Source organism: Leucopleurus acutus, assembly GCF_964270905.1.
Source record: "Leucopleurus acutus genome assembly, chromosome: 4".
Lineage (NCBI taxonomy): Eukaryota > Metazoa > Chordata > Mammalia > Artiodactyla > Delphinidae > Leucopleurus > Leucopleurus acutus.
In genome coordinates this window covers 10502782-10646960 of record NC_139146.1, presented here as the reverse complement: position 1 = coordinate 10646960, position 144179 = coordinate 10502782, and positions in this window count along the sequence as shown.

The window sequence follows — 144179 nt, the reverse complement described above, 5'->3', positions numbered from 1 at the left end:
TAAGAGAAATGATGCATTTGGTATCTGACCCTTTTTTTTTGTTCACTTCTGGAACAATCATTTGTGGTTAGAAAGGATAGGATAATGTAGAAAAATAATGTCCTACTTGGCTAACTCCTTCAACAGACAGTATAGTTACTTTCTCTCAAAAGAGGCTGTGACTAAGGAAGCAATATCTGACTTTACTACTACAGATAGTCACTTGGAAGAAATATGGAATGAGTTTATTTAAATGAGTCTTGAGGTGAGCTATAATGGAGAGGTACTTGTTTTCTTGGGTAGGGAGAATATCCATTGTTTGATGATTTGTAAGTTGGTATATTTAAAAAAGCATGTGTGTGGTACTGAATTGGTTAAGCTAACTGAATTCATAAGAATAAAATATGGTGCTGTAAAAAAAAGTGAAAGTGTCTTGGACGTAAAGCTTCTGTGTCTCAGGAATTTGAGTTAAATTGGGACTTTGGACGCCAATGATTAAAAAATAATATATAGATAATGCATTAATGCAGGGTGGGTTTTGATTTATTTTGTTTTTGATTGTTTTTTGCAATGGTTTCAGGAAAAGAAAAAGGAGAAGGGAGAAAAAATAAAAGACAATTTCCAATAAATGAATGGGTCAAGGTAAATATATCTTATCACATTTCTCCTTTTATAGCACAATTTCACATTTTAGCACCTGGATCATCTAATTATTTTAGAAGGATTCCATTTGTACAGATAAAATAACCTCAATCACGCTATTATATTTCATTATAGTGCTTAAGTAGTTGTATTATTATTTTTGTTTCATGATCTCAACTAACTGAAGTAGTTTTGGCCATGAGTAAATCACACTTGAAATAAACACGGCTGGACCACTCCAAGCATCAGCTCTAAAAATATAATAGTTACTTCTAAGAAGATTACATCCCAGAATAACTACCCTCACCTGTCAACAACCTCCTGCCCTCATCCATCAGTTTATTTATGCAATAGACATTTGTCACAACCCGAAACGCTCTACATTCACAGAGCAGAATCTCAAAGAATTTCATGTCAATCTGTTGTAATCACCAAAAGGAACGCTTGACAACTACATGTTTGTTCAAATGAACTCTTACCCTTATGCCTTTGCTAATATCTTGCAGATCAAAAGAAGCTTTGATTTATCAGAGATCTGTGACTAATTCACCATGTATGGAAGGGCAAGAGAACATCCAAGTTTGCTTTAATACAACACTTCTTCAGATAAGTATGCCCGGAGTTCATTCTCATCCCTCATTCTTGAAAAGATCCAAATAGTAAAATGTGACTATTTTAATAATATATTTTTTAATTCCATACTCTCAAAGCTTCACATATTATGATACAACAGATGTTTTGATATTTAGAGAGGAAAAAAATAAAAGCGAAAACTGGAGACAAGGCAAGACAGTGGAGGGAAAATTAAAAACAAAACTAGAAATATTTCAGATCTGTTTCCTGGGCTCCTTTAAAAGATTTGATTTTAGAACATATCATTTTGAAGGGAGAAGCAAATAAAGAGATGATAACTTTGCTCACTCTTGAAATATGTAATTGTAACCTCTAAAAGAATTTAGCAATGTGTGCATGATTCAGTCTTTTATATCTTACCACTCAAGGTCCAATGAAAAATATATAAACAGGAAAACATTTTTTAGTACAAAACTATTAATAATACCGGCCCATCTGTAATCATAACCATGGAGTCAATTTTCAAATTATAAACAACACCAAAGTACTCAGCCACCTCAAATTAAACAAATCTTGAACTAAGTGTTCAATATGGTATTCTATTTGAATTAAGGTCCCATTGGCTGCCCCCTATCTCACACAGGACAGAAAGCCAGATTGTATAACACCCCAGTCATATGTAATACATTCATTTATAATAGCAGCCCATGAAACTCTTAAAAGTCCTCTGTATCCTATACCCATCTGGGAAAAATGTTTTAGTGCATATTGGAGTGAGTTTAACTTTTGAGTTTATCTTGAATAAAGAACAAGAAATGAGCAGATAAAGTAGAAAAATGTCTAAAGTTGAATGATTGCTAGAATTTGAGAATTTGACTATTAGGTAAAATTAAGAATAGCAAAGTCACACTTTTGACCTTTTGGCCTTTTGGCCATGATGGAACATGAATCTATTTACTGGTCTAAAAACAAAGATAGTGGTGGGGTTAAGTCCTGGAGAGCATCAGCAGTACCTTGCAAGGCAATTATTTCAGGAGAGTCCTTTACAAGTTCCTCAGGCAAAGGAAGACTAAACTCCTCAGGCACGGGTGAGAGGGCAAAGAATACTCATCAGAATATAGGGGACTGATGTCTCCAATGTCATCAGGATTGCCCCATGTATCACTAGTCCAATTCTCAGGATCCTATTTCTTCCCAATCACACCCTCAGAAATTTGTGTTGTAATTCAGCTACTCAAAGAATGAGACTCTGAGTTTGATTTTCAGAAATATTGGCCCAAAGTTGCAAGAGATAAAGGGTTTTTCCAGGGCAGATAAAGAAAGCTTCAGGTAATGTATGTGGAGTTTGAGATTGAAATTTGGAGCCCTGCACATTTTTTTTCTTTCCCCACTTTCTCAGTGCAGTAAGAAGCAGCCACTCTAATTAAGCTCCTTACTTTGACTAAAACATTCTGCAAATACATGGTGACCCAAAATCTTTCTGTCTATGGGTATCTGATTAGGATTATCCAATGGCAATATTTTGTGCATTTCTATTGCCACAACATACCATGGATTATAAATTACCCTTTTACTACTGGAAATAGGCTGTGTGTTATGGAAACGCATGTCCAGATTAGCTAAAATAATCTTCCTTACTTCAAGTTGACTTTCTTACAATCAACTGATTATGGACTTTAATCACATCTGGAAAATACTCTCACAGCAACACCTTGATTAGAGTTTGATTAAATAACTGGAGACTGTAGCCTAGCTATGTTTACACATTTAACAGGCTATCACAATATCTATGAAGAAAGAGATTGATGGCACATTTATAGAAACTTCAGAAAAATCAGAATGTTTAAATAAGTGTGTTAGTGTGTGTTCTGCATAATTGCTTTTTTTGATCAGTTGAGAACCTCAACTGTTTGTATTCAAATTCAATGCTTATTTTCTACATTTTGAATTTTTAACCAAGGAGCACAATAGAAAATAATACCAAGTTTTGTTTATATTGTATTTTCATGTGATACAAAATGTCAGTAAAATATAGTGAGGTTTATGGGGGTAAGCATCTTAACTTCAATATGATTTGGGGTAAATCTCTTTACCTCTTTGCTTCATTATTTGTATTTTACTTCCTTATCTAGATCCATGGACTACATTGTCTCACTACCTCATTGTTTCCTTTGTTTACTCAATCAATAGGCTCATGGTTACATGTCATTATCATACTCATTCTTGGGTTTGCACTGTTTTTGGTTGCTTCTCTTTTTTGATATAACTTTCTTTCTCTAATTAGTCTACCTATCCTCTACCCACATTAATTTCAGAGTGTTCTTCTGTGTTCTCGAACACTTCTAAAATATAGTAATCTCTCTCATCAGAGTAAATCTTGATTTACAGGTTAATACTCTCTTGCATTCTAGGTACCTCCTATAAACCATTTTCATCCATTGAAAAAGTTTTGTTTTCCTCTTCCAGATCTAATAATAGAATATTTCAAAATATTATTCAATCTCGTAGATATAGCGCAATGCCCAAGACTAAAGCCATAAGAGGTTCTAGTGAAGGCAAATTAAGTAAAACCATATTACTTTCATATGACTAGTGTGTCTATCTTCTAACTGCTGAAAATTAGTAACTGAAATTCTCCCCCCAGAGGTTTTGCCCATTTTTGTTAAAGCCTGTAGCTACCACTTCTATGAGGCTGAAAATTCATGTATCTGCTAAATTTGGCTTGTAGAGCAGTTTTCGAATGGACTAGTTTATCTACTTACTGTGTTGAAGAATTATAAACTATTAACATTGCATGATCGTAAAATGTGGCAATTTATAAAATAAAATTTCTTTCTTTTTATTAAAATTTGCTTAATATTTTTGTCACTAAATTTTTCTTTTATGAATAGAAGTAATAGGAGTTTCATATTAGAAATTATTCTCAAGTTAAGTCAATGATTTAAAAATTCCTGGAGTAATTATTCCTATTGTATATAACAGATGTTCCTTTTATAATAATGTTGTATAGATGAGAATGAATATTCCAACAGAATTTTAGTTATATATTATCAACAGTGAGTGATAAATATTTTACTTCTCCACAAATCAATTTATTTTACAATAAAAAAGATCTAAGGAAAATACTTAAAATACAGAAATTCATCCTAATTATCATGATCTTGCTGACTTCTTTTTCTGCCAATATTTTTTACCCTTCTCTGCTTTGATAAAACTCTTTGGGTAATAAGCAAAATTAATTTGAAAATATTAAACAGCTGTTTTGAAAATTTTCAAGTTTTCTCAGCTGTCAGTTACACTTTAATGTGCTTTTGGATTATATTGTCTTGTTCTTAATATATGTAATCCATGTCTGTATTAAAAGGATACTTGAACAAAGTTAGTATCAATAGTATTACCATCAAGTTACAGGAAAATAAATCCCTAATCAGCTTACAATTAATGTTTTTTACTTTCATCTGAGAAATTGGCATGAATCCAGAGAGTGTTAAGGATCATAATACCAGTGTCTTAATTAACATATCGATTCTGTCAAAGTTAGCGCTTGAATTTGGATTTATAGTCATTAAAGAAAAATAGACTGAATAACACAAGCATTTGATATAGCTTTTACTGATGTTATAAATTTTAAAAAAAGAAACAATGTTACAAAATGCAGCCCTCTTGAAACAAATATCTGAATTCCAATGGCTAAGGAATAGAATCTATTTAACAAGTCCCCAAATCTTTTTAAGTGAAGTGCCCAAATGAATGCCAACTCATTAGCATTCACTATCATAGAAAATTGAAATATCTCTTTTTTCCCAGTATTTATTCCATAATTTTCTATGCAGTTCTATGCTTAACATTATCAACTACATTTTCAGATAGCATCTTGCTATATTCTCTCTCTCTAAATATAAATACCTATGTATATAATATATAAACACATACGTATGTGTATATAATATATTTACAATTTAAATATATATGTGTATGTGTACACACATTTTCTTTCCATTCAACCTTTCTCCTCAGGCTTTAGCACCACCAGTCTGCTGCACTGATAGAGTCATGAGTAAATGCACAATTTAATAATTATTATTATTTTCAGACTTCTAATAGAGCTCATTTAATTAATTTGATGTTGATCACAAGGGGCACAGGGAGCTTCTGGTGTGTTCACTGATGTTTATTTTTTAACGTGGGTAATGGTTCCAGGAGTGTGTTCAATCCATGCTAATGAATTGCGCTGTAACTTGATCTTTGGATGTATTTGATAGGTTCCAGTTTAGTAAATAAATGCATTCTCACATATAAATTGTATATTTTAACATTTTTTTCAGGAACTACCCCTTACGTGCTCCCCTCCCCAAGAAAAATAGGAAGTTTTCTTTTACAAAAGGTACAGCCAGCTCCTCCCAGATCTCCAGTCATCATTTTCTTCTTATAGCCTTCCAGGAGGTAGTTAATCCTCTTCCGTTTTATAACCACTGTCATGTTTGAAAATAGCTTACATGGGCCTTTGAGACCCCTCTTAAAATGGAAATTTGTGGTGTCTTTCAGTAACCATTGCACATGAAATATTTAATTTCCTCACAGCTTGGTAGCTCTGCTCTGAATATATTTTATCCTTTTTCCATACATTTTTGTTAAATGATGTTGTCAAATTTTGAAGCCAGATGTGAAGCCAAATTCAAATTTTGAAACCTATGCAGTTAAGCATATATTTAAGGTGACCAGAAAGAAAAATAAATGACTTAATCAATTCTATATTACAGGCTATCAATGATACAATGTATTAGGACTTTTTGTTCATATTTTTAAATACTCTCTATATTTACTTAGTAACAATGAAAAAATTAGTTTGCTTTTGTGTGTGTGAAGCATTCTGTTTCTCAGCTGCATCTACAAAATGCTACATATGTAAAGTACAGTTTAAATCATGATAAATGACATTGTTTTGCATGTTAATATTAGGTGTTGTGCTCAGCTACTGGATGAATACACGGGATGAGCAGTGCCTTAAATAAATTATGGGCATATTTTCTCTGTCACGGATTGATAAATCCAGAGTTTGGTAATGGAGATCTGATGGCGACAGCTCCACAGTGGTATCCAAGTTTGCGGCTGCTTTTAGCTCCTGCAACTTTTTTTTAACATCTTTTGGAGGCCCCATCCTCAAGTTTGCCCCATGGTAAAAAGATAACTGCAGAAGCTACTGTGATCATACCCCTGTCCTAAGTAGGATTAAGAAATTAGCAAATATATATGGACTGAATTCAGCTGAGTCAGCACCCCTTTTACTGTGTTCTCTGTGAAGTATCTTCCAAATCTAATTGTTCAGATGTTCATACCATTGCTGGCCCTCTCTTTGAGATGAAATAGAAAATACTCTCATTCTTACTCCAACAAAATAGTTTATTTATAAAGGAAGAAAGGGAAAGTAGAGATTGGTTAGGCAGTTAGTAATCTCTTATGCTGGATTCAGAGTTTGGCATCCAAAATCTTTGCTTATTCCTCCCACCCACAAGTCTGGGAACCCATTTTCTGTTTTAAGTATCAGTCATTTGTAAAAATGTTCAACAAGAATAGGCTAAGAAAAACTCCTTATTACATAACACTAAAAGCGTATAATCTTGTTTGCTCCAATTCACTAATCAGCACACTTTACATATAGCCTTCAATCAATTAATGTTTACTCAATTTACACAGCATCCCACTAACATTTGTTGTTGTTTTTTTCCCAAGGCCAGGGTCTAGGGTGGGCATAGTTTATGGTTTAGTGATTCCGGAAGGCTGTAAACACGCAATAAAATATTGGATGTGACATTGGAAAAGAACACTTTGCATTGGAATTGCCAGTGAAATGGATGCACAGAGAGAAGCATATGCAGACAACCATGATCTTGGGCTAAAAATGCTTTTTAAAATGTCATTTTTTGTGTGATGCTAAATATATTTTCTGTGAAATATTCTGTGCTGAACACCTGCTCTTCTCCAAACAGCATTTTCAAACTAAGTGCTTTGTCGGGTTGGTGTTAATGAGGGATTTACCATCATACAACACATTAAAGGACATCATTAATTCATTAGCTGTTTTAAAAGACCATCCTAATTTGACCTGATTTTGCATAACATTATTTCCTTAAAATCATCTTAATGTAAAATTAATTCCCCAAACTCTCTTTAGCTAGCTCTGCTTGACTGTTTCACCAATGTGTTCCCTTATAAGTAAGGACAGCTCCTATTAGGGTAACTTGTAGTCTCTGACTCTGCAGACTTTGATAAACTAGTGCATTCGATATACCCCACAGCTAATGAAATTCCACACCTCCGTTTGGATGACATCAAAAGTGCCCCATATTGTTTATTTTCCTGAGCATAATTACTAAGAGAAAGAATCCTCATTTATGATTATAAAGATATAATCAATGAATGAAATAATCCATATCTTCATTGATATTTAATAGATAACTTACTTAAAACCACACTGTTGGAGCCTATTTTTTTGATGCAACGGATGTTGAGTTTACACAAAACAGAAATAAAACCAAAATTCTATACTTAGAATACCCGTCTAATTTTAAGGGTAAGGATTTCCAGTAACAGCTGGCATTCCACACAGTCTTATGACATAGAAAAAGAGAAAAATGATTGCCTTGACACTGTAAATTAACAGATTGCATGTATGGATTAATACCTTTGAATCTATTTTTTATAAAAGTAGAAAATTCCCAAACATGGCCATATGATAATTATTAGGCATATCATTCTAATCCTTAAATTGAAAAGCTAATATAAATTCACGTGTCACTAAACATGGATTTATATACTTGGATTTAGTTGCCTTAATTAACAATAAATCTGACCTTTCTAGGGAAACGTTTATCATTTGGCAATATGCCAATTTTGCAGCTGATCCTGATAAGAACATGTTTGGTGTCATTCTGTGAATTTCTTTTATCACAATACAGAAGAACTACAGAAAGAATGTCTTTTAACCATAGAATTACATTGAGTTTATAAATCAACTCCTCCCACATTTTTGTAGCAGTTTTGAGATGTGCAAAACTCTGAAGCCAGTGTCCCTTCTTTCTGTTATATTATCACATTTCATTTTCCCATTAGAAAAGATTTTGCTTTAAATAAGAGAAAGTATAGAATTTTATTTCCATTGTGTTATCACCATCTAAAGGGTTTAGCCTGTAATATTTCAACGGTCTATTGTATTTCCTTAAATTATCAACACCATATTATAAAAACATACATCTCAAGAGGAAAATTAGGCAATTATCTAAAAAGGTTTACACCCCTCAAATGAAAGTCATCTTTCCTTAAATTGCAAGAGTATTTATCATTACTAAGAAGATTTTGTTTTGTGTAAACATATATATTACTGAACTTAAACCTCAACATATAAGGGTTGGGTCCATCTAACATGTACACATAAGCTATGGCTGTTTTTTATACTCACTTGCAATAACTTTAATATGTAGCATTTTATACCTCCTTATCATTCTTAATTCCATTTATGAAGACTTAAAGCTATTCAAATATATTATCTCTTTGTTATCATCCCAATAATTTCAGATTATCTCAAAAAGTGATTGTACTATAAATAATATCACTTTATATAATATAAATTATGTTTCTGAATTGTTAGATTCATTTTGCATTATGAACATTCATGCTGGTTTCACAAAGAATAATAGTATCTACTCAGTTAGAGACTTTGATCCAAGTTGACAAGACAAATGTTAGGTGGATTTAAAGGTAAAGGAAGGAACTAAGTCGTAGAGTTGACACCCAGTTGGGGAAGCCAAACCAAATGGATGCAATAGATCTGGACTTGATTCCCCTTTAGGGTTAACTAATATATTGAGAAAGCATTATTCAGAGGATATAATCAAAGTACCCCTTAAATTTCTCTCTCCTCTTCCCTTTACATTTAACAGTAGAATGCTTTCCTCTACCCAAGATGAAAAATGGGGCAAATATATGACTTTTCTGATTACACTTATTTAATAAACTGTACCATACTTTCTTCTTCCTGTCCCAAACATAGACTTAGTGGCCTGACTCATTTTACTGAGAGGAAGTTTCATCGTCTTTATCACTCACTTTTAACATTTGCCAAATACACCTCCTAAACCACCTTTTGTTAGAGTACAGAGACTGGGAAGAAAAAAAAAAGAAAGGGAAATAAATAAAATCTAATTTTAATTACTAAACAAAGCAGAAGAACAAGCCCACCTCTCCTGCCCTCTCGATTTGGGAGTTTAGTTAGACACAAGTCCACTAACTGCCCAATGCAGACAGACTTAACATATATGGAGAAAAAGACCATGGAGGCCTCCATCCCTAGACTTAGGGTCAAGTCATGGCTCTTCAGAAAAGGGCAAGAGCTCTCACCTGAGAACTCTTTTTATAGACTCTCTTTCATTTACTTTCTCAACTTTTCATAATTTTTATTCTTATCAAGGGTACCTAGGTTTAAGCCCCAAACATTGTGAAACCAATTAAAGTACCTATTCTGAAATTTATGTTTTGTTTTGCAACTTCTCTTTATACTATCTTAATGCATAGGACATCACTCAAATTGGCATTTATACAATTTTCATTATCTGATTCTATTTTTCCTTTCCACTAATTACTAGCCAATTTCAGAATCCTAGATTCATCATTAGGTCCTGAATACATATTCCTCATCTTCTTTATTCATTCATCTGTTGATGGGTACTTTGGTTGCTTTCATATTTTGGCTACTGTAAATAATGCTGTTATGAACATTGGGGTGCATGTATCTTTTCAATTTAGTGTTTTTATTTTCTTCAGATATATACCCAGCAGTGGAATTTCTGGATCATATGGTAGTTTTATTTTTAATTTTTTAAGGAACCTCCATACTGTTTTCCATAGTGGCTGCACCAATTTACAATCCCACCAACAGTGTACTAGGGTTCCTTTTTCTCCACATCACCTACAATTATTATTTGTGGACTTTTTAATGATAAACATTCTGACAAGTGTGAGGTGATATCTCATTATTGTTTTGATGTGCATTTCCCTGATGAATAGTGATGTTCAGCATCTTTTCATGTACCTGTTGGCCATCTGTATGTTTTCTTTGGATAAAGATCTATTCAGGTCTTCTCCCCATTTTTTAATTGGGTTCTTTGTCTTTTTGTTATTGAGTGGTATGAGCTGCTTATATATTTTGGATAATTAACCCCTTATCAGTCATATCATTTGCAAATCTTTTCTCTAATTCAGTAGGTTATCTTTTCTTTTTGTCAATGGTTTCCTGTGCTGTGCAAAAGTCTTTAAGTTTAATTAGGTCCCATTTGTTTATTTTTTGCTTTTATGTCTTTTGCCTTAGGAGACAGAACAAACAAATATTGCTACAATTCATGTCAAAGAGTACTCTGCCTATTTGGAAGATAGTTTGGTGGTTTCTTGCAAAACTAAACATAATTTTACATGATTCAGCAATTGTTCTCCTTGATATTTACCCAAAGGAGTTGAAACTTTTGTCCACACCAAAACTTGCACATGAATGTTTATAGCAGCTTTATACGTAATTGCCAAAACTTGGAAGCAACCAAGACGTCCCTCAATAGGTGAATGGGTAAATAAACTGTGGTATATTCAGACAATGCACACTAAAAATAAATTGGCTACGAAGCCATGAAAAGACATGGAGCGAAACTTAAATGCATATTACTAAGCAAAAGAAGCTAATCTGAAAAGGCTGTATATGGTATGATTCCAAGTATATGACATACATGAAAAGACAAAACTATGGAGACAGCAAGAATATCAATGGTTTCTGCCAGGGGGTGGGCTCAAAGGAGAGGAATGAATAGGAGGGACACAGAGAACTCTTAGGGCAATGAGAATACTGTGTATTATACTATAATGTTGAATCTATAGCATACATATTTGTCCAAATCCACAGAATGTACAGCACCACGAATTACTCATAATGTATACTATGGACTTTGGATGATTATTATGTGTCGAGGTAGATTTATCAATTATCAAACATTTGACTGATAGGGGTTCTGATAATGGAGGAGTTTCTGTATTTGTGGAGGATGGTGTGTATGGGTTATATCTGTACCTTCCACTTAATTTTGCTCTGAACCCAAAACTGCTCCAAAAAATGTATATAACGTCTTTTAAAAAGGTATAATAGCTTTTATTTTTTGACAGTTATTATCTGTAAACTGTACCTAAATAAACTGTGGTACATTCAGACAATGTATACTAAAAATAAATTGGCTATCAAGAAAAGGGACATCTATAATTGTGAGTACCTTGATTGAATAGATTTGGAGTGGAAATATCAATAATTAAGCAATAGGAATTTTTGTCATTTGGTCTTCTCTGTAAAGCAATTTCTTTACCTTTCTTAGTTCAATACCACAAAAGTTATATTTGTAAAACAAACAGTACAAATATCCATTTTTTCTTTTGTCATGTGTATTTTCCTTAAATAAATAATGCAAAATAAAAACCAAGTAGTAAAATATAAGTATTTTCCAGTGATGCCTATATATTATTATATTTTATAGAATATTAACAGTGTCCTTGCTACTTTCGATGATGTTAAGGAATAACAACCACCATGTGATGCTTTATATCAGCATAGATATAAAGAGATACCATATAGAGATGCTTATATGGTATAAACATTTTGTCAAAGAAAATAAGATTATGTGGAAATTCAAAGGGCACCACATAGTGGTTCTGCCTTTCTCATCCAAATAAGATATTCATAGAGATCTATAACTAGAAACAGGAATTCATCTCAGCTTCTAATACACAGTTAGGTAATATCAATCCAAGTTAACTTCATTTATTTTATTTGTTTATAGACATTCCTGTAAATCATGTGGAATCGGGTAAAAGATTAAATGGCTTCAATCTATTCAATGTGGAATCACTCAGACCCCAGGACACAATTTACCAAAAGAGGAGGTACTTACATAATCTTTCCAAGGTATTTGAATAAATTTTGCCTTAATAAATTAGAAAATTATAAGGCAGGCTCAATTTCTATCAAATGGAAAAACGAATTGCCAGTAATTGGGGTTTTTTTTATCATATTTATTTTTCTGGCAATGAAGTTTAACTCAGCCTATCCAGACTGATTATGGGATGTGGAAAAAAAGAAACTGAAAATTGAAGCTTGGTGAGTAAAAGAGTCACATGGCACACATTCTGAAGAATCATCACAGAAGGGAGTTTCAGTCAATGCCAGGCACACAGGCATTGACAATGAAGTAGAGAACATCTCAGGAAAACGTGGCCTGACAACAACAGAAATATTAAGCTGAGTAACTTAGTAATTGTCCTGGCTCATTTCAATCACATTTCTTTTGTTTTAAATTTCCCCCTTTCCACCACGTCAATGTATTTACCACCAACTTGAGTGAAAAGTGACAAACAGAAAAACTTCAAATTTTTCTGAATGTTTCATGCGCCAGATTCTAATGTATAATGTCATTTTCATTTACGACCTCTCTCACCTCAAACAAATGGTTCGCTCACTGCCTTTTATTCTTTCAAGACATGGCAATGTTTTTAATGGAAAGTCAACTAGCATCTTTTACAGCTTAGATTAAAATAGAGACAGGAGGACCGTACAGCTCCGTTTGCATGTTTTTCTAATCCAAAGAGAAAAAATATTTTCAAAAAAAGCATTGAAGTTTGTATTGCTACAATTAGGCAAATTATCAAGGATTAGGGATGATAGCTCTCCAGCTTGATATTGCTTGAGTCAGGAGAAAGCCCCTGGAGAGGGCTTTTCTAGCCCCACTCAATCACAGATGGATGGCGTGTTGACATTGAAATTTGAGCTGGTCGTAGGAGGTGATGAAGATGTTGGGGCCTGACACATGCTCTTCTCCATGCAGGCGTTGAAAGTATTTTTTCAGAACACTCCACCAGCTGTTAGTTGCCTCAAAAATTTATTCAAATTTGGAAAAAAAATACGTTGTGTATGAAATGGAAAAGAAATTAGTCTTTACCTCCTTAGTAAGCACTCAACACATGATCACCGTTATTATTTTAACCTGCAACTACTAATAAAAATATTAAATAATAAAATATCTCAAAGTAAAAATACAATCTACTAATATTAGTTAATTTTAAGAGTAAAGAATTTGAATAGCATACTTATATTTTTCAATGCATAGAATTCAGAGCATAATTAATATGTCATGAGACCCTTGATCTTATAAATATTAGTTGAACCTGTGTTTTCAATTTAAAAAACTAACCTGCATTTTCTAACTTTGTAAAGACACAAAACAGAATAAACAGCAGTATCAGGAGAAGTTCTTACAATCACCTTTAGGTGAATGACAGTTCATCCCTTTAGAATTTGGAGCAAAACTTTTCATCTTCTCCAGATAAGTATTTTCCTTTTGAGTAAAACTTATGGGTTGCTCTAGGTTCCTAGTAGACACTGAATTATTGTCCTCGAACACAAAATGTTATCAGCACCTAATCTTGTCTCAGTATTTCATTAAGGGGGGATGAAGGGGGAGTGTGCCTCAACTGGAAAAGACATGAACAAGACCCAAAGATGGATAAAGTGACATATCCTTTTTTAGGGGGAAGGTTAACATGTTTTTGGATGTATGAGTAAAGCATTATATTACTAATTTCTTATTTCAAAGTTAATTATATTTAAAAGAGATGTCTGAGAGTGCCAGATACAGTTAAAATATTGTGAATGAGAAATATGATTTTAAAAAGATCCGTATAAATGCTAAGTCAACAAGGAATAGACTGTGCTCTACCTCTTTAGTGAAAGCGTGAACTACACTTCACAGAATACCCTGCCCTGTCTTTTCCTAAGCAGTGTTGGTCAAAATAGAAGCATATGCAAGATTTGGAGGTCATTTGTCAGACAAATAATGTGACAGATAGGAAGAACAGTGCCTAGTTTATTCAGGCTTCTTCTCTTCTCCTGCACGTGTTCAGATCTTCCAGGAAACTGAAACTGCAGCAACCAACACGGGTCTCAGGCTCACAACCTTGGAACCAAAATGGCAGGAGTTAAACAGAGGAAACCATTCCCCATGCGCCTCTCCACAAGTTTCATGCAAATAATCTTACCACCTCCTCCTCAACTTCCTCCTTCTCCTTCTAACTTTTTCTTTCTATTTTTATAATGTAGGATGATGTTTAACTAAACTGGAGAATCTCCCCAGAATTACTCAGGTGCCATTTCTTTTAAGGGTGAATTTCAAGCATTCTAGAAAGAGACAACCCTAAGATATGCAGAAAGAAATGATAAATACTTTGATATCACGGGAGCTTTGAGTCTGATATCTGTACAAAGGCCCTAGCACCACTAAATTTTGTAGATTTAAAGTGAAAAAGCCTAGGCTGCTCTCTATGTTCAAATAATTCTGAACCATTTAAGTGGGCAACAGGTAGATTTTATAAATTAAGAAATAAGAAAGAGACATAGAAATTCCTGGGGAATATGAAGGCTCTTCTGAACTACTGAATATGTATAGTGATTAAAACTATCAAGGCTTGAGGGGAGAGGAGCTTAGATTAGAGGGCAGATTTTAATTTCTTACTTCCCCACTTCAGTACCTTTCACTTACCAAGTGTGCTGCAATAACCTATGTCTGTTATTTTGGATGTGATGATACTTATCACCAAGGTGTTAGAGTGTGTTGATTTGACGTAAACAGATGAAAGATGATTAGCCATCCTCTGGCATTCGCATACTCACATGCTCTCTCTCGAAAACCAAGGGGCTTTGCAACTAAGATGACTATCTCCTTCCGATGCAATTTTTCTTAGAAATTTAAAGGAAAAACCCTGGGAATTCCCTAGCAGTCCTGTGGGTAGGAATCTGCGCTTTCACTGTCAAGGATGCGGGTTCAATCCCTGTTCAAGGAACTAAGATCTTGCAAGCTGTGTGGCCAAAAACAAACCAACAAAATAAATCAGAGTTGAATTTTGATTTGGGGACAACAAAATGGAGAGTATGGGACTGTTTGACTTCAAAATTATCTGTTCCTTTCTCAAAATTTATCTAGATATATAAGACTAAGGAAAGGTTTGTATTATTCAGATTCCATGAAATAGTTCAAGCCATCTGAATGAAACGAACCTTTCCAGCAAACAGAACAACACATAATAACTAAAGTGAATGAGACATTCATATAGTTAAAAATGAGCATGACACATATAAAGCATCCAGCTCCTGAAAAAAAAACCTAGGTGTGACTTTCCAGGCCCAAGCATAGAAATTACAAAGACTTTAACTGGCAGGCCTCATAGGGAAACTCTGCTCTCCCCATACCAGACTTGGAGCACAATCAGTGCTTTGCAGTCTCTGAAGGGAGTTGCAGTCAAGGACTTGGGCCTCTCTGCCTGGTCCTGCTCTTAAACACCTTTGCATTCCCAGGCACTCTTCAGCCAGGGCCTTCCTAGGTGCCTCTGTGAGAGCCTCCTTTTGTGCATGTGTTTGAGAAGGGAGGGAAAAAGGGGAAAACTTGAGGATACTTTCTCAGTACTTTTTCATTCTATCCCTCTCCCTCACCAAGATTTGAATATCTATCTGGTATTTAACTACGAAACCCATAATAAGAAAAACAAATACAAAAAACATTGTCAAGACATCAAGTATTCAATAGAACAAGAATCACAAAATAGCAAGATGTTGAATCTATCAGACAGGGATTTCAATGTAGCTATGATTAATATGATACAATATGTAGTAGAAAAGGGGAATGTGTATAGATGGGCATGTCCAGTAGAGATATGGAAAATATATAAAAAGGCAAACAGAATGCTTAAAATAAAAATACATGATATCAGAGAGGAAGAATTTGTTCACAGTGTTCAACACAGAGCACAGCCAAAAAAGAATCACTGATCTTGAATATAGTTCAATATAAATGTTCTATGCTGAAATAAAGAATTAAGAAAAAAGAAATTTAAAAGAAAATAGTATCAAATAGCTATTTTAAAAATCAGATAACCTAATGTATGTATTTGAAGTCACAGAAAAAGAAGAGAATGACTCTGAACATATATTTGGAGAGATATTGGATGAAATTTTCAAAAAATAATGAGAAAAAACAAATAACTGATCCCAAAAGGCAGAAAACTCCAAACACTCTCATTCGATGCAGAATAAAAATGATGAACTTTATCCATTCATGATAAACAAAACAAAACATAAACTCTCAGCAAACTAGGAGTAGAAGAAACATCCCTGAAGTGATAAAAACATCTACAAAAACCTACCCACAATACTATATTTAACAGTGGTCTACTCTCACCAGTTATACTCAACACAATTTGGATGTCTTAGCCATTGCAACAAGGCAACGAAAAGAAATAAAGGACATATAGTTTTGAAAGGGAGAATTAAATGTCTTTATTTGAAGATGTTGTGATTGTGTATCTAGAGATTCTACCGAAAAAAAGAGAAAAATCTTAGAGAATCTACAAAATAAGCTGCTAAAACCAATGAATGACTTAGGCAAGTCTGAAACATGCAAATTAAAATACTAAAATTAATTTTATTTATATATATTATGACCACAAAATTGAAAAATAACACAAAGTCATTAAACCTACAAAATACTTAAGGATAAATCTTGCAAAAAATGTGCAAGATTTGTTTGCTGAAAACTATAAAATATTGCTGAAATAAATCCAATAAACCTATACAAATGGAGAGATACATTGTGTGTATGGATCAGAAGTCAATACCTTTACAATGTCAGCTCTTTCTGGATTAATTTTTTGCAATTCATATCAAAATCATATTGCTTCACTTTTTTTTTAACATCTTCATTGGAGTATAATTGCTTTACAATGGTGTGTTAGTTTCTACTGTAAAACAAAGGGAATCAGCTATATGAATACATATATCCCCATACTCCCTCCCTCTTGCATCCCTGCCACCTTCCCTATCCCACCCCTCTAGGTGGTCACAAAGAACCAAGCTGATCTCCCTGTGCTATGCAGCTGTTTCCCACTAGCTATTTTACATTTCGTAGTGTATATATGTCAACGCTATTCTCTCACTTCGTCCCAGCTTACCCTTCCACTTTCCTGCGTCCTCAAATCCATTCTCTACATCTGAGTCCTTATTCCTGTCCAAAGTTCATCAGAACCTTTTTTCTTTTTTAGATTCTATATATATGTGTTAACATATGGTATTTGTTTTTCTCTGTATAACAGACTCTAGGTCCATCCACCTCACTACAAATAACTCAATTTCATTTCTTTTTATGGCTGAGTAATATTCCATTGTAAATATGTGCCACATCTTCTTTATCCATTCATCTGTCAATGGACACTTAGGTTGCTTCCATGTTCTGGCTACTGTAAATAGAGCTGCAGTGAACATTGTGGTACATGAGTCTTTCTGAATTATGGTTTTCTCAGGGTATATGCTCAGTAGTGGGATTGCTGGGTCATATGGTAGTTCTATTTTTAGTTTTTTAAAGAACCTCCATACTGTTCTCCATAGTGGCTGTATCAATTGACATTCCCACTAACAGTGCAAAAGGGTTCCCTTTTCTTCACACCCTCTCCAGCATTTATTGTTTGTAGATTTTTTGATGATGGCCATTCTGACCAGTGTGAGGTGATACCTCTTTGTAGTTTTGATTTGCATTTCTCTAATAATTAGTGATGTTGAGCATCCTTTCATGTGTTTATTGGCAATCTGTATATCTTCATTGGAGAAATGTCTATTTAGGTCTTCTGCCCATTTTTGGATTGGGTTGTTTGTTTTTTTGGTATTGAGCTGCATGAGCTGCTTGCAAATTTTGGAGATGAATTCTTTATCAGTTGCTTCATTTGCAAATATTTTCTCCCATTCTGAGGGTTGTCTTTTCATCTTGTTTATGGTTTCCTTTGCTGTGCAAAAGTTTTAAGTTTCATTAGGTCCCATTTGTTTGTTTTTATTTCCATTTCTCTAGAAGGTGGGTCAAAAAGGATCTTGCTGTGATTTATGTCATACAGTGTTCTGCCTATGTTTTCCTCTAAGAGTTTGATAGTGTCTGGCCTTACATTTAGGTCTTTAATGCATTTTGAGTTTATTTTGGTGTATGGTGTTAGGAAGTGTTCTAATTTCATTCTATTACATGTAGCTGTCCAGTTTTCCCAGCACCACTTATTGAAGAGGCTGTTTTTTTCTCCATTGTATATTCTTGCCTCCTTTATCAAAGATAAGGTGACCATATTTGCATGGGTTTATCTCTGGGTTTTCTATCCTGTTCCTTTGATCTATATTTCTGTTTTTGTGCCAGTACCATACTGTCTTGATTACTGTAGCTTTATAGTATAGTCTGAAGTCAGGGAGCCTGATTTTGTCAATGAAGTTTATAGATACCTCTTTTCTACTCATCTTGTTTTGATCTAATCCAATGTGTCCTCTAAATTTCTGCTTAAGTAATCTTTTGTAAGCATCAAATCCACTACAGTAACTCCATATAAAACACTTCAGCAGTTTCTCATTGTTCTTATGGCAGGGACAAAATTTTGAAAATGTCTTAGACATGTACCCAAATCATGCAATATCACTGCATTCTCTTCCTTGACTTCTTGAATGTGGAATTTTCTTTTATGCCATAGAGATATTTGTCTATTTAGTCCTTAAAATAAATTTACTTTATATTGATGTGTATAGATAACAAAAGTTAAAATTATATAAAATTTATGTATAAAGTTTACATTTGTAAGTTATATACATACATATATTTACATTTAAAGTGTTTTTTGCTAAATAATTTTCTCTTTTAAGATATTGGAGGATTTGATAGGTTGCTTTATATGATTATAACAGCAGAACATAGAGAAAGAGAGAGGTCTACGTACATATTGCATACTGTATGCTTTTATAGACTGAATGTTTGTGTCCCCGGAAAACTCATATGTTGAAACCCTAATCCCAATGTGATGGTATGTGGAAGTGGAGCCTTTAGGAGGGAATTAGGTCATAAGGTTGGAGCTCTCATGAATAGGATGGTGACCTTATAAGAAGAAATCAAAGACTTAGCTGGTTCTCTTACTTCACACAACAAGAAGCTGACCATCTGTGAATCTGGAAAGGAGTCCTCACCAAGAACTCAACCATATAATTACCCCTATCTTGGACTTCCAGCCTCCAGAACTGTAAGAAATAAATATTTATTGTTTAAGTCATGCAGCTTATGGTACTTTGTTATAGCAGCCTGATCTAAGACATGTGCAAATATAGCTTGATTTTGATCATACACATACAAGTATGGAACTTAAATTTAAATATAAATTGAATATAAATAGAAACTTAAATGGTTTTCATTACACAGAGAGTGTGTATATACATATGTATGTGTGTCTGTGTGTGTATATAGATACATGTATATGGTGTTTATTCATTAATTTCTAGTAACTCTTCCTTTCTAAGATCAAATCTTACTAGCTTCTTCATCATATAACTTTTTTCTATAGCAATCAATTACTAGTTACTCTACTGAGTTGTAATTTTACATTTATAATGTGATCATTTAAAGGCTTGTCTCACTGCACTGTATATATTCCATAATGTCGATCAATATTTGTTTGTGTTTCCCAATGCAGCCCCAATGTCTGACAACTTATAAATAGTCAATAAATATTTAGACAGATAAATGATTGAGTACAGAATGAATGATGTATCTTTCAGTGGATTAAAGAGTACATATTTGTCAAATGACAGACAGTAATTGATCTCTGCATTTGGAGTATAGGGAAAAATTATCATCATAGATTTATTATCAATGTACTCTAATCAATCAAGCTCTTATAAAACACCATTTTTCTATTATTAACTGTATAATATTATATTAAAAATGTATCTTCTAATTAATTTCACAATAGACCATTATTGCTTTAGTGCTTATTTTATATTTTTCTTTTTAGATATTTCCTATGTATTGTTACCATAGAAAAGTTATATTATGTTAGTATACAAATACCACCACACAAATAAGAGAATATTGTCAAGAATGTTCTTGTTAAATTCATTTCAAAATCTTGTAATGACATTTGAGTGCAAAGAACTGCATACAAATCTGATAAAATTAACTTTATTTCACATTTGCAATGTTATTTGCAACTCCTTTTACTAAAGAAAAAAGTTATTTGTATAATTAATCATTAGAATCTTCCCAAAGGATTTATTTTTTTATAGAGAGAAAACTTTTGTGGTTTGTAAGTAATGAAATTGTTTCATCAAGACTCTGTGGTGATCAATTACCTTAGTTGAGGAAGTTTCCTTTATTCCTTATCTAAACAATTCATTGATTTCTTTCATTCACTTTTGTAATATCTCAAGAATAGCTTTTCATTATTTATTGGTGACATGTTTCCTCTGTAGCATACTATTGTTTTCATATTATTAAAAAATATATTTATACACACATGCACAAAAATATCAGCATTTAATATTCTATTTTCAGGCTCTAAAGAGTAATTATATAAAGCAATTTACAGCCTAAAGAAACATTTGCTGAGTAGCTCTTTCACAGAGATATCAGAATGTTGATAGTTACCCTTTATGTTTATTAAGGCAGAACATAGAGAGAGGTATATATTTAATATGTTTAATAAATATTTTGTATTGTGCCCAGATTGCACTGTTTTGTCATTTTTTAACATAGTTTTCAGAAGTCAATTTGAGGGAAAATGAATATTCTTTAATATCAAGAAAATCCAGCTATTATACATATCCAGCTTTTTCCAAGAAAGGGAAATAAAATTCAGGTTTTTACATGAAAAAGAAATAATTATAACATAAGAAAATGTTACCAGAAAGAAATATGCAGTTCTTACTTGATACATACATGTCTACACAAGCATTGCACATAATTAGTATATAAATAGTAGGTAGCTAAGTGCATCATAAACTCTGAAAAGATATTCTAGATAACAGCAAAATTAAGAAAACATTTACATCATTGTAATAATATTATATATTTACTTAGAAAGCTTTCATAATACTACAGAAGGAAAGAAAACAATCTTATACTCTACCTAAATTATCTAAAATTTCAAATTAGTTAAAAATTAAGAAAACGGATAGGGTAACTATTTTTTCATAGATCATTTATCTGGCAACATTAACCATGTGACATGTGCCACAAACTTTGAAGGTAAACATACTATTTGCTGTCTTGTTTACTGCCACATCAGTGCAAAACAGTACCATGACTCATAGATGCCCAGGAGGTATTTGTTAAATGAAAAATAAATTGAAACATAAATATGTGGTGGTCATTCTTTACTCTGATGGTCAGCAACCTCAGTGGGAAATTGGGTTGTGAATAGATACTAGTTATCACAGTGAGCATCCCTGAGAATCTATCAACACAAAGTAATTCTTATATTCTGTGGTTTTAGGTTCCTAGATTTAATAAGCGGTAGCTACCGTAATGCAAAAAGTACATTACTAAGTGCATTACCAAGTACTGGATAGCATTTCCTGGCAATAGTCTCAAGTAAACGTAATAAGAGAAAATCATTTCTCTGAGTGTGATCTGGGATTGGATCCATTTTTCAGGTTGATTCTGAGCAGGAATCCTTCATAAAAATGGGCAGATCAACCAGGTTCAGGCCATCTTGCCCAATAAGTGAAGCCATCTTGTAAGATTGCCACCTTCAGGTAAAGATGGGTTTGTGAGTTATTTTCCAGTTATAAACTTTGTCATCAAAGTCTTTGGGTTCCCTCTATAATCAATCTCCTGGGACATTATTAAACATAGTAGAAGAGCAATTATCTCACTCTTACACCTAATGTCACATTGTAAATGCCTTTAAGGATTCTAATTCTATGTCTCCCATATACTCCCTACTAATCATGATAGGTAAGTATCTCTACTATCAATATTTCTAATAATCTAATATCCATCTTAAATTAATCTCAGGGGGGTATAAAGATATTTTTATGCCTATGACAATGGTAACATCAAAATTCCACCATTTGCTAAACAGCAATAAAGCATAGAGTGTCCAAAATATAATACTAGCCATGAGTTCACTGCTAGCTCGTAGAAAAAGTCCCATCTAGCTGTGTTCAGTCCCACTTCAGTTAGGAGTGGGTATTTCTCTTTGTTCTCCTTAAAGCATAAAACTCATCCAGACTCCCTGCTCCTGGCAAGAAAGTTGTTAAAATGTATCAAGAGAGCTGTTGAATGGCAGTGTTTTCAGAGATGATAGTTTAGAAGGAGGTGAGGGTGTTCACACATTCAAAGGCAATTCATCCTCTGAAGCTCTTCCATTCTGCTATTTGGTCCTTATCACCTTGAGGACTCCATCAGTGCCTGTCTCCGTTCAAGTCTCTACTCCCAATCCTTTCTTCTTTTTCCTTTACTTCTCTTCCTTCTCCCAGCACAACTGTTATCTATCTAATAAAAAATATGATATTATTTTCTTTCTAAAAATTATAATCATTTCTGTTCCATAGCATCTTCTTTTCTTCTATATATGTCATAGATTCAAAATCAATATGCGGAGGAAGAGAGAGTATTCCAAAAAAAATGTCTGAGTCTCTGATGACATCACTAAGCCACTGAACCAACCCTGGGGCCACTAACTCCAAGTTTCTATTATGTAATCATTAAAAGTTATTTTTACCTACAAAGGAAAGTGAAATTAACTGAACTATATACTAAATGTCTCTTTTTCTGACTTACAAGATGGAAGGTCAATTGCACATGACACCTTTAAATACCACCCATAAAAAAATCTCTACCTGAGATTTCCCTGTCATTTTTACTAGTAGTTGCAACTTTTAGTCTATGGATGATAAAAGAAAGGATATAAAAAATACCTATTTCAGGCCTAATCATTGAGTTTTTGCATGGGGATTTGGAATTGTGTTGCAATTAAGGTTTGAGTAATTCCCAGTCCTTGACAGAATGGATGAATAAGAGTGGGTGGACCCTAGAAGTGGGTAATGTTTCCCTTTGGGTAAAAGCAATGTTTGGAAAATAAGTGACCATTCAAAAGCTGCCATGCCTTGAAAGAGAAATTCATTGTGTTTGTGTGTGAGGTGAGGAATTAGGCGTTGCAGGGGGTCTCAATTCTTATTCAGAAAGCAGTATTCAAGTGAATACCAAGTTTGTAGGAGATCTAGGGCATTCATTCATATGTAACATAAATGTCACCATAAGCTATGGAAGTGGATAGCACCGAACTGAATGCTGGAGTTTCAGGGATAAATTCAAATATACTCTTTGTTGGTGATGGACTACCATTGGAATGAAGGAGATTCATGAATGTTTCAGGTGAAAAGTCCAGTACAAAATAAGGTAATCAGTCAGAACAAGAGAAGAAAAACTTAGGATGAGATCAACTTTTCTGTGCTGGGCCATACTGGAGCAGATGAGAAAGGCAGTATATGATATTGTGACTAATGGGTTATAGTGGTATTGAGACCCATTCTTGGACATTTTCATTATAGATAGAAGAGACCTCATAATCCATAAACCCAGGAAGAATGTCTGAACCAGTGACTTCTGATAGAGACTTACCTACAAACTGCAGTGGCTAGAAAACAATCTGAGCAGCCTCTTTCCGAGTTGGCTTAGGAACATTTTGTATATAACTGTGCATTAGTCTACGACTGGATACTTCTATATATGTGACCGGGAGGAGAAATGCAGCATACATCAACCACTTTTTTAACTCAAATTCACATGTACTCTTATACTACTTTTTTCTCAAAGTATTCCTTCATAAGAATATATATTCTTTCATAATATGATCACTATTTCTGTTAGGTGATTTGGTGATCTTTTATTAAAGCATGCATTTAAAACAGTTCAAAATAAACAATTAAACATTTCAAACATAGAAAACTAGGAGTAGTTATGAAAGAAAAATTGGACTTAAAAGGAAAACATATAAATTATAATCTAAATGAATCCAAAAATAGACCAGAATGCATTTATACTGTATACCTAATGTTGAGAAAAAAATACACGTATGATTTTTCTTCAATTCAAATAGACTTCCATGTGGAATTTCAAAATTCTTTTTGTATTCCTGTACTGAATGGTAAATGCTTTGTGTGAGAGAACTCTTTTATTCAGAAAGTATTGTATTATTTGATATATCTAAAATTTCCTTTATGCTTTTAGGCAGATACCAGACATACTAAAACACTTGAGTTTTAAAATAACTGGTATTATAAGGAATAGGTACAAATAGTATCTATAATGCTTCATCATTATTTTTACTGTGAATAGAATCAGCTTTATAAACTCAGAGCCAGTTTCTTTGGGACAATTATCATGAATACGCATGAATTGTATTCATTTTCCATTTATGCTGCAAATAGTCAATACTAGAACTGCAGTATAACAACTTAATCTTAATGCTCTTCATTCTCTATGCCTAGATTTTCCTAGGCCAAAATGATTTATATGCTTTAAGTCAAAATTAAATGTGCAATAATGCAAAACTCTTTCTGATGTTTTCTTTTATTGTAAGTACAAAACTAAATATTGGAATCCTCTAACTAACAAACAGGTCATGTTCCAAACAGCCATTTTGAAGTCAGGTGGGAGGAAATAAGAATGCATTTTCCTACAAAAATAGCAGTTAAGCATCATAGCTGATTTGAGGGGAATAAAGTGAAATTTCTAGCACGCCAGGATTTATGACCAGATATGTATACTGTCTCAGTAAAAAAATGTATACTGGTTTTCTCTGTCTGCCCCCTTTTTTTCCTACTACTCAGCAATGTGCTTCTGCTTCTTCTAATCATCAAGGTGGTTGAACACATTTGGGAGGCTGATGGGAATTCTGTCTCCTTCAGATGGATTCAGGACATAGATTCTTTCAACTGATTATGTTGAATCGGACACTGGGTCCAGCCATTAATATTGACAGGTACAATTACTTCTCATAGAGATCAAATTCTACTTAATTGAGATAGACAATAAATAAAAATATAATACATTAGCAGATCATGATAGAAATATATCAGGGTGACAGAGCACAGAGCTATTAGGCGAGTTTTTCTAATTGTGTGGTGAGGAAAGACCTTCTCAGGGGATGACGTTTAAGCTTGATCCAGGAGGCCAAAGACTTGACTAAATAGAGATGAAATAAGTGTATCTTAAAGGTTAGGGGCTTAAACCTAGTGACACATGGTAAAGTGGTGACATCAGGATGAAGCACATTCTGTATAAATTTGCAAGCCATGATGTAGGGTTTGGATTTTATCTTAAGTGCCCTAGGAAGCAAGTGAAGGTTTGAAGGTAAGTAATGTTATATTAACATTTGAAAAGATCACACTGAAGTTAGCCCCAATAAAGAAGCCCTATTCTCTTTTTTATTTTTTCCTTTGTGTTTTCTCTCATTTATCCTTCTCTCCTCCTTTCCTGTGTTTCTCTTTTCTTTATATTTCTAAACACAGCAGATTTTAGAATTAAATTTGATAATGTGACTTATGAACAAGAATTATAATTGCATTTCTCAAACTTAAAATATTCCCTAATGCATGTAATCATCCATTTATTTAACAATATATATTGAATGTGTTCTTTATGTGAAGGCTAACCTAGATACTATATAGGTATAGAGCAGCCCTCAGAAGAGGGAAATAGACAATAGACAAGGAGTATTTAAAAATAACTAAATAACTAAAATACATAGTGAATAAGGAAGTGAAAAATGTGAGGAAGAAAAATAAGGCAGAGAAGATAGATTTGGAATGTTGGGGGATGGGGGGAAGTGTTCAATTTCTTACAGGATTGTCAAAAAGGCCTTACTGAGAAGATGATGTTTAAATAAGGACTGAAGCATGAGGAAGTGTACCTTGTATAAACTTGGGACAAGAGACATTCAGGCAGGCAAAAGTCCACATACCCTGAGCTATAAGCATGATTTCTGGGTTTAAGAGAGCAAGAAGGTAATATATATACAAGATACAAATCCTGCAAAGCCTTGAAGAGCCTTGCAAGCATTTTGCTTTTACATTGAGAAAATGGAAAACTTTTTGAAAGTTTTGATCAGAATAATGATAGGATCTGTCCTAATTATTAAAAGATTACCCTGACTTTTGAATATAAATTTAAGAGAAGGGCAAAAGCAACAGTAAAGAGATCAGATTCAATTTTTTTAATGCTTACTAAAAAAATAAAGTAAAACAAGATTATAAACATAAAAAAAGAGAGAGATCAATTAAGAGATATTAAATAATAAAGGCAAGAGTTAAAGGTTGCTTGGACAAAGCAATAGTTTAAAAGAAAGAAGTAGCAGATTCTAGACGTATTTTAGAGGAAGTTCTTATAGAATTTGTACAGGAATTGGATGTTGGATGTGACGAAAAGGAAATCAAGGATGATTCCAATTTTCAGCCTAAGCAATAGAAGGAAAGTCGGCTTTAATGAAGAGATGAAAGAGAGGCAGACAGAGGCAGTTTCATTTCAGAGTAAGGTGTGGATGTAGATGAAGGACTTTGGTTTTGAACATGTTAAGTTTGAATGTCTATTAGATTTCTTAAGTGGAGATGAAATTCAGGCAGTAAGTTAGATGAATGACCAAAAGAGAAGTTGTTATATAGATGATATTTGAAGTCATGACAGAAGTCGAGGTCAATAAGAAAGGAAATGTACAGTAAAAAAAAATTAGGAATAGATCCTTCAGACACTAAGATTTCAAGGTCTAGAGAAAAGCAATAAGTTTTGTAAGGGACACAGAAAATGAACGATCCAAAGAAAGTACAAATGCTGTATTTTAGAACAAAAGCCAGAAGGACATGATTAACTGTGTCATTTACTATAATAGGTCAAGGCTAATTTAGATTAATAATCGAAAGCTGGATATTGTGACACAGAAAAGGACATTTTAAGGGATGATTAGAATTAAAAGAATGTTTGGATATGATCCAACAGCAAATCAGAAGAGAATAACTGGAGACATTGACCATAGACATCTCTTTGGAGATATTTTGCTCTACCTAAAAGAAAGGAAAAGAATCTGTGAAAGGTTAACGGAGTTTAAGAGCTAGCCTTTTTGATTTTAGGTTTTAGTGGAAAATAGAAATATTTTTGTGATCATAGAAATAATCTGTGAGATAAAGAATCATAGAGAATGGAGTAACAGAGGAGAAAAGCTAAAATAAGGTCCATGACCTAGCAAGTGAGGATGAAAGCTCTTCTATACAGGAGCACAGAAAATTCTTCCATAGTAACAGGAGAGAACCCAGAACCAGGTGGGTGTGGGAGCTGTGATGCTGGGAGGTTGTGGGAATTCTCTTTTGATGGATTGAATGCATTTTTTTCTCAGTTCAATATGAAACAAGGCCATTCACCTGAAAGTGAGGATGGGCAAGAGAACTGCAGAAAGAATAGAAGTATAGAATTAATATCTAGGAGAGTGGGAGGGTAATTGGGTTAGGGAAATAGAGAATGACTCCTGATGGCTACTTAAAGTTAGTGACCATTAATTTTAAAAAGTGCTTTTCTCAGTCATTTTCACCTTTATAAATGAAGTTTGGATACTTTTGTATTGCATGTTTTTTATTTCTCCACTAACCAAGAAGATATTGTACTTTCTTTGCTGCATCTGGACTTTCTCTTATACAATGTATATTTAATATTTTGTTTAACAACACTCATTTCTTAACCTTTAAACGTGTTCTACATCCCATTGGTTGCTCACTGAAAAAAACACTGTTACACCGTTTTTAGTCATAGAGAGGGACTATAATTTGGCTCACCACATTTAAATAAAAATAAAGCCCACCTGAAAAATGCCCTTATTCATAGGCCCAACTGAAAGATCAATAGAAAAAATTAATATTTTAGGATGAATGACTTCTTTATTGCAAAACAATGACTAAATGAACATGTATTTAAAATTCATAGAGAAATGATGAACATGTATTTAGTGAATTTTAATAACATATTTTCAAAATATTATACAATGAATATTACATTGCCTAGCATATAGTCAGAAATCAATGTTGCTAATATTATTAGCAGTACTGGTGTTATTACTATTATTATTGATAATATATTCATCCCCAAATCTATTTACTTACGATTCCTACAATTATACCAAATTGGTCTGGGCGTTATCCTCGTCAACTCCTTCATTTCCTCACTAAAAGTTTATCACATTAATTACCTCCTTCTTACTCTATTTCCAGCATGTTGATTTTGGACCTGCAACTACAATATAGCCCCTTAGTTATTATTACCATCCTAGTTTCAACTTCTTCAACTATGCTAGCTCTGATTGACCAGAGTTATATTGGTAAACCGTAAATCTAAACCAAATTTACTTACTGAACGTTCTGAGATGGCTGCCTATAACATCCAAAATGTCCTATAGTGTCCTGTGTGTCTTTTTGGTATCAGCTCTCAAAATAATCTCATTTGTATCCCATACCCAGCAATGCCAAACTATACAAAATGATCAAAATATGCTATAGTTTACTCTAAGTCCAACTAATTCTAAATCATCCCTGCAGGTTCAGATCAAGAATTACCTCTTTAAGGCAATCTTCCTTAATCACAGGCAGTTAATACTCTTTTAAAATCACAACATAACTCTTGTTTACCTTTATTTAGCACTTAGCTGATTCTGAGCTCTTGGAGAGAAGAAATCATATGGTGTTTACTTCTGATTCTCTGTACTAAAATCAACACCAGCACTATTGGAGAGGTACAATAAATAATTGTGAAATGAGTAAATTAATGAATGAACTAGTTAATGGACAATGTAATCTTCTTCTGGATATTAAAATCAGCAAATACTGAAGCAATGACAAGAAAGACTACTCTCAAAAAATAATACAAATAGAGTTGTTTTTAAAAAGGCTAAAGAAAATTTAAAATCAAATCTATAAATAGCTTAATTATATTCAATTTTTAGAAAACACTTTAATTTTATTAATTGGAAAACTTTCTGTTATAGAAGTTAGAAACAGTAGAGCAACACATTTTTATAGACATGTTAATTAGGATACTACAGACAACTAGCAAGTTGAAAAACTATCTGATGTAGCTAATGACTTTAGTAGCATTTAATTCAACATGTGAATAAGGTAAATAGTCCCCAAAGTATAAATATGATGGATTATAAAATAGCCTGATTAGGCTTAGCAAATACTGTAATCTTGACCTACCACTGAACTTCCAAAGTTAGTCAACAGATCCTTAATTATCAGTTTAAATGTTTCTAAAATTATGCAGAGTTAATTGCTATTTTAATAAGTATTTTCAGACTAACAGGTCATTGCACACATTTGGGCTGATTAGGTTAGGAAATAACACCTTTGAGAATAACAACATAGTGATTTTATAAATGTTACATTTTGTAAATGTTACTCAGAACCATGATGAGAAATAGATTCTTAAAATATTTTTCTTCAAAGTTAGATTAATTTTAAAGAAAAGATAGGTAATATTATACTACTACCCTTTAATGGTTTGTTGTTGTTATTTCAGAATCAGCCTTCTAATAATATTGTTTATAACAATTTAATGCAGCCTGGTCTCCTGCTTCTTTGCCCAGGGCACCATGTTTAGAAAACCCTCCAACAGAGTTTCAAGACGAAAATATCTTTTTTTTTCCTTTTCCATGATGTAACCAAAATGATTGTAGTTTTTTCAGCTGTGATTAAAAACATAAGTGATGTTTTCTGCAATAAACAACGGACTTTAAAGACTTTAGATCATTCCAGAAATACTGTACAGGATCTTAGATGAAAGCTCTGTCTGTTGTCTCTTCATTTCTATGAGTTGAATTCCACTCAACTCCTCAAGAAGAAATAGACTTCACCAAGTATGATTGATTTTATTTTTCTTCTCTCCTTTCTTTCTCTCCAAGAGGGAAAGTATGATTTATCTGACTTAAAATACTTTTTACATTTCTATTGTTTGTAATTTATTGAAATCCATTGAAGTATCTCTTTTAAGTGCATTTATTTGAGAAAATAAAGATGTATAATTAATGTTAATTAGCTGTTGCTAATTTCTTTATATTTTTATATTATAATACTTAATGCATCTTACAAAAATTGTATGTATAGGTCCTGTATTAGTTTCCTAGTGTTGCTGTAATAAAGTACCACAAACCGGGTGGTTAAAAAAACAACAGAAATTTATTTTCCCACAATTCTGGAGATTAGAAGTGCAAAAAGTTGTCCATAGAGCTGTTTCCTCTGAAAACTGTAGGGGACAGCCTTCCTTTTTTCTACCTAACTTGATGGTAATCGTCAAGCCTTGGCTTTCCTTGGTTTGCAGGTATAGCACTTTAATCTTTGCCTCTATCAACACATGGCACTCTCCCTGGTGTTTCTGGGTCTTCACATGCCATTTTTCTGTTATAAGGCACAATCATACTGGATTAAGGCTCATGTTATCTCAGGATGCCCTCCTCCTTACTAATTATATCTGAATGATCCTATTTCCAAATAAGGTCACATTTGGAGATCCTAGAGTTTAGGACTTGAACATATATCTATTCAGGGAACACAATTGAAACCATAATAGGCACCATGCTGTTCCTTTGTGGTTATTGTAATTTTAGCATTGAAGTCAGCTATTTGATGAATAAAATAGCTGACCACAATGCAAAAATTACATTCATAAAGAACTTCTTGTGGTAGGGGTAAACAGGATTTACAAAATTAGGGATTTTTTTGTTTTAGTTTTAGCTTTAGCTTTTGACTTTAATCTTGAGCACACATTAGACAAAACTACATGTTTTATGTGCCTTGGAAGGACTTGTCTCCCCTTCACTTTCAACAGTATTCAAAATGATGTGATGGCTAAAAGCAAGCCCATTCAGTGGTTAGTGCTTTATGCTGACACTTCTTCCTGCTTCGCCCCACTTCTCATCTAATAGTTTACCTTAGGTAGGAGGTTGGGTGGTAGATAATAAAATAGCAGCTAACCTCCCTGCCACTTCACCCTGTTGAATATTATCTCTGCAAGAGTATTCTTATTTTCATCCATGGTTTTATTCCTTCTGGATATCTTCACTCTAATTAAAAGATCATTTGGAAAGGCTTTTCAGTATTATAAAAAGGTAGATTTAGAAAAATCTCTGTTGGATTTTGAAGAACCAGATACCAATTTTCATCAGCTACTTTTACTTCATTCTACATTTTACAATATTTGGCAATTATGACTCAGAGTTTGCCAGGATTGGTGATGTCAGTGAAAATGGAGCTTATTTTCTCTCTTTATTTTTTGGGAGATTTACTTTTGAGTGAGTAGATTAAATATGTACATCTTTACTTGGGTCTTTGTATCAAGGAGTTCTTTATAAATTTGATTAATTAATAATGTTTTTCTGAAATGGATCTGCTATGAAAATAATATTGAAAAACAACACCATTCATGATTTATGTAGCCATTGTAAAATAGAGTACATAGTGATATATTATTGGGTGTTGTTAATGACAAATAAACATTACTTAGAAGTCACATTTGATTAATTCAAACGTTATTAATGGTAATATGGAATTAATAGTAAAGAAATGTGAGACCTATGATATTTCTCAAAATTAAAAATAGACTAGGTGCATATTACTGAAGCATGACTCTATTATAATTGATCATAAAAACAACCTGTATAATGAGCATATTTGCCTAAGAGAACAATGTACTTAAGTATTTAAACTGCTTCTTCAATTTTATGGTAATCACTCTTACTATAAATATAACGACATATGTATTCACAGAAGACATACACTAGTTCATTTTCACATTGTGTAAAACCGTAAGGCATTTTAATCAGGTTAAATGTCCATCAGGAAATTTTAATACATCAATATAATTGTAAAAACTATGTAATGATAAAGTTTGTATTTTATTAGAATATTTAATAACATGGAAATTTAAAAATTATATAGTAAATGTAAAAATCAATTGAAATAAAAAATGTCAATGGTGATTATTTCTGGGGGGTAGGGATTATGGGTAACTCATTTTTAATTTATGCTTTTTTATGTATTTCTAGTTGTCAACGGAATATGTATTACTTATAAAATTAGGAAGAAAACAATAATCATCATTAAGATTTTTTAAAAAAACAATTAAAAATATTATTTATGATAGTCCCTAAATTTAAAATTGATAAACCTTAATAAATCTGTTATATAAGCACATTGCTTATAAGAAAATACAAAAAAGTTTTAAATAAATGATTATTTGATTTTTTTAATTTATATTTTTATAATTAATTTTTATTGGAGTATAGTTGCTTTATAGTGTTGTGTTAGTTTCTACTGTACAGCAAAGTGAATCAGCTATATGCATACATATATCCCCTCTTTTTTGGATTTCCTTCCCATTTAGGTCACCACAGAGTATTGAGTAGAGTTCCCTGTGCTCTACGGTAGGTTCTCATTAGTTATCTATTTTATACATAGTATCAGTAGTGTATATATGTCAATCTCAGTCTCTCAGTTCTTCCCCCTACCCTGTCCCCCTTGGTATCCATACGTTTGTTCTCTATTTCTGCTTTGCAAATAAGATCCTCTATACAATTATTCTAGATTCCACATAAATGTGTTAATATACAATATTTGTTTTTCTCTTTCTGACTTACTTCACTCTGTATGACAGTCTCTAGGTCCATCCATGTCCCTACAATGATCTTTTTAACTAGGCTTTATTTTTTGGATGAGTTGTAGGTTCAGAGAAAACTTGAGTGGAAGGCACTAATACCTTTCAGAGGGCAGACTCAGTTACATCTTATTGTTCTAAACCATTCAGCCTAATGGAAAAGAAATACAAGTCATCTAAAGCACTGAAAATTTTTCACTGAAAAATTCAGTGAAAACATAATCTGTCATTCTCTTTTCTAATGTCATTTTAAAGAGTTATTGAAGCCAATGTGGGAAACACATGGTTTCTCTTGTGGTGTCATTTTTCCCCCCTCAGTGAAACCCATAACCACCAAATGTCAATTTTGGTCTTATACCAAGAAAAAACAAAGCCCAGTTTTGTAACTCTTTGAAGAATAATTTTCCCATCGTAAATAAATCTCATTTGGAAATGATTTTTAAAATTTGATTTATGCAAAACAAACCCCAGTGCCCAAAATAACCTGCATTTGTGGTTGTTATGCCACAGCTAGAAGTGAAATTACTGAGCAGTGAACTGTTTCAGAATGGCAACGTGAACTGCAGCCCAGATTAAGGAATCTGATGAAGCATAACCTACCATGAAAGAAATAAAAATATTTAATAGGATTCATGGGCATTATTGACAGGTTTCTACTGCTTTTTCAATATGATTCTATTCAGCAGGACATCTCATTTGTAAAGAACCCTTTTATTTAAACATAGTAAAATGTCCTATTAAATTAGGGGAAACCCCAAATGTTTTCCCATTAACACAGTTTTGTGTAGGGAATTGTTGCTATGAAATCTTTTGAAACACTTTTCGGCTTGTTACATTAAACTTGAAATAAAGAAAAAGATAGACATGTTTTTAAACTAAGTAGGGTTTATTTACATTTGAAGTTCAGTAAGCATTTACACCAACCTAGTTTTAGGATGACACATTTCTTCAATTAAGAAAAAAAATAGTACTTCTTCTGTTAGATCTATATCACTCTAGCAAAGCTACTATTTCGATAAATAAATACTGTCTTAAGAACCCAATTCTTAAAATAAAAATGCTTCATTTATTTAAAATAAAATTTACTCTATAATCTTGTAATGGCAGCATCATCAAGCCACACATATTTTCCAAAGTGATTTAATAAGTCTCTTTATAAATGAGGAAAGGACACATAAGGAAAAATGGAAGCCTTGATTTCAAGTATGAATTTGAAAGAAAGTACTCTTTTCTTTTAAGAATTACTGCATGTCACTTCTTTTTGTCTGCAGTTTTCTATCTCCACCACACATCAAAATCATCCAAAGAGATAGTAGACACCAACAGAAGAGTTCTTAGATTCCATATCCAGAGATTCTGTTTCTGGTTATTTGGGGTGGAGCTTGGATATTGGTACATTTAAAGAGTGTCCCAGGGGATTTTAATGCAATTGAGTGTTGATGCAACTGCTCTAAACGAAGGGAGAAAACCAAGTGAATACATGAATATAAACAGAGATCCTGTGTATAATTATAATTCTATAATTATATGCTTTAAATTCAGAATTTTTCTTTTCAGGTAAAGTTAAGATTTTATTAATGGTCTAGCAATAAACTATCTTGATATTAACAATTTTCACATAATATAAAAATTGCCAAATGAAATCATAATTTTAACATCAATTATAAGTTTAGGGGATATTTTTAACTCTTTACTAATATGTTAAGTTCAACATTTAAAAGGCATTTTCAGTTAATACAAGAGATAACATTTCTACTACAAAGTGACAAAAGAATCACTCATGCAAGCTGACTTGAAAATTACCTTGGTTGCTCTTTTAAGAAAATGTTCTAAACACCTACATCTCTCAGTCACAGTTCTGATACATTTCACAGCTGCTATATGAAGAAGCAGTTCACAAAACCCAAAGTCTATATTAACAAATGAATACACAATGATTTATTGCATCTGGTATATCTCATACAAAATCTTACTGTAAAATTCTAAAAATAATGAATTGGTTTATAAAATATTTATGCAATATCCAATTTCAAACCCTAGCAAATTAAACAATTTAAGACGCTAGGTAATTAATATTTGTGCCTAGAGCTTTGCACTGCCGATTATCCTTTGCACTATATACAGCCAAGAGTCACTGCTGCTTACATTCTGCCAGATATTGGCATTGTGAATCATGTTCTTCTGCTATGTCATCCTCTTCCACACCTGTTTCTTCCACTTTGTCAGCATTGTTATCTTATGTGATGCCTTCTTTTCATGAAATAGAATATAACTCATGAAACTAAATTTTCATTTAAAAATTATTCCAATAGCAATTATCAACTATTTTAACACTTGAAAGAAACATATATTAGCATTCCATCTTCAAGAGTTATAGGAACACAAAAGCAGTTTGAAAGAGTGTTCTTTCTGCTCTTTTTACTGCTTAATGATTTTCATAATCTGTTTCTTTGCTGTCAGTTTACCTGCCTGTCCTGCCATGATGTCTATTATTTCTAGCCCATGGGACAAGTAGGTATTAGAATTATCTGAATTGGCCTCTTTTCTATGTTTTCATTAGCATCTCATTTGGGAAATAACTCAATAAGTTCAAAAAGAAATTCTATTGTAAAACACATACGCTTGACAACATCTGAGAAGCTGGACATCTTTCAAGAGTTTGGGAATAGGTTAATCAAATTTGAAGAGGAATATTCAGATATCCCAAGTCATATATTTGTGCATATTAACATTCTAAAAATAGTCAACAAAAAATAAGGAACACATTGTGGGCAGTCTTTTCCTTCATGTGTTTTACTTTCCTCAAACTTGCATTTCTCAGAAATTACCTTCCAACCATTTTTGGGGTTTTTTTTACATTCATATTTTCTAGACCCATTCATTTAATTGATCATATAATATCTTTTTTTGCAAAAAGAGCTGGAAAGAGCCCAGTGTTCCCTATTAAGATTTTGAATTTTTTTAGAGTGTTTGACTTCTGTTCGTACAATTTCTACTTGAAGTTTATTAGGGCAATAATTTATCACTTAACAACTTTCAGCAAGTGTCCAATGTAGCCTGAAGATGCTCCAGTGTGTTGGCACATCTTTCTAAAGGGGTTACAAAAAACTGAAAGAATTGTCTCCGTTTTAACAGTTGCTTCTTTCTCTATTTCTCAACTTCCTCCAAAACAAATCAGCCTCCTCATTTTCTGCAGCATTTTCCCTCTGTGTTGCTGGCATAGTACACAGGCTCCTGGTCTAGAGATTTGTTTGCATTTTGCAGCATCATGATTCTCTTCCTCTTCATTGCCTTTGAAGCTAAACTAAAATGGTATCCTGTAACTATGGGTCTGTGAGTAGTTTAGAGCAAGATGTATCAGCCTGTCAGCATTGTTTTGTAATTGTTTTGTAAGTGGATTTATGTTTGCACCTGAATTTGGATGAGCCTGGGGGTTGGGCAGAGAATTTTAAGATTAAGGAGGTCCCTATAGCTAGAATGTATCTGTGCATCAGCTCCTTGTGAGAGCTCTACCTCAAGGGGACTCTGAGCTTCCTCATGGAGAGAAATTTGTCCTAATGCTGGCAGTGTCTACAAACTTGGAGACAGTGGCAGGGGTGGAAACACAAAGAAGATTATTCCTAAATTCTCAGATTCCCTTTCAACACATATCTTTGTTCCATTGTTGAAGTCTACACTTTGATTGTAATAATTCTATTCCAGGTGTAAAATCTGGTGGTGTCCCAGAGTCTATTAGCATCTGATTACCTAAGTTGATCCAAGTTTAATTAACAATAAATGCACTTTCTCATAGAAGACTATTTGTACACTAAGACCAATAATTTTCTTCTGAAAATATTGCTATAACACCATAATTTCTCTTTATTAGCACTTTGCACAGATGCAATTTGAAAATTTTAATTAATTTTTACTGTTGATTTTTCCTACTACATAGATTCCATGAGGACAAGAACCATCTCTGAGGAACCTGACAAAGAGCTCAAGAAATATTTGCTTACTGGCTCAAGAATCAGGAGGTTGAAACAGAATCATAAAGGTATAAGGAAAACTGAATAAATTAAGTCACTGTGGAGTAACCAGTAAGGAAAGGCAAGGTTATGATGAGATATAGTTAAACTGCAGAATACAGTTCTGTATTCTGGAATACATGGAAGAAATGTTATGATAATGGAATAATGGAAGAAATGTTTTCAATAGTACAAAAAAAGCAGAATTTTACCCATTGAAGACAACTCTAACAACAAGAGAAAATGAATGGGGAATAATTTAGGAGAAGATATAGATATGCCAGGACTCATATTTAACAAATTTATTTCCATTCTGAAAAAAGAAGTGAGATTTTCTTATTGAGTGAGGAAAAAGGTGTGAAAGTTAGAAGTGGTAAGTTGCTAGAGAAAACCTGAAATAAAAGCCGCAAAGAACAGGAACAGAGCTGAGCAAATGGCATCATTTACTAATGTTGCCTAGGCCTTTGCATGAGGAATTGTTATAGGAAGTGTAGTGCTTATGATACAGAGCAAGACCCTGTGGGGCTCTTGGGCAAAAATCATTTCGGTGTCCCCTGTTTCCTGATTACAGGAAATAGGCTTCATTCAGCCTCCATGACCTTCCCTGAGTTCCAGTGGGCAGGTTCAAACAGATGCTAATTAAGGAAGAGAGGGGATGTGGAGATAAGGGAAGAAGAGTCCATAGTGATACCTTGGGGAAGGGTCCTGTTTCCCCCTCCAGGGATATACATAACAATATCTTTGAGCTGTTTTGCAGATACTAAAACCCCCATCAGGTGGAAGAAGTTAACAGTTAACAGTTATGCTGCCCACAAGCAGGACCCCAGACCATTTGGAACCAGAAGGTTGAAGATGCTGACTCCCACTTACCTCACCACCAACCAATCAGAAGAATGTCTGTGAGCTGATCACGCCCTCTTGGAACCATTACCATAAAACTCTTAACAACTCCATCCAGATCAGGACACACAGTTGTGAGAGCATTAGCCCACTGTGGCCCCCTTTGCCTGGAAAAGCAATAAAGCTCTTCATTTCTACTTCACCCAAAACGCTGTCTCCATCATTTAATTCGGTGTTGGGGTACACATGCAGGATTTGGCTTCACTTAGACTAATAAGGTCGTGAGGGATTGTGTTTAAAAAATTAGAAAAGATTTGTTGCAAACTGTAGTTTTCATCATATTAATACAATGAAGCACAATGTGAATTTCTGATAAGTAAATATTATGTCTAACATTTACTGTGTTTACTTAAGGCCATATTTCCTAATGTTTATGTGCATGTAAACATTTTTAGTTAAACTAAAATAAAAAGAAAAGAAAATCCATAAATCCATATAAAAACAATAAAGCTTTACTTAAAAAAGAAAATAAGAGAATGATGAATACAGGATTCAGGAAAATGTTAACTTCATTAAAAGGAAGCCAGGTAGATGGGATGACAGCAACGATATGTTTATATAAATAATTATTGGTCTCAGATTTGTTGGTGTGGTGGGTTCATGGGTGCTTTTTACATTTAGATAAATATGAGTTTTTTTTAAAAAAAACTAACTAAAAAACTAATACATAAAAGAAGGCCAGGCATGGATCAATGACTGTAGTGTGTCATGAAACAGAGATTAAGAATTATTCAAATATGTGCACATACAGTGAAAGTAATAATAAAATTAAAGTAAGAAAATGATTTTGTTTCCAGAAAGAATTTTGTGTATGTGCACTATGATCAAATCATCTTAAGTGATTTTAAAGATTTTGTAAAATGTGTATCTATTTCTTCCAACGATTCCAACTTACTCATTGATGTATTTATTTGTCCTACATCTTTCTACCTAAGGAGTCTCTTTATATGTGTCTTCATTATTTTTTTTTTTTAATAATTCACTGAGGGTTAGTATTGGCAGTTGGTCTACATTATGTCCTACAAATCTGGTAATTAACTGAGGGCAAATATTTTGACTGTGGTGGATTGTTGATGTAGTAGCAATGAAGCTAAACATTATCTTGCCAATGGACCACAATGAAAGCTTCCTGTTTCCTGGTTTCTTACACTCTCCTTTCTTCAGACTTTTGTAAACATATGAATCCTTTAGCTCCTTCTCAGACATTTGAAGCAAAAGAAAGTCAAGAACTCTCCCATAGGTCTGATGTCAACTTTACAAACGGGAGTTTACAGATTTCTGCTTATCAAACTCTTCCTGGGATTGGCATATTCCATGACCCTGACACTTTCATGTGCTGGTCTCCAAGCTCTTGCATATCCCACAGGGAAGAAAAGCACTCACAACTCTCCCCACTAAAGCTCACCAAGAGTTTTATTTCAACCCAACTGCCCTCTAAGCACAAAGCCACAAAGGTAGATAGAAGATTTGGTGAATGATGGGTGTATCACTCATGGAAATGTTGATATCTCCTGCCTCAGGGAACATAGCTGATGACAGCTCCAAATATTGCCCTCTGAATCCAAGACTAACTTCCTGCAGGCCACACTTCCCCTTTCGACCCCACCTTCCAGTCTGCTCCTACAAAATGAATTGGCATGACTGGGGGAATGGTGCAGGCTCGCTCCTTCAGATACAGGTTCTCTCTAATGAGCAAATTATGTGTATACACAGAGACTCTTCCTATGCATTCACAAGTTTCAGACCTGCCTGGTGGTCTGAGGGTTTTCCTGCCTCCTTCTGCACCGTCCTCTTTCCTCTTCACAAGGCATTTCTCTCAATAAGTCTTGTGCATATATAAGCCTGTCTTGGCAACTGCTTCTCAGACGTCTCCAACTGACACAATGCAGATGCAAGATTTATATATAATACTATTTTCTCAGCATCTTTGCCACTGCTATAATATTACAATGTATCAAAATGAAAATATATTATGACAAATTAGGGTTTATTCCAAGAATGTAAGAAAGTAAAAGAGTTATCATATGTTCACATCAATAGATGCTGAGATACAGTTGATAAAATTTTGAAGCCATTTTTAATAAAGGCACAGTTACATAAATATACAATCTATTTCCTGAAAGACAACAGCAAATATTATTCTAAACAGCAAATCACTGAAAGGAATCCAATTAGAAATATAAACTTGCATTGAATGTCTATTGTGACTATTAACGTTCATGGGTGCCTCAGAAGTGACTGACAGAAGGTGTTTACAGGGATAGTTAAGTGATATAATGTAGCCTAGGGACTTGTGGTATGACACAGTAGTTGTGTAGATTATTACCTTTCTCCTCTTCTTCTAGAAATCATGTAACATACTTTTTAAAAATAAAAATGAATTACATTCTCTATGGTTACAGGAACTTGGGAGTCAGGTGTGATATACAGATTCTAGAGTGTAAAGGTTACTAAAATCAATTGAATCTGTGCATATGCCTTGCAAAAATAAGTGTGAAGTTTAATTGGCCCAGGGGTGGCAGATCCCAGGATACACTGCAAAAATATACTTCCCACAGATAAAGGAATCATCCTGAGGGGTGAACAGTGTATCTCTTATTTTTACTAACCAGGTAAGTAACTTTAATACATTAGAACCAGGTTGACTATGTTCCCAGAAGGATGGAGAGAAGAGGCAGGAGAGTGGAAAGGGTCAAGAGACTCAGCAGAAAAGGGTTTTTAGCATCAGAAAAGTGCATGTCCTAAACTTAATGTGCTTACCAGGAGTTGAAGAATTTTATTTTGCAGTGGCTTTTGATAAAACTGAGAAGTTTAGGGTTGGCAGCAAAAGTCCTCTAGGTTCAACTTTGTACAAAGGAACACGGGAGATGGATTTTCAAAGAGCACACTGGATTTTCAAAGAGCACACCAAAAGGGATGATTTGTAAGAAGCTATCTGTCTCTAGGTCTGAAGAATAATTAAGAGCTTTGACCTCTTCATGCCAAATGGGAAATCTCTGCAAACAAATAGTCAATAAAAACTAATATGTTCACTAACAACATAGGAAATGATAGTCTATTGTTATAATATTGTTATTAGAATAATCTGGAGAAGGGAAACAAAACTTTCATATTGCCAAATAATTATATAAATAGAAAAGCCTTTTCAGAGCAAGTGGGAAGCAAATATTCTGCCATGAATTAATGAACACACACACACTGAAGTTTGCGATCAGTCTTATGAAGAGCAATCACAAAGCAGAGTGTAAAGAGTTAGAGAAGATATAATGAGAAAATATGAAGGCATGAAACATGAATTTGTAGGACCTAGGTAAAAGCTGAAGGAAAAAAATAAAACGATCAGACAAATGAAGACGGAATTAGAAGTGATACCAGGGAGAATCCATCAAAGAAAATATAGAAGGACTTGGAAAACAGAAATGAGAAAACTGACTCAAACACAGTCAAAATTAACTTGAAAAAAATTTTAAATGGGAATCCATTTTTAAGAGGCTTGGGGGAAAGCATGTTCTATATTGTGCTTGGTAGGAATACAAATTGATACAACACCTATGGAGAGCAATATCATATACACTTGACCCTTGAACAATTTGGGTTTGAACCATGTGGGTCCACTTATATGTGTATTACTTTCAATAGAAAGACTACAGCACCACTCTGTCTGTGGTTGGTTGAATCCATGGATTGGAACCCCAGGGATAGAGGAACCCATGCCCTATGTTGGGGGGTTGACCCTAAGTTATATGCAGATTTTCAGATGTGTGGAAGTTAGGTGCCCCCCTATCCCCACTAAGTTCAAGGGTCCCTATATATGTAATATCTAAGTTACAAAAGACTATAACCTTTAACCAAAGATTTTTGCTTCAGAGAATTTTTCATACAGGTATACTTTCAGGTATGCTATTCATTGCAACCTTGTTTGTAATACCAGAGTAGTGAAATCTAAACAATTAAATGAATTAATTAAATTTTTATATATCCAAACATTGGAAAATGTTATAGCTCTAAAAAGGAATGATTAATGTCTCTATGCCCTGAAATAGAAATGCTTTTTACATATTTTGGAAGGGAAAGGAAAAGTAAGGTGATGCACTGTATATGTAATTATTATCTTTGTTAAAATATACGGAAGGAGTCAGAATCTCTACACTTGTTTACTTGTATATACATAAAGCAACTGTGGACAGATTGATATAATTCAGGAGGGCATGGGAACAGGCAACTGGGTAGAAAGGTGATAAGAATAAATATTGATTATTTAGCATTTTTAACATTTAATTTTGACTTACATTATTGCCTTGTGTGTCTTAAGCTAACAAAATACAAAGCTAATAAATAAAACACGTGGTGGTTTAAGCAGTGGCATGACATAATCTGTATTATGAATACAAATGGACTCTATGGAGGCAATGAATCTGAAATAAAGTTGATGAATTTGGGATAAATCTTGAGGGCAAAGCTATAGGAATTTTGGATTTATCCCTTTAACAAATGTTTACTGAGTACTTGATACATGTCAAGACTATTTTAAAGGCACTGATCATTAGATGTTAGCAGTGTTGTGAAAAGGAAAAAATCAAGGGTGACGTGAAGGGCGTTAGTGTAAACTATTGAAAACGATGGAAGTGTCATACTGATGAGAAAATTTGGTACAGGGAGAAACTTGAGGAGAGAGTTCCAATGTGAATATTTACTTTAAAGATGTCTTCTTGGCATTTATGTGGAGATGTTAAAGTAGATATTTTAATAAATGATTTTTTTCATATTTTTTAATCTAACTTAGATGCTTGTCTTCAAAAATATGGTGAGACATACTATGTTTCTCTATGGGAAAACTCAATATTTTAAAAATGATAGCTCTACCCCCAATTGAATTATAAATATAATTCAGCCCTAATTAAAATCCTAGAGGGTTTTTTAATGGAACTTTAAATTTGTATTCTAAATTTAATCTAGGAAGAAAAATATGTAAAAATGGCCAATTCTAGAAAGAAAAATGGAATTTTTATCACAACAGATATCAAATGTTACAAAACCACTTTTTACAGCACTCTGGGTCTGGTACAGAAATGATCAAAAAGTGATTTTATTGGAAATGTTATATCACAGTCCTTGGTCAAATAGTATGAACTTTGAGGAAATTGGGTAGGCTGTGAGCAGTGTAAGCAATTAATCTTTTCTGTGAAACATTTTTATTCCTCTTTGTTAAAACTGCCTTTGCTGGGAAAATCCTCAAGTTATCCCTCTTTTTGGCAGCATACAATCTCATTTTGGCTGATGCTCTGTGCTACATTAAGGGCATAACTCTAATACTGTGTCAGGTTTCTCTTTGCTGTAGCTCCTGGCATTGGACATGAATTGTGTAATCTCCCAGTGCTGCTGTTTCCAAATACCAGGGATCAACACACACAAAATTGATTCCAAATGATGTGTGACGTATCTGCTTCATGGTTCACCTTTTGCCTCCAGATTCTATCTTCTTGCTTAAGGGATATTAGTAATCATTCCAGCTTGTCTTATTCATTCTGTCTATTCCTTTCAGCAGTACATTTTCCACAAATTCCTAAAGAATTGTGGTATGTATATGAAATTCTTAAGCAAACTAAACAGATTGAAGCAGTACACTATTTTTAGTATTACATTAACTAGTTTTAATTTTTTTTGAGAAGGCGATGACATCTCTGTTTACACTATCATGTCAATGGTATTTTCCCCTTACATCTTTATCAATAAAAAACTAAAATAAAAAAATGAGGTAAAACAATAAGCCCACACAAATATTTTTTTCTCTGACTTTTATTATGATACTTCAATTTCTTTGAAATAAGGTATATAACTTAAATAGATAAATCGATAAATTGTCTTTGATGTACTGTTTTTGTAAATAAAGGACTTTTAAGGCACTTAAAAAGTAAAACATTTATTTAATTATGAATCATAATGTGTACACTAGTGACACTTTTCTCTCCAATCTACTGTCAGCTTTCTATGCCCAAGGATGTTTCTCACAACTATGCTTCCTCGCTCAGGCTTGGTTGAGGAACTCTGCAGAATAAGTGAAGGCTTTGTTTGTCTCCATAGTATAGAATATACATAAATTTAAGGTACATATTAATGAATTATTATAAATTAGATACCCACTTCACAATTTGCAGTCTAGAAATAGCATTGATATGACGCCAGGATCCCCAAGTTCTCTTGTTCCCTTTCCATATCATGATTGCCTCACATTTTCCTGGTTTTTATTATAGTCGCTTTCTGCATATATTTATAGATATATCATCTCCCCATCTATAATTATGACTTTTTTGACCAATTAAACAAATTTATATTAATGGAAGTGCACATTACATTTCTTGTAATATGGATCTGCTGAAGATAAATCCTCTCAATTCTTGCTTATCTGGAAAATATATTTAATTCCTCTTTATTTTTGAGGGATTTTCTTCCATGTTGCACAATTCTAGACATATTTTTCTTTTATCCTTTTGAAGGTGTGATTCCATTGCCACTAGCTTCCATTGTTTCAGATCAGATATCAGCAATTTTTTTATTGTTGTTCTCTGAATTAAATATGTCCTCCTCTCATCTGTTTTTAAGATTCTCTTTTTGTCTTTGGCTTTCAAAACGTTTTCTTTGATATGTCTAGGTCTGATTTTCTTTATTTTTATCTTACTAGAGGTGTGTTGAACTCCTTGGAACTGTGAATAAATGTCCATCAATTTAGAATGGTCTCTGTCATTATTTCATCAAATATTTCTTCTGTGTCACTTTCCCGTCCTTCTTGAAATGCAGTAAGTACGTTAAGATATTCGATATTATCCCACAATTCTTGGTCAATTTTAATTTTGAAATTATTTTTTTCATTGTCTTTCTTTTTGGATGATACTTATTATACTGTTTTCAAGATCACTTACTCTTTCTCCAGCTATATCCCGATCACCAAATGATTTCTTCATTTCCAAAATGTATTTTATAATATATATGCAATTTCTGTGTGATTCTTCCTTGGAGTTTCTAGATTTCTGCTAAAAGTATCTATCTACTAATGAATTAGTTTTCTCTGTTCCACTAAATTATTTAATCATTTTGTTAGCTTATATTACTTATTTTAAGATCCTTATCTGTTAATTTGAACCTATGGTCATCAAAATATATTCTTTAAAAAATTTTTTTAATTCATTTTTATTGGAGTAGAGTTGCTTTACAATGTTGTGTTAGTTTCTGCTGTACAGCAAAGTGCATCAGCTATACATATACATTTATTCCCTTTCTTTTGGATTTCCTTCCCATTTAGGACACCACAGAGCATTGAGTAGAGTTCACTGTGCTATACAGTATGTTCTCATTAGTTATCTATTTTATACATAGTATCAATAGTGTATATATGTCAATCCCAGTCTCCCAATTCATCCCACCACCACCACTTACCCCTTGGTAACCATGCATTTTTTCTCTATGTCTGTGTCTCTATTTCTGCTTTACAAATAAGATCCTCTATACCATTTTTCTAGATTCCACATATATGTGTTAATATACAATATTTGTTTTCCTCTTCCTGACTTACTTCACTCTGTATGACAGTCTCTAGGTCCATCCACCTCTTTGCAAATAACCATATTTTGTTCCTTTTTGTGGCTGAGTAATATTCCATTGTATATATGTACCACATCTTCTTTATCCATTCCTCTGTTGATGGACATTTAGGTTGCTTTCATGTCCTGGCAATCGTAAATAGTGCTGCAATGAATATTGGGGTGCATGTGTCTTTTTGAATTATGGTTTTCTCATGGTATGTGCCCAGTAGTGGGACTGCTGGGTCATATGGTAGTTATATTTTTAGTTATTTAAGGAACATCCATGATGTTCTCTAAGTGGCTGTACCAATTTACATTCCCACCAATAGTGTGAGAGGGATCCCTTTTCTCCACACCCTCTCCAGCATTTATTGTTTGTAGATATTTTGATGATGACCATTCTGACCTGTGTGAGGTATTATCTTATTATAGTTTTGATTTGCATTTCTCTAATAATTAGTGATGTTGAGCATCTTTTCATGTGTTTGTTGGCCATCTGTATGTCGTTTTTGGAGAAATGTCTATTTAGATCTTCCACCCATTTTTTGATTGGATTATTCATTTATTTTGATATTGAGCTGCATAAGCTCTTTGTATATTTTGGAGATTAATTCTTTGTTGGTTACTTCATTTGCAAATATTTTCTCCCATTCTGAGGGTTGTCTTTTCATTTTGTTTATGGTTTCCTTTGCTGTGCAAAAGATTTTAAGTTTAATTAGGTCCCATTTGTTTCTTTTCTTTTTTCTTTTCATTACTCTGAGAGGTCAGTCAAAAAGAACTTGCTGCAATTTATGTCAAAGAGTGTTCTGCCTATGTTTTCCTCTAAGAGTTTTATACTGTCTGGCCTTACATTTAGGTATTTAATCCATTTTGAGTTTATTTTTGTGTATGGTGTTAGGGAGTGTTCTAATTTCCTTCTTTTATATGTAGCTGTGCAGTTTTCCCAGAACCACTTATTAAAGAGACTGTCTTTTCTCCATTGTATATCCTTGTCTCCTTTGGCATAGACTAGGTGACCATAGGTGCATGGGTTTATCTCTGGGCTTTTTATCCTGTTCCATTGATCTATATTTCTGTTTTTGCACCGGTACCATACTATCTTGATTACTGTCGTTTTGTAGTATAGTCTGAAGTTAGGGAGCCTGATTCCTCCAGCTCTGTTTTTCTTTCTAAGATTGCTTTGGTTATTCAGGGTCTTTTGTGTTTCCATACAAATTGTAAAATTTTTGTTATAATTCTGTGAAAAATGTCATTGGTAATTTAATAGGGATTACATTGAATCTGTAGATTGCTTTGGGTAGTGTAGTCATTTTCACAATATTGATTCTTCCAATTCAAGAACATGGTATATCTCTCCATCTGTTTGTGGCATCATTGATGTTTTTCATCAGTATCTTACAGTTTTTTGCATATAGGTCTTTTCCCTCCTTAGATAGGTTAATTCCTAGGTATCTGATTCTTTTTCTTGCAATAGTAAATGGGATTGTTTCCTTAATATCTTTTCCTGATCTTTCGTTGCTAGTGTATAGGAATTCAAGAGATTTTTGTGTATTAATTTTGTATCCTGTAAGTTTACTATATACATTGATTAACTGTAGTAGTTTTCTAGTGGCATCTTTAGGATTTTCTATGTATAGTATCATGTCATCTGCAAACAGGGACAGTTTTACCTCTTATTTTATAATTTGAATTCATTTTATTTCTTTTTCATCTCTGATTGCCGTGGATAGGGCTTCAAAAACTATGTTGAATAATAGTAGCTAGAGTGTACACCCTTTTCTTGTTCCTGATCTTAGAGGAAATGCTTTCAGTTTTTCACCACTGAGAATTATGTTTGCCATGCATTTGTCATATATGGCCTTTATCATGTGGAGGTAAGTTCCCTCTATGCCCACTTTCCAGAGAGTTTTTATCATAAATGGGTGTTGAATTTTGCCAAAAGCTTTTTCGGCATCTATTAAGATGCTCCAATGGTTTTTATTCTTCAGTTTGTAAAGATGGTCTATCACATTGATTGATTTACATATATTGAAGAATCTTTGCATCCCTGGGGTAAATCCTATTTGCTTATGGTGTATGATCCTTTTAATGTGTTGGATTCAATTTGCTAGTATTTTGTTGAGCATTTTTGTGTCTATGTTCATCATTGATATTGGCTTGTGATATTCTTTTTTGTGATCTCTTTGTCTGGTTTTGATATAAATGTGATGGTGGCCTCATAGAATGAGTTTGTGAGTGGTCCTCCCTCTGAAATTTTTTGGAAGAGTCTGAGAAGGATAGGTGTTAGCTCTTCTCTAAATGTTTGATAGAATTTGCCTGTGAGGCCACTTGATGCTGGACTTTTGTTTGTTGGAAGATTTTTAATCACAGTTTCAATTTCATTACTTGTGATTGGCCTGTTCATATTTTCTACTTCTTCCTTCTAGTTCACTTCTACTTCTTCCTTCTATTTCTTTTTTCTAGTTCACCCTTGGAAGGTTGTACTTTTCTAAGAATTTGTCCATTTCTATCACGTTGTCCATTTTATTGGCATATCGTTGTTTGTAGTGGTCTCTTATGATCCTTTATGTTTCTGCTGTGTCCGTTGTAACTCCTTGTCCATTTTTAATTTTATTGAATTGAGTCCTCTCATTTTTTTTCTTGATGAGACTGGCTAAAGGTTTATCAGTTTTGTTCTTTTTTCTTCTCATAGAACCAGCTTTTAGTTTCATTGATTTTTGCTATTGTTTTCTTTTTTTCTATTTAATTTATTTCTGCTCTGATCTTTATGATTTCTTTCCTTCTACTAAATTTGGATTTTTTTGTTGTTCTTCTTCTTTCTCTAGTTGCTTTTAGTGTAATATTACATTATCTATTTGAGGTTTTTCTTGTTTCTTGAGGTAGGATTGTGTTGCTATAAACTTCCCTCTTAGAATTGCTTTTGCTGCATCCCATAGGTTTTGGGTCATCATGTTTTCATTGTCATTCATTTCTAGATATTTTTTGATTTCCTCTTTGATTTCTTAGGGCTCCACTGGTTATTTAGTAACATATTGTTTAGCCTCCATGTGTTTGTGTTTTTTACAGTTTTCTTCCTGTAATTTATTTCTAGTCTCATAGCATTGTGGTTGGAAAAGATGCTTGATATGATTTCAATTTTCTTAATTTTACTGAGGCTTGATACGTGACCCAAGATCTGGTGTCTCCTGGAGTATGTTTCATGTGCATTTGAGAAGAAGGTGTATTCTGCTTTTGGATGGAAAATCCTGTAAATATCAATTAAGTCTATCTGGTCTAATGTGTCATTGAAGGCTTCTGTTTCCTTATTAATTTTCTGTTGGATTGATCTATCTATTGATGTAAGTGGAGTGTTAGAGTCTCCCACTACTATTGTGTTACTGTCAATTTCCCCTTTTATGGCTGTTAACCTTTGCCTTAGGTATTGAGGTGCTCCTATGTTGTGTGCATAAATATTTACAATTGTCATATTTTCTTCTTGGATTGATCCCTTGATCATTATGTAGTGTCCTTCCTTGTCTCTTATAATAGTCTTTATTTTAAAATATATTTTGACTGATGTGAGTATTCCTACTCCAGTTTTCTTTTGATTTCCATTTGCATGGAATACCTCTTTCCATCCCCTCACATTCAGTCTGTATGTTTCCCCAGGTCTGAAGTGGGTCTCCTGTAGACAGCATATATATGGGTCTTGTTTTTGTATCCATTCAGCCAGTCTGTTCTTTTTGGTTGGAGCAATTAGTCCATTTACATTTAAGGTGATTATCAACATGTACACTCCTATTACCATTTTCTTAATTGTTTGGTGTTTCTTTTTGTAGGTCTTTTTCTTTTGTTGTATTTCCTGCTTAAAGAAGTTCTTTTAGCATTTGTTGTAAAGCTGATTTGGTGGTGCTGAATTCTCCTAACCTTTGCTTGTCTCTAAAGCTTTCGATTTCTGCATTGAACCTGAATGAGATCCTTGCTGGGTAGAGTAATCTTGGTTGTAGTTCTTTCCCTTTCATTACCTTAAATATATTGTGCCACTTCCTTCTGGCCTGCAGAGTTTCTGCTGAAAAATCAGCTAATACCCTTATGGGGATTCCCTTGTATGTTATTTGTTGATTTTCCCTTGCTTCTTTTAATATTTTTTCTTTGTATTTAATTTTTGATAGTTTGATTAATACGTGTCTTAGTGTGTTTTTCCTTGGGTTTATCCTGTATGAGACTCTCTGTGCTTCCTTGACTTGGGTGACTATTTCGTTTCCCATGTTTGGGAAATTTTCAACTATAATCTCTTCAAATATTTTCTGACACTTTCTCTTTCTCTTCTTCTTCTGAGACCCCTATAATTCGAATGTTGGGGCATTTAATGTTGTCCCAGAGGTCTCTGAGACTGTCCTCATTTCTTTTAATTTCTTTTTCTTTATTCTGTTCTGCAGAAGTTATTTCCACCATTCTATCTTCCAGCTCATTTATGCATTTTTCTGCCTCAGTTATTCTGCTATTGATTCCTTCTTGTGCATTTTTCATTTCAGTTATTCTGCTATTCATCACTGTTTGTTTGTTCTTTAGTTCTTCTAGGTCCTTGTTAGTCATTTTTTGTATCTTCTTGATTCATGCTTCCATTCTATTTCTGAGATCTTGGATCATCTTTACTGTCATTACTCTAATTTTTTTTTCAGGTAGATTGCCTATTTTCTTCATTTTTGGTCTTATGGGTTTTTACCTTGCTCCTTCATCTGCAACATATTTCCCTGTCTTCTCATTTTGTCTAGCTTACTGTGCTTATTGTCTCTTTTCTGCAGGCTCCAGGATCATAGTTCCCCTTGCTTCTGCTGTCTGCCCCCTGGTGGGTGAGATTGGTCCTAGGGCTTGTGTAGACTTCCTGGTGGGAGGGACTTGTCCCTTCCCTCTGGTGGGTGGAGCTGAGTCTTTTCCCTCTGATGGGCAAGACCGTGTCAGGTGATGTGTTTTGGGGTGCCTGTGAGCTTAGTATGACTTTAGGCAGCCTGTCTGCTGTTGGGTGGCCCTGTGTTTGTGTCTTGCTGGTTGTTGGGGTTAGGTGTCCAGCACTGGAGCCTGCAAGCACTTAGGTAAAGCCCAGTCTTGGTGTCGAGATAGATACCTCTAGGAGAGCAACCACAATTAATATTCCTTGGGTCTGGGAATTCTCTGGTGGTCCAGCATCTTGGACTCAGGGCTCCCATCTGGAGTCCCAGGGCTGAACCCTGGCTAGGGAACTAAGAACCTGAAAGCTGTGCAGCATGGCCAGAGAAAAAAGAAAGAAAAGAAAAGAAAAAGAAAATTTTAAAAAAGTAAAAGAAAAGAAAAAAACCCAAAACCCAAGAGAAATAGCAAAAACAAAAACAGAGAGCAACAACAGCACAACACACACACACACACACACGCACACACACAAAAGAAAGAACACAAACAGATATACCAAATCCAAGACAAATGATAAGAATAAAGCCAAGCTAACAGAAACAAAGAAGCATACAGAGAAGAAAAGAAAACCAAACCAAACAAAAAACCAAGCACAAACAAATAGTGAAATGATCTCAAAAATCAGAGCAATCAATAAGGACTAAGCTAACAAAAACAAAATATGAAAAATAAAAACAGAAAGTAAACTAAAAAAAAGCAAAGAAAACATAAAACAAACACATTAAAATGATAAAAAGTAGGTAAATATAAAATTTATATATATATATATATAAACAAAGGACAATACAAAACAACAAAAATAAAGTAAAAATAGAAAAATTAAAAAGATATATTAAAAAATAGAAAAATAAAAAATAATAAAAACACCACTGCCAACTGAACAAACCGAAACAAACAAAAAAAGAATAATAGTAATAATATTTTACTGAGGCTTCCTCTGTCCGTGTTCTGGCTCCCACAGTGAGACACAGCCAACTCCCATCCCCCCAGCAAGCTCTGCAATATATCTAGTTAGGTCTCTGGGTCTGCTGTTGGCACTGTGAGGCCAGCTCAAACTCTGACCTGGCCCAACTCCCATGTGTACTTGTCCCCAAAGTACACTGCAGCAAAAGCTAGACTGGTCTCAGTTGTGGGAACACTCGTCTCTTCAGATATTCCACAGATTTATTCCACAGGATTTATTAAGCAGACTGCAGGGATCTAATCCACAGCTTGTTCAGCTGCAAGGAGAGATTTCTGCACTCAGCTTTGGGTTTGCCCCCACCTCTGTGTGTGCACCACCCTCAGGCATCTCTTCCCCACCCAGGCAAGAGGGAGGTAGGGGTTGGCTGGGGTTCATTGAGGGAGCAAAAACAGTGACTGATTGGGGCACACTTACTCAGGCCTGGGAGGGGTATGGCAGTCACAACCAGGGTGTGTGTGAATTGCCTGCAGTGGTACAGACTGGCAGGCAGTTGCAACATACTGGGGCATGCTCACTCTGGTGGGAGTCCCTCCCAGTGCCTGTACAGGCAGGGAACAGCATGTAGAAGGAATAGCAGCCCCGCCCCTTGTGTGCCACTCAACAATGGAGCCTCATTCCCCAGGTAGCCCACGCTTCCTCTAGGGGCATTCCCAGTCACAGAGCCACTCACTCCTGACCCCTCTGTTGTATCTGCGCAGCCAACAGCGTTCCTCTCTCCAGATCTTCTCTCTTAACCCTACACGTTAGCACTCAGCCCCTCTCAGCATTGGTGATTCCCATCTCAGGCAGGGCTGCCCAGGCTGATTCCCAAGGAGTGTTTGGGATGGGCGGCCCTCAGGACCCCGGAGCCTATGCAGGAGGCCTTGGCTTGAGGGGCAGGTGAACCTGCTCAGATGAATGTCCCTCCCAGTGCTCCTGGAGACCAAAGAGTTGATAGGTGGAGAAAGGGGTTGCCATGGGAACCTACCACTTGTGTACCACTCAAAAATGACAACTTGCTTCTATGGTGTCCTGGGCTTTGTCTGAAAATTTTCCTGGTTGTGGAGCTCCTTACTCCTGTCCCTTCAGGCTGTTTTTACAGGTGGTCCCCCCCGGGCTCACACTCCAACCCCCACTTTCCAGCACCCAGACCCCTCCGCAACAGGAGAAACAAGACTCAGGTTGTGGTGCACGGGGCTGCAGCACAGACCATGTGCGCAGTTCTTACTCTGTCCTGCCTTCCAAGAACATCTGCTGTGGTCTCCTTTTATTCCTCAGAAGATCCCTTTCTGTCCCAGCTGACTTCCCCTCCATGAGGGGGCTTTTCTGAGTGCAGGGCCTCTCCTCACCTTCCCCTTCCTGCCAAGGTTGCTGGGCCCTTTCTGATTCCCAAAATATCTTCTTCTTCTTCTTCTTCTTTTTAAAATATTTATTTATTTTTGGCTGTATTGGGTCTCAGCTGTGGCATGCGGGATCTTTCACTGAGGTGTGAGGGCTATTCGTGTGGCGCGTGGGCTCAGTAGTTGCGGTGCATGGGCTCTCTGGTTGTGGCGCGTAGGCTCCCTAGTTGTGGCGCATGGGTTCCAGAGTGCATGGGCTCTGTCGTTGCGGCATGTGGGCTTAGTTGCCCCACGCTGTGTGGGATATTAGTTCCAAGACCAGGGATTGAAACTGCATCCCCTGCACTGGAAGGAGGACTCAACCACTGGACCACCAGGGAAGTCAAAACTATATTCTTCTATTAACTGTTTTTATTTTAACTATGGTTCATACATTTCTACTTATTTCCGATCATATTTTTTATTATATGGCAGAGCTTTTGTACAAAAGAACATAGAAATTGAAATTAACAATATTTAACCCAAACACATGTGTGGCCCTATATTTGTTATGTCATTAGGGTGAAAGAGTACTGAGTCAGTCTACTCTAGAGTTGAGTTGGTTTTGAGCTCTGTTTCAGTTTTAGTTAGATTCAGTTTCCCACTGATTTTAAATGTTTTTAAGTCAAGATCAACAAAGTCTCTTCATCAAAGTGAGCACAGTGCTGCCCAGTAACTAGATGCTAGTGAGTTATTTCTCTTAAGGTTTACCCTCAGTTTTCTATGCCTAGAGATATCTCTCACTGCTAGGGTTGTTTCTCACTCTCACAGCTGATTCCTCACTTACCCTTTGTTGAGGAGCTATTCCACACTCAGTGAATGGCTGTATTCCCTCTATGGTTTCTCTCCTTAGCACTCCAGCCCTGTCCCAAACTTTCAGCACACTGCTGTTATACTCTTGGAGAAGACCACGTTAGAAAGAAGTGGCAGATGGGTGCAGACTCACTCTATAACTAGGGACCCTAGGTTATTAAATTTATCATATCACCCACACATAGCCATCAAAATTTGTTGAAAGTTTCTCCCTAACCTCAGCTAGGGAAGGTTCTTTATATATATACATATATATATATATGTATATATATATATTCTAGATATAAAAGCACTAAAGGCTCTCTTTAAGAAAAGGGTTGTCACACCCCCCACCCCCCAAAATAAAAGAGTTTTCTCTATGGAATTTTGTGAATCTAGAGTCTCTTCAAGTCCCTCAGGTCTCACAGAAGTCTTTCGTGACACCCCAACCTAAAGTGGACCCTTCCCTCCTGTTCCTCCCTGTCACATGAACTCATATTATAAATAGTATAGCATTTATCACCACTGCATATTTTCCAATTTTCTTTTGAGTTACAAAAGCTCCAGGACAGTATAAAAACTTTTTTCAAAACAATCACATTGGGCTTCCCTGGTGGCGCAGTGGTTGAGAGTCTGCCTGCCGAAGCAGGGGACACGGGTTCGTGCCCCAGTCCAGGAAGATCCCACGTGCCGTGGAGTGGCTGGGCCCGTGAGCCATGGCCGCTGAGCCTACGCGTCCGGAGCCTGTGCTCCGCAACGGGAGAGGCCACAACAGTGAGAGGCCCGCGTACCGAAAAAAAAAAACAAAACAATCACATCATCAAGAATGGTATCTGCATGTATATACATACACTATATATGTAATAAAAATATATAAAATATATGCAATGAAGATTTTAGAATAAATGCATAAGAAAATAGCATATAGATGAGAACTGGTTAACTTATCTGCATGTATATACATACACAATATATGTAATAAAAATATATAAAATATATGCAATGAAGACTTTAGAATAAATGCATAAGAAAATAGCATATAGATGAGAACTGGTTAACTTAAGAATGAGAAATAACAGAAATTTAGAATCAACTTTCGCAAAAAAATTAAATTGTTTGCAAAACTATCAGTTTTAAATTAAATATTGGTTCAAAATGCCAGATGAGAGGAATTAAGATTTAAATCAAGGAAATACAGGATATTTTAGAAAGGAGATTTACATATTATGGTAGGCAGAATAATGGCTCTCCAGAGATGTCCGCGTTCCAATACCCAGAATGTGTGAATATGTTACCTTATATGGCAAAAAAGACTTTGCAAATGTGATTAAATTAAGAACTTTAAAATAAGGAGATCATGCTTGATCTTCTCTGCATTTCTAGTATAATCATGAGGGTCATTGAAAGATGAAAAAGAGGCAGAAGAGACAGAGAAGGGAACATGATAGAAACAAAGGTCACAGTGATTTGATAACTGAGGGAACGTGGGGCTCCAAGCCGAGGAATGCAGGTCACATCTAGAAAATGGAAAAGGCAAGCAAGTTGATTCCTTCCCTGGAGTCTCCACAAGGAATGCAGCCCTACTCTCACCTTGATTTTATCTCAGTGAGACTCATTTCGAACTCATGAACTCTAGAAATGTGAGATAATAACTTTTTATTATAAACCACCAACTTTGTGAAGTTTGTCACAGTTGCAATAAGAAACTAATGCACATGTTAATGTCCATTTGAGTTATTATTCTTATATTTTAATCAATATATGTTGCAATCATAGGTAGTCATGCATTGCATTACTTGTCCCCATCTTTGAGGGGAAAAGAAAAACAAAAAACAAACGAGAGCATAAATTTGCAACATGCAGGTTTAAAAAATAATCCATAGATTAGAATGATAAAATGTGGGGATTATACTTTCTTCCATAAATAATGTGCAGTTTTTGATTGATTCTTTTTTTATAAATAAATCCACGGGTAAGCAACAATCTATTGCATAAGTATTTTCCCTGTGTTGTTGTTATTATTATTAGTGGTAGTAGTAACATGTGTTTTAAAAAAAAGTGTTTTGCAGGAAAGGATTAACTGAGCACACCTGAGTAGCTCAAAACCTGTACATTGCCTGCACAGACTGTCTTCAGAACTGCCTATTGTCTGGCTCCTGGGAGATGAGGTCTAAGCCCTTCAATCTCGTGCCTGACGTGATCATTGTTGTATGCCTGTTGTTAAATTGTGATTTAGAGTGGACACTTATTTTTGCTCTGTAGTGTCGACATGTGAGAAGCCAACCTCAGTCACGCAGTGCTGCATGCCTACATGACTGACCCCAATAAATACCCTGGAGCTTAGGTGAGCTTTTCTGTTTGGCAATACTCCATACATATCATATATAGTTGTTGCGAGAAGTAAATGCTTCCATGTGACTCTACTGGGATAAGACACCTGGATGCTTCCTTCTTGTTTTTCTTGGAATTTTCATCATGCATCTTTCACTTTGCAGACTTTAAGCTGTATTTTTGCACTGTAGTTAGCCATAACCATGAATACAATCATGGGTTTTTTTACAAGCTTCTTGAAAATCGTGGTAACTGTGAATGGTTTTGAGATCTCTCAACCCAATGTAAAATTTTTTCTTGCCTTATTTACTAAACTATATAATTCTAATGTATATGAGATTAGGATTACAAAGCCTGTTTTAAAAATCAGTTATTACTAACTTGATAATGATTTCAATAAATTGGAAATATAACAAATCATAGCTAACATCTGAGTGAGTTCTGTTTTCTAAGCACCATGACAAGAGCTTTACATGATAAAGGGCTCTTTATTCTATGAGGTTAAAATCCATAATGTGATTGTTCTATTATATAAATTGAGACAATCTGATCATTCCCGAAAAATCAGTGTTATTAGGCAAAACTGCCTCTGGAGTCTTTGCTTCCAGTAATTATTCTTGTATTTGGTATAATGTACCTCAGAATATTGATTATAATGATGTCAGTGAATTTGAACTGTGAAGTATACTTTTCAATGATAGTCAGTATTTACTTCTGTCGTACGATACCTAACTATTAAACTTTAATTTTGTTCATGTACTTTATAAGTAATATGTTTGTATTATGGATCATTCAGTGGCCATGACTTCAGCAAAGATGTGGAGAGAGTGATTAGCAGTAAAAGGTATGGTACTATAAGTGAATGCAAAAAATAACAGGTAGTGGCTCATTTTTAAAGTAAATTTATTCGTGGAATTCATATCTTATTATAAACTAGATATACATCCACACAGTTAAATGATGACAATCTGATTTATGTATATTTTAAATTAAACCTTTTATTTATTTATGCAGTACTAAAAATGTTGCCTACTCTGTCTTGTTTGGTATTTATTCATTAGAATAACAATTTTGTTTATACCTTCATAGAAGAAAGTGTTAGAAAAAGATTTTAAGCCCCAAGCAATTACTTCCTTGCCCCTGGAATACTATGACTCAGATAAGCTTTACAAAGAACATACGTACTAGTTCAGCTTTTCTTTGGTAACTCTTACCTTGCTTTTGTTTCAAAAGCTGATTCAGACCATTTCTAGAGGGAATTCTGGAAGAGAGAGCTTATTGAGGCAAAATACCTCTAAGAAAATCATGCTTCATACAAGAGGGGTATGTTTTTTGTTTGTGTGTGTATATTTGTGTGAGAGAAAGCATACCCTCAAAATCTCTAAAGCCAAAGGAACATTAAAAAATAATGTTTTCTATTTCATCATGTTACATTGATCTTCTCCTGTGTTACATAAAACTGATAGTTGAAATTTCCTGGTATCTTTAATAAGCTAAACTGAAACTGGTTGCAATTTAGCTTCTCGTGATGCTAAATAGAACTATTTTTAACACGTAGAGATGGGGCTTCCCTGGTGGTGCAGTGGTTGAGAGTCCGTCTGCCGATGCAGGGGATGCAGGTTCGTGCCCCGGTCCAGGAGAGTCCCTCATGCCGCGGAGCGGCTGGGCCCGTGAGCCATGGGGAGAGGCCACAATAGTGAGAAGCCCGCGTACCGCAAAAAAAAAAAAAAAAGTAGAGATGAGAATAAGGTTATTTTTTTTCCCTGTGCTTGAAACTCTACTGCCACTACTTAATTTTCAATTTCCTACTCCTAGCAAGTTGCCAAAAAGCAAAATTACCTTGAACGAAAAAGCTGTGAAGCCATGTTAATATTCTATTAAAAAATTATTACCAAAAAACTACCTTTTCAGGTGCCCATATGCAAGCTATCCCAAATCTGTGAATGAATATTTTAAATTATCATTATATTTTTATACAATACTAAACAAAAAATATGTCTCATCATTCTTTTTTTAATGCAAAAAGAGTTCTCAAAGATATAGCCCAACAACAACAAAAAGATATATAGCCCATCTAGTGGTAATTAAGTAAATCCTTACCAGTACAATTTAATGTTTTCTATAGTGTATAAATATAAACAATCAGACATTGAAAAAAATTTAAATCGAGAGAATGTTTGCTGCATAAATGTAAGAATTAATTAGATTTTTTAAAATATTATTTATTTTAATTGATTTAATGAAAATCCAAATAATACACCATGTTCCAAAATGACATTGAACCATTCTTCTCAAATGAGCTGGTATGAATTAAAATTTGGGGAAAGTAAATCTAATACTGTGATCATCTGACCATTATTACAGCATAAATTTAAATAAGTAAATTAGATAGATATAAATTAAAAATTATAAGGAAACAAGACAGCCAATTTTAAAGCATTTTCCACTATTGAAAAAGGACAGTGATATTGATAATTTTTATAATAGCCTTTCAACTTAATAACTGTATGTTAAAGTCTATGTAGAAGGTAATGGTGGTCCTGAAGATGTCCATGAATCTCTATGGACAAAGGGTCTTTACATGCAAATTGATTAAGGTAGACTAGAACAGTGCCCTCAAATGTTAATGTGTAAACATATAACCTAGCTGTCTTGTTAAAATGTGTTTTCTGATTTAGTGGGTCTGGGATGGAGTTTGCGAGTCTGCATTTCTAACAGACCTCGAGGTAACGTCAATGGTCTTGGTCTAAAGACCTCAGTTTGAACAGCAAGAGTTAGATGGCCCTGCTGTTTATTGACTTTTTGATTCTTCAGATCTAGTTCCAGATCTGCAGGAAAGAATGAAATAATAGAGCTATTATATGACAGTACATTATTTTAATAGCAGAAGAAAAAATAAATTGCTTTCCTGTCTAAGAAGAGATTTGAATTAATTTTGAATGTGGGTATGGGAAAGCTGTGCATGGAAAAAATTATTTTGTTGTTAGTGTTGAAAGATGGGTGAAAGTTCAGGATGCAGAGACTAAAAAGAAGAGTTTTGTGTAAAGAGGAAACAGCAATCAGAGTGAGTAAGGATCTATGGGGAAATTTGGGGAGATTGTCATATGGTCATCTGAGCTTAGAATGTCTGGTGGAATGTAGGGAAAACATGGGTACAAAGTTCTCCATGTCGTGTTTTAAGCCAGTCTTGCAGGCCAATCTAAGAAATTAAAAACAGCAATTTGGTGCATTTTGTATAGTAACTGCTTATTTATGTATTTTTAAAATCAAAGGACAGAAAGTTCAACATAGTAGCATTTATTTGCTCTGTATAATATTTCCCAGAAAAGAGCTTGTGCTCTTTTAAATCGCTTCTCAATCCTATCAGACCCAAAGTCTCTTCGTTACAACAAATATATTTAGAGTTCCTTTTACTACACTGAACTGAGATGCATAGAAATGATCACCTAAGATCATTCAAGCGTTTTAAATCAGAATGATGCACTAATTTTAACTAAAAAGGGAAATAAAAGGGAGATAAGTTATATTTCAGTAAATGAATGCCTACAGTGAACTACATAAATGATATAATAAAGTAGTCAGGTGCTTGCACCCATATGTGGATTAACCCTAAATGTAAAAGCTACAAATGCAGACCAATAAAGATTTATTTTCCTGGTAATTCAAACACCATAAATAGTGTGATCTGGGATCATCTGCTAAATGACGAACAATTTTGGTAACACCGCCAATAAAATTAAGTATAATCTTCCTTAAATTTATATAGGATTGAATTCCTGGATAATTCTGTTTATATTAAAATTATGCACACAATAGTTTATGCATGATACTGTGTTTACATATAAATCAGAATAATATCCTAGGTGAAGATAATTAATAGCTGATTTTCATATACATGAATGACTTATAGGATATACAGACCTTGTGCAGGGTGGGGAGCAAATCTTCATTGGTGACTCACTGCATTGGAGGATATCAAGAATCTCTGGAGACTGTGGTGCCAACTCAGTGACTGTGAATATCAAAAAGACTCTATGAATTTCAATCTGCCTGAATGGTGTCTCAACTGATGAAATCACAAATGATCTTCTCAAGCTTATTATCTCGCAAACTGTTCAAATAAATTGTGAATCATTTTGTTAATACAAGTTCACAATTGAGCAATATTTATTGTGTCAGAAACACAAACCTGAGAATGAGGAGCCTTTATTTCATTTAAAAGTGACTTTAAAAATTCAACATAAAAGCTTAATCAAAGTTTTCTATCCTGGTGAGATTTTTTAAAAATGTAACTATACTGTTGGATAGCATTTTTGGGGGGATTTCTAATAGTATATATGCAATCATTTATTATGTATTATAAAACATTTGTTGTTAAATGCAGAAATTTAATCTGTCTTAACTAGAATTTTGTTTAATGGCCTTTTAGATCCTTTTGTCATGTTATATAATTAAGTCAAAATCTCACTATAAACTTAATGACATTAACATTCATTAATGGTGCTTATTAGTAACTTGTGCATTATTAATGGATTAACATAGTAGATTAACACTGTAGGAGCTCTTTCTTAAGCTGAAAAATCAGTTTCTCCTGTGGATTTAAAAAGAAAATATTGAAATACATTCATAAGATGTATTAGTAAGTATCTGCAATTTCTTCTAAATATAGAAAATGTTAGATGACATAAAAAGTCTTTTATAACACCAGAAGCTTTATCAACAACTTCTGATGGGAATGTACTATTGGCAATATATTGTCACTTTTTAAGAAACAAAATTAAAGGCGGCTGTGAGGTTTTATATAATTACACAATGTAAAATAATAAAATCCAAAATTTCTTCAAGTTGACTCATCTTCCAAATATATCAATTAAAAATATCTAACTCCATTCATCCCTCAGTGCTCACTTAGGTCGTTTCCATGTCTTGGCTATTGTAAATAATGCTGCTATGATATGCAGGTGTTGGCATTTCTTTATGGCATAGTGTTTTGTTTCCTTCAGATATATTCCCAGAAGTGGAATTGCTGGATCATATGGTAGTTCTATTTTTATAATTCTTTGAGAAACCTCCATATTATTTTCCATAGTGACATTTTCTTCACATCCTCACCAGTATTTGTTCTTTCGTTTTTTGATGATAGCCATTTTAACAGGTGTGAGGTGAAATCTCATTGTGAAATATATATATATATGAATATATGAATATTATTCAGTAATAAAAAAGAAGGAAATTTGCAACAATCTGGGTAGACCTTGAGGGCATTATGATAAATGAAATAAGTCAGAAAAAGACAACTACCGTATAATGTCACTTATATGTGGAAGCTAAAAAAAAAGGCAAAAACCAACCAGCCAGATCAGCAAAAAAAACACACAAAAAACAAAACCCAAAACACCCCCAAACTCATAAAAAAAGAGATCAGATTTGTGATTACCAGAGGTGAGGGATGGGGGGCATCTGACAGAAGTGGACAAAAGGTACAAACTTACAGTTATAAGATAAATAAGGACTGGGGTTGTAATGTACGTGATGACTATAGGAAACACTGCTGTATGGCACACTTGAAAGTTGTTACGAGAATAAATCCTGAGAGTTCTCAGCACAAGGAAAAAAAAATTTCTTCTCTCTCTCTCTCTTTTTATTTTTAAGTATCTTTATGACATGATGGATGTTAACTAAACTTACTGTGGTAATCATTCATTTCACAGTATATGCAAATCGAGTCATTATGTTGTACACCTTAAATTTACACAGTGCTGTGTGTCAATCACATCTCAATAAAAATAGGAAAAAACCCTGAAGATTTTGTACTAAAGAAACAGGGATATTTCTTGACATTTGAGAGAATGGAACCATGTGAATAGCAAACAAGGTAAAAAAATACACACTTATGACATTTTGTACTTGACGTTGTGGTAGCGAGACTCCAAGATGGTGCCCAATGATTTTTGCCTCTTGATACTCATAGACTTGCATAGTTTTCTCCTGTTCTGTATCAAGATGGGTCTGTGTGACCAACAGATTCTGTTAGAAATGATGCTATGTCATTTCCAAGATCAGGTCGTAAAAGGCATTTCTGTTTCCTCCTTGCTCTCTCTCTCTCTCTCTCGGATCACTTGCCATGGGGGAAGTCAACTGCCACGTCATAAAAACATTCAGGTAACCTTGTGGAGAGGACAGTATGGCAAGGAATGAGGTCTTCTTGCCAACACCCTTGGTGATAAAGATGCCTTTTATTTTTATCAAACGACAATATGTGTGACATAATCTGAATACAAATTACTCTATGGAGTTCCTTAGTCATCTTCTCTCTTTTGAAATTGATCTATAGTTTTTAATAGAATTATTTTTAGGTCAGTTTAAAGTTCACAGAAAAACTGAGTGTAAATTACAGAGCGTTCTCATAGGCCCTCTGCCCACACACATGCAAAACCTCCCCCCATGATCAATATCCCCCACGTCTGTTACAACTGATGAACCTACATTAACACATCATAACCACCCAAAGTCATAGTTTACATTATGGTTCACTCTTGGTGTTGTACATTCTGTGAGTTTGGACTGATGTATAACTACATGTATCCATCATCATAATATTATTGTACAGAGAAGTTCCACTGCTCTAAAAATCCTCTGTGCTCTACCTAATCATCCCTCTCTCCTTCTTAACCCATGACAACCACTGATCTTTTTATCATCCCCATAGTTTTACCTTTGCCAGAATGTCATGGAGTTGAAATCCAACAGTATATATGATTAGTTTCTTTCACTTAGTAGTATGCATTTGTTTCTTGATGTCTTTTCACATCTTGATGGTTCATTTCTTTTTAGTACTGAATAATATTCCACTGTCTGGGTGTACCACACTTATTTATCCATTCACTTATTGAAAAATATCTTGATTTCTCCCAGGTTTTAGCAATTATGACTAAGTCAACTTCTTTATGCTAACTAAATAATAAAAATGATCAATTTATGTAACTTCAAACAAAGAATTGTGTTTTCATAATATGTAATTAATTTCAGAATGTTTGCTATTATATAATGCAAATTTTATAGGTGTCAGAACTTAAAAGTTGTCATTTTCAAGTGTCAAGATTTCTATGCTGTTAGAAATTAGCGTTAAAAGTTTTTAGCCACATGAAAGTAAAAAAATCCCGTTCATTTTCAGACTATAAAAAAAGATACTTGGGGCTTCCCTGGTGGCGCAGTGGTTGAGAGTCCACCTGCCGATTCAGGGGGCATGGGTTCGTGCCCCGGTCCGGGAAGATCCCACATGCCGTGGAGCGGCTGGGCCCATGAGCCATGGCCGCTGAGCCTGCGCGTCCGGAGCCTGTGCTCTGCAATGGGAGGGGCCATAGCAGTGAGAGGCCCGCTACCGCAAAAACAAAAACAAAAGATACTCGAAATGATTCTATCAAGTGATATAATATCGATAATGTATAAAATCTAAATAACCCTGGATATCTGTGCTAGTTTATTGGAAATTTTTTTTCAAAAATCTTTATATTCTTTTCCTAGAGCCTGGATCATGTCCTGAAATAATCCTTAATTCTCTGCCTACTTTCTTTTTTATCTTGGTAATTCACCCTAGTACAGGCAGACTGATTTTCTTTATCACTTTTGTCACTGGAACCCAAATATGTGTTTTGAAAGATCTTTCACATAAAATGAACAGAGAAAAAGAATGGTAACTGAATGGTGTTGTGGGGAGGATGGCAGATAAGGGCTAATGCTTCAAAGTTAAGAGAGAAAATGATAAAACATAGATATGGGTTTCATGCCAATTGAGATTATGGTAGAAATCTGAGGATATTTCATATAATAATTTGAACTTTCTCCATGCTAATGTTTTACTTGGTTGCCTTATGACTTCAGCTCTCTGATGGATTCAAGAAAATATATAATTTTGAATTTTATCTGGCTTTTTTTTCACTGTTAGATTGAGAGCAAAAGTCTTCGTAGACTTCTATGTCCTAAGTAGGAAGAGGTCCTCTTTGTTACTTTGGATATTTTAATGGTTAAATTAGAACTTTCCCTTTACCAGGCCAGGGAACTGAGCACTGAGGGGATTCCAGATATCTATTTAAATGTAGCCAAACCAGCAGTCTGCAGAATAGTAGGCGATTTCTCCATATTTTTCAGAATACTTGCTAGGGTTTGTGTCACTGGGGTAGGCTCTTTGTGGTCTAGCGCCTCCACCAGTTCGGTATATTTTTCAGCCTTCAGGTCCTTTGGAGTTCAGAGGGCAGAAGTTAGTGAACTCCTAGAATGCCTTCTCTCGGCACTCCTGCCTCAATCTCTGCTTTTTTTTTTTTTTTTAATGAAAGTCTGGAGTTTCTCTGATCTATTTTTCTCAACTCTCCTGTTCTGCCCAGTTGCATTCTGAGACTAGCTACCTTGCACCTGATGGATAGAGTGTCCATAACACGTGGGGACACTCAACTCCCCTTTTCTGCTGCAGCTTTTGGCGTGCTTCTGCTGAACATTTAGTGAGTAACTATGTAAGAGGTAGCCGGTGGGTGCAGACTCACTTTGTGCCTGGACTCTGGGATTTTAATCTCTCTTGCCAGCCCAGGAGCAGATAACTAAAGTCTCTTGAGTTCTGCTGCTTTCACAGACCTTCATCATAGTGGCCTTGGGTTATCTACTCACAGTTCCACAATTATTAATGAAGCTCTCAACTGAAAAGTTTTCACTTTCTGGAATTTATTTTATTTAGGTTTCTTTGAGTCTTCAAATTTTCCTCATTTTAAAGAAAACTTAGATTGTAATGTTTGTTAGTGTGAACCTGCAGTCTTGCAAATTTCCGTATCCAAACTGGAAGCAGAACATGTTCTCAGTTATTTTAAATTTAATTTTTGTTGTTGTTACGTCTGCATCTGTAAAATCTTTTTGAAATTCACTAGACAAAGTCAACTATAAGTGAACTACACATATTCATAATATTTTTCAATGTGAATGCCTAAATTGAAATGCTGTTTTGAACACTGACTTCTTAGGGGATTGGTTTTTGCAAACATATTAGCAAAGCAACGATGAGGAAAAATCATGCTCCTATCAAAATACCAGTAAGCTGTCTTCACTATCAAACAGTTTCATCACATTGGTCTTTTCCAACCACACACACAAAAAAAGACATCTGGGAAGAGAGAAATTATCTCTTCAGATTGAGCCCCAAGGAGGCATTTGCTTTCATATTTGGGGATCAAACAAAAGAGGAAGTGGTTACATTCCACAGCTTTCTCTCTGCAGGCTATTTTTAGGCCACTTAATCTTTTATCATCCCATTTTAATCTCTTATGCTCCACACCTACACTATGTTATTAACCCCTAACCTAGTCTCTCTTGTTCTAGTGTGTCCTTTATTGGATATCCTTCAACAACCATATTGAACAACCAAAAAAAACTACTTTCATCATATTAATTTTCTTTTAAAAAATCAGTGTCCATTATACATGACATAAAGATGCCAAAGCAAGAGTGGAAACACAGAAGTATTTTAACTAATTAAACTGGCATTTTATATTAGAAAATATTATAACACTAAGATCATATTAGTTTATAATATTTATTGCTCATTTCATGTCAGGTACAATTCTAAGTTCATTATGATAGATTGACTCAATTAATTCCCACTAAAACTGTGTGATGTGAGTAATATTATTATCATCAGCTCTGCTTCACAGATAAGGAAATAGCACAGAGAGATTAAAGACGTTGCCCAAGGTCCAAAACACATACGGTTCCAAGTTGGTTATTTGACTTCTCTAGAACCTAAAAATGTACCCAATACACTATTACCTCAGTTGATAAAATTATATATAAATATTAATAGAATGTAAACTGTGTGTCTAATATAATCATTTAAAAGAGGTGGTAAAAAATGCTGTTCCTCCATTTTGCTTCATTATAAAATCATAAATTTTAGAAAGTTTAGATTAATTTTGGTTTGGTAGTTTAATTGGAGAACTTGAATTTTACTTGCTGTGAAGTATCTTTAGAAGTCAAGGAGAAAGATCAATTCAATATATGATCTATATGTTAATGGGTTGTTATTCCACCTGGAAAGTAGTTTGGGAGCAGGGGGGTAGAGGTAACTTTAGTAGCCAAAATTTAATTCAATAAGCACTCATTCAATTCCTGGCCTAGGAAGTTTTTTCTTTGTTTGTTTGTTTGTTTTTTGCGGTACGCGGGCCTCTCACTGTTGTGGCCTCTCCCGTTGCGGAGCACAGGCTCCGGACGCTCAGGCTCAGCGGCCATGGCTCACGGGCCCAGCCGCTCCATGGCACGTGGGATCTTCCCGGACCAGGGCACGAACCCCTGTCCCCTGCATCGGCAGGCGGACTCTCAACCACTGCGCCACCAGGAAAGCCCAGGGAGTTTTGATAATAACAATAATAATGAACATGTAAGCCACACTTCTTAAGTTTTACGTGTTATCCTATTTGCTGATTGCTACCATGTCTTCAACATCGGAGAGGCTCTCTTAGAACATAATTATGGAAAGGCATTTTTCTATTCAAACTTCCACTTATAAAGGGATAAATCTATGAATAATGAGTATTCTAAAAATCAGTACTAGCTAGTGAATACCTAGATTTATGCTACAGTAGAAAAACCAAATACATGCATTGACCTTTCCAAAGATTTGGATCTGTGGAGACCACATGCACGGGTAACTTACTGAACACAAGGAACTCTTCCTTTGAGGAGGACAAGGTAAATTTGGAGAACAATCCCATCTTGAGTTGCAAGATCCTTCCTCCAATCATTACTGATAGATTCTCACAATACTTAGCACAATACCCTGTTTCTAATAGCCATTCAATCAAAATATATTGAATTGATAAATAAAATTAGTTCTAGGGTACATGATAAAATTTAATTGCTAATATCATAATGAAAACTACAGTATTTTAACTATACTTTTTTAGAGTAAAAATGTATAGCTTTATAGTTTGAAGTTATAAGATTGGTGTGTTATCCCCAGTCCTATAACTAACTCTCAAATTACACTTGTGTAAGTAATTAATCTCTGGGTGACCAAGTTCTCTCATCTGTAAAGCAGATACAATAATTATTATTCCTACCCTGTGGGCATAGTGTGAGGATTAATGAGATAATTTCTAAAAGCTAGTTGCTTGAAAGGTATTTATATTTATAACATCTTTCTGTCCCAGGCTATCTGTTTTATTTTCATCATATAAAATCAAAGTCTAAATGTTTTACAAAATAATTTTAAGTTTTACGGTTTAAGTCTTTTAATTTTAAGTTGACCAATTACCACTAACAGAGACCTGATGGCTCAGTGAGAGTTGAAATGTAGCAATAATAATTGAAATCTTAACTAATATTTCTGTAGTGGTTTTTTTTATTGGCTATATATTTGTGATGTACAATATATCCCTGTAGTTGTTGTTTTTTTTCTTTTTTGGCTGCACTGTGCAGCATGCAGGATCTTAGTTCCCTGACCAAGGGTCTAACCTGTGCCCCATGCAGTGGATGTGTGGATCCCTAACCATTGGCCATCCAGGGAATTCCCTCTGTAATGTTTTATATGTATTTTATTTTATTGGAGTATAATTGCTTTACAATGTTGTGTTAGTTTCTGCTATACAGTGATGCGAATCAGCTATATGTATACATATACCCCCTCCCTTTTTGACCTCCCTCCCCCACCATCCCACCCATCTAGGTCATCACAGAGCACCTAGCTGAGCTTCCTGTGCTATACAGCAGGTTCCCACTAGCTATCTATTTTACACATGGTAGCATATTTGTGTTAAACCTAATCTCCCAATTCATCCCACCCTCCCTTTCCCCCCCCACCCTGTGTCCACATGTCCATTCTCTACATCTGCGTTTCTATTCCTGCCCTGCAAATAGGTTCATCTGTATCATTTTTCTAGATTCCACATATATCCGTTAATATACGACATTTGTTTTTCTCTTTGTGACTTACTTCACTCTGTATGATAGACTCTAGGTGCATTCACATCTCTACAAATGACCCAATTGCATTTATTTTTATGGCTAATATTCCATAGTATATATGTACCACATCTTCTTTAACCATTCAACTGTCAATGGACACTTAGGTTGTTTCCATGTCCTGGTTATTGTAAATAGTGCTGCAATGAACATTGGGATACATGTGTCTTTTTGAATTATGGCATTCTCAGGGTATATGTCCAGTAGTGGGATTAATTACTCGGTTGTTTGGTAGTTCTATTTTTAGTTTTTTAAGGAACCTCCATACTGTTCTCCACAGTGGCTATATCAATTGACATTCCCACCAACAGTGCAAGAGGGCTGCCTTTTCTCCGCACCCTCTCCAGCATTTATTGTTTGTAGATTTTTTGATGATGGCCATTCTGACTGGTGTGAGGTGATACCTCTTTGTAGTTTTGATTTGCATTTCTCTAATGATTAGTGATGTTGAGTACCCTTTCATGCGTTTGTTGGCAATCTGTATGTCTTCTTTGGAGAAATGTCTATTTAGGTCTTCCACCCCTTTTTTGATTGGGTTTTGTTGTTTTTTGATACTGAGCTGCATGAGCTGTTTGTATATTTTGGAGATAAATCCTTTGTCCACTGCTTCATTTGCAAATATTTTCTCCCATTCTGAGGGTTGTCTTTTCATCTTGTTTATGGTTTCCTTTGCTGTGCAAAAGCTTTTAAGTTTCATTATGTCCCGTTTCCTTATTTCTGTTTTTATTTTTATTATTCTAGGAGGTGTGTCATAAAAGATCTTGCTGTGATTTATGTCAAAGGGTGTTTTTCCTAGGTTTTCCTCTGAGAGTTTTATAGTGTCTGGCCTTACATTTAGGTCTTCAATCCATTTTGAGTTTATTTTTGTGTATGGTGTTAGATGGTGTTCTAATTTCATTCTTTTACATGTAGTTTTCCCAGCACCATTTATTGAAGAGACTGTCTTTTCTCCACTGTATATTCTTGCCTTCTTTGTCATAGACTAGGTGACCATAGGTGCATGGGTTTATCTCTGGGCTTCCTATCCTGTACCATGGATCTATATTTCTGTTTTTGTGCCAGTACCATACTGTCTTGATTATGGTAGCTTTGTAGTATAGTCTGAAGTCAGGGAACCTGATTCTTCCAGCTCTGTTTTTCTTTCTCAGGATTGCTTTGCCTATTCAGGGTCTTTTGTGTTTCCATACAAATTGTAAATTTTTTTTGTTTTAATTCTGTGAAAAATTCCATTGATAATTTGATAGGGATTGTATTGAACCTGTAGATTGCTTTGGGTAGTATAGTCATTTTCACAATATTGATTCTTCCAATCCAGGAGCATGGTATATCTCTCCATCTGTTTGTGTCCCTAGGTATTTTATTCTTTTTGTTGGGATGGTAAATGGGACTGTTTCCTTGCTTTCTCTTTCTGATCTTTTGTTGTTAGTGTATAGGAATGCAGGAGAGAATACATGTATTTTAAATTGAACATTCTTTTGGGTAAGTGATCTTGTTTTCTAAAAGTTCAAACTTTCAAAATTTTCTTTTTACTTTTTTAATCCAATAGTTAGATACCAAAAGCTGCTGTGATCTATCTAGAGAAGGGTTCTTCCACTTCAGCACTACTGGCATACTGAATCTAGACTAATTTGTTTTGGGATGACTTTCCTGTGCATTATAGGATGTTTAGCAGCATCCTTGGCCTTTACTCACTAGATGCCAATAACAACCCCCCATGGCTGATGTTCAAAAATGTCTCCAGTTTTGACGTTACCAATTGTCCCCTGCAGGACAAAATTACATTCAGTCGAGAACCACTGCCCTAGAAGAATTAAATAGGGTGAATGGCCTATCTAAGCTCTGCAGTAAAATCAATTTAAACAATATTAACACTCAGGAAATGCACAGATAGACACACACACACACACACACACACACACACACACACACACACCCCTAAGGGGACCATATAGCTTAGTTTGCCTGGCATAGTTCTGATTTACACTTGATATCCTAGCATCTGGTCTCATTACCATTTGTACTATATTTTCAATTTTGTAATGGAGTATCATTATTAATCCATGTGAAAAATAAACAGGTGAGGATTTCATTGACTTACAATTTGTACTTCCAGTTTCTTCCATTTTTTGCCTTATTGTGTATAGGATCTGTTCTGGGTGGTGAACAGAGTTTTCACTTTAAGACGTTGTTAATATGAAAGATGTACCCATTTCTTGTTTACTCTGCCCTTTCCTGAGACAATGAAACTGAAGCTTCCTTCTGGAGCCAGTATGCTGAGCGGTGTGGAGAGGAGGAGCTTGAGCTCCCCCCAGATATGACACAGAGGTAGCATCATGCTTTCTGCCCCTGCCAGTCACTGGATGCACCAGCTAGTCATGCTTTGGCTCATGCATGGAGCCTCAAGGTGGGTAGTCAGTGGGGATCAGTGGGAAAGGTAAGAACTTCTAGGTTGACTGTACAGGAAATTTATGTAGAAAGTAGAGACTAAGGAATACCATTTCAGAACATATATCTTGCTGTGGTTGTTTTTAAATTTATTATATAGTGGAAATTTACAAATATTTATTTATTTTAAAGTTTGATTTTTAAAAATTTACAATAAATTATTTTAATGCAAATAAATGTATAAAAATAAAGTTGATATTTAAGGGGAATTTAAGTATTTCATTGATGTGCATGCACTGTACCAAAATGTTTGTTGACTTTTATGATACCACTGATCCTCACTGACTGTGAGCCCATCTTGGTCTGGTGTTTTCATTTTTTGGTTAATGATTTATTAGCTGTTTGGGAAAAAAAAAGATTTATTTTTCACATGAAATACTACTTTCAATGTTTGAATAATAGGTTTTCATAATCTAAAAATATATATTTTTATGTTTTTAATACAATGTAGTCTGTCATCAGTAAATTAATATCCAGAGAAAAAATTTATTAAGGCTTACAATTTCTAGTTGTACTTTCTTCATTTGAAGGAAGTATATCTTTAAATTGGTTTTCTCCCACATCAAAGAATGCAAAATCCACAGATCTTGTCTTCAGCAGATAGTGTTTAAATGAGAATTATTCAATAGGCATAAGTGAATTGAAAAAAAAATAAATAAACAATGCTAATACCTAGAAATGCCCACATAAAATATAACTGCTACTCTTAAAATATTATAAATTATTTCAACAGTACACATGTATTCTAAAGAATGTATTATTTCACCAAGAGAAATTGTTTTGTATACGTCTTAGGCTAGATAGTGATGCTGAAGCTGAATCCGGCCTCTGTACCCCGACACCGAATTAAATCTCAGAGACAGTTTTGGGTGAAGTAGAGAAGAATAGCTTTATTGCTTTTCCAGGCAAAGGGGGCCACAGAGGGCTAATGCCCTCAAAACTGTGTCCCAACTTGGGGGGCTTTGTGAGGAGTCTTATAGTCCAGGGTTGGGTTGATGAGGGGAATCAGGGTGAGTGCATGGCCTGCATTCCTTCGATCCACAGATCATCTGGCGTCAGGTGCTGATGGGCGATCCGTGACCTTCTCTGGAATGAAGAGTGCTTCATCTACTAGTTAGCATCTTCCATTTCTTGGGGGTTTTAGCTCTGCAGGAGACCTCAAAGATATTGTTATGACTATCCCTTGAGGGGGAACCAGGACCCTGCCCGCAAGGCTGTACTCTTGTTTCTTGACTGCTCTTCCCTGGTCTCCACATCCTCTCTCTTCCCTGATTAACAACTGTTTGAACCTGCTCTTTGGGACTCAGAGAAGGGGACACAGAAAGGCTTTTGTGCCCAGGAGCCCCACAGAGTCCTGCTCAGTTTCAATGCTATCAGCTAGAGATGCTTGGGGAAGGGAACTCCCCTGGACTCATACTATTCGTGGGAAACCCCCAAAGATCTTCCCTCGCACCCCTCCCACCAGAGCCCAAGTTGTGGTCTGACTGGTTCTTCTTGTGATTGCAAGATGCACCATAGCAACTGCTGCTGGGGAACTTTGAAAAATAGAGGTTTATTGCTAACAGGTCATGGACTTGCATGCCCAAGGGTCACACAGGGAGGTCTTGGGTAAAGAGAAAGAGAAAGCCTGGACCAGGGCTCTGCCTTTGTTAGGGTCAAGGTTGGGGTACTTGAAGTTTCAGGGGTTCACTATTTACTGGTTAATTTAATACATAAGAGAAAGAATTAACGTGCAGGAAGGGAAAAACAAATGATCAGTTATCTAGGTCACGCGTGGGTTTCTAAAAGGGGAACTTCATGGGTGGGGCAGCCTGTCTCTTTATATAGTTGAGTAGCTGGCAATGTGTTTATTCAAGATGGGTGTCTCTGAATGGGTGCCTGGGCAAACAAAAGCTTAAGGTTAGGCACTTGCCTTACAATCAAAAAAGCTAGTTGTCAGGCAATTTACACTACAGACATTTAAAATATTTTATCTAAATTACAATTTTGGGGCTTCCCTGGTGGCGCAGTGGTTGAGAGTCCGCCTGCCGATGCAGGGGACATGGGTTCGTGCCCCCCGGGAAGATCCCACATGCCGCGGAGCGGCTGGGCCCGTGGGCCATGGCCGCTGAGCCTGCACGTCCGGAGCCTGTGCTCCGCAACGGGAGAGGCCACAACAGTGAGAGGCCCGCATACCGTAAAAAAAAATAAAAATAAATTACATTTTTTTAAAAACAATTGAAGTTGTTACTGAAAATTTTCTCATTTTGTATGGTATTTTATTCTTTCCATTAAGGTGACACTTTTTTTAATCTTTTTTATTCTCCAATTTCTAACCACCACTTTTATTTTTAGGTTTTCCCATTGTCTTAGTTCAGGCTGCTATAACAAAGTACCATAGACTGGATAGCTTATAAACAACAGAAATTTATTTCTTACAGGTCTGGAGACTGGAAGGCCAAGATCAGGATGCCAGTATGGTTGGGTTCTGGTGAGAGCCTTGTTCTGGGTAGCAGACTGCTGTCTTTTTGTTGTGTCTTCGCATGGCAGAAAGAGAGTAAAAGATCTCTCTCGGGTCCCTTTTATAAGGGAACTAATCCTTCTCATGAGGACTCCACCCTGTCACAACCTGGGCTAGAATTTCAACATAATGAATTGGAGGGGGGGAGGCATAAACATTCCATCCATAACACTCATGTTCTCCTATATTTTCAAATCTAACACATTTAGCCTTTACAAAATATTTTCACTCAACTATTTGAGAGAAAAATTCATGAATAAAACAATGTAGGATATGCAATAATTTTCATGTTTAAGTAGCTTGTTCTGCAGATGTGGTATGCAAAGGTGACATTTTAGCTAGTCATATTTTTCAAAGTGGTTGTGTGTTACTATAATAGTCATTTTACATGTAACAACTGCTGTGAAGTAATCCTTTTCTGCATTTTAATTTGGAAATTTTAGGCTGTAGTATTATGTATTCATTTTCCTCCAAATTTGGGATAATGCCAAGGTAACCTGATATAAAGGTTGGCAATATTAAGATTCTATTTTACTTGGTTATGATAAAACTGAGAAAAGTGCCAGAGAATAATTATTGATACACTAGGCAAAAATCCCCTTGATTTGTATACCGAGCAAGGATAAGTGTAAAGAAAATTCCAATCAGGGGCTAGAGGATGTGTAAATACCTCTTGTTGAGTGATGCATGTCAGGTAAAAGAAATTGGAGCAAATTAGAGCAAAGAGGAAAATGAGTGTGACATGATGTTAAAGAGGGAAGAAGGGGAGTGGTGGTAAAGAGTTGTGTTTTTTTCCCCTAAGGCTATTGTGAAGAAATTGCAGCAGTTTAAACTTGGAGATTGGTATATTTATGTAATAAAAACATTCACGTGTGACATAAACAGACTTCATTCTTATAAACATCACTCTGATTTGTGTGGAGAATGAATCTGAGTAAGGCAAGAATGAATCTCTGTGCATCAATTAGGCTTTTATGGGGTCACAGCTATGACAGCTATGATAGCTATGATACCATCACAGCAAGACGGTAATTTGGTTTAGGATTGTGATGACTGAAACAGAGAATAGAAGAACTGAAAAAACATTTAGAGGATTCAGATGGCAGGATGTCATGGTGAAGACTTGAATATGTGAAAGAAGAGACACGATGGTCCAGAGAACGAATGCTAGGATTCTGACTTAAATGACTCAATTCAATCAGAATGGAGTAGAGGGCAGCCAGGTTTGGGGAAGTCCATCAGAGATTTTAAGGTCTTGTGAAATATGTAGGAAGATTTTTCACATAAGAAGTTGGATATAGGGATTTAGAGCTTGGAGGAGAAGTTTGGATCGAAGATAATTCATGTATGTAGGTGGTCATCAGAGTCATGGACACAAGAAACATCATCTACAAGGAGAAGACAGAATGACAAGAGGAAGACTGCTATTAAACCTTTAGGGATACAAACACTTATCTGACAGATGAGATAAGCCTACTAAGGAAATTGAGGAGGATGGATCAGCAAGAAGGTAGGAGGAAAATCAGCTGAATGCAAAGTCATAAAAACAAGAAAAGAGAATGGTTCAAGAAATAAAGGAGTGGCTACGAGTGTTGAATAATGTTGAGAGATATAACAAGAATCAAACAGAAAATCTTACAGGATTTTTCAGTTTGAACATAATCGCAAACTGTAGAGAGCTGTTTTATGAGAATTATTGAGGTTAAATCCAGATTGCCATGGGCAGATTCACAAGAAGAGGAAGAGATTGGAGAGGATGGAGGGTAATAGCATCATTAAGAAATTTTTTTTTCATGAACTACCCTAAACATTAGTCTATTAAAATTATCTTATAAAGTTCAGTTTAATCTTTATCATATTAGGAAATTTTGCAGTTGCCTCAGGTCAGTGAAATTATTTTCATTTGATGTCATTATAACTTGATGTTAAAATGTGCTGTATTTGAAACCAGATATACCACTGTATATTTATTAGAAAATTTATAGAGTTCTATGAACTATATCCACTATAACGTATAGATAATTTTGTAACTATATTATATATAATGTCAATAACTTGATATCAGACTATATATGAGATATTTATCTTATATACAGTATATGTTATATTGGGTGAGATCATACATGTGTACATATAATGTAACAAAATATTGATTAAATATGAAATTAACAAATGTCATTTCAAATAAAAGAAACTACTTGTATCAGAGATCTAGAAGAATAAATATATTACTTATGCATTTAAACTCTTTAAAATGAATTAGCCATTGAATTTAATGTTTATGAGATTATGATACATTGTAAGCAGAAATGAAAGCTGCATTTACACATGAGTTGATTATTATTCAACTTCACTCTGATATTAGCAAATGCCCAAGGAAGACTATCTGTATCAAACCATTAACCAGTATAACATTGTGGCCCGGGCATTTATATATATACTTACGTTTCCCTTTCCTAAGTGCACAGTGTTGTTATTACCAGAGTTGTCCTTAAAAAAATAATTACACAGGTGTATCTTTTTTTTCGGTACGTGGGCCTCTCACTGTTGTGGCCCCTCCTGTTGCAGAGCACAGGCTCCGGACGCACAGGCTCAGCAGCCATGGCTCACGGGTCCAGCTGCTCCACGGTATGTGGGATCCTCCCAGGCTGGGGCATGAACCCGTGTCCCCTGCATCGGCAGGCAGACTCTCAACCACTGCGCCACCAGGGAAGCCCACAGGTGTATTTTTTTAAAAGGCCAAAATCATAGACTGAGAATAGAACTTTCACAGAAAGAGAGGAAAATTTAGGACATTTATAAAAATTTTAAATGCTAGAAGGTAAATAGATTTCTTCTAATAAAATTAGTACGAATGATCTACTTTTATACTTACCAGGAAAATAATGTTTCTTAGAGAAAAACAAAGAACAATTAAGAAAATAAGGCTTTATTCAATTGTCAGCTAAATCTTAGGATTGAGTGGCAGTATTGGAAAGGACAAGGGCACAGAGGACCACAGGATCAGAACACAAGGAGCCAGTTTAGTTCCTCAGCTCTGCAGGTGTCCAATAAACGCCAGTGCCTCAGGCCTATGACTCTTTAGCTTCTGGCAGAATAAAAACTGGGATTAAGGCAGTGGACAGCTGCTTATAGCTAGTGGCGATAGATTTGCTTCAACACCTCAGAGTTTCCTGCCTCTATTCAAATCCAGTAAAATGGATTTCAAAAAATATATATATATCATATATAAAGTAAGCATAGATGGGTCATTTCACCCTCCTCTGACAGCCGCAGAACCTAAATTTCCATCAGCAGAGGAATGGATATAGAAGATGTGGTACATATATATATATATACAATGGAATATTACTCAGCCATAAAAAGAACGAATTTGGATCATTTGTAGAGACATGGATGGACCTAGAGACTGTCATACAGAGTGAAGTAAGTCAGAAAGAGAAAAGCAAATACCACATATTAACGCACATATATGGAATTTAGAAAAATGGTATAGATGATCTTATTGCAGGGCAGGAATAGAGACACACGTAGAGAACGAACGTATGGATACCAAGGGGGAAAGGGGTGGGGTGGGAGGAATTGGGAGGTTGGGATTGACACATATACACTATTGATACTATGTATAAAAGAGATAACTAATGAGAACCTACTGTATAGCACAGGGGACTCTACTCAATGCTCTGTGGTGACCTAAATGGGAAGGAAATCCAGAAAAGAGGGGATATATGTATGCATATAGCTGATTCACTTCACTGTACAGCAGAAACTAACACAATATTGTAAAGCAACTCTACTCCAATAAAAATGTTTTAAAAAAGCATAGAAAAATTCTATCATATGACTGCATTCAGGTGCGCTCACTTTCTTCTTAACCCTTCCTTGTGTTTTCTTTTCTTCCTTAGCAGTATCACCTGCCTTTTGATCATCTGATTTGTCAGGAATTTGTACCACTTTACTCTTATTGTAATGACTGATGTCTAACCATTTAATTGGGGATAGTAGGAGTAGCAATGCCAACAGGGTCCAATTTCCAAAGTCAAAACTTGTAAATACTGAGTCATTAAGGCCCTGAAAGTAAAAAATTAAAAAAAGAAAGGAAGAAAAGAAAAGAAACAAATACAAAATAACACAAAAAAGAACTCCTTCCTCCCTTTATGTTCTGGTTCTGTCTAGAAGTACTACACTGTGAAAATGTTGACTATATCAACAAGTGTGACTTTAAGTCACTCTGAAGTCTCCAAAAGTGGTTAGTTGCATCTGGCAAATATTTACTCACACCTTCATATCCATGGCACGTTGAAACAGAAAGTTGAAACTTCCCAAGAAAGTGGATGATATATATTGCATACTCAGATACCTTTAGTGGCAGCCACAAATTTTTAGATCAGTTCAAGATGATATAGTTAAGATCTTCTTTAGCTTAGACAGCTGTATTACTTAGAACAAGAATGAAGAGCAAACCCATTATAGACTCCTGTAGCTGTGAAATCCTCGAGGGACTCTCAATATCTGTACCTGGAGAATTGGGTATAGGAAATTACAGAAAGCAGAAGTGTGTGTGCCTGGATGCTGTGGCCGTGACTACTAGTTGCCTAGGAAGTATCCATTCTCCCCTTCTTTAAAAATGGAGCTCCAGTTTTATTCCAGGCAACCAAGTGCCAAAATTAAGGGCTTTGTTTTGCAGCCTCCATTGCAGCCAGGATGAGTCTTATTGTAACATTATTAAGCATGCTCTGACTCAGCTGAAAGGGCACTATTTTCATGATCTCTTTTTACTTCTTTTCTGCCAAGTCTGTGGACAATTATCTTATGAAGCAACCTTGAGTTTGAGTCTCATGCCATTCTCAGTAGTGTACAATTAAAAGACTTGGGTTCTCATGTGCATAGAGCTACCACACTGACCTTGTATTCCTCTCTCTGATTTGTGTGTGTGAAAGAAGAGCAAACTTCTTCTTGGTTTAAAGATTCTTTTTATTATTTCTCAGTTTTATACAGCCAAGTCAAGGCTAATTGATTCAATTTCCATTTGGACATATGCAGATGGAAGCAAAGTCATTCCAGCAAGAAAAAAGGCACAGTCCAGGGATAGCATACAGAGTTCAAAGTGTAGGAAAAAAGGATGGACAGGTGTTTCTCACTGGCAGCTACCGACCTGTATTATTAAAGCCAGTATAACAACTTTTAAAAAAAACATTTTATGCATTCAGGTGGAACATATACTCTCTAGTCACCTTTGCAACGTCTAACATTTATTTTGCTCACCTAAGCTCTGAACGCATTTTAGCGTCAGACATTTAAGAGCATAATAAGTACTCAATTAAATCTGAATGAAGTCTGCATAAGGGAAAAAGTTATCAAAATAGTTATAACAGAATAACAGTGGAAAATTGAATCTTTAATGGTAGATCCTCTCCATGCCGTCACACGAAGACGTACAGACACCAAATTCTGACAGAGAGACAAAGCTAAGCAGGTCCACTTGTGAGACGAGGAGTAGGTCTTCCTCATGTTTGGAGTGAGATGATGACGTTATTGAATGACACTTAAGAGATAAAATGAAAGAATTGTAGCCTGTGGTCAGAGACTGAATTCTCAAGTTTAAGTTTTTAAAAGTGATGAGAATGAGTAATGCATATGCATATGAAGGTTTGAGAAACAGCTGTTTACAGATTGGGTGTAGCGAGCTCAGGTGTGGCTAGTTTCTAATACTGAATGGCTGTTGAGAGCCACTGCCACTCTTGCCAAAGTGATTTCTAATTAGATGGTTGCAGACTTACTGGGTAGACTGCCATTTGAGAACAAAGAAATAGCGTGTTAAGGGTATTAAATACACAGTGGGATAAGTCTATTAATGTTTTTCCCCCTAAGAGCTGAAGGGACAGGGGAGAAGCAGAGGCTAATAAAGAGATGATGGTAAAGGAACACTATGTTGTCAATGGAAAGTCCATTTCAGGTTCTGGAGGAAACTGGAAAAATACAATTCTCACTGTCTGTGGATAAATTCACTTTATTTTATTTATTTATTTATTTTTATTTTGCAGTACGTGGGCCTCTCACTGCTGTGGCCCCTCCCGCTGCGGAGCACAGGCTCCAGACGCGCAGGCTCAGCAGCCATGGCTCACGGGCCCAGCCGCTCCGCGGCATGAGGGATCTTCCCGGATTGGGCACGAACCCGTGTCCCCTGCACCGGCAGGCAGACTCCCAACCACTGCACCACCAGGGAAGCCCTAAATTCACTTTATTAATTCTAAATATCAAAATATCTTTTTCTGGTGAAATTATTCCCCATAGTAAAAGTAATAAAATGAAAATTCACATTGGGACATTTCCCAAAGACACACTTCAAATTGATTGTTCAAACTAGCTCAAAAATACAAAATTGGTCAAGGATTCTATTTAATTCTTAACATCAGAACCTGTACTTCGCTCAAATATAGTTTACCGAAGCCTCTTTCTATGGGTTTCAGAGAATTCATTCATGCATCCTCCCATTAGGTTAAGCTTATCATAGTAGATGAATTTCAAATGGAATCAAAGCTTGCTCTTTAAGTGTATTGAAACTAAGACATGATTTTCTAATTTTCAAGGATAGCTAGTGCATTTTATTTATGAGGATTTTAAGAGGCATTTATTAATTATAATACTTAATTCATAAAATATAGAATGTATTTTACAATTTTAATTATATTACACTGATAATTAAATTTTACCTTCATTTTCCGTCACATATTCAATCTGTATTTTTCTACACATCTAGGCTCTTACTTTCTAACACTATTTGTTTCTTTGTTAATTAAATAGATGATTTCAGGTACATTTTAATGCTTTTACTAATTAATAAAATTCTGGCATGTCAGTATCAAACAATTCTAATTTAAAATACACATGCATTGTTAAAATATAGTGCTCAAATATGAAATTAAACTTTAATGAAAGCTTTCCATTTTAGTTGCTTATATTCTAGGAAACTTAAACTAACTATGTTGTGGTGATAATTAATGGTGAAGGAAATTAAAGATGCGTATTAACGTAAAGTGTATTATAATATTAAGTTAGTAAAATGATGTTCCTACAAAATATAGTTTATACAAAAACTAATAAATATTTGCATATGAATTTCCCTCAATTAACTTAATGCTCAAATTCACTTACTATCATGATTAACTCTAATATTAGTGTTAATAATTACTTCTAAGTGCAAATAAATGGTAGGTTTTAACAAATATTGGTGAAAATATTACTTTAAATATGATCAAGATTTTGGAGAGCTACATAAAGAGAAATGAGCTATTTTTCTTGGATACACATTGCAACTTCTTCAGATACAATCTATGCATTCTGTGAATGTTGCTTCTGTCCTTTTAAATTGACAAAATGAAGAAGTTGGAAAGAGAAATTGTGGGCAGAAAATAGTAGACTTCTATAAATTTAGATTAGATAAACTATGTGGCCTCATGAGAATTGTTTTAGGTCTGCTGTATTCTAATTATTAGAATCAAATCTTCTTGTGATGTGCTACAGTGCAAGGACACAATTTTTCAGCAGTTATCAGCACTTTTTTTTTCTGGAAGCGAAGTCTCTAACATATTATTCCCACACTGGCTGTTTAGGCCTCCTTCTCAGGTCTGCAACGGGCTCTTCTAACCTAGGAAGAGATCCAGGTTCGTAGGTTCTCTTCAACTACCATTAATTCATATTAAAAATTTCAACCCCTGTTATCTGTTTCCTCTCATTAAAACCAACAAAACTGAAGAAGAGCAATTTCCCTACGAGGAAGAGAAACAGAGCAAAAGAAAAAGTAGGGCTTCTCTGGTGGCGCAGTGGTTGAGAGTCCACCTGCCGATGCAGGGGACACGGGTTCGTGCCCCAGTCTGGGAAGATCCCACATGCAAGTGGAGCGGCTGGGCCCGTGAGCCATGGCCGCTGAGCCTGCGCGTCCGGAGCCTGTGCTCTGTAACGGGAGAGGCCACAACAGTGAGAGGCCCACGTACAACAACAACAACAACAAAAGTAAATAGGAAACAAGAAGAAAAATTATTTGTCATATATCAGGTATGAAATCACATATAACTCTAAAATTGAAGACAGTAAAGTATTTGTGCTAATTAAGCAAATTGCAACAGGGGGGGAAAAAGAGGCTAAAATAGCCTCAAGAATATGTGAAAATCCCATTTATAAGAGAGAAGGTAGTGATCAACTTTGGGGAGATAATGAACACCACTGGGGAAAAGGATGATGTATATGTAATAAATATTACTGATGCTGTTTGTAGACTTCCTGATTTCTACACATTGTGCATAGACATGATATCGAGTGTGAATGGAGCTGGAATTGAGCTGGAAGCACTCTGCTATAGTAGAGAATCTCCACTAGTTTCTCCTCATAAGCCTCCCACCAAAAGCTTTTTCTTTCTGTGGGTGACTATGAGAGTGACCCGGTATCAAACAGACTGCTTGCATGGCTAGGCAACCTGAGCTTAGTGATCCCGTTTTACCAATAGCTAGGTGACATCAATTGCTGGAAAACAAGTGTGTCTGTGGAGAGTTGCAACGCCCTCTATTGGCAGAGGAGCCTTCAGTCTGATACTGGGTTGAGTGCAGACTCTCCTGCTGGGCTGAAGGTAGGGTCCTCCATTTTCAACCAGCTCTTTACCAGGTAATCCAAGATATGTTACCCTAGAGCTGTTTTCTGGATAATGTTTATGATCATATTCAGAAAGAAAGAGGGGGAAAGGGCAGAAACTGGAAGAAGAAATTGAATATAATTTTGTTTTGTTTTGTTTTTGTTTTTGTTTTTGCGGTATGCGGGGCTCTCACTGTTGTGGCCTCTCCCGTTGCGGAGCACAGGCTCCGGACGCACAGGCTCAGCGGCCATGGCTCACGGGCCCAGCCACTCAGCGGCATGTGGGATCTTCCCAGATGGGGGCACGAACCCGTGTCCCCTGCATCGGCAGGCGAACTCTCAACCACTGCACCACCAGGGAAGCCCGAAAATGAATATAATTAACCTAAGTATAATATTAATATCTGGAATACATAAAAATTTAATAAAGACAAATAATCTTGTAGAAATAGATAAAAAAGATTTGGCAAAAATGAAGCTATATTAGCAATCTTGGTGCAAAATTAAAACCATTAGGTCAACAACAATTAAAAGTCTGAAAACATGTTAGACAGGAAACAAACTGTGATAAACTGCTAACATGTACATAAACCTTTACAACTACCTTCAGAAATAATTTGTTGTTATCTCACAAAATTGATGATATACCTATCTTATGACTTGCAAATTTGCAATATGTGCATCCAGGGACGCATATAAGGATGTTCACAGTAACCTTGTTTGTATTAACCAAGAAACTAGAAACAATGCAAGTGTCCATCAAAAGTAAAATGGATAAATATTCACACAGTTTTCTACATTAACATAAAGGAATGAACTGTGGCAACATATACCAGAAACTCAAGAACTCGATACTGAGAAAAAAAGAAGGCATAGGGGCTTCCCTGGTGGTGCAGTGGTTGAGAGTCTGCCTGCCGATGCAGGGGACACGGGTTCGTGCCCCAGTCCGGGAAGATCCCACATGCCGTGGAGCGGCTGGGCCCGTGAGCCGTGGCCGCTGAGCCTGCGCGTCTGGAGCCTGTGCTCTGCAACAGGAGAGGCCACAGCAGTGAGAGGCCCGCGTACCGCAAAAAAAACAAACAAACAAAAAAGAAGGCATAAAAGATTCTTTACACTAAAATAAATGAACGATATGAAAAACTAAGCAATATGTTGTTTAGGGATAGAAATTTGTGGAAAAATTTAAGGAAATTTATAGGAATAAAAGCATAAAATCATGGAAATTGTTGTCTCTGGAGTACAGGAAGATAGGGTAATATGGTCAGACACCTCAATTTTTTAAAGAATGTAATTTATTAAAATGTAACTGAGGGACTTCCCTGGTGGCCCAGTGAATAAGACTGCACGCTCCCAATGCAGAGGGCCTGGGTTCAATCCCTGGTCAGGGAACTAGATCCTGCATGCATACTGCAACTAGAAGATCCCGCATGCCACAACCAAGATCCTGCGTGCTGCAGCTAAGACCTGGTGCAACCAAAATAAATAAATAAATTTTTTAAAATGCAACTGATTTGTATTGTGTTCATGAATAATGAAATATGTTGATGTTTTCAATAGAATTTTGTTTCATTCAATATGATTTAGAATAGACTTTCAGAAATTTTTGTGCCTGCCTTGTGGATATATAAGAAAATAAACTCCATTGTGTTATTGGGCTAAAATATTATATCACTGTTTTACACGTGATAATAAAAATTTAGCAAAATTCTACTGCATTGGAATTTGGAAGAAAAAAAGCTGCTAAACGACATGTTTACTTTTTTATTTGAAAGAGTCGGCCACCACACTGCACATTAGAAAAAGGAAGAAAGGAAAGTTAATTTATTATTTTCACCTACACTTTACAGGAATTGTCAAATAGCATGAATCATTTATAAGCCTCTTTTACATACATTTTTTTGAGTTATTTTAGGCAGACTATAAATGAAAAAGTATTATGATGCCTGTGAAAAACCGCCACCTGGTGGAAGTCACCAGGAACTACAAGAACAAATGATTTTTTTTTTTTTCCTTCTGGATGTTTCTTTATCTCCCCAAAAGGCGAAAGTGGGAGATGGAAGGAGAGGGCGCTTTTTTGTTTGTTTATGTCACAAACACTTAAACATTATTTTGGACAACTTATACTATCTCCTAAGTGAGTAATGTGAATAATATAGTACAATTTCTTAAACAAAAAAGTACAGTCAATAGTCAAGTGCTATGAAAATAGTGTAGTGCAGTGCATTTTATGAGAAAAATAGTTTTTGATAACAGAGGCCAAAAATAAATCTGCTAAGTTTCTATTATCATTATTATCATTAACAGACTGTGATAGTCTTAAGTATAAAACAAATGTGACTACCAAACAATCACAATTGGAGTACATTTCCGCTACCACTTAGTTATCAAACACAGAAAAAGAGAGAAGCATTTCCTCATATACCATTGTACCTATAATAGTATCCCACATCTCATGATATTTATCTTAGTCTTCATCTTTTAAGTTTTATTTGCACTGATAAAAGAACATCCAGACTACTGATTTAGCTGTGGTATTTCTCAACTTTTCATAACACTGAATATCATTTACACACTTTTGGTCATTTATATTCTGTTCCTCTTATTTAGTTCAAAATGGGGAAAAAAAGTCATATAATGCATTTCTTAAACTAAAAATATATTTGTTCACTGCCTAGTGCTGTATAGATAAAAAAAAGCACCATCTATTACATCCAATATTATTACTTATATGGAGGAAATAGCTGAAGTAACAATGGTTTAATGCTTACCACAATAATTCAAACCCTTTTGTAAGATTAACTATATAAATTCATATGTAAAATAAAGAGAAGTGTTCTCTATATTTTTCAACCCCAAATAAAATTTCACAGCTTGTGAAATACCTTAACTTTGATGTCTGGTGTGGGTGTCTTGGCCCTAGAAAAGTTCACTAATCCGAAGTAATGTTATATTTACTTAAAGATCCATAGTATTCCTGAATCGAGAGAGTTGACACGTAGAACCTAGAGGACAGAAAAAGAGAAGATAACATTCTATGGCAAATGGACATAAGAGAAGAAGATATAGATCTATATTCTGGAATACCTGGGAAGTCTAACCTCTTTTTCAATGAAATCTCTTTATTTGGATTGCTGAGCACTTGGGTGAAGAGAATTCTCCTAAGAACTTGGGATTCATCTATAAAGGAGAAAAGGTTTAAAGACATTAACAATCAACTTCGGGAAGGAATAAAAATAATAATACATGATAATGAAACATAACAGGTTAAGATGAAAAGATAAGATAAATGACAGTGATGTTGTCCCATTAATACTTTGGTTAGGAGAGACTGGGATTTATTTTAATGTAAAAGTCAAAATAAGAGATAAGGGGTTTAAGCTTCCAAATCATCAGTTGATGGACTTATCAAACAGTAAGGTTAAGATAGCTGCAACAAAAAAGTTATAAATAGACAAGAAATCAGAAGTGAAACTGGAATGTCTTCTTTGGATGTGAGTAGATATCTCTATGCCCTGCAACTGCAGAGAAAAAGGTAACTGTAGTTAAAAAAAAAAAAAAAGACACACACACAAAAAACACAGAAAAGTTAGAGCACTGGCTATTAGAAGTAATATCTTTAAGCAGAGAATGAATCTTTGAACAAAAACCTCAGTACAGAAGACTAGAAAACGTTACTGTAAGTTTCCCAGGCAGTATTTATGTCACACTGATGCCATTAACCTATTCAAAGCTGTACAGAAAAAGAGGAAAATTATGGGCTATCCGAGTCTAGACAATCAGAATTGTATGCTGTTGCAGCTGTGTGCTATACTCTTGCTGGTTGTCCGCCAATGCACACTCACTAGATCCATTCTTGATGAGACATATTAACTTGTTGCTACAGATTTAGGAATTTCTCATTGACACACACTCATTGAGCTTACTACCTATAGTAAATTTGGTTAAATTAATCTCTTTTTATGAGTTTCTGATTTGAAAACAAAACCCAATATTTTTTACTCTTTATGACATCATTCTCACCATAGTTCTTAACATATTTTCATTTTACACTTTAATAATTTAACTGAATACAAACCTGTACTAACTTCTAAATCCAATTTTCTTCAAAATTCAAGTGAGCTTTCAGTCTTTGAGATGGATTTGTGTGTATTTGTGTGTGCAAACATGTTTGCTTTCTGAATGTAGAAATAAGAAAGTACTTTTCCATGTAACTACTAACACCGTCACTTCTAACATGGAAATTGATGACCCTCGTGATTCATTGATCTCAGAGCTCTGCAATTTCCTAAATACAGGAGAACTTCATCCAAATCGTATTCTTTTTTGTCCAATTGTTATTTTTATTTTATTATTATTATTTTATTTTTTGGCCATGCCATGTAGCATGAGGGATATTAGTTCTCTGACCAGGAATTGAACCCATGCGCCCTGCAGTGGAAGCCCAGAGTCATAAGCACTGGACCGCCAGGGAAGTCCCCAAATCATATTCTTTTATCTTTGTTGATAGCTATATCACAGATATCATCATCTCCTAGAACTGCTAGAATAAAGATTTTAATTTTAGAGTGTATGATCTTCCCAACTCTCCCACATCTTTATACTTAGTGATTTGTCTCTGCCTCCTTATTGTAAAATTCAGATCCTTACCAATGTACCGTTTTCAAAGACAATTAACTTTACATCATTAATTCTTGACATACCAAAAGTGGATTCCTATTAGTCATTTGAACAATGCCCATGAAAATAGTCCAGGATTTTCATATCTTTTATTTACTACTGTATCTACTAAGTCAATCTTGAGAATGGCCCCATGAAGGCAGTTGTTTAAGTTGTCACAACTTTTCATGCTTCAGACATGGACTGTGCATTGGAGACAACATAGTAAGGCATTAAACTCCACGATGCTCTTTTGCTCAAAATGTCTCAAATGAAGATAATGTGCACAAAAAGCTATCCTCATCAAGCTTACATTTCTTCCTAAGTGAACAAACATATAAGCTCTGTTCCATCACTATTCCTTTCATATCCCCTTTTCCCCAGACCAATCAGTCTTGCCCCAAGTATTGTAAGTCATCATTAGTCAGCAGTTTCATTATTACATGTCCCATTATTTGCAGGATTGCTTTATTATTATTATTTTATAATCCATGTTAATTATATTAATACTATGAGCAATAATCAGAGCAGAGTATATTTGTATAATGCCTCTATTGAAGGAACACTTCAATTACTTGTAGATCAAGTTAGGCCTGGGGTCTTTGGAACTTTTCTCTAATTCAGTGAAGAAATAAACCCCTTCTGGCTCTCTCGGCTTAGTAAATTTCTTTATTTGAAAACTTTATCCTCTGAAAGAATCATCACAACCAACTCTGTGCTTAATTATAAACATGAATCAAACTCTGAAAGCTTTTGTACAATCTGCACTTTCTTAATCTAGGTAATACATCAAATTTTTAAAATGTGCATTATAAATTATACCTTCACTTATAATGTGGTCGTTCAGCTTGCGTTTTTTTGTATAATTCTGATTTCCCTATTCATGTTTTCTTCCAGTTTTACTGAAGTAAAATTGACATACAGCACTGTATAAATTTATGATTTGATCTACATACATCATGAAGTGATTATCACAGTAAGTTTAGTGAACATCCATCATCTAATATAGATACAAAATTGTTTTAAAAAAACCATTTTTCCTTGTGATGAGAATTCTTAGGATTTACTCTCTTAATTTTCATATATAACATAACAGTATTATTCAATATTTATCATGTTGTGCATTACGTCCCTAGTATTGATACTTATGTGTCTTATAACTGGAAGTTTTTATCTTTTGACTACCTTCATTGAACTCCCCCTCTCCCCACCCCCTGACTGATCTCTTTTTCTATGAGTTTTCTTGTTTGTTTATTTTTGAAGTATAAGTAACCTTCAACACTATGTTAGTTCCTGTTACATAACATAATGATTTGATATTTCTATACATTTTAAAATGATCACCAGGATAAGTCCAGCTATAATATGTCACCATACAAATATGTTACATAGTTATTGACAATATTCCCCATACAGTACGTTGCATAACGATGATTCATTTATTTTGCAACTGGAAGCTTGTACCTCAATCTCCCTCACCTACTTCTTTCCTCCCCTGACTCCTTTCCCCTTGAAAACCACTTGTTTGTTTTTTTTTAATTTTTAGCTTGGTGACTTATGGCTCACTCATGGGTAATTATGAGTTCTTTATTGGTCAAAAGTTATACTTAAACTTCCTTAACCAGTTAGATCTTTACCATTTACCACTGGATATGTATATGCCTTGGAGTCTACTATTATAGTTCCAGGAGCTGTGTTTGCCCCATTTTCAGACAAGGCCTAGTAGTTTGTATATCTCCTCTTCAATCACTCTAGAGAGGACATAGCCTTGGACATTCCCTGAGTCTTCCAGATTGCCAAGGGTGAGTATGATTTTATTTATAAGAGTTTATAGGAATTGGCTTTAGAGGAGTTGCCACTGGGTCAGAGTAGCTTATTACTTAGTATACGCTCTGAGATTGTGTTTAAGCCCCCATACAGGGGAGGCTTCTGCCTTATATTGATGAGTCTGTGTGTGACTTGTTGAATGCTTTATTTGCAACTTAACTAGAACTAACACATTAACCACTTTCTCCTGCTTTAGACCTTTCAAAACAAATTAAAAAACAAAATTAAGTCAGAATATCATTGATTTAAATTGATCAATACAGCCCACAGTATATGGAAAAAGTCTTTAAGGACATGTGGGTTGAAACTAACTTCTCTTTTGTATGGTTTCTTAAATCTTTAATCAAAATGTGTTTTTTATTGTTTTCCTCAGCATCTTCACCTCTGCATAAATAAGTTAATACTGTTCTTGTTTTTGCACAAATAAGTTAATATTGCCTTTGCCTGTATTCGTTTCCTGAGGCTGTTCTTAACAAAGTACCACAAACCAGGTGGCTTAAAGCAACAGAATTATATTCTCTCACAGCTCTGGAAACATTAAGTCCAAAATCAAGGTATCAACAGGGCCATGCTTCCTCTGAGATTCTTGCATCTTCCCAGCTTCCGATCACCGCTAAACCTTGTTACTCCTTGACTTGCATCTGCACTGTTCTAATCTCTGCCTCTCTGGCCACAGGGTTTTCTCCCTGTGTGTCTCCGTATACACATGGAATTTTCTTCTTCCTACAAGGACACCAGTCATATTGGATTAGATCCCATCCTACTCCAGTGTAACTTTATCCTAACTAATTACATTTGCAATGATTCCATTCCCAAATAAATTCATATTCAGAGGTACTGGGCGTTAGGAATTCAAAGTATTTTCTTAGGTACACGATTGGACCTATAACATTGTTTTTACACAAAATGCTACAAGTAGTACTTAGAAGCCCTTTCTTTCCCTCTTTGAGACTTAACCAATCCCCTTAGAGTGGGACAGATGAAAGGGAAAACTTAAAATAACTTCTGCCCAAACACAGCCCTCACTTTAGTCTTTCCTACCAAAGCTCCAATTTAAGAACTTCTGACATAATCTAAATATTCAGTTAAAAGGTAATGAAATGTAGGCCAAAAAAGGCCATGTGACTTATCCAGAGTCATATTAATCATTAACAGAGCTGGGATTCTAGTTTAGGAATTTTGAATTTTCAAGTTTAAATCATTATCCAAAATGAAGTGATGAACTCAAAGTTTCATCTGTATTTGTTTTGGTGTCCAAGAATCAGGGACATGGGATGAGCCAGCATCATAAATCTGCATCATTTTTCTAATTCATGCATGGACCCAGTCATGTGCTGAATGTAATTACAGTAAAGTTAAACTGCATTTTGAAGTTTACATCAGAATTCTAGAAATAAAGAAACCAAGAGTAAAAACCAGATTAAGTCAGAGTGACAGCTATTTAAATTAGGAAGCACAGGACTTCCCTGGTGTCGCAGTGGTTAAGAATCCACCTGCCAATGCAGGGGACACGGGTTCCAGCCCTGGTTCGGGAAGATCCCACATGCCGTGGAGCAACTAATCCCATGTGCCACAACTACTGAGCCCGCATGCCACAACTACTGAAGCCCGCGTGCCTAGAGCCCGTGCTCCACAACAAGAGAAGCCACCACAATGAGAAGCCCGCGCACCGCAAGAGAAGCCACTGCAATGAGAAGCAGCGCATTGCCCAAGCCCTCACTCGCCACAACTAGAGAAAGCCCGTGCACAACAACGAAGACCCAATGCAGCCAAATAAATAAATAAATGAATTTATAAATTAGGAGGCACAGCCAAGGTTATGGGGAAAGTCTGTACTCAAACAAATCTTCTATAAACCCATTTCCTTGTTTGCAGTTGTCACTGTATCTGCAAGAGACACTGAGCTCCATTTATTCCATTTGAGAACAACCAGAAGACATAAGCACTATTAGGTAAAACTGCCCATCTTTCCAGATTTCTGATCTAAAACTTCATCATTGGTTTCTGACTGCTAGCATCCTCTCTCCATGCAGAAGTTCTTAAATCTATAATCAAAGGGTTAGAGATTAACTCCTTAACTCTTGTTTCCTTCAATATTTAACATCTTTAAAAATTCAAACTATATACTCTATGTTAGATAATCATCCCCAAGAATAGGTCTGGAATCCTTTAACATTAAGAAGCAGAGATTTTAGTCCCAACCCCAAACCAAGAGGTTTAAAGACTCACAGATCAATGCAAGAACTGTCAGAAGAGATGTTCCACCTGACTACATTTCTGAAGCCTTGTTATTCTTTGTTTTATAGTCTGATGCATGGCTCTTTCTCAGCGTGTCATATTTTAGCCTTCCTTTTCCAGTTTCACACAGTGCTCTTTGGTCTTGACTAATGGCTTGACTTGGCTTTCGGGAGTAACTTTCCTCTTGACTCTTACATAATCCCGGGCACATAAACCACTCTTCTAATTGTTGACCACAACTTGCCACCGCGGTAACTCCTGTTTTGAAGACTTTGTGAGGGGTACCAGCTGCTCTGTTACACTTTGCTTCCCTCCTCTGGCAATAACTAGTCATTGCAGTTAACCTCTCAAATTCTTACATATCAGTTGTAGTTCCTGACTCAGTTTACTAATTTATTCATTTGTCCATTTCTTCAAGAAAAATTTATAGATTACCAATCAATTGCCAGACACAGACAGGTTATGAGGACAAAAAGTTGTATAAAATCATATTTTTTTCTTAGCCCTATTGATCTGACAGTATGGGGAAGATAATCATTAATCAGGGCTTCCCTGGTGGTGCAGCGGTTAAGAATCCGCCTGCCAATGCAGGGACATGGGTTCAAGCCCTGGTCTGGGAAGATCCCACATGCTGCAGAGCAACTAATCCCATGTGCCACAACTACTGAGGCTGTGCTCTAGAGGCCGTGAGCCACAACTACTGAGCCTGTGTGCCACAACTACTGAAGCCCACATGCCTACAGCCCGTGCTCCGCAACAAGAGAAGCCATCGCAATGAGAAGCGTGCACATCGCAATGAAGAGTAGCCCCGCTCACTGCAACTAGAGAAAGCCCGTGCACAGCAACAAAGACCCAAAGCAGCCAAAAATAAATAAATAAATTTATTTTAAAAAAATCATTAATCAAATCATGACTTGCTTATCATTGACATTGCCTTGTTGGAGTTATCTGTGTTTCCTTAATTGCCAGGCTTGCTTCTTTTGGATCTCATGATATTAGAATGATTACTTTTTAATAAATTATCTTATTTATTTATTCTTTTCATCTGTTCATTCAACATGAATCTATTAAATAACTATGCATCAGGCTCAAAACACTGATGATACAACATGAACACGAGAGATCTCTAGCATGAAATCTAACACAAAATCTATCAGAAAGATAACTATTAAGATAAGTGATTAAAATAAATTTATCTAGAATAAATGTAGAGTACAAGAGAAGAAACACTTGAAGTATGTAAGAAGTATTTATTTTCAAATACATACTTTCCATATAATGAGAGAATTAGGCCAAGTTTTCCTCTAGTGTTTGCACATGGTAATATTACCACCTTTATCTTTGTGTGTTTGTATATGTATGCTTTTTGGGGGGTGAGTGCTATACTCTGCATAATTTGTATAATCTTATTAGATGTATATATTTTTACAGAAAAGGAAAATGATTCTCAAACAAATTTAAGGGATTTGCTTAAGACTAAGTATCTCAAAAGTGGCAGAGGTAATTTTTCAATTCAGAGTTTCTGCTGTGATTGCTCTCTCTTCCCCAAATACCAGAAAATGAATATAATGCTAATATTCATTTAATGTACCATCAGGGTTATGTCTACAAAGAATTCTTTAAATCACATTTAAAATTATGCAACATTTAAATAATGTAAGATCCCCTTTTTTTCCCCATTTTTACTTTAATTTTATAGAGCCTAAACATTTAGCCTGTCATTAATCTGTATTGGATTCTGTGATGTGCCACTGAGATCTACCTTCAATGAAATGTTTGTTGATCTAGCTGCTTGGAGCTCTGGTGGCCAAAAGCCTTCAACTTCCCTGTAGAGATTGTCTCAGCTGAAGAGAGTCGCTTCTTTCAGATCATTCTCCTTCCTGGGGCGCCCCCCACTCAACCACATATCAATTCCTGACCATTTCAATTCAAATGAACAATTCGAAGGACCATTCTAGTTCCATTAACTCCAGTGCATTTGGTGATACAGCCATTGGACCTGTATTACAGTGTGACATCTCCCTTTGCCCAATCTGTTTCTTTCCTCTCTCTTCCACAGTTATTGATTTCAAGGAAGGGCATGCCTTAGTAAATATCTAGTACACTAAACTTCATCTCAGTTTAGTCTGCTCTCTGGGGAATAACCCCAGTGATAGTTGTACCAGATGTGGGCTAAGAAAGTAGCTGCATAAGCTGGGTCCCTTATGATCCACCATTGTTGTACCAGCTCCCCTCCCCCAGCTAACACTTATGGCAGTATGCAGGGACTTTTATGATGACCTGATGGAGGAGGAAAAAAAGCAAACTTTGTATGTGGATGTAAGCCAAAAATAGATGGAATTCTCTACAGATTCACCCAGTGGTGACCTTGAAAGACAGTGGCAAGAGAAAATTCCCTTAATGAGCAGAACACCTGGTGTCTACTTTGTGTGGAAAAGAGATGTGGCCCAAGGTTAGAATTTATACTTACTTGTGGACACTAGCAAATGGTAGGGGAAAAAAATGAAAGATCATGGACAGAAAGGTGTAGATTAGAGAAAAAAGTATTATATATGAGAGTGGGCATAAACTATGAAGATTTTCATATCACATGTTAATGCCAACCGGAGAGCTTCTACCATGAAACAGGCAATAAACAAGTAGAAAAAGTGACTCAACCTGTTAACATCTGCTGGCCTCTCTCATTGGCCATCACAGTGCTGGCAGAAATGGAGGCTATGCATGGACCCAGAAGGATGGGCTTTTGCTTACCAAGCCTCTTGTAGCTCCTGTTGCTGTCAAATGTCCAACCTGGCAGCAAGAAAAACCAACATCCCGTCCCCATTGTGGCACCATTCCTTGATCATACTAATTGGCCACTTAGGGATAACTTTACTACATGGATCTTCTGTCATGGGTTTGGGAACCAGAGAGTTGAAATAGGAGTGGCCCCACTTACCTTCACTCCCAATAACCCACTTAGGACATTTGTGCTTCCTGTATCTTGAACTTTAAGTTCTGTAGGTTTAGAGATCTTGGTTCTCAAAAGGGGAACATGTCCACTGGATCCAGGAAACCCAGGGAGAATCCCATCTAACTAGAAGGTAAGAGTGTCACTTTTCATTATGGGCTACTTGTGGGAAATGACAATCAGCAAGAAGATATGAGATATGTGATATCCTTGAAGAGATAATTGACCTTGTTTACCAAGAGGAGTTAGGACTACTGTTATACCTGGGTTCAAGGAGGAATTTGTTTTGCACACAGGTGATTCATTTAGGTATTTGTTCTTATGTCCTTGCTGTAGTTTGATTGTAAATGGGAAAGTGTAGCAATTCTGGCTTGAGTAGGGCATGCATGGGCTCAGAACCTAGAAATGATCATTTCAGTCACACCAGAGGTAAGCCATTGAGACCAGCAAAGGTGATAGCTGAGGAGGAGGGGAAACTATAGGGGATAATGAAGGAGAGAAACAATGAATGTCAGTTTTGGTCAACTGCAGAAGCAGTGAACAAAGTGCTAATCTTCCTCTCAAAGGATTCCTCCAGGAGGAGAGTCCACTGGGATCCCACTGAAGTTTCAGAGCATATTTGAAGTTGTGGATTCAAAAGCTGCAAATGGGGGATGTTGTGATGCACCACCCTTTAACCATCAGCTGTCATCCCCTCTAGGAATTGCAACAGTTGCAGAGCTGCCTTGCCCCAAATCACATCCCTTTCCTGGGGTGGATCTAGTCTAACAAGTGATCTGTGTACTAGTCTAAAGACCAAGCCATCTCTTTCTAACCTTAAGGTCAACTCTGAAGGGCCCATTCTAGCTTCACAGTTCATAATGTGTTGTTCAAGGCTGCTGGGCTTGCATGACACCTCAACTCTTCCTTTGTCCAAACCTGCTCCCTCCCTCTCCCATCCATAGGTATTGATCTCAAGGGTGATCCTGAATATTTATCCTACACACTAAACTACATCTCAGAATCGGCATCTCAGAGAATGTAACCTGCAATGAACATTCTTTGACTCAATTTCAGTTTTCCTCCTCTCCTAATTTTGCTGGGATTTCCATATTTAATTAGACTAAGCTGAGATATAATAATTTAGCCTGTTGATGTTCTCTAGTTTATAACAAACTCTTTCTTCAGCATATGATATATTTAGTTACATAAAATTATTTATGACCACTTTATATATTCCATATGTTTCATTACCTTTAGCAATTATGCAAGACCTATAGTTTTAGTTAAATTAAAAAAAAATTTCTGTAACATAATTCTCTCACATAGAAGTATGTGTATGTGTTTAGGTGGAAATGCAAATAAGAGTGAGGAAAGGTATTACAAGTAGAAGGATGTATTTAGGACAAAAATTTCATAGATAACATTATCTATATGATTTCTAAATTTTTATATTTGATCCATTAGTTTAAATGATCACGATAATACAGCTCTAATTGACAGTGACACATTTGAAACTGACTCATAAATAAGTATTTACATGGAAATGACTCCTCTGCAAGTACTTTTCTGACAAGTTTGAGTCATATATATTTCTAATTAACTCAAATTATTTGTATTCACTAATGCAAATTATTGTAATAGCAATTTCATGAAGCTTTATATATATACCTCTAATAAGTTTTTGTAATTATACTTTCTCTAATATCTATTTAACTTTGTTTCCTCCCTTTAGAGAGAGAGAGAGAGAGAGAGAGAGAGTGTGTGCCTATCACACGGATAATTTTTCAGATTTTATCTGAATATAGGTAAGTCAAAGAAATTATTTTTTTATATTTGATTTGAATTTTTTATAAATACAGAATAAAAAATAATAAACAATGCATCAATATATCCACCAAGTAGACTAACCTATTACTAATATTTTGCTACTTTTGATGTATACTCAGTCCTCACTTTGCAGTCAGATGGTAACAGGAATTTTATCTCAATTATCACTAAAACTTGGAAATCATGGACTGCATTCTGATCTGCATGTCTCAATTAATGTGGTACTGTACAAAACAAGGACTGCCTCTGTGTGTGTGTGTGTGTGTGTGTGTGTGTGTTTCTATTTATATGTACCAATGGAAAGCAAACTATGGACATCATGACTCTTCACTCAAATGCTTCAGTTCACATCTCTTAAGAAATTCAGCATCCTGTTACATAAATACAGTACAGTCATAACCCCTAAAATATAACACCTAAATTATAATTCAATAATCTCACAGAATAATGAACGTGTATTTTAATTTCCCCAATAATTATCCCTCCTCTCAGTCTAAGATCCTATCCAACTTTACACATTGTATTTGGTTGTGATTTTACTTTTGCCTTTTTAAATATACAGTGTATATATATATATATATATATATTCAATACATATATATACGTATATAGAGAGAGACAGAGAGAAGAGAGAAACGTTTTTTCATGACCTTTTCTTGAAGCATCCAGGCCAGTAATCTTTGAAAATCTGATGTCTGAATTTTGTCTTCCAAATGATTTTTGCCCTTTAAAATAGTTTTAGTGTTAGAAACACACATGCACACAAGCATTTCCACTTCTATTGTCATTAATGAAAGATGCCATGCATTCAAGTCAGTTTTTTCATTGGACCCATTCAAATTCTCCCTCCTACGTGCTTTGACACACATGGCACTTTTTCTGACAGCAGTCTTCTATTTCTACGTACTACATATAAAGCCCTTTTATTGAGTAGGAACTGAAATTAATTTTTCTGCTGTTGCCCTAGCAAATGGGAACTCAGGTATTATTAAGATTTTTTGTTCCAAAGGGTAGAGATCAGCAGAGGTATTTTTTTCTTCCATTAAAACACTGCTCTTTCCTTTCATTATGTTATCTCAAAGAAGAGAGAAAAATATAGGACAGTATTAGCAACTCAGGCACCAAAATAATATTCTGGGGTCTGGCATACTATGTCCAAAGATTATTTTTTTGTTTGAATATCTCTAATGTGCTCTCATATTTGCTGATATTTCTAAGGTAACTTCACACACACGCGGTCAGCACCTGGATATGTAGGACAGTTTGGGGGGACATTTATAACCGCTCTCATCTGCCTACACTACAGTGCACATGTCCTTGGTCACATGTATAATTTCAGTGACTTTTCCAGAATATATTTAGGGTCTATATGTATATATATGCCATATGAAAAAAAATGTACAGAATATAGATATATAGAGGTGTTTTTTTTTTCCCCGCATAAGTAAATGTCAGATATCTAGAGATGTACAATATGCAGATAACTTTCACATACATTTGTTCTCATGGACAGGAATTTGTATTTTTTTTAATATACAACTGTTGGCATTTTTCCCCTATGCTAAATTTCTGTTTGGTAAATTTCATAGATCTGGATTCAACATTTCCTGATTTGTAGCATCCAACTTGAAAATATTTAAGGCACAAACCAAAGCATAGAGGAACACCCTGGGTTTTTGTTTGGAGCACTTATCTATGGTAGTTTCTGTAGATTAGTTAATATCCAATAACACTTTGCAGTTTCTGTGTTTTGTGATAATTGTATAAGCATATCTATGATTGGTTCCAGCTATTTTTGTCTTTTGCATGTGGAATATTTAAAATCTAAATTTGCAGTAATGTATTTTCTATGGTCATTTAGCAAGATTTTATTTTTCTATATGCCTTTCTGTTCAGTTCTCCTGTTTAACCATGTAGAAACTGCTGTTTAAAGACGTGGTGTCAAAAGGCAAGCTTAATAAAAGCATAAATATAAAAGGACATAAATATGACTAAATAAAATTACACTTCATGCTTTTCCAGGAGTAAAGATTTATTCACCATTTCACTGCATCATCTAACTGAAAGAAAATTTATAACATACAAACCTCATTTTTGTCTTTGTCTTGATAGTATTGAATGAGACACTTTAAACAATTATTATAGTCTTTCCTTCTCAATTTGATCAGGAAAGGAACCCATTTGATAGAGGTGTTTTCCATCATGTATGAATGTGACACCATGTCAAGATGAAGCAGAACATAGAAAGTTGCTATAATGTAACATTCAGTTGACACAGTGACTCTCTACTGCGTACAAAGTGTTATTAAAATCTGGCTTAAATATAAGCAAAGAAAGGGGAAAGTACTGTGTATTTTTATAGTGACAATAAAGTGTTTGGGGTTGGGAATAATTAGTTGTTTGTTTTTACAAAACAGCAGGAGTTCACTTAGACAAATAACCAGCATTTACAAGTACTTGTAAAAAGAAAAAAAGTAAGATAAATTTACCAGCAACTACTAATCTGAGAACAAAGACTATAATAGTAGCTGTAAACAGTTTTTATGTTCAGACATGCTATTACTAAAATATTTACTTCTCTGCAAATAGAAGTAAAGCGGCTTTTGGTTAAATGTTAACTTCTGTGAAAGCAGGTACAAAAAGTACGTTACAATAGCAAATGTGCTTTACTATACTTCCCAATATACAACATAACAATATATAATATACAAAAATTTTGAAAATACTATTTCTCTGACTAATATATTACTATAATATACATATAATATGCTATAAACATCTACATTTGAGTAAATCTTTCTGCACACAGAAGCGTTTCTGTGTTTCTGTATTAAATTGGCAAATAGATCAGTGATATATTAGGATTTGGTTTTACTACATCTCAACCAAGGCATTTCAGTATAATTTAAATATATTTCTATAATAGGCCAGGACTTAAATAGAACATTAGTTGAAAAGGAATTTAGAAAACTTATTCATATTCTGGCCTGTTCCAATTTAGAAATGTATATATACTTTCAGGAAAGACTCAAATCGGCACACATTTATCCAGTGGCAGTGCAATCAAAAGAAAATATTTGGATTTAACTTGGTTTCAGTTTTTTCAAGTTAATGTTCATCTCCTATAATTTCATGTTCTTGATAATAACCCAAATATATGTCATTCTTCAGTGATGTCTTAAGCAATTAGGGATGTACTTTAACTTTTGTGATCTAACAATGTAAAATTAGATTGCTCTTGTATTTCAGTTCATAAGAAGAATTTTGTGTGCCTTAGTATTTGTAACTAAAGGTTTCATTCTAAGGCATACATGCAATAAAATGTCATGTGGATCGGATAAGTAGCAGTTACAGTAAGTCCCCTAGATACGAACGAGTTCCGTTCTGAGAGCACTTTTGTTAAGTCCAATTTGTTCGTTAAGTCCAACAAAGTTAGCCTAGGTACCCAACTAACACAGTCGGCTATATACCACTGCTTTCACGCTTGCTTCCGGACATCCTGGGCTTGAAATAAAGATACTGTACTACTGTCCTCTATACAGTACTGTACAGTAAAGTACACAATATCACAACTACTTGTAGAGAATCCACGCCTGTGTCAATGTACACCAGACTCGTGAACTAACTTACGTGATTGGACATGCAAACGCATGTTCACATCTTTGAAAGTTTGCAACTTGAAGGTTTGTGTGTAGGGGACTTAATGATTAGGATAAAATTTTTCCACTGTAGAATGTTGGTAGAAAAGATTCTGGGAATCTTACCCATGTTTAGTTGATGAAAAATATTTTAACCAGGCAAAGGGAGAATAGCTCTTATAAATTTTAGAGGACATGGCAAGGTTGGCTCCTATTGTTGGAAGAATCTAGAAACTGGAGAGGTCCCAGTGAGGGGGGGTTACTGTGATATTTTCCAATCTGGAACCCGGAAGAAACCACAGGAATTCAAAGTTAGTCCCTTCGCAGTTTCCTCCTTGGCCCTGATTACATAACGGAATTTTAAACTACTGAGCCAGCGCTTCCCACCCAGCCTTGGCAATAACAACTTAAAGCTAGATCCCATCCTCTGTAGCATGCAAGGAAGTCAGCTGCCTTGTAGTTAGATTGCAAGCATATTGCTATGTCCCCAAGGGCTGAAAAGTCCCATGTATAGAGCGTTTATATTTCCTATAATCACAATATTTCTCAGCTATACCTGCTGGGAAAAGCTGAAACTGTATTCCAAGGCTCCCACGTACTTGGTGAGGCCCTTGCTGTCCAAATACATATATCATATATAGTTCAAGTCATGCTTAAGCAGCCAGAACCCTTTTGATCATCTCCTCCTGCTAAAGTCTTATGCTTTTGCTGAGACAGAGGTGGCTGAAAATTGTAGACAGTGTCTGCCAAGGTCATCCTTATAGCCGGCAAAATTTTCAAAGGTTCAATCTCTCCTGAGCTTCAAGATGTTACTAAGCCTGAGAATCTTTCCTGAGCCCTAACATTGCTATGGCCTATCGACCCTTGTTTTAGGTCATCATAGCTCATGTATCATTCACTTGTAGGCACTGTAGTCCTTGCTCTCTAGGAGGAGCTTTTCAAGCGAGAGCTAGGCCACTCGGTGTGTAATCACCCTCTCAACCATGCTGAGTCCACAGACATTGAAAGTCTACCGCACATCTGTAGAACTGCAGTGTTTCAAATGTTAGTTTCTACCAGATACCCAGGCAAAAACATCTTGCCACACATGGAATTTCAAACCTAAAAGCCACATGCCCTGGACTCACTCAAAGCTTCTCCATGCATTTAATGTGCTTTCCTAAGGTCCACTCATATCTAAATATGTCAAGAATATGTACTAAATATTGGGGTCTCTGAGGGCCCTCAAAAACAGCATACCACTTTGCTGCCTAAATTCTGAAAAAGAAAATGAGAATTGAGACTGGCATATAGAAGCCAAACTGTCACTTTTGTTACTAATAAAGGCTAAACCAGTGGAAGAGCTGCTTCCCAGAAAGGCAGATTTATCCATCTAGAGATGACGTTAAACTTGGGTAGAGCTCACTTTGGATAGAGGACTTGTCCACAGAAGACCAATGATGTGGATTTGGCAAGAGCTCCTTTTCTATATGCACACACTGGGTTCTAGGAAAGGAAAAAGAAAGCGCGTTGGCTAAATACTCCCAGTTTATTTTTCCAAATTCATCAATTAAATGGGTAGTCTCACTTCCCCAGGTAGTTGTCATTATTATTATTATCATCATTATTATCCTTCTTATGACTATTATATAATACTAGTGCAGAAAGGAAAATGATGAAAACCATAGTTTTTCATGTATTTTCTAATATTATAAAAATGTGTGAGTTTCTTATGAAAACTCCCATATCTTTGAGCCAAAAATGATAAATTCTCAACTTCCACGATTATCTACCAACATAAGAGGTTTTGGAATTGACTCAAACCCCAAGTGGTACTGGCCTTCTGAGATCTGGTGATCACATCAGGAGGCAGGGGTCACCTGTGGCAAAATCCTAGAAATGCATTGGCTGTGTGACATTCACCAAGTGTGAGTCAACCAACACCCTAATCTGAGCCAGACTTAATGAACACTTCTCAGATTGTATAGACCTCAAGTGTATTGTAAATACTCTCCCCAATTCCACCTTCTCCTAATACTATAATAACAAGTTGCACTGGAGGTTTCCAGTGTCTGTTTTGTCCTCATGCCTCACCTCTTTGATATCCCTTGATATCTCATTCACAGAACGTCATAATTTCCTATCGGGTAGTGGAAAAACAAAAACCAAATATTTCTACCTTTCTCATTCTCTACTCTTGCCTCCAAATATTCCTCTAGATTGCAGAGGAATTGAAAAATTCCAAAATACCAAAATCATCAACTGTGACTGAAAGGACTAACAGGGGAGCCTTTATTCAAATATATTGACTATATTGCATGTATCATTCAAATATATTGTTTTGAAGAGCTAATATCAGAGATTTTTCAAGAAATGTGAGATGAGTTAAACTAAATATATTTGTTCTGTTTTCTTTAAATATAGATCACAGTATGATAAATAATACGTTTCTGTTGTGTTAGGCATTTTCAGTCTTAATTTTTTGCTAAGACCCTTTAGAATACTGTAGTGTTTTTATCACATATTTAATGAAAATTGTGATAATATGCATAACATATTTCTACTAAAAATCTGTGTGGCCTATGAATCATACCAGTTACTAATAAAAACATCAACTCAAGCATAATTCTGAGTAAATATCAGCAAGTTAAAATCAAGCTAAGGATGCATTAGAACCCTCATTTTCCAAGGTGTGTTTTGAATAACAGGTGATTACATCTAGCTGTCTGCTTCCCGACTGGAAGTTTTCAGGATAATCTAGATTTACATAACAGTTCCCTTTGCTCATTATTCCCTCTTGGCTAATTGACTCCTTTCCTTCATTTGTACTAATTAGTCTACATTTTCTGTGGCACATTAGCTTGAATTGTGTCACTAAGGGAAAACAGCTTTACTAAAGCCTAACTGTGCAAGATTGCTACTAAGATTGTTATTGATTACAAATATACCATCAAAAATGAATTTAAATGAAAAGTAATTAAATTATATAGAAAGATGTATATTTCAATTCATTTTAGGAATAAAAATTCCATTTTTATATACCTTTCCTTTATCTCTTTAGACATTTACTATGAACTTTGTGATGAAATAGGCAATCTACAATTTCGGATGTGTAAAATTTCTTATGTTTGGTGGCCAGATTGCTTCAAAAATAATCAAAGACTACTGTAAAATAAGTTCACTTGTTCTACAATTGTGCAAGCTGACTGTGCTGATGGATTTGTGACCACTTGTAGAGACTCTACTGGATAAGCAAAGAGGGAGTTTTGCCTCTAGCAAGGAAGTTGAAACTAAGTGTTCCTCCTCTGCCTGAAAGACTTTTTTTTTAACATCTTTATCGGAGTATAATAGCTTTACAATGGTGTGTTAGTTTCTGCTGTATAACAAAGTGAATCAGCTATTGATATACATATATCTCCATATCTCCTCTCTCTTGCATCTCCCTCCCACCCTCCCTATCCCACCCCTCTAGGTGGACACAAAGCACCAAACTGATCTCCCTGTGCTATGCGGCTGCTTCCCACTAGTTATCCGTTTTAAATTTGGTAGTGTATATATGTCCATGCCACTCTCTCACTTCATCCCAGCTTACCCTTCCTCCTCCCCGTGTCCTCAAGTCCATTCGCTATATCTTTGTCTTTATTCCTGTCCTGACTCTAGGTTCATCAGAACCATTTTTTTTTTAGATTCCATATATATATTTTAGCATATGGTATTTGTTTTTCTCTTTCTGACTTACTTCACTCTGTATGACAGTCTCTAGGTCCATCCACCTCACTACAAATAACTCAATTTTGTTTCTTTTTTGTCTGAGTAATAATCCATTGTATATATGCGCCACATCTTCTTTATCCATTCATCTGTCAATGGACACTTATGTTACTTCCATGTCCTGGCTATTGTAAATAGAGCTGCAATGAACGCTGTGGTACATGACTCTTTTTGAACTATGGTTTTCTCAGGGTAAATGTCCAGTAGTGGGATTGCTGGGTCGTATGGTAGTTCTAGTTTTAGTTTTCTAAGGAACCTCAATATTGTTCTCCATAGTGGCTGTAGCAATTGGTATTCCCACCAACAGTGCAAGAGGGTTCCCTTTTCTCCACACCCTCTCCAGCATTTATTGTTTATAGATTTTTTGATGATGGCCATTCTGACTGGCATGAGGTGATACGTCTTGGTAGTTTTGATTTGCATTTCTCTGATGATTAGTGATGTTGAGCATCCTTTCATGTGTTTGTTGGCAGTCTGTATATCTTCACTGGAGAAATGTCTATTTAGGTCTTCTGCCCATTTTTGGATTGGGTTGTTTTTTTTTTTTTGATATTGAGCTGCATGAGCTGCTTGTAAAATTTGGAGATTAATCCTCTGTAAATTGCTTCATTGGCAAATATTTTCTCCCATTCTGAGGGTTGTCTTTTTGTTTTAATTATGGTTTCCTTTGCTGTGCAAAAGCTTTTAAGTTTCATTAGGTCCCATTTGTTTATTTTTGTTTTTATTTCCATTTCTCTAGTAGGTGGGTCAAAAAGGATTTTGCTGTGATTTATGTCAAAGAGTGTCCTTCCTATGTTTTCCTCTAAGAGTTTTATAGTGTCCAGTCTTACATTTAGGTCTTTAATCCATTTTGAGTTTATTTTTGTGTACAGTGTTAGGAAGTGTTCTAATTTCATTCTTTTATATGTAGCTGCCCAGTTTTCCCAGCACCACTTATTGAAGAGGATATCTTTTCTCCATTGTATATTCTTGCCTCCTTTATCAAAAATAAGGTGACCATATGTGGTTGGGTTTATCTCTGGGCTTTCTATCCTGTTCCATTGATCTACATTTCTGTTTTTGTACCAGTATCATACTCTCTTGATTACTGTAGGTTTGTAGTATAGTCTGAAGTCCTGGAGCCTGATTCATCCAGCTCCGTTTTTCTTCCTCAAGATTGCTTTGGCTATTCGGGGTCGTTTGTGTTTCCATACAAATTGTGAAATGTTTTGTTCTAGTTCTGTGAAAAATGCCATTGGTAGTTTGATATGGATTGCATTGAATCTGTAGATTGCTTTGGGTAGTAGAGTCATTTTCACAATGTTGATTCCTCCAGTTCAAGAACATGGTGTATCTCTCCATCTGTTTGTAACATTTTAAATTTCTTTCATCAGTGTCTTATAGTTTTCTGCATACAGGTCTTTTGTCTCCTTAGGTAGGTTTATTCCTAGGTATTTCATTCTTTTTGTTGCAGTGGTAAATGGGAGTGTTCCCTTAATTTCTCCTTCAGATTTTTCATCATTAGTGTCTAGGAATGCAAGTGATTTCTGTGCATTAATTTTGTATCCTGCTATTTTACCAAGTTAATTGATTAGCTTTAGCAGTTTTCTGGTAGCATCTTTAGGATTCTCCATGTACTGTATCATGTCATCTGCAAACAGTGACAGTTTAATTCTTTTCGAGTTTGGATTCCTTTTATTTCTTTTTCTTCTCTGATTGCCGTGGCTAAAATTTCCAAAACTATGTTGAATAATAGTGATGAGAGTGGGCAACCTTGTCTTGTTCCTGATCTTAGTGGAAATGTTTTCAGTTTTTCACCATTGAGAATGATGTTGGCTGTGGGTTTGTCACATATGGCCTTTATTATGTTGAGGTAAGTTCCCTCTATGCCTAGTTTCTGGAGGGGTTTTATCATAAATCGGTGTTGAATTTTGTCAAAAGCTTTTTCTGCATCTACTGAGATGATCATATGGTTTTTCTCTTTCAGTTTGTTAATATGGTGTACCACATAGATTGATTTGCATATATTGAAGAATCCTTGCATTCCTGGGATAAACCCCACTTGATCATGGTGTATGATCCTTTTAATGTGCTGTTGGATTCTATTTGCTAGTATTTTGTTGAGGATTTTTGCATCTATGTTTATCAGTGATATTGGCCTGTAGTTTTCTTTTTTTGCCACATCTTTGTCTGGCTTTGGTATCAGGGTGATGGTAGCCTCGTAGAATGAGTTTGGGAGTGTTCCTCCCTCTGCTATATTTTGGAAGAGTTTGAGAAAGATAAGTGTTAGCTCTTCTCTAAAGTTTGATAGAATTTGCCTGTGAAGCCATCTGCTCCTGGGCTTTTGTTCTTTGGAAGATTTTTAATCACACTCTCAATTTCAGTGATTGTGTTTGGTCTGTCTATATTTTCTATTTCTTCCTGGTTCAGTCTCAGAAGGTTGTGCTTAAGAATTTGTCCATTTCTTCCAGGTTGTCCATTTTATTGGCATATAGTTGCTTGTAGTCATCTCTCATGATCCTTTGTATTTCTGAAGGATCAGTTGTTACTTCTCTTTTTTCATTTTGAATTCTATTGATTTGAGTATTCTCTCTTTTACCTTGATGAGTCTGGCTAATGGTGTATCAATTTTGTTTATCTTCTCAAAGAACCAGCTTTTAGTTTTCTTGATCTTTGCTATCATCTCCTTCATTTCTTTTTCATTTATTTCTCCTCTGATCTTTATGATTTCTTTCCTTCTGCTAACTTTGGGGTTTTTTTGTTCTTCTTTCTCTAATTGCTTTAGGTGTAAGGTTAGGTTGTTTATTTGAGATGTTTCTTGCTTCTTGAGGTAGGATTGTATTGCTATAAACTTCCCTCTTAGAACTGCTTTTGCTGCATCCCATAGGTTTTGGGTCATCGTGTTTTCATTGTCACTTCTTTCTAGGTATTTCTTCGTTTACTCTTTGATTTCTTCAGTGATCTCTTGGTTTTAAGTAGTGTATTGTTTAGCCTCCATGTGTTTATATTTTTTACAGATTTTTTCCTGTAATTGATGTCTAGTCTCATAGCATTGTGGTCAGAAAAGATACTTGATATGATTTCAATTTTCTTAAATTTACCAAGGTTAGATTTGTGACTCAAGATATGATTTATCCTGGTGAATGTTCCATGAGCACTTGAGAAGAAAGTGTATTCTGTTGTTTTTGGATGGAATGTCCTATAAATATCAATTAAGTCCATCTTGTTTAATGTATCATTTAAAGCTTGTGTTTTCTTATTTATTTTCATTTTGGATGATCTGTCCATTGGTGAAAGTGGGGTGTTAAAGTCCCCTACTATGATTGTGTTACTGTCGATTTCCCCTTTTATGGCTGTTAGCATTTGCCTTATGTATTGAGGTGCTCCTATGTTGGGTGTATAAATATTTACAATTATTGTATCTTCTTCTTGGATTGATCCCTTGATGATTATGTAGTGTCCCTCTTTGTCTCTTGTAATAGTCTTTATTTTAAAGTCTATTTTGTCTGTTACGAGAATTGTTACTCCAGCTTTCTTTTGATTTCCATTTGCATGGAATATCTTTTTCCATCCCTCACTTTCAGTCTGTATGTGTCCCTAGGTCTGAAGTGGATCTCTTGTAGACAGCATATATATGGGTCTTGTTTTTGTATATATTCAGCCAGTCTATATCTTTTGGTTGGAGCATTTTATCCATTTACATTTAAGGTAATTATCAATATTATGGTACCAATTACCATTCTCCTAATTGTTTTGGGTTTGTTATTGTAGATCTTTTCCTTTTCTTCTGTTTCCTGCTTAGAGAAGTTCCTTTAGCATTTGTTGTAAAGCTGGTTTGGTGGTGGTGTTGAATTCTCTTAGCTTTTGCTTGTCTGTAAAGGTTTTAAATTCTCCATCAAAACTGGATGAGAGCCTTGCTGGGTAGAGTAATCTTGGTTGTAACTTTTTCCCTTTCATCACTTTAAATATGTCCTGCCACTCCATTTGTTGCTTTTCCCTTGCTGTTTTTAATATTTTTTCTTTGTATTTAATTTTTGATGTTTGATTAATATGTGTCTTGGCATGTTTCTCCTTGGATTTATCCTCTATGGGACTCTCTGTGCTTCCTAGACTTGATTGACTATCTCCTTTCCCATATTAGGGAAGTTTTCAACATAATCTGTTCAAATACTTTCTCAGCCCCTTTCTTTTTCCCTTCTTCTTCTGGGACCCCTATAATTCTAATGTTGGTACATTTAATGTTGTCCCAGAGTTCTCTGAGACTGTCCTCAATCCTTTTCCTTCTTTTTTCTTTATTCTGCTCTGTGGTAGTTATTTCCACTACTTGATCTTCCAGGTCACTTATCTATTCTTCTGCCTCAGTTTTTCTGCAATTGATTCCTGCTAGAGAATTTTTTATTTCATTTATTGTGTTCTTCATCATTGTTTGTTTGCTCTTTAGTTCTTCTAGGTCTTCGTTAAATGTTTCTTGTATTTTCTCCATTCTATTTCCAAGATTTTGGATCATCTTTACTATCATTACTCTGAAATCTTTTTCAGGTAGACTGCCTATTTCCTCTTCATTTTTTGGTCTGCTGGGTTTTTGCCTTGCTTATTCATCTGTTGTGTATTTCTTTGTCTTCTCATTTTGCTTAACTTACTGTGTTTGGGCTCTCCTTTTCACAGGCTGCAAGTTCGTAGATCCTGTTGTTTTTGGTGTCTGCCCCCAGTGGGTAAGCTTGGTTCAGAGGGTTGTATAGGCTTCCTTGTGGAGGGGACTGGTCCCTGTGCTCTGGCAGATGAGGCTGGATCTTGTCTTTCTGGTAGGCAGGACCATGTCTGGTGGCATGTTTTGGGTTGTCTGTGAATTTATTACGATTTTAGGCAAACACTCTGCTAATTGGTGGGGTTGTGTTACTGCCTTGCTAGTTGTTTGGCATAGAGTGTCTAGCACTGTAGCTTGCTGGTCGTTGAGTGGAGCTGGGTCTTAACATTGGGATGGAGATCTCTGGGAGAGCTTTGGCTGTTTGATAGTACATGGGGCTGGAAGGTCTCTGGTGGACCAATGGCCTGAACTCGGCTCTCTCACCTTAGAGGCTCAGGCCTGACACTGAGCCAGAGCATCAAGACACTGTTAGCCACATGGCTCAGAAAAAAGGGGAGAAAGAAAAAGAAAGAAAGAAAGAAAAATATATAAATAAATAAATAAACATAAAATAAAGTTATTAAAATAAATAATAAAAAATTATTAAAAATAAAAAGTAATAAAAAAAGAAAGAAAGAAGAGAGCATCCAAACCAAATCCACCAATGATAACAAGTGCTGAAAACTACTAAAAAAAAAAAAAACCCTGACAGAAACAACCCTAAGACAAATGCTAAATGCAAAGTTTTTCAGACAAAATCACACAAAGAAGCACACACATACACACTCCCCAAAAGAGAAAAAGGAAAAAAATATATCTATATATATAAAAATAAAAAAGGAAGAGAACAACCAAATCAATAAACGAACCTACCAATGACAATAAGCTCTAAATACTAAACTAAGATAAACATAAAACCAGAAACAAATTAGATGCAGAAAGTAAAGCCCAAAGTCTACAGTTGCTCCCAAAGTCCACTGCCTCAGTTTTGTGTTGATTCGTTGTCTATTCAGGTATTCCACAGATAGGTACATCACTCTGATTGTGGAGTTTTAATCCGCTGCTCCTGAGGCTTCTGGGAGAAATTTCCCTTTCTCTTTTTTGTTCGCACAGCCCATGGGGTTCAGCTTTGGATCTGGCCCCATCTCTGCATGTAGGTTGCTTGAGGGCATCTGTTCCCTGCCCAGACAGGACAGAGTTAAAGTAGCAGCTGATTAGGGGGCTCTGGCTCACTCTGGCTGTGGGGAGGGAGGGTTATGGAATACAGGGCAAGCCTGCGGTGGCATAGGCCAGCGTGACATTGCAACAGCTTGAGGCATGCTATGTGTTCTCCTGGAGAAGTTGTCCCTGGATCATGGGACCCTGGCAGTGGTGGGCTGCACAGGCTCCTGGGAGGGGAGGTGTGGATAGTGACCTGTGCTTGCACACAGGTTTCTTGGTGGCTGCAGCAGCAGCCTTAGAGTTCTATGCCCGTCTCTTGTGTCCATGCTGATAGCCGCAGCTCGCGCCTGTCTCTGGAGCTTGCTTAAGTGGTGCTATGAATTCCCTCTCCTCACGCACCCCAAAACAATGGTCTCTTGCCTCTTAGTCAGTTTCAGACTTTTTCCCGGACTCTTTTCCTGCTAGCTGTGGTGCAGTAGCCCCCTTCTGGCTGTGTTCACACAGCCAACCCCAATCTTCTCCCTGGTATCTGACCTCCAAAGCCCAAGCCTCAGCTCCCAGCACCCACCCGCCCCAGCAGGTGAGCAGACAACCTCTCAGGCTGGTGAGTGCTGGTCAGCACCAATCCTCCACGCGGGCATCTCTCCACTTTGCCCTCTGCACCCCTGTTGCTGTGCTCTCCTCCGCAGCTCCGAAGCTCCCCACCTTCCACCACCCGCAGTCTCCACCCGCGAAGTGGCTTCCTAGTGTGTGGAAACTTTTCCTCCTTCACAGCTCCCTCCCAGAGGCAGATCCCATCTCTATTCTTTTGTCTCTGTTTTTTCTTTTGCCCTACCCAGGTACGTGGGGAGTTTCTTGCCTTTGGGGAAGTCTGAGGTCTTCTTCCTGCATTCAGTAGGTGTTCTGTAGGAGTTGTTCCACATGTAGAAGTATTTTTGATGTATTTGTGGGGAGGAAGATGATCTCCCTGTCTTACTTCTTCGCCATCTTGAAGGTCCCTCAAGAGTTGTTTTTAGTAATTCCAGAAGGTAAGAGAAGATTACAATTCCATTATCTGTTCCTATCAAGATGTTACCCATGTCTTGAGAAACTGCTATCAAACTATTGTTGAAAAGTGGCCATTAAGTAAGAACAGAAGGTGACAACAGGCACAAGAGAACATGGGCAACTTCCAGATACATAGAATCACGAGCGAGTTTAGCTTTTAAAAGAACTTAAGGGAACAATTACTTGACAAGAGAGGTAAGGCATATCAGTGGATCCATGAACAAAGAAAAGACAATGGTGCAGTTATGGGTTTATTGTCTCATCTCCTAATAGGAGAGCCCTCAGGGTTAAGGAGTTGCTACAAGAAAAGCTCAATGACAAATTTTAATTTGGAAGCATGTAAAGTGGCTTTGTGGATTTAAAAAATGTAGTAAATTAAGAAAATCATGGCAGCACCACTACAGTGGACAAATTATTTTTAAAAGTGCAGTTTAGTAACATTGAAGAGTGTTTTATTAAATGAAAATATATTAATCCATAACTCACATTCTTAAATGAAAAACAAGCAAGTACATTTTAAAGAAGTTACACAAAGGAAAAATCCAAGAAAATGTGCTTAAAAATAGCATTCTGTACAGAATTTAGATATCTAAATAAGAATATGGTTTCTACCAATTTATAAGTCATTTCAGTTTTATGATAACAAGTAAAGATTTCACACTTAGGTTCTCTAAATGCCACTAATCAAAGAGAAATAGGTGATTCTTTTATGTTTGTTTAAAATTATTAACTAATATAGAAAGTTAACATGCATTGATGAGTGAAATAAACAACAAATGTATGACTTTTACACAAGATCAGATAATGACATCAGAATGATGTCTTGCTAACCTCAGTCTCACAGTGGATGCATCAGACAACTCAGGAAACTTGAAAGCTGACAGGTCATGCCTCATTGTTGCCTTCTGGATACCATACCTAGTGGCATGGATTTCATAATTTTCTATTCTTTCTCTCACTATATATATAGGCATTTAAGAAGTCTTGACTTTATCTTAGACTCTCTTATAATACCAGTTGTACAGCCTGCAATAAGGTCAATCAGATTATTTATATTTTCCTTCCCCTTTTTTTCATTTCCTGTTACAGCACAGTCACAGAAAAGTCTTGTGGTTAAATTTATCCTTCAGTGGATTGCCAGTCATGACTTCTCAGCTATCTCTCCCTTAACTCTTTCCTCTGTCACTCACATACAGACCTCGGAAAGCCTTGTAATTTCTGCTTCCACAATATACCCCAGATTCATTCATTTTACTGCGTCTTCAATGCTGTCACCCTTATCTCAACAACTTTCTCTCCCAGTCTACCAATTTGTTATTTGACATTCTTGGCTTTCTACAATCCATTCTCTACAAAGCAATGTGCTCTAACTTATAATTCAATTCATAGTATGCCCCAGCTTGAAATTCTCTAACAGCTTTCTAATTCACTTGAAGAAAACCTGAATTCCTAATCATAGCTTACAAGGTGCTGTATGATTGGATTCTTCTGACCTTTTCTCATAACTGACTCCTTAACTAAGTTCCATTCACAAACTTATGTCTGATTTTTCCATAAAGACACTAAGCTAACTTTGATCTCAGGGCTTGCTCTTCTTTCTATTAGTAACTCTTTGCTAGTAACTTCACTTGGCTGGCATCCTTCAAATTTCATCACCTCAGGAAACCTTCACCAAAAATGCTATTTGAATTAGTTATCTTCTCCAACATACAGACAAATACCTGTTATTTTATGCAGATCTTTCCCTTTATGGCACTAACCACTATTTGGAATTATTTTATTTATATAAATATTTTGCATTTATGTCTTCCTCAGCTAGAACGTTAGCTCAACAAGAGATTCCTTGACTCTTTTATTTACTCTGGTATTTGCTGGGATTGGAACAGCACATACTCAGAGTAAGTTCCCAATAATAACTGTCAAATAAATGAATGAATGAATGAAAATAACTGTATTTTCACAAAACATCTGTATATCTGAGTTAAGTAATGAATGAATAATAATTTTATTATCAGAATTATAATGTGTTCCAAAATTCATTTAGTCTTTTATTTTAAATCATAATATGATTTTAAAAAATATCCTAGCTAGTGGACATCTAACCAATTTTAATTGAATGATAAGAATTTCTTCACATCTTAATCACAGTTCTTTTACAAAGATAATTTGTGAGAGAAGTGTTAAGTATATTCATTATGTTAGTTCCTTCCCTCAGAATTCAATAATTATTGCTACCAGTTGTGTCCCAGAGATGCGATTGCAATACTGCCATAACTCTGAAAATTGCTATAGATAAGCGTTCTAAGTGTTTTTATTCTAGATCCCATCTTATGTTAATACTAGAATAAATTACATATTTAATATCTATAATTTATTATTTTTCTTCCTTCCTTCCCTCCCTTCCTTCCTTCCCTTCTTCTCCTTTCCCTTCCCCTCCTTCTCCTTCTTCTTTTTTTGATTATAGACTAGACTGGAGCTTAAAGTTTCTAAATCACTTCTCAGTCTAGCTAAATTTCATCTTATATGGCCCATTATGTCACCCCAATATGACAAAATCTTTTGGGGATTCGAATTCACTCATCTAAGATCTCTATTATTCCATGTCTCTTCCTCTAGCCCCCAAATTGGTGTCAATATTATCCAAGATACTAACTTCATTTGTAACTAGAATTATAGAGGTGAAAGAGCTAATATTATGATAAATTTTTTCTCTAGTTTGAAATCAACACATAATTTCATACATATTTTCAGGAACACATTATGTATGACACAAGAATTATGCAAATAGACATAACACATTAGGTTCCAATTGCATAAAATAAAATATTGCAAACATTTACTGACCTCATTCAGACTCAGTTCACTCTGTTAGTGATGAACACCTTTACTCTTGCTTCTAATAGCTTGTGATAAAAGCCAACAATCAGCAGCTCCTACAGCCGTCCACCGGTTACCCTGACATCACAGAAAGTACATCTATGTAATTCAGCTTCTCTTGAGCTCAAAGCCTCTTCTCTGTTACATAGAAAATTCAAGGCTCATGGTCAGGTAGTTCCCAACTCTAACCTCTGCTTTGAGGAGCTAAGTGCCTGAAATGAAGCAGAAAAGTGTAACTTTTTCCTCCACGTTGCCATCCAAGGTCCAGACAAGCTGGTCCTTGACCAGCTGTCCCAAATCTGTAACTGACATTTGTTAGGTGCTAATCCTGTTCACAGCCTGCTACCTTGATTCATCCTATCACAATCCACTCGTCTTCCTCACACAGGAATGAACGAGAGGAAAACTGATAGCTAGTGGAAACAGAGAAGAGAACGAGAGGATTTTTTTTATAAAATAACAACTGCATGTGACAGAAGAAGTTGTAAGCCCTGGCTGGCAAGAAGACACCAAAAGGTTGTAAGGAGGTAGGGTGAGAAGGTTTTTGCAAATTTCTCAGTTTCTACAATGTTCATAGACACCTTTTTCTGGTTGTTATTTTTTATATATTGTCTTCTTTTTGATGGCTTGTTTTTTTTATGATTTCACCACCAACTTGAAGTCTGCAGCATTATAAAGATGCTTGAAATAATCATTAATTAGCTGATATTTAAAGGGATCTGTCACACACACACATAATATTCAATCTCTGGTCATATTTTATCTCCTCTAATAGTCTTACAGTTTCTGAAATAGTGAACAATAACTAGACATTTAGCAGGAGCTGGATGTGGCAGTGATTGACATATGTGATAATAATGTACCATTATTATCACAGTCTCATGCTAACAGATTTTGATGTCAAAAATCTATAAGAACATCAGTTAAAAACCCCAGATTTCATATACTTTCATCCATTTCCTTGCACTCACCATTGACTATAAAGACCATTTATTTATATGTTCTTAAGAAATGAAGACAATAAACAAAAGCTGAGATCCAGATTTTTAGATCTCTACCATTCATATTATCTGCAGTACTTGATGCACTTATTTAAACAACAAGTAATTAAGAGATAAAGCTATGGTCTCAAGTAGGTATTATTCTGATGGGCAACAAGATTGCACAAATAACAGCTTGAAAAGCACTCTATATCAAGAGGGGTATGTACAAGGAACTACAGAAGTAGTCTGATGAGGTAATTAATAACATCTGGGGCATGGGGAGGAAAATGAGCATCCATTTGCAGAAGGTGCTATCTAGAATATAGTGTAAACGTTGATTAGGACACAGCTTTTGGAGGCTGAGGCGATTCATATGTAATTCATGTTCTTCTTTAATATGATATCCTTACATAGTCAAACCAGTTCTTTCCTATAGCTATTTTCTATAAATAAATGTTCTATAAGCATTTTTGAAAGCATTTAAAAAAGTTTTGAGGAATATTTATGTTATGCAAACTGAGTCCTTCTTTTAATTGGAAAATAAATTTAGGCAAATTAAATCTGTACTCTGGAAACATGAATCCAAAAAAGAATGAGATGAGTTCCCAGGAATCCTCTGCTTTTATTATTTCCATTTTGTGAAACTCCCTCCTTCCACTTCTGCTCTTAGAAGCGTGGAATTTAGCCAGATATGGTAAGCAGAATTTTAATGTTATCCCCTCAAATTTCTGTCTCTTTTTTTTTTTTTTTTTTGCGGTACGCGGACCTCTCACTGTTGTGGCCTCTCCTGCTGCGGAGCACAGGCTCTGGACGTGCAGGCTCAGCGGCCATGGCTCACGGGCCCAGCCGCTCCGCGGCATGTGGGATCTTCCCGGACCGGGGCGCGAACGCGTGTCCCCTGCATCACCAGGCGGACTCTCAACCACTGCACCACTAGGGAAGCCCGAATTTCTGTCTCTTGATCTAGGTACTATGACAAAGGAACTTTGGTGTAATTCATGTTACTAATTAGCTGACTTAAAAATTGAGATATTATCTTGGATTATCTGAGTAAGTACAAAACAATCACATTAGCCCCTAAAAGCAGAATAGGAAGGCAGAAGAGATGAGTCAGAAGTCAGAGAAGTTTAAAACAGGACAAGGAATCAACCTGCTATTGTCGACTTTGAAGATGGAGAAAGGGAGTCATGACCAAGGAATGCAGTCTATCTCCAGAAGCTGGAATGATCCCCTGGTTGATAGTAAGAAAGGGATACAGGAAACTCAGTCTGACAACCCCATTGTAGTAAATTCTGCCAACCTCTGCAGTAACCTTGAGAGCAGGTTCTTCCCCTCAGTTTCCAGAAAGGAATGCAGCCCTGCCGGCACCCTGATGTCCGCCTTGGGACACGCTCTCAGAACTAACTGAGCTACTCTGTGCTCAGATTTCTAACCCATGCAACTGTGAGATGACAGGGGGTGCTGCTTTACACTGCTAAGGCTGTGTAACTTGTTACAGTGGGACCTAGAGATTGTCATACTGAGTGAAATAAGTCAGGCAGCGAAAGACAAATATCATATGATATTGCTTATATGTAGAATCTAAAAGAATGGTACAAATGAACTTATTTACAAAACAGAATTAGAGTCACAGATGTAAAAAACAAACTTATGGTTACCAGGGGGGAAATGGGGAGGGGGGAGGGATACATTGGGAGACTGGGATTGACATGTACACACTACTATATATATATCATAGATAACTATTGGGTTGGCCAAAAAGTTCCTTTTGTTTTTAAGTAAAACTAAAAGACACATTTTCATTTTCACCAAGAACTTTATTGAACAATGTATTCACTGTTTTGTTCCACTACTTTCTGCCATTTTAAAGGCAACTTCATAGTTCCATCTTCCCAAAACATTTTATCTTTTTGAGCAAAGAACTGTTCCAGGCACCTTTTACAGTCTTCCAGGGAATTGAAATTTTTCCATTGAGAGAAATTTGTAAAGACCGAAATAAATGGAAATCTGAAGGTGTGATGTCTGGTGAATCAGAACTTCCCAGACAAGCTGTAACAGTTTTTGCCTGGTAATCAATGTTCATCAACAGAGGAATGGATAAATATTACTCAGCCATAAAAAGGAACAAAATTGGGTCATTTGTAGAGACGTGGATGGACCTAGAGACTGTTATACAGAGTGACGTAAGTCAGAAAGAGAAAAACAAATATCACGTATTAACGCATATATGTGGAATCTGAAAAAATTGGTATAGACAATCTTATTTACAAAGCAGAAATAGAGACACAGATGTAGAGAACAAGCATATGGATACCAAAGGGGAAAGGGGGGTGGTGGGATGAATTGGAAGATTGGGATTGACATATATACACCACTGATACTATGTATAAAATAGATAACTAATGAGAACATAGTGTATAGCACAGGGAACTCTACTCAGTGCTCTGTGGTGACCTAAATGGGAAGGAAATCCAAAAAAGAGGAGATATATGTATACGTATAGCTGATTCACTTTGCTGTACAGTAGAAACTAATACAACATTGTAAAGTAACTATACTCCAATTAAAAAAAAAAAAAAGAAGAAGCATGCGGTCTTGCGTTATCCTGATGGAAGATTATGCGTTTTCTGTTGACTAATTCCAGACACTTTTCATCGAGTGCTGCTTTCAGTTGGTCTAATTGGGAGCAGTACTTCTTAGAATTAATCATTTGGTTTTCGGGACAGAGCTCATAATAGAGGACTCCCTTCCAATCCCACCATATATACATCACCTTCTTTGGATGAAGACCGGCCTTTGGTGTGGTTGGCAGTGGTTCATTCCGCTTGCCCCATGAGGTCTTCCATTCCATGTTATTGTACAGTATCCACTTTTCATTGTCCGTCACAATTTGTTTTAAAAACTGAATATTTTCATTATGTTTCAGCAGAGAATCACATGCGGAAGTACTGTTAAGAAGGGTTTTTTTGCTTAACTTATGTGGAACTCAAACATCAAAGCGATGAACATAACCAAGTTGGTGCAAATGATTTTCAAACTTGATTTGGATATTTTAAGTATGTCGGCTACCTCGCACGTGGTATAACGTTGATTGTTCTCAATTAATGTCTCGATTTGATCACTATCAACTTCAACTGGTCTACCCGACCATGGAGCATCGTCCAGCGAGAAATCTCCAGCATAAAACTTCACAAGCCACTTTTGACATGTTCGATCCATCACAGCACCTTCTCCATACACTGCACAAATCTTGTTTTGCTTTTCAGTTGTGTTTTACCTTTCTTGAAATAATAAAACATAATATGCCGAAAATGTTACTCTTTTTCTTCCATCTTCAATATTAAAATGGCTACATAAAAATTCACCAATTTTGATAAGTTTTTAAAAAAATGCACACTGATATGACAGCTGTCACAATACAATCTAACAAAATTGTTTCGAATGAATTAAAGACAACTAAGCGCTACTACAGCCATCTTACAGAAAAAAATGAATGAATCTTTTCGCCAATCCAATGATAACAACCTACGGTAGAGCACAGGGAACTCTGCTCAACACTCTGTAATGACTTATATAGGAAACGGATCTAAAAAAGAGTGGATATATGTATATGTATAACTGAGTCACTTTGCTGTACCCCTGAACCTGACACAACATTGTAAATCAACTGTACTCCAATAAAAATTTTAAAAAAAGAGAAAACAAAACGAATATACCAAACATAGCAAACTCTTCCCCAGCTCTGTATTCTCCCATACTCTTTGATTTTCATTTTTTGTTAATACACAGAACAAGGTTCTGATGAAAGCAAAGTGTCACTCTCCTACACATGCAGGAGTAGGAGAAACGTCAACCATGTTGAACCATATTACTTTGAAATTTCTTCTTTTTACCATCTCCTGGAGGTAAGACAATTACTTTTTGTTTGAGAGGAAATAAAGTTCAAGTTGCCAGTAAAATTCTGTTGCGATAATGTGTTCCAATTTATTTTACTCTGATGAATAAATAATAAACGATCATTGATAAAGAGAACACTAATACCTGAGCCAGGGTATTAAAGGCTTTAAAGCAATGGTCCTAAATTTTTATATTTGTCTTTGAGATGGGAAAATATGACCACAAACTTGGAAATGGATTTAAAGAAGACAGACTTAAAAAATTATTTTAGAGCAGTTTATTAACAGAGTCTGGACAAGAAATAAGCTTTTTTTTTTTTTTTTTGGTACGCGGGCCTCTCACTGCTGTGGCCTCTCCCATCGCAGAGCACAGGCTCCGGACGCGCAGGCCCAGCGGCCATGGCTTATGGGCCCAGCCGCTCCGCGGCACGTGGGATCCTCCCAGACCGGGGCACGAACCCGTGTCCCCTGCATCGGCAGGCGGACTCTCAACCACTGCGCCACCAGGGAAGCCCAGAAATAAGCTTTTGAAACATGAAAAACTATTACCAAAGCAACCAGGAGCATAATACAGTTTCAAAAAACCAAACAGAATAAAACATTTCAAAAAGATGTGATAAAGAGACTTAAAATTGGCAAAGAGATTAATTAAAATAAGGAATTTTAAATGCCCCATTGGATTCTGAAAAACAGGAGAACATTAGTGATCTTCTTAGAACTAAATTTAGCAGGTAAAAATCAGATCTAAGTGTATTGACAAGTAAGTGAGAAAAAAGAACTAGTGACAAGAAGTTTACATGAGAAATGGAAAAGTGATAGAAGGTAGATTAAGAGGATTAGTGGATAATGGAAGAGCTTCTTTAGAATGAAAAACAGTTTAACCTATTCATAAACTGAAGAGAAATTTCCAGTACAAAAAAAAAGTTTTAAAATATACATACAGGAAGAGGAATAAAAGTTAATATAATAACAGTAAGTGATTCCTACGAATGTAATTAATTCTCTGGAATTCAAAAGGGTAGCTGCCAGTCAGCAACTGGTGTGGGCCACAGAGGCTTTGGAAAGCCTGGGGGTCAGCAGGGGAGCTCATAGGGATACAGAGGGAGCAGAGGCTGGAGATCAGCTTGGTGCACAGGCAAGCTGCCCCAGGGCCTGCAGAGGGGAGCAGGGCCCTGTTACAGGTATCAAGGGATCCCTTAGAAGAGCGCCCATTTCCTCAATCTGGGCATTGAATTCTCTTCCTTAAGCCTAAGAGGCCAGAATATGAAACTGAAGGAAGATTTAGGCCCTACTCCTAATTAATATCAGCACATGCCCTCAGGGCATTCGTCAAGTTCTTTCATGTATATAAAACTTATCTGTGGTTACAAGTGTTCAGGAGGAAATTAGTTTTCCAATCTTCAATGCTTTTAAGATTCTTTAAAAGCTATTTTACTGATCGTTCTTCCTTGTTTGCAGTAGGAAAGTTGAACCAGTTCAACCTGCAACTGCTATTACTGGGAAACAGAATAGGTTGAAATTTGACTATTTCAGTTACCTAAGACTTATATATTTAAATTTTCAGAAAATCCCTTTATGCCTTTGATGACAGTCTCTCACCACTTTAGTCAGAGCACTCCATCAGCCATGGAATGACACCTCTCTCATTAGGATAAACTTTATAGCACCAAGCCTTATAAAAGTCTACATACAGTGGGCCCTCCACATCCACAGGTTTCACTTCTGCGGGTTCTGCATCCTCAAATTCAACCAACCAAGGATTGAAAATACTAGGAAAAAAAAATTCTAGAAAGTTCCAAAAGTCAAACTTGAATTTGCTGTGCACCACCAACTACTTACATAGCATTTGCACTGTATTAGGTATTATAAGTAATCTAGAGATGACTTAAAGTATATGGGAGGATGTGCTTAGGTTCTATGCGAGTACTATGCCACTTTACATAAGGGACTTGAGCATCTGTGGATTTTGGTATCTGCACCAGGTGTGTGTGGAGGTGGTGAATCCTGGAACCAATCTTCTGAGGATATTGAGGGAGGATTGTATCTGGTCTGCCCAGATCTCTCTCTGGCCATTAGAAATTCTAAAATGACGGATGGTTTTTGTCTAGTCCCCAACAGCTCTTCTTGGTCAACAATTCTCTTTGTATTACGAACATAGTGAACCCCACAATTATTTCTCCTTTCTGCTGGGTGAAATAGTCAGTAAGGAAAATTAAGACCTTATCTGTTAAAAATAAAAATAAGTACTGGAAACCTGGCAATGCTCTGTAATATGATTTACCTTTTCATCTCAGCTTTTTCAGAGTATGGAATTGAGATGTAAATCTTGATCATGGATTTGAAATTTAATTGTATTCTGTCTCTCTAAATTTACAGATTGTTGAGTATTCCTGCTGCAACCCAGATGTCAGCCCTCATATTTCCTACTTTGTGTTAACTTTACAAACAGGCTGAATTGACCCTTTCTGGACCCAAGGACATATCTGATTGACCAGTCTAGTCATAAAATGTCAACAAGTATTTTTAAATTTTCCATGTCATCCAGACTGCTCACTTTAATCAATTAATTTAAATTTTATTTAATTTGAAATTAGTTTATGTATATTTTTCAGTGTCATCGTCATTTTTAATATTCAGCACCCATCGTCACATGGTTAAGAGGTTCTGTACTGGAGAAAAACTGCCTCATTTCAGCTCCTACTTCCAATATTTAATAGGTTGGCTCCAGCAAGTTACTTAGCATTTGTTGTGTCTCTATTTCTTCATTTGTAAGAGAATGACATTAATATCTATCTCATAACGTTATTTCAGAATAAAATAGTTAATCTTTACAAACTGAAGGGAACACAGTAAGCCTTGAGATGCTAGCTCTTATTGTGATTTTAGTGTAAAATTATGATATTTTATTTTTATTATATATTGAACAATTATGCAAAAGATTATGCTCTCATGAATTTGTGCTCCTCACCTATTATATTATAAATTACATTCATGTTATAATTTAAAATACATGTTCCATATTTTCTTCAAGATAACTTAATAAACAATAGTATCTCTTATTTAATATTATGTTATTAGATATGAATGAATAATTTCGGTCGAGTCTAGTAAAGATTGTGCACTACTAGATTTCTCTTATCTTAGAACATTTATCAATTTTATTTATTTATTTATTTATTTATTTATAGTGGGTAACAATAACACAAATTTATTATTTTATAATTCTGAAGGTCACAAATCTAAAATAGGTCTCATTGGGCTAAAATAAATCTTGATCTGGGACTTCCCAGTCTCCAGATTGTGAGAGAAGAAATTCTGTTGTTTAAGCCACTCAGTCTATGGTTTGTTATGGCATCCTGAACTTACTAATCCAGATTTGTTCCTTCTAGAGGTTCTAGGGGAGAATTTGTTTCCTTGCCTTGTTCAATTTTTTTTTTTTTTCCTTTGGCCATGCTCCATGGCATGAGGTCGGGGAACCTCCCCGACCAGGGGTCAAACCCGTGCCCTCCTACATTGGGAGCACGGAGTCTTAACCACTGGACCACCAGGGAAGTCCCACCTTATTCAATTTCTAAAGGATCAATTTATTAATTACCTTGTATATTTTTCTACATCTTAATCTTGACAAAAATCTTTAAAAATCTAGATTCATTTTACCGAATGGGCAATTTTTTGCCAATGATAGTAAGGTGGGATTGCATTTTAAAGCCATTAATTTCCGGTATCTTAGGTAAGTGCCTTCCATATTTAATCTTGATATGTTGAAATAATACAACTTTCAGGATAATAAAAAATAAGGCTGTACACGGAGACAAACTTAAATGCATTTTGGATATGGACACAGGCTCAGACCCAGATAGGAAGCGTACACGAGTGCCGTCAGTTTCACGAAGAGTCTATTTAGTGAAAATAGAGTCCTTGGCAGAGTCAGCTGTGGTGACCAGGTGGACAAAGCTCATGCCACAAAAACAATACGGGCATACATATGTTTTAATTTTGTAAGCAGAAAACCATCTTTTTTTTTTTTTGCGGTACGCGGGCCTCTCACTGCTGCGGCCTCTCCCATTGCGGAAGACAGGCTCCGGACGCGCAGGCTCAGCGGCCATGGCTCATGGGCCCAGCCGCTCCGCGGCATGTAGGATCTTCCCAGACTGGGGCACGAACCCGTGTCCCCTGCACCAGCAGGTGGACCCTCAACCACTGCGCCACCAGGGAAGCCCGCAAAATCATCTTGAAAGCTCTATTTTTTGCCAAACAAAAGCATTCTTAAAAATGGCTTTAAAATAAAAACATATTCAGGATGTTTTTCAAAAGCAATCACTCTGAAAAAAAAATCACTGCTTATTAAACATCTAAAAATCATTTAAAACATTATCATAGGATTGTTACCGTGCTATTTTAGAGGAAGCTTTAGAAATGTAATAAACGGAATGTGAAACAACAAAAACAAATCATCATTTATAGATAGTACTATGCTTTTAAGCTGTACAACAAACTGAAGACTTACTGATAGTTTTGGAATTTAATACTTGCTGTAAAAAACAACATAAAAGAAATTCATCATTGATCAATGTCCATCCTTGGAGTTTACAAGTACATAAAATCACTAGTAACTGGTGCCGTCTTGATATAATGAAAAAAAATGCTTATGAATAAATTTTGGTACGGTCAATTTTCAAAGGTCAGAATAATCAATCATTTAAAATTATTAAATTCAAATTATATCTGTTCTAAAATTGTCCGTAGGGTTAAAATTTGAGGTGCAATACAGATAATTCACATTAAAGCAGATTACTAACGTTAAACATTTTGAAATGGGGAACACAGGGTGCATTAATTAAAGGATGTATATCCAGCAGCACAACCATAAAAATATCCAGACCAGAAATCGTGGAAAAACTTGCACTTATTAAAAACAATACAACTACAGAGTATTGGAACACATTTTTGAAATATCAATCAAACAATTTAAAAGTGTTAAAAGCAATTTTAACTATTTCCAAGATAACTCAGTTATGTTAGGGAATTGAGAGAAGTATTTTAATGACTCAAATAGAAAAGGTATCACTTGCTGTTTAAAAGTAACTGAAACAATTTTACAACACTGTGAAGAACTGAGAATTTTTTATAGAGTTATTTTCTAAAGAAAAGCAACTTACTATAGAAAGTTACTTAACAACAGAAATAAATTTCAAAAGAAATTCTACATCAATAGAATTTCATACCATCCTATCATTTACTTTTGTGGCCAAAAAAATCAGAGCTTATTAATCATGGCACTTAATTTTCACATCACCTTGTTTAAATAGGAAGGAAGTAATAGATTTCTATCTATAGACATAAATAGAAAAAATCAATATAAAAACTAAACTGTTCACATTCTTTTGTATCATCGCTTTTCTTGGTGGCCTCACTGAGTCAAAAATAGTAAAATTTTATCAATTATTATAGTAACAACTATCTTTCATTCAATAACTAGATGCATATAATGCAACTTTCTTATTCATTTATAATAATGTCAAAGTTATATATAAACATATGTTCTCTTCAAAGCTTATCCAAGGCCACCCATATTTAATTGTGTAAATGATGCAAAAGCTAAACTAAACCATCTGAAGTACATGAACTCACTATTAGGTCACTGGATAATTTAAAATAAATGTACTTTATAGTAAACTTTATCATATGCGTTTTCCCATTCAAAACTGCACTACTTTGTTTGAACTGTATACATGTAGTATTGTAATCTAGATCAAAACTAATAATCAGAATAGTCTGTAGTTTTTGGTTAATTTAGTATGGAAAAAGTAATTTAATGGCTTATTAATGGAGGTCATCCGCATTTGACAGCACCATATTTCTGTATGTGTTTGTGCACGTGTGTGTTTGTATATATGCATTGTAGCTTAGAAAACACAACTCAAATGAGAAATGAGGTTATAATAACACTTCTTATTAAAATTCAAATGACAGGAATACAGATATGACATATGAATATTTATTGAGGAAAAGTAGAGGAAATCGTTTATCTTGATATTTTTATATTATATTTTTGGAATACCTATATAAAATATACAATTAAATAATTTACAAAGGTGCCTTAAAATTGAAATAATCTTTTTCTTCTTTGATTAATTGAAAAAATTTAACTAAAAATAAAATCAGATTTCTGAGTGTCTAATCTATTCCTGTATTTTTATTTCATAAACTACTCAAGGAAATAAAATAAAAAAGTACTTTGGCAAAATTATTATCCTTCTCTCTCAGGTTAAAAAAATAATGCATACCCAGTGAATTTAATTACTTTAGCCCAAGCCTGTTTCCCAGTTTCCCCACTGCTGATCCACCTTATTTTGTACTACTTAGTGTATTCCTGCATTTTTATGATTTGTTTTCCTTTGTGAAGAAGCAGTTTGGTCAGCACTGTTGTCAACAGCATTCTCTGAGATATGCAAAGAATCAAACTGTGTAATTTTTAAAAAATTGATTAGAAAAAAGAAAAAGGAAGAAAAATGTTGTATCTACTCTACCCAAAACTTCTCTCCTAAATCCCTCTTCTCGCTTGTCTCTTCATTACTGCCTGGGAAGGCCAGAGCCACAGTTTACCTTCATTCTATAGAAAAAATATAATCTGTAAGAATTCCAACAGTCATAGAAAAATACTACTTAGGAACAAAAGTTGATTCTGTTTTTAAATTGAATATGCTTTACTTACAAAGAAAGTACATTACTGCTTGCAATTACTATCAATTAAAAATGAAAATGTTAGTACTAATGAATCACATATATGTACAAATCTATTTGTATTAATTAACAAAAATTACCAAATAGAAAAATAAAATAAATAATTATAGTCACAGTATTTCTCAAAATATTTGAGTAATTTCCAAAATACTCAGTTTTTCGAGTTACAATTAAAAAAGCTCTAAGCAGCTGTGGTACTGGATGAAGAAAAGTGTGATACAATACACTACCATGTGTAAAATAGATAGCTAGTGGGAACATGCTGTATAGCACAGGGAGCTCAGCTTGGTACTCTGTGATGACCTAGATGGGTGGCATGGCGAGAGGGAGATCCAAGAGGGAGGGGATATATGTATACATATAGCTGATTCACTTTATTGTACAGCAGAAACTAACACAACATTGTAAAGCAATTATACTCCAATTAAAATAAAAAAAGAATGAGTAGTGAATAAAGAAGGATTTATAGATAGTAAACTACATTCTTCTGACCAAATATAGAAAGGCAAACTGAACTAATTAACCATGTTTTTTGTTGTTGCAGAAATTTCTATAGAGTATGTTAATGGTGGTTAAATTCTTAGTTTTGTCTACAGATTATAAAATACCAAGACATGATTTGTAAAAAAATAGACAAATAAATTAAAATCACCCTAAACCATTATACTGACAGATAACAAGATATGAATAAATTCAGAAATACATCATGTTCTTGAATCACATTACTTCATTTCATAAAAATGTCTAGTTTCCTCAAATTAACATAAGTGTGTTTGCACAAAATTTTGAGAAAATATGACAAAAAAGTGCCAAATAGTTTATAGTTCATATGAAGGAACATGCTTATTTCTATGAAAAATATTTAAATAGAGTGAAAAATGAAAAGCATGACCTAATTCATTAAACTATATCATGAAATAACTCAATAAATATTAAAAAATTATAACAAATGACAAAAATTACCTTTCAATTTAATTGAAAAATGAGATCATATATAAAAATGCCTCAGACTAATTGCATATATATCTGGAATAAAACATAGAACATAACCACAAAAGTACTAAAGTAAATTTAAAATTGTTAACAATTTTAGTGTAAACAAACTAACAATCTATTCAATAAATATAAGAACTGTGTAAAATCAAGATGTGTAGGTTGTACACTTTTTAAGAAAATAGTATATTTTCTGGAAAGTAAACATTTAATAAGTTAAAACAAAAAATCCCCTCTAAGGTGGGAGAAAATGTATGTCTGAAGTTGGATTGCTTTACCATTAAGGTTATATACTAACATATAGGGTAACATTGAATTTAAAAGAATAGACTCTAGGATTGGCTGCATAAGTTTATATAATGATTCAATTTATTTGTTTTGTGATATATACAAGTTAATTAGCCTGTCAGGTTTCTCATTTGAGAATGAGGATAGTAATTCACATATATATATAACTTAGAGCTCTGTTTGAAATTGTATGTCAGTATTATGCATGGCAGATGGTAAATGTTTAATACTTGTTAATCTTATTATTTATGTGTCAACTTTTAGAGTTCTTACAAATCATTAAGAAAAACATCTTGGAAAAGTGAGCAAAGGGCATATAAGGATGCAATTAAGAGATAAGGAAACATAGAACCGAGAAAATTCTCTTTGATTAGATTGACAACATTAAAGACTGGAATTTCTACAACATTTTTGGAATTTGGAAGTTTCTATTCAATTTTATGCTTGCTAAAGACTTTGACCAAGTAATCACGCCCTTGAGAATCTATTTGGAATTAAACATGTCTCCATAAGAGATATATTTAAGGATTTGTACTGCAGTCTGTACTGATAAAAAAAAAATAGACAAATAAAATGAAGAGAGAGAGAAAGAAGGAGAGAAAGGACAAAACTCAAAAGCAACTTGAATGCATGATAATAGAGAAATGGTTAGAGTAATTACACTGTATTCACATGTGCCCCATTGTTGGGCTTGACCACCTGCGATATGGCTCAGTGTCTTACGATATGCCCTTTGCTCATATATGAGGACAGTGTAGCGCAGGGACTCAGCATTCAGCCTAGGTCACAGAATAAGAACACATGGACACTAAATGCCAAGTGACCTACAGCCTGGAGCAGAATTTCTGTTGACTGTAGCTTTCATATAAAGTGAGTCAGAAATAAGATTTTGTTGCTGTAAGACACAGAGATTCAGTGGTTATTTGCTTTTGTCCCAAAGGCTAACAATCCTACAATGACATATTCTAAACCTATTGAAATAAGTAGACATATGATATATAGTAAAAAGAGATATGACAATATATGTATTTGTATGTGTGCATGTGTGTGTGTAATTATAATGTGCAACTTAAGAGTAGTCTCTAAATTCTGACCTTTCTTTTAAAAATATGTGAAAAATATTTGTATGTATAATGTGCTTTGAATGTGTATGAGTACTAAGAATTATAGGTATAGAAAAGAACCAAACTTTAATTTTGGTTTATATGAAAAAGGAAATAGTGGTGATGGTGGGTCAGAAGAACTGGATTGAAGATAAGATTATTAATTTTTACACAACATTTATTTATCTTGTCAAACTAGCCTGCATTGCTTGTATAATTAAGAAGAAGAACAACAACAATAATAACAATACAAAAAGAACTTGCAGTGAAAATTTGGTATGAAGATATTTTACACCATTTTATTTCTTTAAAAATCATTGCAAATATTCTTACAAGAAATTTTTAAAGGTCTAGAAATACTTACTTCAAGCAAAAAGTGAAATAACCCCTACTAACAAAATTTTTTTCTAAAACCTAGAAAGTTTGGACCAAATCTTGGGTGAAAACTGAGAGATGATGCAAACTTTCTCAAAATTTAATTTTCAGGTGAATGACCTAGGGAACAGAAAAAAAAAAAAAAAGAGACTGTTCTCATAGAGATGCAAAATAGCCCACGGCTGAATTGCAAGAGGGAACCTGAAAGACCAGCTAGTTTCATTGTCTAAGAAGAAAACACTCTGAGTATATTGACATTTCTCTTATCTGAAGGCAGTATAAAAGGAGGAGAAAGCATTGATCACAACACAATATTGAGAATTCAGAGCAAAGGTTTTTTTCTGTGAACTATATTGACCTAATGAAAGAGGGGAAAATGAGGGAAGATGGTCTATCTGGAATGGAGGATATAATGGATGGGTTACCTAGTGGGTAGGGCAGAAAATTAAAACTGGTGAAGTTTCAGACTACCTCTGGTCTCCTCCACCCACTACACATTGATTACTTTCTTTGATGGATACTTATGACTTAACCTGTAAGCAACAAAGAAACACCTAGAGTATTTACTGAATTTTGATGTAAAGGGAAGAATCCTGGAGATATTTGTTATTAAATAAATGGGAAAACATCCCAGAGCACATTCAAGTCCAGAATCTACAAAATTTTGAGGGAGAACAAACATGACACATGACTTTGGTTCCCAGTCAAATTGGCATCCAAATAAAAGGTCATAAAAGCAACTGATGGAAATTTTAAATCATGTAAGAATTTAGGAAATATGTCAGCCTTGAGTTAATCTTGACTTTAATTAAAAAAAGGATGGTAATGACAAAATCCAACATAACAAGAGGGGAATCGTAACAAAAAATATGGAAATGGGGGACCTTATTAAATTGACTAGTATTGGCATTTAAGACATTTAAGTACTAAGGAGAGAAAACAATTGTGGGGCCTGGATATAAAATATAATTGTTTTGACAATATAAATAACACAATTTTGAGCTAAGAGATGTAAAACAGACATAAACATGCTTTCTGTACTTATTAAGCAGCAAAATAATTGTAGTAATAATGATAGTCACAAATGATAACAAAAACAAAACCAAAAACCTAACCTTCTAAATGCTTTCATAATCCATTTTTTATGTTTGGGACACACTTATACTATCAAAATAATAATCATTGTTCACTGGAAATTAAAATTTAAGTAGGCATCCTAATTGTACCTGACAATCTTATTGGAGGAGGTGTAGCTGCTGGAGACTTAAAGAAACCTAAAAATATAAAATATGATATTGAATTGCATCCCGTTTGGGACAAAAATAGTTGTTAAGAATATTTTTAAGACAATGGGGAAATATGAATATGGATTAGGTATTGGAAAATGAAAAAGTATTGTCATGCAAAAAGGTGATTGTTAACTAAAAAATGCCAGGTGATATTATGTACAGTATAAACTCCTAATTATATTCTTCTAACCTGCAGTATTTAATCCTCATATAATATATATATTTTTTCTTGTCATTTTCTGACCACTCTATCACACCACTTTATTTAAAAATATGTAAATTGAAATTTAATATATTTAAAATTTTTCCTTGGACTATGAACCTTTTTTTTGAATTTTATTTTATTTTTTTATACAGTAGGTTCCTATTAGTTATCTATTTTACACATATTAGTGTATATATATCAATCTCAATCTTCCAATCCATCCCATCCCCCACTTCCCCCCTTGGTAACCATAAGTTTGTTTTCTACATCTGTGACTCTATTTCTCCTTTGCAAATAAGTTCATCTGTACCATTTTTCTAGAGTCCACAGATAAGCAATATTATATGATTTTGTCTTTCTCTTTCAGACTTACTTAACTCTGTAGGACAATCTCTAGGTCCACCCAAGTTGCTGCAAATGACATTATTTTGTTCCTTTTTATGGCTCAGTAATATTCCATAGTATATATGTACCACATCTTCTTTATCCATTCCTCTGTTGATGGACATTTAGGTTGCTTCTATGTCCTGGCTATTGTAAATAGTGTTGCAATGAACACCGGCGTGCATGCATCCTTTAGAATTATGGTGTTCTCCAGATATGTGTCCAGGAGTGGGATTCCTGGGTCATATGGCAGCTCTATTTTTACCTAAATGTAAGGCTGGATACTATGAAACTCTTAGAGGAAAACATAGGCAGAACACTCTTTGACATAATCACAGCAAGATCTTTTACGATCCACCATCTAGAGTAATGACAGTAAAAACAAAAATAAACAAATGGGACCTAATGAAACTTAAAAGCTTTTGCACAGCAAAGGAAACCATAAACAAAATGAAAAGACAACCCACAGAATGGGAGAAAATATTTGCAAATGGAACAACTGACAAGGGATTAATCTCCAAAATATACAAACAGCTCAAGCAGCTCTATATCAAAAAAACAAACAACCCAATCAAAAAATGGGCAGAAGACCAAATAGACATTTCTCCAAAGAAGACATACAAATGGCCAATAGGCACATGAAAAGATGCTCAACATGACTAATTATTAGTGAAATGAAAATCAAAAGTGCAATGAGGTATCACTTCACACTGGCCAAAATGGCCATCATCAAAAAATCTACAAACAACAAATGCTGGAGAGGGTGTGGAGAAAAGGGAATCCTCCTACACTATTGGTGGGAATGTACTGGTACAATTAATCGGTACAGCCATTATGGAGAACAGTATGGAGGTTCCTTAAATAAAACCTAATTCATCACCTTCTAAATTGCTACAGAATTAATTTTTTATTTTGCTTCTTTTTCAAAGAAGGCAGAGATTGTTATTTACTGTGTCTACTGCTGTATCTCCATGATGTAGATTATTCTTTGACAAATAATAACTACCAAATGAGTTTTTTTTTGAGTAAATGAATATGTGGCCAAGGTTTTTGTTGATATTAATGATTACGTGTTTAAGATAATAAACAAAATGTTACTGAAATGGTACCAATAGACTGAAAAAGGATGAAAAGAAAGGGAGGATATGTTAAGATATCTGGGAATATGAAAATTGTTACTTGCAGAGCATTGGTAGAGAGAGGACATCAGAAGGAAGGACCATACTCCCATTTTAATAAGAGGATGGAAAAAAAGGATGTTTATGGATACATGTAGTTTATAGATTTAGTGGCTAGATGTTGAGAAATTTATCATTTGAAAGTTTCTTTTGTTCTCTGTTTACTTTGACAATGTAATCATAGCCTTAGAATTAGCTGGGAGTTGGAAAATCAGACTTTTAAGTAAAGTGTAAGATAATTGAAACAGTTGTAGAAAATTAAAAGAGCTGAATAGGCAAAAGTAGACTTATTGAAAAGTATACAGTGATGTACATTATATATGGTAGATTGGTATGCATTATAATGAAATCAGTCTGCTACTTTCATTGATCCTCTGCAGAAGTGTCAAGTAGTCTGGAATCCTAGTTTATTTATAGAAGGATTTTGTTTGAAATATAAGAATACTATGAGAATCCCAGTGAAATGACAGGTGTCTTAGTCAAATGAGAGTTAGTAGATTGACCAGGGACTTCAAACTGCAGAGAGTGGAACATCAAGCCAAAAGGAGGTTGACAGATGGGGGAAAAAAATGTAATAGCATTAAAAGACTGCTGGTCCAGAACTTACTGAAACTTTTAGAAGTTTAGCAGTTTGGAGTGATGACTGGGCATAGCAGGTAGATGTAGAATAGAAGAAATAAGCAGATCTAGGAAATGATCATCGCTGTTAAGGGATTGGTCATTCATACAAATCAATTCTATAGTTTGGGGGTGGAGAAAGAGATATTGTGATTCAGATTTCAAGATCTTTAATTAATCTTATTGGTAGATTTGAAGAGATTATCGGTAGATAAAAAAATAAGTTTTAAAAGTAGAGAATAGTAAACTAAATGAAACAAGCCCAACATCATAATTTTTCTTATTATTTTATTTTGTTTTTAAAGAAAATAGTTATCAAATTGTCAGCCTGGGGTCTTGGAGCAAGGGGAAGGGTGACTGAATGACACAGAATTCATCACCAGAACCTGAGATACATTTGTGTGGTAAACTTGAGCTATTTTTTGTGTGGTCAGAGGGCAGCCTCCTTTTGTGGAAGCTCTTAGGGAAACAAAGTCCTTAGTGAAAACTAGATTTCATCTTGAGCAGCGAAAGTTTAGAGAAGTGAGTTTATGTTTCATTAATAAGAAGCTTAAGAGGGCATGTTGGAGAGAGAGAGAGACTAAGGATTTTGGTCAAAGAAAATGGAAGAGTAAAATAATTGGTGATGACCAGAGAGAGGATAAGATGATCAGAGTGGAGAGTGAGGGCTTGAAATTTGTGTTGAGACTAAGGAAATGAGCAACACAGTCTTGACGTACTTAGCTATTTGTCAGGCTAACACATTTCAGTGATCTTTAGATGGTATAAACAGGTTACTCTGAATTCAGCTGTGGCTAGAATCTCATTTTCTTTTGATCTTCAGGGATGGAAACCAGCAGGCTGTGAAGAGTGATTCTAAGTGGCTGCCCAGCCAGTCAGGCCTGACAGGGGCTGGCATTTTGCTCTGTCCTCAGCCTTGCTGATTTGGTGAGGTATTTTCAAAACTACATAAAGAGTCTTATTGAAGAGTCTTGGACGCTGAAAAATTTACATTGTTTCCAAAGTGTTGGGTGGGGATAAAGTCCCATTTACTTGGTGTCAGTTTCTACCTATGTCTGGTAAAATGGATTTAAACTCACAAAAATTAAGGATAATCTACATGCAAAAAGCATCAAGCACCAAACTTAAAAGCATGAACAATTTCTACCTTATCCATTTATTTTAAAGGGAATGTATTAAAGGAAAACTTTGGGAGAAGATGATGAGTAAATATACAAGTTCTTTTTTAAATTTTTCAACCCCCAAAGGATTTGTTGGTCCATAGATAATTTTATTTGAAAAATCAATGTTGTCTATCATGATGGTCACAAAATACACCTCCTCCCATATTTTGGTGTTTAAAATACTGCAAAGTATAAAGTGGTTTAAAATGTAAGTATAAAAATATACAATGTATATTATTAATATAGAAAAATAGCATTAAAGTTCTCCAGATTGAAATAAATATTCATGCTACGTTTAATGTATTTTTTAATATTCTGTGTTTATTGTTTTCCAGAAGAGAATTTTTCCTGAACTACTGAAATCCTTTTGCTATTATGCTCCAATCTTTTTAAAAAAATCAAAATAAAGTGATCTTATTTGTAGCAAATTTTGAGTATGGCTGATATTTTTTTTTATAAATAAATGGTAACTATGTTTAGGAGGTAACTTCAAAATGTGTGATTTTAATTCTTTTCTTTAAAATGACTATTTAGTTTTTTACAGCAATGTTAAATTAATTAATTTTCAACAACTTTCTTGGTATTTATCTGTTTCTAAATTAGTATCCCTTAAATCTATCTACACATCATATAAATATACCATATCTCGGTCTTTCTATAGAATAATTATGAAATACTTTATATTACCAATGTGTTTTGTATATTGAGTTTGTTTTGAGTATTAGAATTACATACTATAGAATGAATCACTAGAGTCTAGCAAGGTGATGTAATGCAAGAAACAGAAGTAAAATTCAAATTTCCTAGGTTCTCTTTTTCTTTTTATTCCTAAAATAACTGTTTGATCTTTGGCTTCTGACCAGGAAATATCCACTCCACTCTGTTCAAAGATGCCTGATAATTCTTTATCAGTTTACAAAATATGCCTTTACACAATTAGAGTAAAAGATCCAGTAAAGATAAATTTAGGAAAGATAAAACACATAAATTCCCTGAGCCGGAAAGAAAGTGAACTATTCTTTTACTAACTAGATAGTGCTAGAGTTCTCGTTAGCACATAAGCAGAGAAAATTAAGGTCCATAGAGTGGCACAGATTCATGGAAGAGCTTAATTCAGCTCCCATACAGTAACAATGCTTCCTATAGTATGTCATCAAAGATGTTTACAGAACGAACAAAAACACTCATCTCAGTTTTCTCTACATTTTGATCTGGTTTCTAGTAGCCATGATACCACCATAGAAAAGTATATCTTGATTCTTCACCCCATTATTAGCATCTTTGTACAAATTTGGATTAATTTCTCTTTCAATGGCCTTTTCTCTATGAGATATGTCTCAAACTCTCATCACATTTGAATGTGGCTCTCATAACATAATGTAGCTTCTTGGTGAGAATAATCCTTTTTTGTGCTTTTACTGTTTCTTAAGTCACCGTGTCAATAACTCTACAGTCAAAACATTAAAGAAGCTTTAAAGGTATGAAAAATTACTGATACAATAATAATTTTATAAAGTCTTACTATGAAAGAATTCTCAAGAATGATTAGAAGCTGCACCTATAGAATTTTATGGAAAATTTATGAATGTACTACATTCAAATTCATTTCTGCTCCTGAAATATAATAAAAGTTTAAGTAATTGAAATCTAGACAGTCTAAATTACAAATTAATCTTAAAATTTGGTTATGTTACTCATTCTGTTCTCATTTACGCAGAGGCAAGCATGTAATTACTTTCGCAAATTTCCCCTCTATATCAGTCCACTTATTAATTGCCTCATAGTGTTTCTCCTTTGGAATAACTCACTTTACAAGAAATACACCAACAGTTATTATTACATAAATGTCTATCTTAATTATAACATTAATAATGATACTAATTTCTATATTTTTTTGGCATATACCATTTGCTGGATTTTGAGCTAAATTTGTTAACTGTATTAACTCATTTGATCCTTACCACAATCCTATGAATGGAATACTACTATTATTTTCCTTTTACAGATGTAATGACTGAGTCTTAGAAAGTTTAAATTGATCATCCCAAATTGTACAATGAGAAAACATTAGAATTGAAATGTAAATTCAGGTAGTTTTACTTCAGATCACAAATTTATAAATATTACCCTTTCATCTTAAATGGGTCAATAATGTGACATACTGAAGTGATTTCTTAAATAATGCCTTTATCATATCATGAGGTATTATTTAACTCCTTGTGCCTATTTATTGTACTATATAATGGTGATTTAAATAGTGACATAAGGCCAAACGGTGTGACAGAAAGTGTTCAGGTCAGAAATCAGGATTTTCTGGCATTCCCCCATCTTTCTAAGCTTGAATTTTTTTTTTAACTTTTGGAAAATAATATTGATCTTTCAATTATTGGAGAGGATGACATTAGACAATGTAATCCATGCATTGTATGTACATGTTGATTATTAACATTGAGTAGTCAATCTTTAAGACATAGAAGTCCAAGTTATGTGGAATAAAGAAATAGAAAGATGGGCAACAGTATATGAATTAATAAAATCTTAAAATTTGTTTTCTCACTCATATCTTCACTTTTCATATTTCTTCACTCTTATTCCATAAACTCCCATGAATAACTAAGTAAAATCATTACTATTGGTAGTAAACTGCCAACATGTTGCCTCATCTCCTTGAAAAATTAACTGGATGCCTTCCTTATCCTGCTGGGGCTCTCATACTCTACTCTGGGCAACACCATTTTCCCTATCCACTACCAGAAATGAGCCAACCTTGTGTTGTCCCAAATCTAGTGATCTTAGGACTTTATTGTCCACAAAGAAAATGGAAGAGAAAAGAAGAAAAAAGAGAATCTCTCTCTAAATACAATTGAATAAATAATAAATACATAAATTCTGGTATATAAACAGGAGGTGATATGTTTATTTACATTAAAGCATGCTTGACTCAATAGCTTCCTGAAATATCTGCATTTTATCAGAGAAGAAAAACTTATCTTAAAAAAAATGAATATTTAATACTGAATTCTATGAATTAGAAAATTGACATACACTAATATGTATAAAATGGATAACTAATAAGAACCTGCTGTATAAAAAAATAAATAAAATTAAATTAAAAAATTAAAAAAAAATCGACAGTACTTTTACTCCAACTAATATATTTCCATTGAAGGGAGAGTTGTTAAATATTGGGTATTTGAGACCTTCAGGTTTCCTGGACATTAAATCCTTAAGGCAGCCATTTATTTTTCTTACATAAAATGTGATTCTGTCTAGAAAAAATGGTAGAGATGAAACGGTTTGCAAGGCAGAAATAGAGATGCAAGTGTAGAGAACAAATGTATGGACACCAAGGGGGGAAAGCAGTGGGTGGTGGTGGTGGGATGAATTGGGAGATGGGGATTGACATGTATACACTAATATGTGTAAAATAGATAACTAGTAAGAACCCGCTGTACAAAAATAAATAAAATAAAAGTTAAACAACAACAATGTGATTCTGACTAAAAGCCATACGCCAACACTTAGGAGTTGGTGAAATAAGAATTACATACATAAAAGAAGTAAAATATAATTTCAAGCTACTATAGTCTATAGGGTTTCAAATAACTATCCTGACTTATAGGCATTGTTCTAAACAATTAACATGTACTAACTAATTTAATTTGTATCACAATATTATGAAATAGGTTATTTTTTCATTATACAAGTGAAGAAACTGAGACACAGATGTTATTAAAACTGCTCTCAAGTTGTATACAATCAGTGGGTAGCAGAGCTGAATTCCCAGCCTAGGCACCCTGCATTGGTAAACACTATGCAATGCTGCTTTCTGATAAGTCAGCAAACATAGATATTGTTTTGTGATGAATCAGAAACTTCTCTGATATCCCAGCATCTTTTTATATTAGCAACACAAGTGCCAGAAACCTATAGGAATTACCATTTCTTATCAAACTTTAGAGTTTTCACCCTTGAATCATCAGAAGTTCACTTATCTATGAACAGAGAAAATAGACCTTTACTCTTATCTGTCATTTTAAAGCAATAAATGTGATAAGATTTCTTTTCAGTAGGGCAGCTTGCTTATTTTTGACTTTCCTTATTTTTTTTTAATAGAATAAGTTAAAATGTGGCAGCTGTTTTTCCACTGAAAGGTGTGTGAATGGCAGTGTGTCAACCTAAAAAACTGTCAATAGACCATCTCTTTCCACATGACGCTCCCTGTTTAAACTACTTCTGGACATTTTTATTCTCCAAGCATTTTGATTTTTGAGTTAATCAAATTTTCTGAACTGAGTCAGGAAATATTTATTACCATTAAAAAATATAAAGGAAAAAGATAACTAATGTTTTCATTATACATATTTTTCCCTTTAATGCTCTCAACAGTCTCAAGTTTATGTTAAATAATATTTTAGTAGAAAATGTACGTAAAGAACAAGAATGTATTTTTATTTATTTTAAGTTATTATATTATAATAGTTTTCCTCCTTGTAGTATTCTTGAGAATCTTTTTAACATCGCTGTCTATTTCTATTGAATATGATGCCTTTCATCATCACCAAAGATAAATCCCCATTTCTACATAGTAGTAAGCTGTGAAGTTTCAGTGTTAAGAAAGTGTGATAACATCTCCTGAAACGATAATATAGCTCTTTCTATACTGCATCTCATCAGAGTCTCTCAAGGCAATTAAAAATAAATGGGAAAATACTGTTCTCAGGGAAAACATTTTCATAGTCAGAAACAGGTACATCCATTTCACAGCTGGAAATATTGGCAAGAGAATGAGATTAGATAAGTAAAAGTTCACGTTTTACTGAGGACAGTCCAGCATTTTGTAGACTTATTTGTGTTCTAATCACTAAATAATTCATTCTCCTTTTCTGTATAATTCAGTCCATGAATTGATGTTCATATACACCGTTTTGCAGTGCAATACAAAATTTAGGAATATCAGTGCGGTGCAGAGCATTAAAGTGAATCTTGGACAAAGGTTTGAGGAAAAAAATTTCTAGTGTTGTCTTTAAAATTTTTAGTAATGTAACGATGAAGACGAATATGATTAATATAACGATGATGATAAAGGAAGCAATATATTTTATAATAACTGATAAATTACCTTCAAGAAATAACCATTAGGGGGCTTCCCTGGTGGTGCAGTGGTTGAGAGTCCACCTGCCGATGAAGGGGACACGGGTTCGCGCCCCGGTCTGGGAGGATCCCACACGCCGCGGAGCGGCTGGGCCCGTGAGCCATGGCCTCTGAGCCTGCCCGTCCGGAGCCTGTGCTCCGCAACGGGAGAGGCCACAACAGAGAGAGGCCCGTGTACCGCAAAAAAAAAAAAAAAAAGAAAAGAAAAAAGAAATAACCATTAAAATGTTTCTTATAACTTGTGGCTATTGTATTAAAAGTTTAAAAGAATCATTGTATTTTGTCTTCTGTTAAATATCTGATGATTCGTTCTTCCTGAAACTCTACACAATTTTGGTAAAAACATGGAATCTAATTATTATCCAAACATAAAATAAAAATATTGTAGCATTTATTGAATTCTCTCACACACCTAATACTTGTAAGAATGATTTCTTGATGAAAATATAATAATGTGTTATGTCTATACACATAACTTCTCATAATTTTATCATCAATTTTACATAATTTCCCCAAATTGGGCTCAGAGTTATTTGGAGTGGAACCATCCATATAAATGCAGTACATGGCTGCCAATAACACCAGTATGGCTTTTAAGATCTCAGTACAGTTATCACGAGTACAATTTTCACAGCCTAACTATGGTAAACCTGTCTCTGTCCCCAAACCAGTTTGAAAATAAGTTGTGCAAGTTAAAAGAAAAGAAAAGAAGAAAGGTCAGTTTAGCTCATAAACTATGATAGTAGCCAGCCATTTAAATGCTCAGTCATAAATAATAATAATAACACTAATTTCAAGTATAGTTAAGGGAATTCCCTGGTGGTCCAGTGGTTAAGATTTGGCACTTTCACTGCCGTGGCCTGGGTTCAATCCCTGGTAGGGGAACTAAGATCCCACAGGTCGTGTGGTATGGCCAAAAAAAAAATAAGAATAGTTAAGATGCTCTGTGTAATTTATTTCAGTAAGATTGTTTCTGTGTGGAAAAAAATAAAAGATTAGTAGACATAATAATAATAATAAAAATCCTCTATAGTACTCATCTTTAACATTTCTTTAACACTAATGTATTAATAGAGTGATGTCAGTGATGTCCCTATTTTAAAAAAAAATTTTAGGACCATATCATTTATTTATTTTATATAGAGTAGTTTGTATCTGCTAATCCCAAACTCCTAATTTATCCCTCCCTCACCCCCTTTCCCCTTTGGTAACCATAAGTTTGTTTCCTATGTCTGTGGGTCTATTTTGGCTCATAAATAAGTTCATTTGTGTCACATTTTAGAGTCCACATATAAGTGATATCATATGGTATCTTTCTCTTTCTGACTTACTTCACTTAGTATGATAATCTCTAGGTTCATTCATGTTGCTGCAAATGGCATTATTTCATTTTTTTATGGCTGAGTAATATTCCATTGCATAAACATACCACATCTTCTTTATCCATTCATCTGTTGATGGACTTTTAGGTTGCTTCCATGTCTTGGCTACTGTGAATAGTGCTGCTATGAACATTGGGTTGCATGTATCTTTTCAAATTAAAGTTTTCTCCAGATATATGCCCAGGAGTGGGATTGCTGGATCATATGGTAGCTCTATTTTTGGGTTTTTAAGGAACCTCCATACCGTTTTCCATAGTGGCTGTACCAATTTACATTCTCACCAACAGAGTAGGAGGGTTCCATTTCTCTACACCCTCTCCAGCATTTGTTGTTTGTAGACCTTTCAATGATGACTATTTTGACTGGTGTGAGGTGATACCTCATTGTAGTTTTGATTTATATTTCTCTAATAATTAGTGATGTTGAGCATTTTTTCATGTGCCTGTTGGCCATCTGTATGTCTTCTTTGGAGAAATGTCTATTTAGGTCTTCTGCCCATTGTTTGATTAGGTTGCTTTTTTTGTTATTGAATTGTATGAGCTGTTTGTATAATTTGGAAATTAAGCCCTTGTCAGTCACATTGTTTGCAGATATTTTCTCCCAGTCCATAGATTGTCTTTTTGTTTTGTTTCCTTTGTTGTGCAAAAGTTTATTAGTTTGATAAGGTCTCATTTGTTTATTGTTGCTTTTATTTCTATTGCCTTGGGAGATTGGCCTAAGAAAACATTGGTATGATTTATGTCAGAAAATGTTTTGCTTATGTTCTTTTCTAGGAGTTTTATGGGGTCATGTCCTATATTTAAGTCTTTAAGCCATTTTGTGTTTATTTTTGTGTATTGTGAGAGGGTGTGTTCTAACTTTGTTGATTTACATGCAGCTGTTCAAATTCTCCAACACCACTTGCTGAAGAGACTGTCTTTTCTCCATTGTATATTCTTGCCTTCTTTGTCAATGATTAATAGACCATAGATGTGTGGGTTTATTTCTGGGCTCTCTATTCTGTTCCATTGAACCATATGTCTGTTTTTGTGCCAATACCATGAAGTTTTGATTCCTGTAGCCTTGTAGTATTGTCTGAAGTGGGAGAGGGTTATGCCTCTAGATTTGTTCTTTTTCCTCATGAGTGCTTTGGTGATCCTGGGTCTTTTATGGTTCCATATAAATTTTAGCAGTATTTGTTCTAGCTCTGTGAAAAATGTCATAGGTAATTTGATAGGGATCACATTAAATCTGTAGATTGCTTTGGATAGTATGACCATTTTAACAACATTAATTCTTCCAAATCAAGAGCATGGGATATCTTTCCATTTCTTTGAATCATCTTCAGTTTCCTTGATCAATGTTTTATAAACCTGCTTGGTCAGGTTTATTCTTAAGTAATTTGGTTTTTTTTTGGATGTGATTGTAAAAGGGGTTGTTTTTTCACTTTCCCTTTCTGATATTTCATTGTTAGTGTAAAGATATGCAGCAGATTTCTGTATGTTAATCGTGTATCCTGTTACCTTGCTAAATTCGTTTATCAGTTCTAGTAGTTTTTGTGTGAATGCTTTAGGGTTTTCTATATATATATTGTCATGTCATCAGCATTTAATGACAACTTTCCCTCTTCTCATCCAATTTGGATATATTTTATTGCTTTTTCTTGTGTGATTGCTGTGGCTAGGGCTTTCAATACTATGTTGAATAGAAATGGTGACAGTAGGCATCCTTGTCTTGTTCCAGATCTTAGTGGGAAGGCTTTCAGTTTTTTACCATGGAGTATTATGTTGGCAATGGGCTTGTCATAAATAGCTTTTATTGTTGAGATATGTTCCTTCTATATCACTTTGGTAAGAGTTTTTATCATGAATGGACATTGAATTTTATCAAATGCATTTTTTGCATCTATTGATATGATCATGTGGTTTTTGTTGATATCCTTATTTCTGAGTAAGAAATCCAAAAGCCATCTCATATACAAAAATAATTTTAAAAACCTGGCAAAACTGTCAGAATCAACATGATCAGAGCCTTGGAAACTAATCAAAAGCTTGTGGGGAGCACTTCCTTTGGAACAAAACAAAACATTGAATATTTTTAAGAACAGTGAGCTTTGTGGTGTTTTAACTAACCCTAGATTCCCGTTTTGCTCCTCAGTTCAGTGGTAACCTTGAAAATAACAGGCCATATTCCCAGAACTGGGACATGTAAGAGAAGAATGAAACTCATTCACAAATTGTCCTTATTTGATATGTCTGGTGATTTCCTGGAAAACCCACTCAAAAGGCTTGTCTTTATTTCACCAAACCAGAACTTGCCTTTTTTAAAGCTGCTGCCTAGGGACATTTGTTCAAAATGCTTAGAGAAAAATGTTTTAGTCACTGCTGCTGAGTCAATGGTTAGTAGTAGAGGCAGATACTTAACCAGCCAAAAAGCTTGGAAGGAAAGGCTGGAGAGTGAGATTCCTTGGGGAATAAGACCTCTGAAAAGGCTTGACATATTTTTGGGCAACTAGAAGGACATACACATGCCCAGGGCTGTGCACATGCTTGGGAAAGACCTAAAAACCCCCTGACCTCTCATATCTGGTTGACCTTGAGGCTCTGCATGTGCAGAATTTGAAGGCTAAGGTAAAGTTATAAACTTCTTGGCCGAGTCTTAAAGGTGTTCCCTAACAAACACAGAACCCCTCTGCAAACCCACACACAGAACTGGGAGAACTTTTGGTTTAAAGCATTTGAGGAGTACTCTGTTCAATCATTAGACAATAAGCTAACAGAGGAGAGACTTCAGTGGCTGTATATGAGAAAGAATATACACTTTATAAAATTAATGCAGAGAATTCATTAAACAAACAAACAACCAACAAGTACAACAAGCAGCAACAACAAACTATGCAGAGGAAGGAAACTCTGATTTCCAGAGTTGCCACATTATAATATTCAAAATGTCTAAAATTTAACCAAAAATTATGAGGCACACAAAGAAACCAGTGTTGTGGCACATACACAAAAATAGCAGTGATCAAAACAATCTGAGGAACCACAGACATTATATTTAGTAGAAAAACTCAGTTATTTCTAGTATGTGCAAAGAGCTAAAAGAAACCTTGTTAAAAGTACTAACAGAATGCATTAAAATGTTGCCTCATTAAATAAAGAATATTAATAAAGAGATATAAAGTTTAAAGAGAAATTGAACACAAATAGTGGAGTTGAAAAATACAACTAAAATGAAAAATTCACTAGAGGGACTAATATTCTGTAAGCATGCAGAAGAAAGAATTATTGTACTTGGAGATGAGTCAGCTGAGATTTTCATCTGAAGAAAAATGAACATAACCTCAAAGACCTGTGTCACAACTTAAAGCATACTAACATATGCATAATGGAAGTCCTGAAGGAGTTCAGAGAGAGAAAGGAGCAGAAGAGTATTTGAAGAAATAATGGCAGAAAACGTTCCAAATTTGATGAAAGAGATTCATTAACCAATAGATCCTAGACGCTCAACAAACTTCAAGTGGAATAAACTAAAAAGAAGCTATGCTCAAACACATCAAAATCAACTGATGAAAAAAAAAATCAACTGATGAAAGCCAAAACAATGAGGGAATCTTGAAAGCAGCAAGGAAGAAGTGACTCCTCACATGCTAGGGGATCCATAGTAAGATTTGATTTTATCAAATTACACCTGATTTCTCATGAGAAATCATGAAGGCCAGATGTCAAAGAGAAGACATATTCAAACTGCTTAAAGAAAAGTAAAAAACTGCAAAACCTAAATTCTATATTTGTAAAAAATATCTTTCAAAATGAGGGAGGAATTAAGACATTCTGAGATTTAAAAAAAAAAAAGGGATACTTTTATTGCCAGCTTATCTACTCTACAAAAAATGCTGAGAAATTAGGCAGTAACTTGAAACTAAGAAAAAAATAAGGAATTGTAGTATAGGTAACTACATGTGTAAAAAAAAAGATAGTATGACTGTACTTTTTTGTTTTTTTTCCTATCTTATTTAAAAGAAAACTGCATAAAGAAATGCTTGTGAATATATGTTAATGGACACACAATGTATAAAGATGTAATTTGTGAATATAACAGCATAAAGAGGAGTGGAATTATGTAGAAACAAATATTTTTATGTTTTTGTAATTAAGTTGTTACTAATATAAACTATATTTATTATGTACCAAATAGTTTACTGTAATAATCCCCAGGGAAACCACGAAGAAACAAATTCAAAATATGTAGTACAAAAAAAATGACAAGAGAATAGAAAAGATACCCTAGGAAATAGCTACTTAACACAAAATAAGGTGGTTATGGAGGAACTGAGAAAGAAAATGTTCATATCTGCTACTTTATTCCATTCACTTCTGTTGGGATTCTGTACTTGAGTATTTCAACATTTTTCTTGCTAAGTTTACCATTGTCTTTACACTGCCAACGCGATCTTCACACTGATCTTTACAATGTTTAATTTTAGTTCTGCTTTAAGTCTTTCAACAGCATTCTGAACAACACATGCTCTCTTTCTTCTCCTTATTTAATGACAACACACAGTTCTGGCTTCTTCTTACTCTCTGGCTACTTGAGTTTTATCAATTTACTTCTCTAATCAAACTGTTACATCTGTTCTTCAAAGTTGTGTCTTGGACTTTCTTCTTTTCTCACTCTTTATACACTTTTCATTTGCAAAACTCACTCATTCAAATGGCTTTAACTAATTTCCCTATTTCAGCAATTCTAAATTTAAAAATATGATCTAAATCTTTCTTCAGAGATCAAGGATTTATAACCTAATACTTGCTTAAGGTTCACTCTTGACTACCTTTAGCTATATCAACCTTAAAAAACTCCAAACTGAACATCCTCTGGTAACCAGCTTGACATATGCATTGCTTAAGTTATTTAAGCCTGTGACCTGTATTTCACCCATAACATTTTTCTTCTCTGTTACATTTTCACTTCTTTTATCTTAAATATAAAAAATATCAAACTGAGCTTATAAAATATATCTCAAATTCATCCATTCCTCTCCTTTTCTACTGCCTATACACTCATAATTCAAGATTGTCTTTTATCAAGACAATTGCTATAACCACTTCATATTTCCTTTTCCACTTTATATTTCCTCCCTTGCCATCTCTAATCTTCTAGTCCACCTTCATCATAAGCTTCATTATGATGAGAAAGATTTCTTTCCCAAACAACAAAAATGACAAGGTCTCAACAAATATGTGTATATAGGACAAATATTCTCTGGGAATACCACTCTTCTCTCAGATTTCTCTAATGCATAAAGTGTTTTTATTCCACCGGGCATTTTGTACACTAAAAACCCTTCCATCCAAAATTTCCCCACACACTCCTATTCATTCTGCAGATCTTTACTGAAAAGCCACTTTTTGGACTTCCCTGAACCTTCTCTGACACTTGCATGTCAAACAGAACTTCTGTAATCTATTCTCAAAGGAAGATTCCTTTCCCTATAGTTGCTACCACAAGGTATAATCATATATTTGTGAGGTTATTATTTAATAGTTTTCTTCTTTATTAGACTATAAGTTTTTTTAGAGTAGGTCTGGTGAATATCATCTTCCAGAATATGCTAGTTTTCTTTGGTGAGAGGAGGACTTCTATTGGAGACTGAGGAAGAGACATGTAAATTATTTCAAAAATGGATTTGGAACAATAGTGATCTCATGCCGTGAACTTAGTAGTATAATTGACAAAGAGCTCTGTTTTCCTGTATTAATCCTATAAATCATTTTCAGATCTCAAAAATCCCCTGAATAAAAATTTTTATATCTACAATTCATAGTATATCAGCATGATCAGAAAGTTGTAAATATAATACTATAATGATAATTGTAAACAATTTTTAGTACAAAATTATATTTTCATTTGGCCAACATATTAGACATTTTTCTATGATTCTTCTTTTCTACAGAAAAGCTATCAACTCTAATGCAAATCAGTAGTGTACAAAGAGAAAACTTCATGGTTTTCCTTTTTTTTTTTTAGTAAGCTGAAATGTCTTGCCACAAATTCCTATTATGCAAATACAAATGACATACAACATATCGTATATGATATAACAGCAAGTGGATTTTTTAAAAATTTAAAACTGAAAATAATTTTTCATCAACTTTCCTTTATAAAAAAGGTACTTAAGTTTCCTTACAGTTCTTAGAATTTTAAAATTTCTTTTTTATATAAATGCTAACAAATTATAAGACAAATATAATAATTCCATCTTATTTAACTGGCCTAAGATCTAATAAGATTTTATTTACATAAAGATTGGTTCTAGAGATTTAATTTAAAGCTGTAAATTGCTTTTAGTTCATGCTATTTGCAACATGAACATCTACTGACAGTGTTGAATAGTAAAGCTACTAAAACCATAAGTTAAAGCAGTATGAATGAAAATCTAGCCTAAAACACAGTTTTATATGAAATTTTGAATCTTGTTGCTGAATATATAATCAGGTTAAGAAAAATTAAGTATGTATGAAATTATGATCATATATTTTGGTTTCTTGATTTCTCTTGTAAGATCATATACATATAAAAGTACTGATGTGGAAAGTAATAGTAAACAATAAAAATTCTCTTTATTGTAAAAAAAAAGTTCTTGATTTTTTTCTGTACTTACTTCTGGATCAAACT